Raw genomic sequence first — 144,179 nt, 5'->3', positions numbered from 1 at the left:
CTAAATAATAAAATAATTTACCAATAGTGCAGTTTAGTGAGTAAACGAGTTACATGGGGAAATGCACCTTTCATGAGAGATCCAGGAATTGAAATCACACACCCAAGTAATTTGAAACTTTGCCGTGTGTTTTACATGTAAACCCGATCAGCCACTCCCAGGATTTCCAGTGCATCATCCTTGCTTGTCCATCTGCTCAGCACATGGGTTAGGTTTATTTCTCTTTCACCTACTTCTTTCAGCATTACAGCTCATCACCCAATTAGCAGGAAGTCAATTGTGGGTAGAACCACCCTGCTTCTGAGTCCAAGTAACATAGTACAAGACCCAATCATTCACCTTCAAACCATATCCCATACCTTGATAAGGGTCCAGCCAACAGCAGCCATCAAACCAGTAGGACAGGATTTCTAACATGCATATGGCCTGGAGATGCCACAAGATCCAGATAAGCCTGAGGTTTGCATAGGTAAAATATTACTTTCTGAAAATGACACAGGGTTTGTCTACAGGGGGAAATTGACCAAAACAGCTGTTGTGGAATAAGCTATTGCACAATAGCTATTTTATTCTGGACTAATTAAACAGTAATTATTCTGGTCAATTTCCACATAGAGACAAGGCCTCCGGAACAAACAATGAAGCCCTGGTCTAAAGCCTATCGAAATAAGTGGAAAGACTGCTATTGACTTCAATGAGCTTTAGATCATGTCCTCAGTTTGTTCCCAGCCCTCCCAACCACCAAGCTTCTTCTGCCATCTCACGTTCCAAAATGTTATTATAATGGAGACACAAGGTAAGTGAGTCCATGAGAAAGTGCACTGGAGCCAAGTGTAACATGGAAACAACAGCACACATTCAAATCAGTATCAAGTGCTGACCAGGGCATTTAAAAGATAACACTATCCAGAGCTGACCCTAGACCAAATGGTGCCCCAGGCGAGGAGCATCTTTGTCAGTGCCCCGCTCCATTTTTTCAACTTCCAAATACCCTATGAGATCCTGCAAAGGTGCGGAACATTCTAGGAGGTTAGTGAAAAAGTGACACCACATATGGAATACGTGAAACATGTTGCTTTAGACTTTCTATTTTCCCTTTTGTCACTAACATGAACAGCACCCCTCGAGCCCAGCCCCTAAATCTGGCCCTGACACTATCCAATAACAATTCCTAAAATTCAGACTTCATACCCTCTTCTTCAACAGTCTAGAGAAATCCACTCCTTCCTCCCTCTCACACCTTTGCTCTATTCAAGTCTCTGATCTAATTGCTTCCTCTGTATGAGTCTCCCATCCTCATCTTTGTGGCTATCCATACAGCCTCTTATGATTACAGCCATTTTCTCCTTATGGTACTCCCGTTCTCTCTGTGCAGTAGGTCACTCTTCTTTGGCAGAGCATTAACAATAATCCCTGAAACAAGTCACACATTTTACAAGATTTAGGCTAAAGTTAATATTTTCTATAGCATCAACTGGGAAAATCAATCTAAGCAACAACAACAAAAAAACATTGAATTTCCTACGACACTTTACCATTGTAATTTCCCTTGTAGATCTTTTGCCTATCATCATTCCACTATGTTTGGACAGTTTGTTATATTCTTGAGCTATTCCAATTCTAAGCTCTGTTGGGTGGGCATACCATGGGTTTGCAGGGTGCTCTTACCTATATAAAACCTTGCATACTCAGAGTAGCTACCAATTGGCCTGAGAAACCTTTTAAAGAGCATTTGGATCAAGTTTAACAAGGTATCTTGTTGGACCTAATTAGAGTGGAGTAATAGAAGGGCTGATCACCTGTGCATTGTTTGGGCCAAGGCCTCATTTTGGGCTCTTGAAGAAACAGAACTGGAGTGGATTTGGCTAGAGAGGCAGCCCCTAAAGCATTGTATGTTGCAGGAGTTTTGCCTGGATGGGGATCCATTGCCCAGAGGACTTTTTCCCCTAGTAGAAAGGGTACTATGGTATAATTGCTTTTTATGATTTGTGATGCATGCTTTGGCACAAATTAAACATTGCAGCATAGACGGGTCAAAGACTTGGGACTGCTGTATTTACCCCAAGCCACAGCTGCTGCTATATATCAATAATAACTGAAAAACTTCCCCATTAGCTTTGTCTGACTCATGTGGCTGTAACTCATGGCAGTTTGATGAATGAGAAAGTAGACTCAAAACGTAATATTGTGTTTGTTTGAATAGAGATGTTGCAAATTTATTTTACAACCACATTGTTATAAGAGAGAACAGTAAAAACAGATCAGACAGAGGTGTTTAAAATAACGAATGGCTTAGAAAGGACCTGTCTGGAGATCCTATTTTCCCTTCACCGTAATACAAGACCAAGGGGATACCAGATAACATTAAAAGGCAGTTGGTCAGCTTCTGGTCTCATTTGCATTGATATAAGTCTGGTAATGGTCAAAAAGTCAAGGAAGTTACTAAGGATTTATCTGAGTGTAGCTGTGATCAGAATCTGGCTCCATAGATTAAAATTTGAAAAAAAATTAGTTGAATGCAATATAGACTTAACCTGTAGAACCCTCTACTGTAGCTTATTACTGAGGCAAAAGAACTTCAAAGAAAGGTGAGCCACGCAAGCATATGAAATTAGGCTATGGTCAGATAAAAGGATTTGTTTGCTAGGATGAAAATGACCAGGGCTATCATTCTGGGCATACCCTCATAGCCAGCTAGCATCAGGAAGAGATTTCTAGTCGTACAGTTTTACGCAATTGACATGTGACATGATGTGGGAGATGGAGAGGAGAGTTTGTCCTCCTGTGCTGACTCATTAGTAATTAGCCACTGTTGCAAACAGGATCTTGATCAGTGGCCTATCGCTCTGTTCCATTATGGCAACTCCCCTGTAATTTAGAAAAATAGTAATACAGGGCAATCCTGCTCCCTTTGATTTCAATAGCAAAAATCCCATTGACCATCGTAGGAGCTGGATTGAGCCTATAGTGGTAGGTATTTTGAGGTAAAATATTAACTGGAGAGATAGGAAACACGGGGTGTTTGTTTTATTTCTAGCTTATTATTAGAGTAAATATTTGGGGAGATGAGCACTTTAAAAAACCCTTTCAATTAACTGTTCTGTGGTATATCACTTGTTTATGTTAAATCATTTGGGATGCAAAGTTCAGCAGAAAATTCTGACTACAAATTTGACAATGACCTCTTGTAAAGAAGGAAGGGCATGTTTCTCTCCTGGTTATTATGATAAGCTGTCTTCAGATTAGTGGAGGAGCATGATGCTGTTTGTTAGTGTTTTGGTTTTCATATGTTGCTGCATAATTTCAGAATTCAGATGAATTAAAAGAATAGACAGAAATTCACCCTTATGGAATATTCCTGTAGAACTGAATAGAGGAGGAAAAACTCTGGAACACTCTGCAGAATTTAATTGAGGATTATTTCCCTGCTATAGAATTCTACGGTATGAGAAGCCTATAGAAAGGCTCTTCCACATAAAAGAGCATGTATAGCTGCTCCATAGATAAGGCTGAAGCAACCTTCCCAATCAAAGGCTGATTTTTAACAAGTCCTCCTTGTTACAACTTCCACAAAACATATCTGACCCCCTGAAATTTCAATTACCACCTCACATCCTAAGGAAGTTGGCAACACTCAGAAAGGAGATGAGAAGGGTTAGAAAATATCCCTTTTGTTCACATTTTCAAAACTTTCCTCCCTTTTGGGGCTCATGATGGGTTGGATCCTCCACTGTGGTGCAGCTGCTGTGTGTCAGTGTAATGTGGTCTGGTTGAACCAGCCAATTTGCAAATGCCTCAGTGTAAAGGTGACATGGAGCTGATGTAATATGGAAAAGAGGGAGTGGCCAAGACATCCTTATATTATATGGATCCTCAGCTGTAGTTTTGGCTCCCTGTGCCCACTGCAAAGTGGCATACATTACAGCAGCCTTTAGGCTGGCTTAATGCAGTGCAGGGGGACCACATCTGGATGTTGCAATGCCAGAGAGTTTATAAGATTTTCCATGATCTAGGCATTTGATTGGTTTACAGGGAGTGGGGAGAAAGAGCTGAATTAACGGCTGACTTTTCACCTTTGGAGACTGTCTGGCTTACGCAGCAACTGAACATTTGACAATGACATTCTAGCCTGGGATTTTCAAAGAAGCCCTTGGGAGTTAGGGACCTAACTCCACCTGAAATTCAGTGGGAATTGGGCACTAATGACCTTAGGCTACTTTCTTTTTATGGATCTGTCTACACAGCAGTTTGAGGGTTCTTCCCAGCATGAGTGGGCAGACCTGCACTAGCTCTACTGGAGGGAGCACACTACAGACAGCAGCATGGCCATGGCAGCAGTGGCACTGGCTTGGGCTAGCAGCCTGTGCCAGGGTACGTACTCAACCAGCTAGTCCAAGTTGCTGCGGCTGCACTGCTACGTTTGCTGTGCTAGCTCAAGCAGAGATAGCATGTGTACGGCTCCTCCACTGGGAAGCACCCTCCCAGCTGCTGTGTGGACGTAGCCTATGACACATAGATGCCCCCCTCACTGCAGTATCTCTGCACTTCACAACTTTAATGGATTTATCCTCACAACACCCTTGTGAAGTAGGGCAGTGCTACCATGCCCATTTTACAGTTCTGATGGCCTGTTTGAGCACAGGCCCAGGATGGCCACAAGTGATTCACTGTTCCCATAGACTGATGTGAGACTACTCTAACCCATGCAGGGAGTCAAGTCGGACAGGGGTGGGGTTATCCCCATATAAAATTAAAATGTTGTTAGCAAGCTGATGGAAATAATCTTCCCCTCATATTTCGATAGAGTGGTGTTCAGCCTGGTACAGAGTGGAAGCACATGACCCTCTGCTCAGTATGAATGATTTAGTAGTTGTAGCACTGTAGTAGCACCTAGAGGACCCAGTTGAGGTAAGGACCCAATGTGCTAGGTGCTATAAGAACACATTACAGTTCTGTCCTTCCCCTGAATGATCTAATAAACGACGCAGACAAAGGCTTGGTCCATTTATTCCCTTCCTTTCCAGCTGTAATAAATACACAGGCCCCTCACCCATGTGTGAGAGATGAATGTCTTTATTTTGTGGTACTTTACCTGCAATGCAATTTTCCAGACTGTAGCAGCCAACAGATTGGATTAAGGACAAATATTTATGAAGTAATGCTCTCTGCTACCACCTACTGGATAAATTGCAAGACTGACATTGATTTCAACAGGACCAGGCTTAGGCCCAACATTCAGAACTACAGTCTAATGAAATATAACTAACACAAAAAGGACATGCGTCTGACGAAGTGGGTATTCACCCACGAAAGCTTATGCTCCAATATGTCTGTTAGTCTATAAGGTGCCACAGGACTCTTTGTTGCTTTTTACAAAAAGGAAGTAAACAGAGGGCATTAATGGAAGAATAAATTAGCCTAAAATATCCACCTTAATCTCAAACTAACATTTACTTCTTTCCTTTGATGGTTACAGATCTTTTATTGTAAGGCTTTGTTCATTAAGGCTTTGTGATAAGTACATCTTTAATTTGAAATATCTCACATTAACACTTCCACAGTTTGCATGCTTACTAGAGCTGGCTGAAATGTTTTATTCATATTTTTTTAAATGAAAAATGGCCTTTTTTCAAAACCAAAAACTTTCATGAACTTTGTGTATTCATCCTCAGCTGCTCGGAAAATACAGGTGCCACAAACAAAAAGTGCAGGAGCCCACATTGCTGAAGAGGCAAGAAAGAGAAAATACGTATATTTTGGGATTGATCCTCCACTTTTCAAGGAAAATGCCGTTCAGAGTAACAATTCTCAGACTTCCTTCACAGTACAAAGGTAGGTAACTGGGCAGGAGGGTGAGGCTTAAGATAAAGAGCTATGCACAAACACACTCTCCCATCATGCAGTGATTTTGTACCAGTCACAGATCTGGGGCTGGCTCTTATTTTATTTTTCCATATTTAACTGGCTGGCAATCAGGAGAGCAAGAGACACAGGTCTCTGTGCAAGGAAGGTGATGGCTGAGGAGCCAAAAACCTAGAGTGGTGCCCTAGAGGGACAGGACCAGGGATGGGGAATACAAGTGCATGTGCCCTGAACTGTGACAGAGGGCCCTAAGAAACTCCTCCACTCTCACTTCGAAAGCCTGAGGGGAAAGATGGGCTTTGCAGCACATTTGGAGGGTTAACAAATCTGAGCTTTGGCTGTGTGTGTGTCTCTCCATTCTTTACCTCTAGACTCATTAATCACTGAGCTCTGCCCTGAGTGAGATCCTTCCTCCTGCTCAAGAGCAGAATCCCAAACACAGCTAATATCATGGTAGCATCTGACTGGAATCAATGCAAGTTCAATGGCAGCAAGATTGAAGCCTTGGTCAGCAAGGCTGTATATGACATGGAATTTATGTTATGTCTGATGAACCAGCTTAACTATTTGCGCTGGAACATAGTTCCTTACACAGCTTCTTAAGCACACCTAAAACTTGTGTGGAATCAGCTCTTTTATCACAGAAGCACTTTGGGCTGAGCATTTCTTGCCAGCTAATGGCTGGCTTTGCCTCATTCCCACAGCCAGTCAGGAAATACCTTCCAAGCTGGTCATTATTGCTTTACTCCTGAGGGCATTCTGTGCCAAAAAAATAAAAATTCTAGGCACACTGTTTTAAAATTCTGAAAAAATCTACAAGTTTTATTTGTCAATAAATAAATGCAGAGGCTCCAGCACGGCAGTGTGCAAAGGTGGGAGATCACCCTGTAGCCTCCCCACACCCTGTCCCGGGGACATGGACTCAGTGGTGAGGCTGCACCTGACCCTGACAAAGCACAAGGCCTAGGCCTGCCCCAGAATAACCCTCGGACCGTGAACCTCTGCGCCAGGCGCAGCAGGTGTGGGGCAGGCAGGCTTACCCAGGCAGGATCCAAGTGTGGAGGGATGCAGGTGAGATGATTCTGTATGGGACAATCTGGGTGCAGGCAGCTCAGTGAAGGGTCTGGGTGAGAGGATCTAGATGCAGAGAGGCTAGCTGGACAGGGGGGAGGGGGAGTTCCAGGTGTAGAGGCAATGGGACTGTGCAGAGGCTTCCAGGTGAAAGTGATTGGGGTTCAGTGGAGGGGTTTGGGTGTTGGTGTCTCAACGGGGGAGGGTCTGGGTGCTGAGGGAGTGGGGCTTTGTGGAGTGGAGGTCTGGGTGAAGCTAATTGGGGGTCAGTGGCATGGGAGTCTGGATGTGGGGGCTCAGGGTAGTACAGGGGTGTGGAGATCATCAGAGTGGAGGCTTAAGTGCAGGGAGCTCAGTGGGGGATGCTGTTTGTGCTGGGGTGGGAGTCTGGAGGCAGGAGGCCTGGGTGCAGGGGACTCCAGATGCAGGGATGACGTTCAGGAATGGAGGGTGAAGGGGGTTCTGGGTGTATGGGATGAAGCCTGTGGGGGTGTCTGGGTATGGGAGGTCTGGATGCATGTGGGCTGGGTGGATGGGGGAGCAGCTGAACAGCAATGGGGGCAGGAAGCAGGGAAGGATGCTGAGTTTCCTGCAGCTGGGGGAGGTTTCTTCGGGTGGGTCTGACACAGCCCCAGCCCTCCTTGCAGGGGAAGAAGTAGTCTCTCCTGCCTCCTCTCCTGCTTCCAGCCAGCTGGGATTAGCAACTAATCCCAGCTCAAGGTAGAAGCCACTAGCTGGGGTGTCCCCAGCCCTGTGCTGATTTACCTCTCTGCCGACTGCTCCAGGTGCCTGAAACAAAGTAACTGCGCAGCTAGGGAATGGTGCGTGACTGCTCTTGCAGCTTCCCTTTGCTTCCTTGTCAGAAAGTCATTTTTCTGCAGGAAGCAAAGAAATATGCAGGGGACATAAATTCTGCGCACACGCACTGGTGCAGAATTCCCCTAGGAGTATTGCTTTAACTGATCCATGGTGACCAACCACCATAGTTTAGTTCAATGGGTTTCATTAACATCAACCATCTAAGATGAGTTACTTAGTTCTCAACTAAGGGCTGACAGTAGGGTGACCAGGTGTCCAATTTTCGACCGTAACACCTGGTTGAAAAGGGATTCTGGTGACTACATTCAGCATCGCTGACCAGGCTGTTGATTGTCTGGTTGGTAGTGCCATGCAGCAGGGTTGGCAGGCTCCCTGCTATCCTCCACACTATTCGGCTCCTGGGAAGTAGCCAGCATATTCCCCTCTCCAGCTCCTATGCGTAGGGGCAGCCTGAGGGCTCCGCACACTGCTCCCGCTGCAAGTGCCATCCCTGCAGCTCTCATTGGCTGGGAACTGGGACAGGGCAACATGTGGAGCTGCCTGGCCATGCCTCCATGTAGAAGCCAGAGGAGGGACATGCTGCTGTTTCCGGGAGCTGCTTGAAGTAAACACTACCCGGAACCTGCACCCCTGACCCCCTCCTGGACCATAACCTCCTGCTCCAGCCTCAGCCATGATCTCCCTTCCACCCTCAGAACCCCTCATTCCCATCCAGAGCATCCTCCTGCATCCCAAACCCCTCATCCCTAGCCCCACCCCAGAGCCCACACCACCAGCCAGAACCCTCATTCCCACCTGTGCCCCTGCCCTGATCCCCCTCTCATTCTCCGAACCCTCAGTCCCAGCCTGGAACACCCTCCTGAACCCCAAACCCCTCATCTCCAGCCCTACCCCAGAGCCCACACCACCAGCCGGAACCCTCACCTCCCCATGCACACACCTCAACCCCCTGCCCCAGCCCTGATCCCCCTCCCGCACTCTAAACTCCAGAAATGGTAGGAGGGAGAACAACAAAATAAAGACAATGGATTCAAAGAAGGCCGACTTTAGCAAACTCAGAGAGTTGGTAGATAAGACCCCATGGGTAGCAAGTCTAGGCGGAAAACCAATTGAAGACAGTTGGCAATTTTTCAGAAAGACATTATTAAGGGCGCAAGAGCAAACTATCCCCACTGCATAGGAAAGATAGGAAGTATGGCAAGGGATCACTCTGGCTTATCCAGCAGATCTTCAATGATCTAAAAATAAAAAAAAGAGTCTTACAAAAAGTGGAAACTAGGTCAAATTACAAAGAATGAATATAAACAAACAACACAAGTATGTAGGGACAAAATTAGAAAGGCCACGGCACAAAATGAGATCAAACTATCTACAGGCACAAAGGGTAACAAGAAAACAGTCTACAAATACATTAGAAGCAAGAGGAAAACTAAGGACAAGGTTGACCCATTCATTACTCAATGAGGGGAGAAAAATAACAACAGAAAATGTGGAAATGGCAGGAGTGCTTAATGACTTCTTTGTTTGGTTTTCACCAAGAAGGTTGGTGGTGACTGGAGGTCTAACATAGTGAATACCAGTGAAAATGAGGTAGGATCAGAAGAGGCTAAAATAGGGAAAGAACAAGTTAAAATTTACTTAGATTAATTAGATGTCTTCAAATCACTGGGGGCTGATGAAATGCATCCTAGAATACTCAAGGAGCTGACTGAGGAGATAGCTGAGCCATTAGCGATTATCTTTGAGAAGTCAGGGAAGACGGGAGAGATTCCAAAAGACTGGAAAAGGGCAAATATAGTGCCAATCTGTAAAAAGAGAAATAAAGACAACCAGGGGAATTACAGACTGATCATCTTAATTTCTGTACCTAGAGAGATAATGGAGCAAATAATTAAGCAATCAATTTGCAAACATCTAGAAGATAATAAGGTGATAAGTAACAGTCAGCACGAATTTGTCAAAAACAAATCATGTCAAACCAACCTGATAGCTTTCTTTGACAGGGTAACAAGCCTTGTGGATGGGGGGAAATGGTAGACGTGGCATATCTTGACTTTAGTAAAGCTTTTGATACTGTATGGCATGACATTGTCATAAACAAACTAGGGAAATGCAACCTAGATGGAGTTACTGTAAGGTGGGTGCAAAACTGGTTGGAAAACCGTTCCCAGAGAGCAGTTATCAGTGGTTCATAGTCATGCTGGAAGGACATAACAAGTGAGGTCCCACAGAGATCAGTTCTGGGTCCAGTTCTGTTCAATAGCTTCATCAATGATTTAGATAATGGCATACAGAGTACACTTATAAAGTTTGCAGACAGTACCAAGCTGGGAGGGGTTGCAAGTGCTTTGAAGGATAGGATTAAAATTCAAAATGATCTGGACAAACTGGAGAAATGATCTGAAGTAAATAGGATGAAATTCAATATGGACAAATGCAAAGTACTCCATGTAGGAAGGAACAATCAGTTGCACACATACAAAATGGTAAATGACTGCCTAGGAAGGAGTATTGTGGAAAGGGATCTGGGGGTCATAGTGGACCACAAGATAAATATGAGTCAACAGTATAATGCTGTTCCCAAAAAAGCAAACATCATTCTGGAATGTATTAGCAGGAGTGTTATAAGCAAGACATGAGAAGTAATTTTTCCACTCTACTCTGTGCTGATTAGGCCTCAACTGTAGTATTGTGTCCAGTTCTGGGTGCTACATTTTGGGAAGGATGTGGACAAATTGGAGAGAGTCCAGAGAAGAGCAACAAAAATGATTAAAGGTCTAGAAAACATGACCTATGAGGGAAGATTGAAAAAATTGGGTTTGTTTAGTCTGGAAAAGAGAAGACTGAGGGGGACATAACAGTTTTCAGCTACATACAAGGTTTTTACAAGCAGGAGGGAGAAAATGTGTTTTTCTTAAGCTCTGAGGATAGGACAAGAAGCAATGGGCTTAAATTGCAGAAAGGGAGGTTTAGGTTGGACATTAGTGTATCCTTCCTTGCCCAGTCAAGCACCTGCATTTCCAGCAAAAGCCTTGAGCAATACTGTCCTTTCGAAATGAACTCCCTGTTATTGAATATGAACAGGCAGTAATACAAAATCAAAGAGCAGCAGTTGTTTGTTTGGAATGCTTGTGATTTTGCCTTGTACAGTTACAAACACTAAAAACACAGAACAATGAATGTTTAATATCAGCATGAGGGACAAGGGGGTGAGAAGGAAGGCTCTGGGTCGCTCGTAAGCTTGTCTCTTTCGCCAACAGAAGTTAGTCCAATTAAAGATATTACCTCACCCCCCTTGTCTCTCTAATATCATGAGACCAACACGACTACACCATCACTGCAAACATAACAACAGTGTGCTCATTCTTTCTGTGGGTGTGTAAGTGGCATCTGGACATTTCCTGTCCTAGCAGTTCAGTCACATCAACAGAAAAGGAATCAGAGAGCTCATAGCATTCAGCTGACTGGTCAGTTAGTGTGTAAAAGCTGGTGGAACAACTTAGCAAAAAAAAAAAAAAAAAGTGCAATCAGCAACTAAGAAAATGACTAAGAAAACCCCAAGAAAATGATGCACAAAGTAAAACAGCCATAGATAATACTTAGGGGAAAAGAAAGAGGAAATTCCCCAGTTTGGGGCTTTTATTCTATAACTAACACCATCTCCCTTTCGCCCAGAGCTTGCCAAACAGCTAATATAATATTCCTTTCCCTGAACACCTCTGGAAGAGTTTGGAGAGGATGAAATGAGATTAATCCTTGCAGGGCCAGCTCCAAGTTTTCTGCCACCCCAAGCAGTTTCAGTCTTTGGCGGCAATTCGGCGGCTGGTCCTTTGCTCCGAGAGGGAGTGAGGGACCCGCCGCCGAATTGCTTCCAAAGACTTGGACGTGCCACCCCACTCTGTTGGCCAGTCAGAGGAGCACCCCAGTGACCGAACTCCACAGCCAGTTCAACCACCAAGAGTCACCTCTGGCGGTGCACCAATCGGCCCCACATGTCTCCAGAGGTGCTGCCTGGAACCCCCAAGGAGGCTGTATGGTGCAAGGCACTGATCCCTGCTGGCGATGCCAGCACAGACACCACGGCGGCGCATCACACCCCCGCCAAGTAACAGCTATTCAGGAGTAACTGCTTGGCACTGCAGGGAGAAGGTCTTGCTTTGCTCCCCTCCACCCCCATCTCTGCTCATGCTTTGGAGGCTGTTGTGGCCTCAAAAAAATCCGCTGGTGGCCACGTTTGAGAAACGCTGGCTTACATCACCTTGAAGTCTAGTTTGGTAGCACTGTCACCGAGCACTTAGCTTCCTAAATGCACTGAAATCGAGACATGGTTTTAGGAGCTGATTTTCAGAAAGTTGAGGCTCAAGTCCATGCACATATGCAATTGTGTGCCTACTTTGTGTGCACTGTTATCGCCATTGCATGTACAAACTGGGTTCTTCATGCATGTATATGTCTGGAGTTATGCTTGTAATTGTAGTGACCACATCCATATATCATGTACACAACTGCATGTATATTACCCAGGTTTCAGTTTTCAGAAACTTTGGTCCTTCGTGTTTGTGAGCTTGTTAATTGCTCAGGCCCTTTGCCATCAAAGAACCTAGACTCAGACTAATTTTATGAGGCTGTGCAAGTATATATAGACGTATGTGAATTCTTCATCATTCCAGCTGTCACAGCTTTGTAACCCTGCGAAACAGGCTAGATTTCCTTATGAGGCAGTGTTTTCAATGAACATGCAGTAGTCCAAACACATACTTACTCAAGTATGCATGTATTTAAACTAAACCTAATTAACCTTGTGCATGTGTCACCAACCCGCTCAGAAGCAGGCAAGATTCATAAGCCGGTTTTTTTTTCAAACTTATAATGAGCATTTTCCTGTCTAAAGGAAGGAGTTGGGGCTCTGACTATAACAGAGCATACCTGCTTCCCAGGTAAGGAGTCTAACTTGCACTGTAGTCCATTCTCTCAATGGTGAACCAGGGCTGCTGATTAGTCGATAGTCACATGGTAACAGCCTAGATTTCAGCGATGGAATCCCTGGAATGGAATACTCCATGCCTGAGGAACGAAAAAGGCAGGCTGTCTTTACTCACTTGACAAAAGAGCCTGTCACAGTTAAACAAAGCTGGTGGCTCTTTGGCTGTCACACAAAAGGATCGGGTTTGTTGGATGGTCTCCAGGATAGCGCTCATGTGTCCCTCCAGAACAATCAAACAGAACTGGTATAAAAGAGCACTTCATCTCCTCCTCCTCCGCTAGCTCCTTAAAAGCCCATCCTTGGGGTCAGAGCAATGACCTACCAGCTCCACGGCTATTTTGCAAACTACAAAGGTGTGTTGTTTAAATACTCTACCTAGGACTCTGAAGTTAGGAACAGGAAGGGCACCTTTCCTTCACTGGGCATCTTGCACTGCCTTTAATACCCCAGATATAGAAAGGGATCACATTTTCTGTACACTAAATCATCTTGGCCACTAGTGAGGCTGGAGAGGAGGAGGCCAACCCCCATTCAAAGATCATTCTCAGGACCAGAGATGGGCTCGTTCTCTCTCCACTTCAGATTGTTGGCTGAAAAAGGCACCTAAAATTGCTTTGGTTTCTGCCAGAGCAGCTTGACTCTTGTGCTGTCAGTTCACACTCATGAGACAGATTGAAAGGAATCACTGTCCCCAACAGGACAAGAAATTCTGGATAGGTCAGTTAAAGGTGGAGGAAACAGTGATGTAGCAGTGGCAGAACAGGAAACAAATATAGCACTGGCTGGAGGGACAAAACCCAGGTCAGTGCAGACAAAGCAGGCTAGTGTCAGGGAAAATTTTTCCTTCCCGTGGCTACACTGCACTGGTTTCAAGTTCAGAACTTCCTCTGAAGTTAGATATGCAGTGTAGTTGTAGCCGTGTTGGTCCCAGAATATAAGAAAGACAAGGTTGGTGACATGCATCTGACAAAGTGGGTATTCAACCACAAAAGCTCATGCTCCAATACATCTGTTAGTCTATAAGGTGCCACAGGACTCTTTGCTGCTTTTGAAGGTTGGTGAGGTAACATCTTTTATTGGACCAACTCCTGTTGGTGAGAGAGACAAGCTTTCAAACTTAAACAGAGCTCTTCTTCAGATCTGGGAATGTCACAGCTAAACACAAGGTGGAATAGATTGTTCAGGATAACTAGTTACCGTATTTCAAGGGACCATTCAAAGTGACATGGCCCATTAATATATCTCCATTCATAGGCGAGAAAGGGAAGGCAAGAAAAGGCAGCTGGGGGGTGGGAATGGTTAATGGATTACAGATTGCTGTAATAATCCATAAATCCCAGTGTCCCTATTTAGTTGATGATTTTTAGTGTCTAGCAAAATCATCATCTTACGCTCCCAGTATTGTTTTTTGAAGATGTTGTATAGGTTACCTTTGAGGATGAACACCGAGAGGTCAAATATAGAATGATCTCTTTGTGAAAAGTGTTAGCCCATGGTGATATGATGTTTGTCTTTGGTCATTGTTCTGTGTGAGAGAATAGTGATTGTCTGGTTTCACCCACATAGCTGTTATTGGGACATTTAGTGCAGTGGATGAGGTACATCACATGTAGGACCCATGGATCTTGAAAGGTGCGTTGTGGAGGGTTTTGATCATTGATTTAGTGTAGATATTTCTACAGGTTTTGAATCTATTCTTCTGGCAGAGTCTGGTGGGAGCTTGCATTTGATGATGAGCTTGCAGAGGTTGGGGGGTTGTTTGAAGGCCAGATGAGGGAGCTCAGGAAGATTTCTTTCAGGATGTTGTCCCATCGAATTTGGATTGGAATTGTTTAATTACACCTAGTATGGGTTCCATTGTGGGGTGGCAGATGACAAATAGGAGTGTGCAGTTGGATGGGCTTTTACTTCTGGACTGAAGCAGGTTTGTGGTATTTGGGTGGCATATTCCATGATGCAATCTACTTCTCTGGTGGGATAGCCTTGTTTGGTGACGACGATTTTAAGTGTGTTAAGGTATATATCCCAAACTTTGTTCTACCATATTCTGTGGTATCTGAGTGCATGGCTGTAGATAACAGACTTTTTGGTTGGCTTACTTGATCTGTGAAGGTAGCGTGTGGTGATTCATAAATTTCTTGTATATAGTTGTCTGTAGGAATACATTGCTGAAGCTGATCGTGATGTCCAGGAAATTGGCATCTACTTCCTGGGCAAATTCAAGAAACAAATCACTCCCAGAAGTCTCACCACCTATAACCCTCTGACCACTACATACAATTCCATATATGCTGCGCAGCTCTGCAAAAACTGAGGAACCACTGGGCTTCACACTCTCCACAGAGGACCACCTCAAACAAGAAATCATCACATGCTCTCTTACTCTGGAAGAATCAGGAAATGGAAGAAACCCAAATCAACTATCAAAAAACTTGATCACAGCCATCCAACACAAAAACAGAAAGCAGAACCAACTACAACTCCTCCACAACTTACGGAACACCACTTCTGGGAGAACCATTGCACCAGGACCCACCACATGGACAGTATATAACATTCCAACATCATCAAGACTATCCCTAACTGGGAGCTGAAATATCTATACCCTTCCAGAGACTGAATTTCTGCCCCCACCACAGAAGCTGAGACCGTACATGGAGAACTAAAAGAATTCTGCCACCAACTCCATCTTGAAAAATTCTTTCACAACAATGATGAAACCACCCACAATTACCAGCTCCCCCCAGCAGAATTATCTGAGTGGACACCCCACTGCAGATGAAACCCACTCATGATTATTACATTGATTGCTTCAGGAAAAAGAATTGACTGTGAAATCCTTAACAAACATCACATTCACCACAATCTCTCTACCGCCAAGAGGACAGCTATGCAGTCCCTGAAATTCAGCCACCAGATAGTGATCAACCACCATCCATCAATAAAACTCTGTCTAGACCACTCCCACCTTACTTCGACTTCCTGGACACAACAATCATCTTCAGCAATGGAACCCTACAGACAACAATCCACTTATCATCACATCCATAGGCACTGATTCCATGGATGCTGCTCCAGGGCTGGATCGCCCACAGAAAAAAATTAGTGGGAGCTGAGCACCCATCTGCAGCCAGCTCCTTCCCTCTCCCCCAGTGCCAGTCATCTGCTGGCAGCCCCTCCAATCAACTCTTCCTTCTCCCTCCCAGTGCCTGCTGCTCGCTGCGATCAGCAGGAGGCTCTGAAGAGGAGCAGCAAGGATGGGGCATGACTGGAGGACGGGGTGGAACTGGGTAGGAAGAGGTAGGGCAAAGTGGGGTTGGGAAGAAGCAGGGTGGGGGTGGGAGCTTGGGGGAAAGGGTGGGGTGGAGGCAGGGTGGAGACTAGAGGGGGGGATTGAGCACCGCCGGCGCTCAGAGGAAGCTGGCACCTGTGACCACACCTACCTGTCTCAGACTCAGTAGCCACCCCACACACACCAGACACCTTCAAAAGAGAAGCCTGGGAGCTCAAGTTGATAACGTAGCTAGATACTAAAAGTCATGGGCTGAATAGGGACATCTTAGGTGCCAACTCTGCTGGAGCACCCACTGGGAAAAATTAGTGGGTGCTCTGCATCCAGCAGCAGCCAAGCTCTCCCCTCCTTGCCTCCTTCTTCCCCCCACAAGTACACTGCATCCCCGCTCCTTATTCTCCCTCATAGTGCTTCCCACCGCCCGCTGCCTAACAGCTGTTTGGCGGCGCTTATGACTTTCCAGGAGGGAGGGGAAGGAGCGGGGATGCAGCATACTTGGGAGAGGAGGCAGAGAAGAGGCGGGGCATGGGCGGGGACTTGGGGGAAGGGAATAGAATGGGAGTGGGAAGGGGGCGGGGACTTTGGGGAAGGAGTGGAATGGGGTCAGAGTGAGGGTGGTGCAGGGGCAGGGCCAGGGGGGACAGGCCGAGCACCTATGGGGAATAGGGGAAGTCAGCGCCTATGGGGACACTAGATTTATGGTTTATTATAATTATATTATAACCCACTAACTAACCCTCCCCACAGCTGCCTTATTTTCCCCTTCTCCCTTCCTTTCCCCTCTATGACTGGAGAGGTGTTAACAGTTCACTTCACCTTGAATGGTCCCTTGAAATATGTGTTAACTACTTATGCTTAACAATCTGTTCCACCTTTAGCTGACCTGAAGAAGAGATCTAAGCTCAGAAGCTTTTCTCTTTCACCAACAGGAGTTGGTCAAATAAAATATATTACCTCACACGTTGTCTCGCTGAATTTCATGAATATGGCTAGTGCAGAATATGAAACATAGGCCCAGATCCTGCTTCCTGCTACAGCTCCTTTGCCCTATTTTAGAAAACTAGCCTGCTGATTATTTCCCCACCTTGGGGGAAATCATAGGAGGTATAGACTGGCTCTGTTCTACTCCGTCCCCAATGACATGGATGTGGCTGTGGGGGAAGGTCTATGCTTGAAGACTGCTGCACTCTGACTAATCCCCAGGTGGCAAAAAAATGGCCCCTGGTGGGCTGATACTGGTTATCATAACTTAGAAGAACCCTGAAGCTGTTCTAAGTTATACCAGCAACTAAACAGTCGTAAGAGTTGGGGTGTTCAGAGCTCACTTAGCTCAGCTCATCTGAACCCAAGGTTCAAGGCCACGGAGTGGACATAACACCTCTGAAGTGCAGACTGGAGAGAAGAATTCTGTCACAGCCTTTCAAGAAGCTGGGACTGCCTAAGAAAGGGTGAGGCTCTTCTCAATCTGAAAAACATTTATCCATGCACAGACCTCCCATTGTGATCCTCTCTCCCCCCATAACATTCAATAAACTCATAGTTCAGACAGAAATGTTGACCTGGATTCTGAGTCTAATTTTATCTTAAAATTAGCAGGATAATAGACACAATATTTTCTAAAACAACAAGGCACAATGAGTTGGGTTTAAAGTCAACACCATGACCTTATCCAGGAAGTTCCCTGCTTTGGTTGGCTTGTGTTACAACTTTTGCATTGTTTTATTGTCTTTTTTAATTCTCTCCCATTCCTCTTTCTATAGCAGTTACGACTAACACAATAAATCATTTTCTTCTTCCTTCAGAAAAACAAAAAATTTAAAATTCCCACTAACCCAGAGAAATCCAGACTTAAGTCTGCAGCTTTGTCTTTAAACCACTCTCCATTGTACATAGGATATTTCATGGACTGCCCGACAATGATTTGGCTCTCATAGGGGTGATGTGTCAGATCAGCCACCAGTTAGAGACCACTGCAACATACCACAGAGGCACTGCAGAGTGAAGTACTGATTGTAGCACAAGCTCAGTGGACAGATTTGCAGAAAATCACATTCTTTACATGTCTTTTACTTATTTTTTATGAAATTGTTTACATAGGAAACCTCAGCAAGATACAGTATTTGGTTTTCAAGGAGCTCTGGTTTTATGTTCTGTTTTCTAATCATGTTGACAAAGGCAGAGAGATCAGACAGTGAGTCAGTGGCTCAGCTGGGATTAGAAACCAGTATTCTGGCTCCCAATGCTTTGCTCTAAACTACTGGACCACCCTGTCGTTCCTTTGTGGTCCAACTTCCTTTGTTTGTTTTTCATGTGTTTAAGAAAAGAATTAAGTGAAATCTAGGAACGCTATGTTGATAGCTCCTTCATGTCGGAGATATCCATGGACCTATAATGACTCAGATCTATGTAACTGTTTTCTGCTAGGTATTTATACTACACTTAGCACCACAGTAGCTGATGAGCTTTGGATATCATATACATGATTGTATTTTCTTCTATCTTTCAAATCAGGTTTGATATTGCGCCAGCAAAAATGCGCACACAAATATTTGTTGACACCATTTTGTGAGCACCTGCACTTGCATACTTAAATCATAGGAGCTGGATACCCAAATGAATGTCTTCTTTTATTAAACAATCTGTGCACTGCTTCTTGCATAGAACTGTGAGGGAAAACAAAATTAAAAACATGCTAGGCCCAAGGTCATCAATATTACACATTCATATGCCAGAAAGGTGCCAAAAGGCAGCCAGCCCCAACAAGTCAAGTGCAACTTCAAAGTGAAAAATGGCTGGGGCCCAAAATATCTAAAAGACCACGTAAAGCGGTAGGATGAGGACCGTAGTTAATATCTCAGCTCCATGTGCACAATGGCACTGTCCACCCAAGGGTAATACTAGTGATAGAACCTTTGCAGGGTCTGGTCCCAGACTGTGGAATAAACTCCCACAAGAACTAAGATCCATCACAAACCTCCCCACCTTCTGTTCTAAGTGAAAGCTATACTTCTTGGAACTGCCTTCTGTAATATATGTACACACTCCTTTGGGTTTTTTTAATTAAAAACAAAAGCAAAAGCCTTCTCTGCCAGAACACTACATTGAACACAGAATTTTCATGCTGTGGAGAAAGACTATGAATCACACATGACAAATAGTAATAATATTGCTTATATACTCACTACTGGTAGATGTTCAGGTTTTCCCCGATGAGTGTGATATAAGAACCTATATAGAACAGAACAACCAAAATACACACAGGAACATAGAGCAAACCAGCATCCCCATTACCAATTTACACATAGGAGCTCATGGCAAACCAGCACGAGCAACATTTGTCTATGCAGGAGCTACTTTCCTGTGTGTTTTTAGGTGAATTTTTGCTAGAGGAGCATGCAGGAAACAGGCCCAAACATAACCTGGACTACAAGCTTAGGTCAGTGCCATCTCTTTCCTCCCACCCAATCCTGCACCTACCCCCACCCCAACTTCAGTCAGATCTGTAGGGGAAACGGGCTTGGTGACCTTGACTGCTCTGGCTTTCCCTCCCCAGCTCTTTGAGGGGTAGCGTGGGGACAAAACATGCCAGGTCAAAGCCACTGCTCCCCTACCCCATCCACATGTTCTTCTTTACTCTCCATATTTTCTCCTTTCTTTTTCTTTGCCCCCAGGTCATGTTTCATCCTAGAGGGAATGTGCATAGCCAAGAGGGGTGCCATTCTTGCAGTACCAAGTCTCAGGAGGTGCTAAATCCAGCAGGTGGTTCAGTAATGCCATTGTGCATTATAACAGACTTCAGCTTTTCCTTAGACAGAAGAAATGCATTGACTGAAGACATTTTCTTTATCACCTCAGGGTGGTCAGTGCTGAGAGCATTATAATTACCTTTTAACAGAAATTAAAGATACCATAATAGAGGCTCAACTTAAATGTATACCCCAAATAAAAAAAAACATAGTAAAAGAGAACCCAAAAAGTGACATCGTAGCTAAACTACAAAGTAAAAGAAGCAGTGAGAGACAAAAAGGCATCCTTTAAAAAGTGGAAGTTAAATCCTAGGGAGGAAAATAGAAAGGAGCATAAACTCTGGCAAATGAAGTGTAAAAATATAATTAGGAAGGCCAAAAAAGAATGTGAAGAACAGCTAGCCAAAGACAAAAAGTAAAAGCAACTTTATTTTTAAAGTACATGAGAAGCAAGAAGCTTGCAAAACAACCTCTAGGGCCACTGGACGATTGAAATGCTAAAAGAGCACTCAAGGATGATAAGGCCATTGCAGAGAAACTAAATGAATTCTTTGCATCAATCTTCACAGCTGTGGATGTGAGGGAGATTGCCAAACCTGAGCTAGTCTTTTTAGGTGACAAATCTGAGGAACTATCCCAGATTGAGGTGTCATTAGAGGAGATTTTGGAAGAAACTGATAAATTAAACAGTCACCAGGACCAGATGGTATTCAACCAAGAGTTCTGAAAGAACTCAAATGTGAAATTGTAGAACTACTAACTGTAGTTTGTAACATCATTTAAATCAATTTCTGTACCAAATGACTGGAGGATAGCTAATGTGACACACATCTTTTTTAAAGGGCTACAGAGGTGATCCCGGCAATTACCTTCGTAAGCCTGACTTCAGTACCGTGAAAACTGGATGAAATATAGTAAAGAACAAAATTGTCAGACACATAGATGAACATAATTTGTTGTAGAAGAGTGAACGTAGTTTTTGTAAAAGGGAAATCATGATTCACCAATCTACAAGAATTCATTGAGGGGGTCAACAAGCATGTGGACAAGGGGGATCCAGTGGATGCGGTGTACTGAGATTTTCCGAAAACCTTTGACAAGGTCCCTCACCAAAGGCTCCGAAGCAAAGTAAGCAGTCATGGGATAAGAGGGAAGGTCATCTCATGGATTGGTAACTGGTTAAAAGATAGGAAACAAAGGATAGGAATAAATGGTCAGTTTTCAGAATGGAGAGAGGTAAATAGTGGTGTCCCCCAGGAGTTTGAACTGATACCAGTCCTATTCAACATATTCATACATGATTTGGGAAAAGTGTAAACAGTGAGGTGTAAAATTTGCAAATGATACAAAACTACTCAAGATAGTTAAGTCCCAAGCAGACGGCAAAGAGTTACAAAAGGATTCCTCAAAATTGGATGACTGGGCAACAAAATGGCAGATGAAATTCAGTGTTGATAAATGCTAAGTAATGGACAATGGAAAACATAATCCCAACTATACATATAAAATGATGGAGTCTAAATTAGCTTTTACAACTCAAGAAAGAGATCTTGGCATTGTTGTTAATAGTTCTCTGAAAACATCCATTCAGTGTGCAGTGGCAGTCAAAAAAGCAAACAGAATGTTGGGAATCATTAAGAAAGAGATAGATAATAAGACAGAAAATATCATATTGCCCCTATATAAGTCCATGGTACACTCACATCTTGAATGCTGTGTGCAGATATGGTTGCACTATCTCAAAAAAGATATATTGGAATTGGAAAAGTTTCAGAAAAAGGCAACAAAAATTATTAGGGGTATGGAACTCCTTCTCATAACACAAGGACTAGGGGTCACCACTTGAAATTAATAGGCAACAAGTTTAAAACAAACAAAAGGAAGTATTTTTTCACACAATGCACAGTCAACCTGTAGAACCCCTAGTTCTGCTACTGACTTGCACAATCATTTCACCTTTCTGTTTTAGTTTCCTTATCTGGACAATGGAGATAATCCCTGTATTTCAAAGAGGTATAGTAAGGAGTAATTAGTCAATGTTTGTAAAGCCCTTTGGAAAAGTCAAGTGTTGTGAAAGTGCTAAGTATAGGTAAATTCAGGCTGCTTGAACTGAACCGTTGGACAGTGACAGATGGACACGGTAGCTTTTTCTTGTATTATTCTGCATCCATTGAAAAATGCACATACTATTTCATGCTCATGTGGCTCTTGTTTGTCCTTGTACTTCAACAACCTGTATGTAGTCTCTGAATATAGGACAGATCTATTCACGTATCTGTGTGTATTCATCAGCACTTATAGCAAACGTAGCTATGAAGTAAGTATGAAACAGTTACAGAATTCAATTGTCCTGTAGCATAAAACTCTGCATATCTGACATGCACGTTCCCTAGAAGTAGCATCTAACAATTACCATTGTGAGAGTGGGTCTTTTCTATTGCACAATAGAATCACTCAGACCACTCTGCCCGTACAGTGAAAACTTGGTAAACTTACTAGGCAAAGGTGCATGGAACAGGGATTGGACAGGAGGAGAATGGAGCAAGTATGGATGCTGTAGACTATTTTATCCCAGTAGTAATACTCTTATGATACAAAGATTCAGAGATGAAAAGAAGATAGTCTATATCAATGTTTATATACAAAATGGTAAGTGTTCTGCTGGCTACTACAGCCCTCGCTCTTGCTCTCTCTTCTCTCTCATGGACTCTCAGTGCCTTAAGAAAAACAATAATTTTCCTATAAACCTTTCATTAAAAAATTATTCTGTATTTTTTTTCTTTTCACTGATAGCCAAATCCCCTAGAGCAAGTTGTGAAACGTGATTCTGAAATTCTGGCTGCAAAACTGGGCCTGAGTAACATGGCGAGGGCAACAGCTTAAATATGTAACTTAATCAGCACATTATGGAAATGTGAACAAACTAAATGCTTTATGAACCTTGATGATCACTAAAGAATGTTGCTCAGTCAGCAAAGGATAGGAACACGCTGCTATGTTACTTGATGAATACAGTTAGCAAAAATTAAGTAACCGAAATGCCCCACTCCACTGAAGTTCAAGCAGGCTAAATACATCAACATTTAATTACTGAAATATGCTGCTTGATCCTAAAATGCATATAAACTCAACTAGTGCATAACTGGGCACGCTCAGCAAAGCATGCAGTTGGCACTAGACAAATGAGAGTTGCACGCATCTTCCAGAATATGTTACAAAATCAACTATAAATCAGAACAAATTATTTAACTCAATCAAGAAAGGAGGAAAGCATTTGACTTGAAAAGCATGAACATAAATTAAAGAAATACACAGGTTAACCAGCAAATTATACAATCCAATAACCAAGATACAGTACCTAGAGAATTTTTTTTAATGGAGACTATATATTAAAAAGGCACATATGCTAAATTAGGAAAATATTTGCCCACTGATTCTCAACAATTTGTATTGATCTTTCAACTCGGTGCATCAGATGTGTAGAACAAGGGCAAAAGAAATCAATATGCATTACTGCAATGAAATAGCTCATCATTTTCAAAAGGTCACTCATTGTGAGACCCCAAGGCCTTACAAAAGCCATGTCGGTCAGTCCTCACATCCAAGTCGCAGCAGGAGAAGCTTTCTACATCATTAACATCTTTATTTCCTCCCATTCTAAATTTATCAATAGTTTTTGTTTGTTTGTTTTTAAAATACAGTGGATGGGAGAAATCCTGAGTCCATTGAAATCAGAAGGAGTTTTCCCATTAATTTCAAAGGGGCCAGGATTTCACCATGCAATTCTAAAAGGTACATTTTAGTTAACAGAATTATTCCAGATAATGGGAATTAAAGCTTAGAGTCCTCCCTATGCATCAATGAAGTTAAAGAAAAATCTGTTTTATTTAAATCATGCACCTTCTCTTTTAACATTTTGTTTAATCTTTTTTTACATAACAATTCACTTATCTGACCTATCACCTCATTCATACATCTCTGGTCTATGTAGCTGCCCTGTGAGAATTCCTCCTGCACACGAGGCTAGTTTTAACTGGAGTCTGAGCCATGAAGTTCACATCTGGACCAGAAGTTTCCCAAATACTGGAGGTGTGGAATGGGATATAGGCCCCTCTCTAGCTTTAGTTTTCTCCTTCTCCACCCATGCAGTAAAAGAAATATGACCTTTTAAATGTTTAGGTTTTACTGAATAGAGATCCCTTCTTAAATCAGGGTCTGTGTTTGTAGGCATTATAGTGTGGTAAAGAGTGTTGAAGAATATGGGGGCAATGTTTTTGACTGTTTTTTATTTTATTTTTTTTTTTTACATTTAGCTGAAAGAGGTGCTGTTCAACCTGCATGGCAGTTGGGCCAACTCATTCATCATCTATGCAGTCTTCCTCATACAACCAATGAAATTGTTGCATACAAATTAGCTATGGAGTCAAGCTGGTGATTGCTTGAGCTATCACTGATATCACAGTGCTCTAGGACTCTTGGCATGGCCTAGATACATGCCTTACTGTACCTGAATACTACACTGGGGTAATGTGTAAAGTAAAAAAGGCTGAGAACTTAAGAATTGGATGGTACTAGATTGCAAAGCCCAGTGATGATTGAACCTGCTGATAGACTAAACAAAGACATTTCTCAACCATGCTTGTAGCTGCTTCCATTGTGTCACACTGACTCAAGAAGTTCTAGGCTTCAAAGTGACACTCAGTGTGACGGTCCCAGAATCTTAGTATATAGACACTTTGCACTTGTATAGTACTTCTCATTCAAGAATCTTAACATACTTCATAAATATCAGTGAATTAAAGCATCTCAATCCCTTTATGATATGTATGTTTTACTATTCTCATTTTACACATAAGGAAATTGAGGCACAGAGAAACTAAGTTGCATAGTCAAAGGGTCACAGCCTGTTAGAGAATGAGCCAGGACTAGAGCCCAGAGCTCCTAATTCTCAGACCCATGAATTTGCAGTTAGACAATCTGTGAGCTGCCAGAAAATTTAATATGAAAAAGGTACATATTTGTTTAAAGAGAAGAGACAATAACAACTGCAAAATGAGTTTAGTTAAGCAGAATGTAATTTAAATGATCATGGTTAGAAGTTTAATTCTTATGATGGGTCACATGCCATCTGTAAATGACTACAAGTTTCCAAAAGCCCAGTTGAATATCTCACTTGAAAAACACCACCTCAGTGCTCTCTAAGCCCATGCATAGGCATAAAGTATGGATACTTTAGACAAAAAGAGAAACACCCACTATATCACCAATGCCTGGACTCATCTTGGAAATGATCTGGCCCTGTTTATCCTGTAAAATATGCCAGGGTCAAAGCAGAAGGACTAAGGGCTGATGGGAAAAGCTTGAAAAATTCAGAGTATGTGTAACCACCAAATTCCCTTATGCTCATGTGCATGTAAGGATGTCTACACTTCAATCTGGGAGGTGTGATTTCGATCTCAGGTACCCATACCAGCTCTAGCTCTGATTAAAGTAGTGCACTGAAAATAAAAGTGTAGCCACCATGGTGCAAGGGGTCAGCTGCCCCAAGGGCGATCTCATACGAGACCCTAGGTACATACTTGGGTGGCTAGCCCCTCCTACTGCTTGTGTCACTGCAACGACACTTCTATTTTTAGCATGCTAACTTGATCAGAGCTAGCATAGGTATGTCTCCTCAAGCTGGAAGCTGCACATCCAGCTTGAAGTGTACAGATACCTTATATCTCACAAGAACAGGCTTTCTTAGCTTTCCATAGTTACTCACTTGTTGTTAGGCCAGCAGCATCATGAGACTAGTTTCTCCTGAAATTCAGAAGTGCAGAGGAACATAAAATACTAGTGTGAAAAAAAGCAAGGAAACTTTCATAATCTGAAAAAGGATTTCATTTGAGTCTAGAACAAGGTTTACGTGAGATAGATGGAGAAATAATTGCTAATCAATTTGGACAGCCTTAATCAACCTCTTTATTATGAAAGCTGCTTTGGTTGGAATATCAGAGGTTCTCAATCTTAAAACATGGGAAGCTCCTGACTGGAGCTAAAAAATATTTTCTGTGCTAAACTGAAATAATTAAAATCACTGAGGTGCTGACCTTCCAACCCTGGTAAACTGTGAATAGATTCTTGTTTTTGCTAGCTGAGGATCTATGACATGCAAAACGTGACAGTTTAATATCAGCTAATATCAGCAGAATAATTTCCAAGATATAATACAGAAGTGTTGCTTGGTCATATTACAAACAAGTTTAATTTGCAAATGAAATCCAAATAATTATTGACATGGTGCAAAGACAGGTGCCAAACAGCTCTCAAGGGATGACACTATTCAATCAGAATGCTCTGAGTGCTGAGGGAAAGTGCCCTTTTCTGTTGCTTCAGCACGGCCATTTAAGGATTTCTATCACCTTCAGACAATATTTGCAGAAATCTAAAGGAAAACCATCTTTCCCAGATGAGCAGAGTTGTATTAATTTAGATGAGCCCAAAGAATCAACAGTGTTAACATTAAATAACAATGTTAAACAGGGATCAGGGCTTGATACACAGACACCTCAGGCTGCTTAGTACCAGGGCAAACACACCATTAAACACTATTATAACCTATTATTTAAAAGATACAGAAAAAGAAGGAAATATAGTTAAAAGCATTTGAAAAGTAAGGCTTTTATTTTAACATACCTGGTTCCCTTTCCCGGTAGCTGGAGAGAGATTTTAGAAGGAAAAACTCTTTGACAGTCTTGTAGATGGTATTATAGATGGTAATAATTGTCCATTTGGGGGAAAAGATAAGTTAGTTGAAATAGGCTGAAGCTGCTGTTAAAGTCCAATCCCATTTCCTAGAAGACAAGGCAAACGCATGCAGAAGGGGACAGAAGAGAACAGCAAAGACAGAAAATGCAGCTTCTATCTCTAGCGTTGACTTTCACTTGCAACGTCACTGCTGGAAAAAAAAAAGGCAGAGCACATGGTCTTATCAGCTACTCTGTTGTACCAGCATCAGGCTGGTTAGGGCATTGCTTTATCAGTTTGTCTCTGATCATAGGGTTACAGCGGTATGGCAAAATACACAGACTTGGCCAGGTAAGCCACACTCTTTCTGAACAGAAGGCAAAAAGAAAAAAGAGAACAAATAAGGTGGGGAAGGAAAAGGACACATGCAGGGAAGGGAAGGGCCAACAAAATCCCAAGTTCCAGATGGTATTCAGGATTTAGCCAGAGCTGGTGGAGGTGACAATGTCATCTGGGTCCCTCTCGTTGGTCCTGGTCTTGTCAGGACACGTTTTGGAATTCAGATGATGAAGGCCCAACAATGTCACAGCAGACCCTGGGGTCCCAGGAGATGGTATGGGTGGCAGGCATGATGACAAAGGTTGCTGCAGCGGTTGTTGGCAAATAGCTTCTTCTGCTGCTTCTAATCTTTGTTTTGTTTTGTTCTGAGGATCCCAAAAGGGAGTGCTGGTTGGAATTGCTCATCTCCTCATCATTTTGTTCACCAATTAGGCCTAATTTCTGACACACCAATTTTGGTCCATTGATTTCTGTTCGCACATTTCATTAGTTTACCAGATATGATCTTAACACAGTCCTTGAATTATATTAGTAGGCCTCTTTGTTTGGACTAATTCACTCTGACTCCCTTTTGCACCATTTCCCATCCATATTTATTGTTAGAGGTTATTGTGACAGTTAATGAACTTTCACTCACTTCCTTCAATTCAGATTATAATTAGGATAAAGTTGTAGGCCCAATTATTATAAAACCTAACTGTATGGATAAGGGCAGTGTTAATTTCATCTATACCTTTACTAGAGTTTACAACAAATATTGCTCTTTCTTCTATATTATTTTTTATAAGCTTTTTTATAAGATTTTCCATCTTCTTGTAAAACAGAAATGTTCTGGATTAAATCTACCTTTCCAAGTGGAAGGAAATATAGAAACTTCCTTATAACATTAATATTTCCAGGATTATTTTTTCTTAATATATTTTAAATGCATGCATTCTGCAGTATGCAGTTCGAACACCAAATCAACCACAATTTGACATAAAAAGTAGAAATGAATGAGTTTGGCTGATACAGTTTATTTTAAATGATTTTTCTTTTGCAGTTTAGTGTACCTGGAGGTAGCTGCAATATTAATTTATCTTTTTTCAATGGCTTGAAAGAATAGTAATTTATTGAACATTAAAATAAGAGTGCTGAAACAGAACGTAAAATTATCAGCTGTTTACAGTTAAATCCATGTTAAAATGTAAAATAAACAAAAAATAAATCACAACAGGTTATTATTGGATGATTGTCAATACAGCATAGCGCAGATTTTCCAGATTATTTTTTAACATTACTGAAGTACTACAAAGGAGATCACTGAAAAGGGATTACATTTATATAAACCAGAAAACTAATTAACTGGAAAGCATATATAAATGTCAGAGATAATGTAATCTGGATGATAGTAGTAATTTATTTATTACGAATGTCAGGTGCTATTGAAATCATATATAAGATGATGATGATATGGGCTCTGATCCTGCAATTTACAACAAGGGATAGATTGCTGCACCCTCACATTGTGAATGGCAGGACTGGGGCCTTAATTGTTTAGTTTCTTTGTAACCGCATTGGAAGAGATGTGATATTTGCTTGTGATATGGCTTTTTACTTATTTAAAAACAAAAACAAAACCCCCAAAATAAACAGTTCCATCACTTTCAGAACTGCAAAGTTTAACTTCTTCTGTAGGTAAGTCTGCAGGAGTAAAAGGAAGATTTTAACATCTCCAGGTTCTAATAATTTTAGAACTACATCAAAATAAATGGTTATCTGGTCCATGTAGCAGAGAAGTGCTTACTTAAATATCATTTGAAAGAAGATGCTAATCAGATAGGATTTAGCTATGGCTTATTATCGAAATTATTTGGCAACATATGTCCAAAGATGCTAAATTTGCAAAAAAGCAAAGCAGGGAGGAGGCATGATACAAATTATACAGGTGATAATACATTTAGTAATGAACTGTAAAAAGTTTCACATAAAACCCACAAATTTCCAATGCATGTTTTTCAAAATTTCTTAACAGGACTGATCAAGATAATCTCCAACGTGCCATAAACTGAAACACTGCATATATTCCTGGAGACTGCAAAATGTTATGAACAGGCACTAAAGAACATGGTATAAAATCAGATTATGGGGTATGTGTTAAATATTAACTCTTCCTCAAGCCTGGGCTCCATCCTGCTAGGTACAGAGCACTCTGGGACCAGTTCATCAAAGCACTTAAGAATGTGCTTAATTTGAAGCCCATGAGTAATCTTACCAAAATCAATGGGAATGCTCACAGGCTTCAAGTAAACCAGGTGCTTAAAGTGTTTTCCTGATAAGGCCCAGAGTGCTCTGCACCTGGCAGCAATAAGCCATCTTCAGGGAAAAACGTTGCAAGCAACAACTAAACTTCTTCTCAGTGTAGACAAAAGATTCCTATAATCCTAGGACCACCTCTTGCTAACTGTACCCAAGTAATGGTCCCTTTGAAGTCAACAAACAGGATTAAGGTTTTAGGGTTTAATCACGAAGCCAGCATCTGACCTCTAATTTGTAGATGACATATAGTAAAATTTATACTGAATTTAAAATTCAACTGTGTTTCTTGCCTTGAAAACAACGAATCTGCTCCCTTAATACATGTATTTGTAAAATGTATGTGTTTCTTTTTTTAGTTAAAATGTATAATGTTCAAAATAGATTTAAGTACTTTTCATATGAAACTGATCTATAAAATTTTTGAAGGTTTACAAAATGGCACTAGAGTAGTTAATAAAAAGTCTAGTTTAAAATATGTACATTCTATACATCAGTTTCCCCTACTTACAATCATTAAATAATAATCTGCACTCTGGTTTCCTACATTCTAGGAAAAAACTCTTTAGCAACAACCTCCAATAAAGTAATGTTCAATGACTTTCAGATGGGTCTCATTTCGGTTTACTTACTTTAAACAGAATTTTAGCAAAATCACATTTCTGATGTGAAACATCATCCCAGTTATAAATGTTTTCTCAAAGGTAAACAGGTACATGCCATATTTCTAGATGTTTTACAAATGCAATCTTGCTTTCTGTTTTACACAAAGAAGATCTAAATATGAAAATGGCACAATACAGATGTAAAGATCTTCAGCTCTCGAATCTGCCTAGTCTTTTGACTATTGGAATCTGCAGGTCCTTGATAATAGATCGGCCTAAATTAGTTTAACAGAATCACAGGTTTGAGTCAGTTTTAGCTTTTTGTATCATTGTCTTTTGAGGATTTACATCCTGAAGGTGCTTCATAGAGACTCTCTCCATCCGTACTGAAATCATCATCGTCATCATCATCGAGATCAGTCAACACTTTACTTGGTGACTTCTTCCGTCTGCTACAACAAAAATATATACATGTCTATACAGCGATACCATATGGATGTATGTGTAACATGTATTCTGGAAAACTAACACAGTAGCACTGATTATATTTATTCTGCTTGGGATTAGTGCCTATGTTACTTTAAGTAAGCCACAGGGACTTATTCTCCTAAATTACTTAGAGAAGGATTTTCAAAAGCATGTAAGTACCCCAAACTGCTATCTATATAACTATATCTTCCATACAAGTGTGGAATGAAACCCATGTAATAAATTCATTTACCACATAGCTCCGCAATTTATCATGCATCTTTGAGCACCTCACCTCTCTACTAATTTAGCACAGCTGGCACTTATTCAGACATTTCCAAACCTCTCAAAAGCTTCAAATATCCATCATTTTGAAATGTTTCCACTAGCATGTTTAGTTTACACAGAATACAGGGTGTGGGAGGGCTGAACACCATTCCTGAGACTTTCACCCATCCCCAACTCATGTTGATAAAAGACTTTATAATACACCAGGGGTCAGTGACCTTTCAGAAGTGGTGTGCCGAGTCTTCATTTATTCACTCTAATTTAAGGTTTCGCGTGCCAGTAATACATTTTAACGTTTGTAGAAGGTCTCTCTCTCTAAGTCTATACACTATGTTGTATGTAAAGTAAACAAGTTTTTTAAAATGTTTAAGAAGCTTCATTTAAAATTAAATTAAAATGCAGATCTTATCAGTTTAGTGCAGTGGTTCTTAACCTGGGGTGCATGCACCCCCTGGGGCAGGGCCAGTGCAAGGATATTTTGCGCCCTAGGCTAAACTTCCACCTTGTGCCCCCTCACCCTCCTTGCACATTGGTTCATTGAGGGGGCAAATCCCAACGAGCCTTCTGGAGGCACCAGAGAGCCAGAGCATCCTGCTTGCAGCAGCAGGGAGCCCCAGCCATGGAGGGAGCTGGCGTGGTGTGGGGGGGAGGAGCCCTGCAAAGGCGGCAGCACCGCTAGCAGGGAACAGCCGCACCTCACCCCGCTCCTCCTGGCCAGGCTGTGGCTCGGTGCCCCCCCACAGGGGCTCCTGCAGGCTGGCTTCAGCTCCCATTTGCCCTCCAGTTCCCCCCTCACCTAGGGTTACCATATTTCAACAATCAAAAAAGAGGGGAGAGCCCTGGCCTAGCCCGGGCCCCATCCACTCCCTCCCACTTCCCACCCCGACTGCCTCCATCAGAACCCCCAACCCCCACAGCTCCTTGTCCCCTCACTTCCCCCTCCTGAGACCCCTGCCCCTAACTGCCCCTCGGAACCCTACCCCCTACCTAAGCCTCCCTGATCCTTGTCCCGACTGTCCCCTCCTGAGGACCCCCCCCAACTGCCCCACTAGGACCCTACCCTCTACCTGTCCCCTGACTGCCCCAACCCTTATCCACACCCCTGCCCCCAGACAGACCCCCGGGATTCCCATGTCCCCATCCAACCACTCCCCGCCCCTTGACAGCCCCTCCACAGAACTCCTGACCCATCCAACCCTCCCCGTTCCCTGACTGCCCCCCCAGGACTCCCTTTACCATGCCCAAGCCGGTCAGAGGGTGGCTCCACGTGGAGGTAAAACACACTGCCGGGCTACCGCGCGCATAGCCTCTCCCCTGCAGAGTGCTGAGGCAGTGGGAGGGTAGGGGCAGCGGTGGCTCACACTTCCAGGAGCTGCAGAACCCAAATGCAGTGAGGGGAGAGCCGGGGAGCGCACCTGCCCAGGCTGCGGCCCGGTGCCCCCACCCCCGGGGGCTCCTGCAGCGGATGCATGCGGGTAGCAGTCCCCTTGTGCCCCCTGGCTCCCCGCTCACCGCGCTCAGGCTCTGCAGCTCCCAGGAGTGTGGTATTGCAGGAGCATTGCCGCCGGCTCTGCATCTGAGTCAGCAAACATCCTAAGCTGCCAGTGGGCAGTCCCAGTCTGATGGGCCGGAGCAGTAAGAGATTAGCATTTTCCATTTGTTTTATAAGTACATTATTGGTTTTGAGCAATGGATACATAAACAAAGATCTGGAACTACAGAGTCCTGGTTTTACGCTCCTACAATATAATTTAAAATGAAATTTGACAAAGAAAAGCATTGTTCACAGGCTAAGACTATATGAGCCAAATTAAGCATGCAAGTCAGGGAAATGATGGCTTACAAGGCAAATGTACGCAGGTCTTTAATTTTTGCACTAATTCTCAATGCTACTAGAAGACATTCATAAGTATTCTGTGAGAACTGCAGTGCAGTGTACATTTGGTGGTGTGTGGGCCTGTTCTAGGGATCTGCTTTTATAAGAAATCCCACCTTAATTCCTTCTTCACAGCATTAAGTTGTCCTTGCAATTGGTCATTCATATCCATTTGCTCTTCTAACTCCCTCTGAAGTTTCTTTTTGGCACTTTCCAGTCTGTCTATTTCTTCTTCGGCTTCTTCAACTTGACGTTTCATTGCTTTCAAACGCAAACTCAACTGAAATATTTAAACAGCAGCTGATCAGAGGAATATTTTGATAAAGGATTTCTGTTCTCCCTGCCATCTATGAGTTGGGGAATGAACTCTCAACTTTGCCAATGTCATGATATTGCACAACTGTACCTGGGCAGTAGCTGAAAGTCAGCATTAGTCTTTGAGACTAATCAATCAAGTAATGGTACAGGTCTGTCGCATCTTACGCGCATTTAACATGCACGAATTCAGCTTTACGCAGTTGGCAAAAACCAAAACAAAACAAAACAAGAAGAGAAAAATAACAATTTAAATATTGTTCCTGTAGTGCGGGAGATTCCGCCCGCCATTACACTTAATGTAATTTTGACTATACGTGGTTTTCGCTTTACACGCTAACTGCGGAATGCAACCCCAGTGTAAGATGAGACAGACCTGTAAATGCAGTTTTTGAAATTGAAAAGAAAAAAACAGATACCTCCTAGCTACTGTGAAGATGTATAATTGTACAGATCAATGCAGTGGTAGCATCCAGTGTTCAAAAAGGAAAAAAAAACAACTATGCCTGGAGTTACTGGAGTTTCATAGTTAAAGCTAGATAAGGTGGGTGAGGTAATATCTCTTATTGGACCAACTTCTGTTGGTGAGACACACAAACTTTCAAACTTGGTCCAATAAAAGATATTACCTCACCCACCTTGTCTCTCTAATATCCTAGGAGTGACATGGGTACAACTACATACCTAGTTTAAGCTACACTAACAGACTTGATAGATAGACAGACAGACAGACAGACAGACAGAATAACTGTTGCCACAGCAAACATTTTGGAAAGTGTAATCTGCTACTTCACTAGGTGGAATAAAGACTATTTGACTCAGTTTACTAAAACAAACGATGCTGTAAGCAAGGAATCAGGAAAAGTCACATGAAATGGTAATGCACATTGCTACTACAAATTGCAGAATATGCTTATATGAAAAAAATCTAAAAAGCTTCTTTCTTTAGAGAGGATTTTTTTTGTAAGGGACAACATACATTGCTTTCTAATGTATGCATTTGCATCTGGTTGATGACACTTTCTGGTGTTCAATGAAGTTTTAAAAATAAACAAAAACTAGTGCACTGCTAGTAATCTGTATATGAAACGCCTTCATTTTATTAAAGTCTTAGGAGAAGCCTAAAACATCACATTTCCCCACTTACTGCTACTAGGCTGAGGAACACAATGGCATCAGGAATAAAAGAATCTTGTAAAATCAGTTCACAAAAAATAATCATCAAGCATTTATCTGTATTCTAAACCTTAAGTATCCTTGTCTTTACAATGCTCGGTAATTTATATTTATAGAAATAACAGACTGTTTATGTATAAATCTTTCTGTCTACCTGGTCCTTTTGGTCAGTCAGTGAGAGATGTTCATCATCTACTTGCAACATTAATTCCTTCACTTTCCGTTCAAGTCTGCGATTGCTTAGCTGGAGATTAGCCCGATCCCTAAAAAACACAGACATGTAGAAATGGCAGCTGGAATAATTCCAAATTCTTCTGAGCCTATGCCCTTGTGATATTGTAAGTGCAAAATAAATACTAATGGTATCTGCTTTGATGTATTGATTCTGTGCAATATAATGAAATTTTATTCAAAGCATGAAACACTTAAGGAAAAATATACTTATTTTCTCAATGCTGTACTGAGAAAGTTCAGAAGGTAAGAAGCACTTCTCACCAAAAATCAATGCTGAAATGCATCTGCAAACAGAAATGTTTAATTATAGCTGGCATTTCTGTGACTATAACTGATGGCAGCTATTGATAAAATAAGAGGTATGTCTAATGCTACTAGTTAGTATGGCAACCCAGTGTTAGGGGTTGTATAATAATTCCCATATTGATTTTGTACTGATGTAGCAATCAAAAAGAACATGTTAAATGCTTGCTTTTAAACAAAATGTCATGCAAATGCAGTGCTTGTGAAAATGTTTTGCAAGGATAGGCGTGGAGACTACACAAACTTCCAAGTCACACTAAATTAGCACAGTGCCACCCACCTATTTGTACACACACTTTCCAGGCTCTGAATTTAGCTTGTTTTACCTCTCTTCATTTTCAAGCCGTCCCTCTAGCTCAGTGATCCTTGCTTCCATCTGAGCAACAAGTCCTTCTTTACTGGACCTATAAGAACCTTCAAGGTGAAGGATTCGGCTCTTCAAATCTTTGTTCTAGAATTAGAACATACATTATTTAAAATATCACCATCGGCATATTAACAAACATAAGCAATGCTTTAATACAAAACAAGTCCACACAGAGAAACACAGGGGCTAAGGTGCTTTACATTCAGTGAGTAAGCAAAAAGAGGTGTGTTTTTTTTCTGGACAAGAGTCAGCCGGTGAAATCTTTGTGGGGAGGCTTGTAACCCCTAGCCAACCCATCTTTGTGTTTCAGAGTTATGCTTTGAAGGATTTAATCCAGATTAAGAATTAGAAACAGGCCTGAATTGGATTCCTTGGCTTGAAGTCCCCTGAACCTTCGGAAAGTTTGCCAGCGGCTCTGTTTTCTCTAACTTGTGGCCCCCTCCATTCACTGTTCTGTACATAGGTCAATATTTCCTACATCACGCTGGAATTATTTTAATATCCATGACAAATTGTTTTGTCTAAAATTCTGAACATCTCTACGGCCGGCTGCTGCATATATAATAAAAGGCGTCACATACGTGTGAGCAGTATTATAGCTGTGTCCAGTGCCACTGTTGTGAGCAAGGATCTGACAATGTTTCCATTCTTAATACTTCCATTCTTACTTTAAAAAGGTCTGTGGTTTGGCCATGCAATTCCTTTGCAGGTGTAAATCACTCAGGCATTGTAGCTTTTTCCTTGTGGGATTGGATCAGGCAGGTAACCCACATGCAGTTTAAGTTATGGGTTTACAAAACAAAGAATATTCCTGGCTTGGGTGATTTTTTCTTAAAACTGAAAACTATTTTTAAAATTAAATATTCCAGGCAGAACCTAATGTAAACTAATTAAATTTGGTGTTTTGAACAGAAAAGAAAAACAAGGAAGATAACTTGTCAGAAATCAACAAGATGAAATTCAAGAAAAGACAAGTGCAAAGTAGTTCACTTAGGAAGAAAAAATCAAATGTACAACTACAAAATGGGGAACAACTGGCCAAGTGGTAATACTGTTGAAAAGGCTTTGGAGGTTACAGTGGATGATAAGTTGAACATGAGTAAACAATGTGATGCAGCTGGCTAATATTGTTCTTGGGAGCAACACTGTTGTAGCTGTATTGGTTCCAGGATGTTCAAGTGCGTGAGGTAATACCTTTTATTGGATCAACTTCTGCTGGTGAAAGAGATAAGCTTTCACATTTACACGGAGTTTGAAAGCTTGTCTTTTTCACCAGCAAAAGTTGGTCCAATAAAAGATATTACTTTACCCACTTTTCTCTTAGGTGTACTAACAGGAGTGTGGTAACTGTCCCACTACACCCAGCACTGGTGAGGCCTCAGCTGGAGTATTGTGTCCAATTCCGGAAGCCACGCTTTAGGAAAGATGTGAACAAACTGGAGAGTCCAGAGGAAAGCAACAGAAATGATAAAAGGTTTATGAAACCTGATCTATGAGGAAAGGTTAAAAAACTAGGCCTGTTTTTCCTGAGAAAACAAGACTGAGGGGGGACCTGATAACATTCTTCAGATATATTAATGACTGTTATAAAGAGGACACTGATGAATTGTTCTCCATGTCCACTAAAAAGTAGGACAAGACGTAATGGGCTTAATCTGCAGCTAGGGAGATTTATGTTAGATATTCGGAAAAAACTTTCTAACTATAAGAGTTGTTAAGCTCTGGAATAGGCTTCCAAGGGAGGTTGTGGAATCCCCATCACTGGAGGTTTTTAACAACAGGATGGACAAACCTGTCAGGGAGCATCTGGGTTTACTTAGTCCTGCTTCAGCACAGAGAGCTAGACTTGATAACTTCTTGAGGTCCCTTCCAGCCCTACATTTCTATGATGCTGTGATTTATCGTATTTGTGGTACAATCTACAGTCTATTACTATTTTTTCATCTCAACTATAATATGCACGATGAAAAATACTGCACAGTACACTAAAAGACAAGTCACTGTATTATATTCATATGCCAGATCATTATATTCCGAACAATACATAGGCGGACTCAGATACATATTAATTAACAAAGGAAAACAGAAGACTTTTTAACCAAAAGAAGTCCATCAAGGTTTTCAATAAGGTTTCCTTTTCCCTCCTAGGACCCACACATTTAAAAAATTATATAATCAGTAGTGAGAGATAAGTCACTCAAGTTTTATTCTAAGTTTTCATGTGGTCACTAAAAAATCTCCATGGATTTATGTATCTTCTCTCACTTTAACAATCCATTACTCGCCATGTGATGCCATATGGAAATCTCTGATCCCTCAAAAGACAGACTCTACTATCAGCAGTAAAAACTAAACTTACAAGTAGCAAAGAATCCTGTGGCACCTTATAGACTAACAGACGTTTTGGAGCATGAGCTTTCGTGGGTGAATACCCACTTCTTCAGATGCATGTGGTGGAAATATCCAGGGGCAGGTATATATATGCTAGCAAGCAAGCTAGAGATAACGAGGTCAGTTCAATCAGGATGAGGCCCTGTTCTAGCAGTTGAGGTGTGAAAACTAAGAGAGGAGAAACTGGTTCTGTAGTTGGCAAGCCATTCACAGTCTTTGTTCAATCCTGAGCTGATGGTGTCAAATTTGCAGATGAACTGAAGCTCAGCAGTTTCTCTTTGAAGTCTGGTCCTGAAGTTTTTTTGCTGCAGGATGGCCACCTTAAGGTCTGCTATAGTGTGGCCAGGGAGGTTGAAGTGCTCTCCTACAGGTTTTTGTATATTGCCATTCCTAATGTCTGATTTGTGTCCATTTATCCTTTTCCGTAGAGACTGTCCAGTTTGGCCGATGTACATAGCAGAGGGGCATTGCTGGCATATGATGGCATATATTACATTGGTGGATGTGCAGGTGAATGAACCAGTGATGGTGTGGCTGATCTGGTTAGGTCCTGTGATGGTGTCGCTGGTGTAGATATGTGGGCAGAGTTGGCATCGAGGTTTGTTGCATGGATTGGTTCCTGAGTTGGAGTTATTATGGTGCGGTGTGCAGTTACTGGTGAGAATATGTTTCAGGTTGGCAGGTTGTCTGTGGGCAAGGACTGGCCTGCCACCCAAGGCCTGTGAAAGTGTGGGATCATTGTCCAGGATGGGTTGTAGATCCTTGATGATGCGTTGGAGGGGTTTTAGCTGGGGGCTGTATGTGATGGCCAGTGGAGTCCTGTTGGTTTCTTTCTTGGGTTTGTCTTGCAGTAGGAGGCCTCATCCTCCCTGATTGAACTGACCTCGTTATCTCTAACTTGCTTGCTAGCATATATATACCTGCCCCTGGATATTTCCACCACATGCATCTGAAGAAGTGGATATTCACCCACGAAAGCTCATGCTCCAAAACGTCTGTTAGTCTATAAGGTGCCACAGGATTCTTTGCTGCTTTTACAGATCCAGACTAACATGGCTACCCCTCTGATACTAAACTTACAAGCTATCAGAGAAACACGGTGGGTGAGATAATATCTTTTAAGCTTTTGAAAGCATGTTTCTCTGACCAACAGAAGTTGGTCCAACAAAGGATATTACCTCACCCATCTTGTCTCTCTAATATCCTGGGACTGACAATAACAGCAACACTGCATAAAACAATTAGAAGCTATGACACTGAGTAAAGTTTTATGAGTTTCAAAATACACCAATCAGTAAGAGACTGAAGTTAGACTCTAGTATATTGTTTGCACGAAAACGTACAGTGTTCATTTAAGACATATGCATAACGTTTTCAAAGTTTCAACTTAATTTTATGTCAGAGTTCTCTTAAAGAACCCCTCAATCATTACAAAAGAAAGTTAGAAATCAAGCAGCAGTGAGAAGCTTATATGAAAAGAAGGGTAATACTGAAAAAAAAAGTTTTGAGTTATGCTACCTCAAGCTGTGAAGTCCTCAGATCTCATAAGTTATAATTTACTGGGCTATAGTGGGATAAATCAGTGCTGTAACTGGAGGATCTATGGGGAAAACCCAACTGCTGATGTATCAGTAGGTGGCACTCTTTCCTTTACACTCATTACTTAGGTGATGTCTACTAACTATAGCATTATGTTGGCATGGCTGACTCAGATGAGTCAGTAGTGCAGGATCAGGCTTTAAAATGGGGTGAAACAGTTCCATCACACTTTTTGTAAGACTATGGGCATGAATTTTGGAATCCTGCCTCAATCCAATTCTGGTAGTTACATTCTACCTATCTAAATACCTCTTTTATTGCAAGTGGATGAAGTATTGTTCATCTCCTTTTATCCTAAACTATCACGTGGTCCTGTTAAATAGTACTTGACATGTTCAACCTCAGTGGGGGCTGTGCGTCAGCAGTTCCTAGCATATGTCGGTTTGTAAATTGCTTCATAATCCACCAGGATGAAAGGCACAATAAAAATGGAAGAAGGTTAGCTGTCTGCAAGGGAGAGCATGATAACTGTTTCACAGACATTATCAAATAGTTTTAAAACACTTCCTATTGTATAAGATAAAAAATTAGGCAACAGAAAGTAACAGTTCTCTTTCTATTAATTCTGTACTTTTTATTTCACAAGAATGCTATTTTTCTGGGTATTATTATTATTTCTGCAGAAGCAAAATATCAGACCAAACTTTGACTGCTTAAAATTATTATGCAGGACTCCAAAATTGTATTTAGAGTTTGGAAGATCTCTCCCTCCAAAACTGATGAAGGTTTTAGATCTAGGCTAGCTGACAGTATTTTTGACATTTTACTGCATTTTTCCTACATTAGTCTTAAAACCAATCAATATAATTGGTAGCTCATTTTTCTTAAACTAATAACTGTACAAAAACAATTATTATATTTATTATTTATAATGTCTTTCATCCCAAAACATATAGACGAACTGTATAGGGATTCCTTCCTTAACACTGAAATACTGCCATCTCTGAGATGAAAGCAGGAGCTGATAAAACTACATAGCACTGTACAGTACAGTACAGTAAGGAAATAAAAGTGACAAATGTTGTATTTAATTGAAACTGCAGGGGAAATCAGGGATGAAGAACCTAATTACAGAGTTAAAATTCAGCCAGGACAATGGGAACAATATCTTATGAAACATGACTTGGGATCTTTATTGACAACAAGTGGTCAGAAACTCACTTTCATCTGTCTCTTCTAAAGATGGTAGGCACCTCAAGCTCACTGAGCTGATGTCGCGTAAACTAGTGAATCACCAGCACTACTTCCCACAGCCCTTAGATGCCACCTGAATGCTTCCAATCAAGGCAGTAATCTAGCATGGCCTTGCTCAGCTTGTGAGATTTGTAGGGATCACACACTGAGGTGGTATGGATGCAACTCTTACCTGTCTTTCCAATGAAATCTTGTCACACTCCAAATCTTGTCTTGTAGCTCTTTCTTGAAGTAGTTCATTCCTCATTTGCTCAATCTATTATAAAGAGAAAAGCCAGAAACTTCAGTTCAGTGATTCAGCATCTATATTTACTTATTTATTCAGAAGTATAAAATGCCCCTTTCCACAAATGGCATATTGAATAGATATTACCACTATAACCCCAGATAAAAAAAGACTGACCCTTTCCAAAAAGATACCTTCTATACTTCAGCTGATAAAACACCCCTATCAATGAAGACTTAATATAGAGCTATACCATTCCTCTGTTTTATCTGAATACTTGTTTTCACTGGAAAATCCTTGTGAATATCAAAGAAATATAACAGCTGCTGGGAACCACACAACTTCACCCTTGGAAGAAAACCAATATGGGAGCTGTTACTGAACTACAACCATATCAGTGCAACAAGGCAGCGATGCCCAAATTCCCTCCTGCTCCTGCTCCTTCTGGGGTTGCCATCAAAATCATTACAAATGCCTTTGCAAGTAGCTAGTGTATTTACAGTATTTGTGCTATTCCCTAGATAGTACTGAGCGTAAGGAATATAATCTAGGGGATACAATGAATACCATGGTAACACCAATTACTGTACTTGTGAAGACTTTTGTGAAGCTTTCAGTAGTGACTACTCTATTTTCTACCAGAGTCAACCCGTGCCTGTTAATAATGGAGGGGGTAAGGGGAGGGAAGAGCAGAGTGAGGGCAGCCGGCTTCAGCAGTGTTACTGAGCATGCTCAGTCCAAGCCAAGCGTCAAATCTAGGGGACGCATGACCCCGCATACTCCTCCCCAAGTCGACTCTATTTTCTACATTACTATAGTTATGTATTAACTCAGCCTGAGTAAACGTACTAACTAATTTTCACTTCAAATAAATGTGTAACATAGAGTTATCTTACAAAAAACATTTACATAGCCATCAGGGGATCTTATATACAAATGAAATAAATGATGTTGAGAATATGAAGGTTAAAGAAGCAGTGCACATCGAACAGTTTATCCTGGGTCACTTTCACCAAATTATCATCTTAAAAATCATATCTTTAACTAATCACATGCTGAAAAGTGGTCATTTAAGTTGTTCCTATAAGTTTTATATGAATACAAACAGCGATGGAATTGCATGCAGTTGTACGTGTTTTATCCATGTAGCACGTCACAACAGCAGAAGGCATTCTTGAAAACTAAGGTCATATTAGTTACTGGACTACAAATGTTAGTATATGGTTCCATTCTGGCAACAGCTGAATAGAGTTCTTATGGAACTAATTGTTGCCTATAGGCCTGGAGGTGCAATATCTCAGAGGTGTTTTTTCCTCTTCTTTAAATACAGTAAACAAACATTTGCTCAGTTAAGATTTAATGAAAGATTGTTTTAGTATTATGCCTTTTATGCTTTATGAAGATATTTTAAAGGAGGCAGGTATAAGCCAAAAACAAATTCAAGATGACACAAGAATATCTAGGTGAACTAGGGATTTCAAAAACATCCTCTGTCTAACAATAGGAGTAATCTTAATGCCCCCACAAAAGGATGACTAAATAGAATAAGCAGGGCTGTCCCTAGGGGGGGTGCGGGGCCCGGCACGGATGTGACGAACCCGTCACTTCCAGGACCGACTGTGCCAGCCAATAGCACAGGCCCAAAGTGCGGCACCCGGAGCAGTCGCCTCGATTCACTGTACCCAAGAGACAGCTCAGAGTGATTTGCAAAGTTTCTTAAAGTTTGTTTTGATGCACAAATATGTATGAGCCTCATGTATATCAGCATTCCTGATCTTTAAATCCAGGGGTGCTGGAACAACTTGTATAGTGGGGGTGCTGACAGCCATTGAAGCAAACTGTAAATCCGGTATATGATGGAAACCACTTCAAGCCAGGGGTGCAGCCACACCCCCAGCAACTCTAGTTTCAGCACCTAAGTTTACATCTATGCCCTTGTTAGTATATCAGAAAAAGCTCTGTTGTCAGGGTCATGAAGAAATTATTCATTCTGCTATAATTGCTTCAGTGATGCAAATAGGCACAGAAAAATAAGAAAGATCTGAAGTAAAATGAGTGATTAATTAAAAACGCAACTGTTAACTAGAGAAAGGGTTTTTGTTAGATATTAGAACTTGTTTAATGGGCCACAATGTAGCTCCACGCACTAAAGCACTATTGTGCTCTTACTGTGCTCAGAGGCCATGACAAATGTGCACAACCATCACCAGGTCTTAAATTAGGGAAGTATTTAAAGGATGATTATTATATCGCCAAGATAATTTCTGCTGCTGCTGGATGTTTCATAGTAAAAGTAGTATCACAAAAAAGAAAGGGAGAGGAGAAGAACACAGTCTGATTATAGTGGACCCCAGGCAGGAATTACACACTAATTACCATAAAAAGAGGAAGAACAGGATGCAAATCCTGTTGGAGGCCAGCTCCTAGTTATCTCCCTGTACTTATCATTAACAAATACAGAACACTGAATGCAAAGGAAAAACAGTGCCCTGAAAAATGTGCTCTGAAAGACTACACAGCAGTTAAAATGTACTGTAGGTCTGTAGCACGCAGTGCTTTGTGCTCAGATTCTACCCTTGTAACATATATAATGTATTCTAATTACATTAAAATAATAATGTAACTGTGCAGCTAAAGGCAACAGTTATCACAGCTGGATTTAGAGAACGTTAAAAACAAAGCATTGTAAGAAGTAATAGTATCAGATTCTACAAAGCTGTATCAGACATAACAGCAATTAGCGCCAGCTTTAGGATTAGAAGCAGCTGCGGAGTTTGAGGTTAGTGAAAGTAATTTGATTTCTAATAATCTTTTAGATGCTATCACCATTGTTTACCATCTCTCACTGGGTACAGATCCTACATTTCTTGAGCAAGGAAAAGTGGAAAAATGTATATTAACCTACTGTACGTGTACAATTCTCAAGCAGCTGATTCAACAACAAACAAAGGCGGCTAACTAAGAAAGCTAATAAAAATTGTCATCCTTCATCACTAAAAAAACCTTCATTTCCACATTTTCATTTACTAGCTTTGCATACCTGGTGCCAACTAAGGAGTAGGTGTACAGTAATCCATTGGGACTAGTCTACCAAAAGGAAGTGAAGAACACAGCCAATGCAACTTTATCCTCCCAGATTTACTCTGCCATTGCCATGGAAACTGGTTTCACTCTCATGGTTACTGGAAACAACTCTGGTATCAATAGATTCATGTCTGTATTTTTTTTGTGTGTGCACAAAGATTGGTGAAGCCATGTCAAACGTGTTTCCATTATGTTAGCAAAAACAAAGTAGCCCAAATAATTTCCTTTCTTTGCAGACAAAAATGCTGTATAATAAAATCTTTGGGCTCAATCCTCCTCCCTTTGACTTCAAAAGGCAGCAGGTCTGCTCCCTCCTCCCTCTTGTGTTTGTTAAAGTCTTTACTTTTAACATAAGTAGTAGCACTTTATCACAGATCAAAATGCAAGATGGACCAGATCCATAAGACATGTATCCTGATCCTATGTTCCCCAATACTCAAAGCTGTTCAGATATCAGGTTTTGGTTAGGCCCAGCCATGAGAGCAGTGTCTGAATGCAAAATTCCCCAAGGTTTGGAGCTCTTTGGAAATGGAGCTTGGATTCAGGCCTATCATTTGCTTTTCAAATTAATGAACAAACATTTTAGCTTTTGATCCTTTGCAAAACTGATACTAGTAGTGCTAGTCTATGCAGAGGACTAACCAAGATAAGATTTCTATTTTGCAGTGATCCAGTACTTTGAGTGCCAGTATTCCTTGCAATTATTTCTGGTAACTGCATGTATTTTGCACAGGAAATGGATCTTCTCTGTTATATACAGGATTCATAGTATAAATTGATGGTGTGTGGTTGATCGGTTCAGGAAAAATAAACCTCTTCAACAATCTGAAGTTACTCCAAATCAAATTTTTATGGAGGGCTGGTATTAAGGCCATATAACTAAAGAAACGATTTTCACACACACTTATTGTGACATTGCACCCCATAAGGCTTTATGAAAATATGCTTATAAAAGTATATATGACATAGCTGGAATATGTTTTATGCTACATATGCCATTAGCATATCTCTGTAAAGGTTATGATCTATCAAATCTATTCATCCTATTTGTATGCATGTATCATTTTTGTATTCAAAGTTATGAATATTGGCTGTGTACTTGCTTGATTTCTAAGTAGCCTTAGTAAAGCATTCGGTCAGCTTCTTGAGAAAGGAATGTGCAAGTTAAGGGCTCAAACAAGAAGCACTTAATGGACAATGGATCTTGGAAGACTCCAATGCACATATGAAGTCTACTTGAGGTTGTTCAAGGTAGCATGTGAACCATGGATGCTACCTGCAAGTTCTGAGTCATGGATGGACATGTGACTTGCCCATGTCACTTCCATCTTGTAGCTGGGATTCTACACAGCGGGAGGGAGGAGTGTCCACTCACAAGAGGAAGTCTATTGAAACCCCAGGGAGACCCCTTAATTTGGTCTTCAGCTGGCTCAAGAGATAGCCTCTTCATCCCAAAGAATATCTGAAAGAAACTGGGACAAAGACAGTAACTACAGGGGGTGTGAGTGATTGCTGGACCCAGACTAGAATGAGGCTTCTGCAAAAGGAAGCTTACTGGAACACCTCTCAGGGTGAGGTGTTATCTGTATTCAGTTTTCTTACTGTATTAGGCATAGACTTATGTGTTTTATTTTATTTTGTTTGGTAATTTACTTTGTTCTGTCTGTTACTACTTGGAACCACTTAAATCCTACTTTCTGTATTTAATAAAATCACTTTTTACTTATTATTTAATCTAGAGTATGTATTAATACCTGGGGAAGTAAACAACTGTACATCTCTCTCTATCAGTGTTATAGAGGGCGGACAAATAATGAGTTTACCCTGTATAAGCTTTATACAGGGTAAAACGGATTTATTTGGGGTTTGGACCCCATTGGGAGTTGGGCATCTGAGTGTTAAAGACAGGAACACTTCTTAAACTGCTTTCAGTTAAGCTGGGGGGGGGGGGGGGAGCAACCATGTCTGGCACAGCCAGGCAGGGCTCTGGAGTCCCAAGCTGGCAGGGAAAGCAGGGGTAGACATAGTCTTGGCACATCAGTTGGCAGCCCCAAGGGAGTTTCTCTGAGCCAACCCATCATGTTGATTAGTTGTATTGTGCTCCCAAAGACTCTCAGCTACAGGCAGGCACCACTGCACCACATGCTACAGAAACACATACTAAAAGACAGTCCCTACATGGAAGAGTTTACAACCCAGAAGATAAAAGGTAGATGAAGGAAGGGGGAACAGGATACTCAGAGTTCTGTATTAATATGACTAGTAAGGAATCTATTTGTCAAAACATTTCCTGAAATTTTTGTTGTTGTCTGTATTGTTACAGACATACTCGCTGACAGGTATGTTAAATAAATCATCAAATAATTGAAATAAGCCTGATTATAATGTGTTTATTTTGACAAATAAAATATGCAGAGCTTTAAATATTGTGCACAGAATTTTTAGGCATAGAATTACCCAGGAGTAAGATGTGCGAGCATTCCCCCATAACCTTCTAAGACCCCTTATTTCTGAACCAGAGGGATCACCTTCAGGAGCTACAGGGTAGTTCAGTGCTCATAATCATTCAAGTCTTTGACCTCTTTCATGAAACCAACAAGAACTGTGCCAAGTTGGTGCCACACATGGCGGAGGTTTTAGTGACAGAGATATTTGCCCATTGGGAAGTGAAGAGAGATCATTTAACGCATTGCACACAGGCACATTCCCATCTTGTGTACATGCAGGCAAACTGTGACTAAAAAACAGAATTCCTGTGTATTTCAGTGCTCACATAGCAGAGTAGCAAGACAGTGTGACATGCTTGCATCATATGTACCTCTGAAGTGGCACCTAGATATTTGTTATGAGTAGGTGACCTAGCTAAGAAACTGAGATTTCATTCTGTTGCTATTTTGAGTTGAGATAGGGGATTGGGGAAAAGAGAATAATCAGTGTCTTCTGCAGCCCTATCTCAGATTCAGGGCAGCATTGAAATAAAAAGGGGAGTGGGATAAATTTTAATTGCAAGTGAAATTTTTGACCTGTCTAACTTGACAATGTTTATTTAAATGTTTAACTTGAGATGAAAGTTAGCCAGTCATTTTAATGAGTTTTTACTGTACACTGGAATATTAGTCTTCATTATCAGTACATTAAGATAACATATTCACAATAAAAAGGACATTTACAGACCACAGATATTACCAGAACGAATCCATTATCATTTCTCACGTCATTATAGATGCTTAGCAGACCCTGTATTGACAACTTAGCCACTATGCCATAAACTCAAAACAAAACCACCTTTGTAACTCATGCGTGAAATGAGAAACTCTGGATCTCAACACACATTTTTGCCTGTTATGTGACATTCTAGTTACCCATCTGTATTTTAGGTTTCCATTAAATTACTGAAGTGCCCACTAGTGCAGATTTGGCTCAGGTTGTTACAGCACAGACTTTGCAGCACACGCATGGACTCCAGCATTCAAAGCTTCCTAATTAAACAATAACACAACTACAATTATAATGGTCCTTTACATTCTGAATCACTGCACATAATGAGAGCATCTCATACACACTGATTCTGAGCCTGTATGATCTCAGTGAAACAATGGTAAAAACACACTACTGAAATCCAATAAGAGTCTGCGAAATCTTAGGCCCAACAAATTACTAACAGGATCAGTGGAGTTTCAAGGACACACAAACACAATTTGAGGCTTAACTCATTTTAAGGCACTTCAGCTATCACAGTGGGAGATACTATTTCACTGAAAAGAGATGGAAAGCAGGATTTCATTCCCTGTGCCTCCCACTGAAATTGAAGCTACTCATATCTCAACAAGTCTTTCCTTAGAAATCAAAAGAAATTAAAATATTATAATATATATTCCACTGAGTAGTATCTGACTCTGCAAGTAGTCCTCCATGATTTCCATGACACTCCTCACTAAGTAAGGTACTTAAAGTAATAATCAGAGCTGTCCCTAGGGCATGACAAATCGGGGTGCCTGCCCAGGCCCTACACTTTGGGGGCCCCACACTTTGTGAGGAGTGGGCAGGGAGGTGATGTGGGACCCCAGGCAGGCAGGGAGGAGGCCCCTCCCAATCTTCCCCTCCTCCACAGCGTCCTCCTGCCCACTGGCAGGCCCTGCAATCAGCGCCTCTCACTCCCTCCCAGCGCCTACCACTGATTAGCTGTTTCACTGATCTGGAGGTGCTGGGGTGAAGGGAGAAGGAAAGGCAAGGCACAGCACACTCAGGGAAGGGGGCAGAACTGGCACGGAAGAGGCAGGGCGGGGTGGGGCCTTGGGGGAAGGAGTAGAGTGGGGACATGGCCTGGGCAGAGCTGGGGGAAGCACCCCCAGCAGACAGAAACTCAGCGCCGATGTCCTGGGCTCTGCACCCCCCTAGGTATGGCCCTGGTAATAATAATAATAAATTAAAATAAATAATATAATAATAATAATAATAATGCCCAGTTCTCATACAGCAATTTCATCAGTAGATTTCAGGTGCTTTAAAAGTGAGGGCAGTATCATATTCCCATTTTACAGATTGAGAAACTGAGGCAGAGTGTTGAAGTGATTTGCCCAAGTTAGCCAGCAGGCCCAGTGGCAGGACTGGGAATAAGACCCAGGTCTTCTGAGTCTCAGTTTTGTGCTTTCTGTGCTAGGCCACGCTACCTTCCTCAAATGTAGCCCTCTGTCAAGATAATGGTAAATCATAAAAGCAAGCAATTTATTCTTAATATACCTGCTGCCACTGGCATGACATATACAAAGGCTAGAATAGTGATTTAACTTTTTCTTGCTTTTTAGATTTTACGCTTTAGTGTTATTCTAAACTTTGGGGGAAATTGTCAGAATGGATTCAAACCCAGCTTTAAAAATAATTGTTTTGCAAAAATTATTATAGCCAAGCGTTTGCATGACTAAATCTCAGACTTGTGTGCAGTTTATGATGTCTGTCTACCTAGTTTGTGTGCATACATGCAGTTTGTGCACACAGGTAAATTTCTTGCATGCACAAAAATCCAGGCCAGGAAATATTATGCCTGCAAAAAAATGACAGACAAACTGTATCTGGAATTTTAGAGGATCTCTTGAAAATCTGTCCATGTAATAAGTTGTCTCATTCAAATTTCATTGCACAACTAATTCCAATAGAATAAAGCACAGTATTGATAGGCCAATCTGTTTAGGGCAAACTATAACAAAACGTCTAATCCCACTTTAACTACTTACCATTTTGGAAACTAAATCTAAATGAGATGAACACACCACCACATCCAAATAGCTGTGATATGTGTGTTGTCTGAAAAGCAGATCAGAATTTCACATATGATCTATATCTTTATAACTGGTTTGACCAAAATCCAAAACTGAACAATCCAAAAGTTTGTGAAAAGTTTGAAAACTATGTAAGAATTTTGTGGGTAAGTCAATTTATGTTTGCTGTGTATGACAGTTTAACACAATATACTATCTGCCCCGCAGGACAGGTGTAACCAAGTGTGTGTACTGCTGAAAGAAAGATGATTTGGGGGTTAGAAACATTGAACAGAAGTCAGAAGATCAAGGTTCTATCCATGGTTCTGACACAGACTTCATAGGTGAACTAGGAAACTCCAACTCTCGTTCAGTTTTCCCATCTGCAAAATGCTAAATACTACTACTTATCTCAAGGGTGTTGTGAAACTAATTTATTAATATTTATAAGAGACTAAAGAACAGTAGTACTTGTGGCACCTTAGAGACTAACAAATTATTTGAGCATAAGCTTTCATGGGCTACAGCCCACTTCTTCGGATGCATGGAATGGAACATATATTGAGGATATATATATATATATACATACAGAGAGCATGAAAAGGTGAGAGTTGCCCTACCAACTCTAGGAGGCCAATTAAGTCAGGGAAAAAAAACAAACTTTTGAAGTGATAATCAAGATAGCCCAGTACAGACAGTTTGATAAGAAGTGTGAGAATACTTACAAGGGGAGATAGATTCAATGTTTGTAATGGCTCAGCCATTAGGAGACTTAGGCCTTGGCTACACTCTCACTTTACAGCGCTGCAACTCGGGTGTGAAAAAACACCCCCCTGAGCGCTGCAAGATACAGCGCTGTAAAGCGTCAGTGTAATCAGGGCAGCAGCGCTGGGAGCGCGGCTCCCAGCACTGCATGCTACACTCGTAAGGGATGTGGTTTACATGCAGCGCTGGGAGAGCTCTCTCCCAGCGCTGCCGCTCTGACTACACTCACACTTCAAAGCGCTGCCAGGGCAGCGCTTTGAAATTCCAAATGTAGCCATACCCTAAGAGATTCTTGCACTGAAAGCTCTATTGTTGTTGAACATAATTACTATCTGGTTTGCATGCAATACAATGAGCATCTAACTTGAAGACTGATATTTAATGCATTAATGTTATTTGTGACCGTATTCTTCCTCATCACTACACTACGGTTGGGCAAAGCAAACTTTGTTCACTGGTCAGGTACCTGTTCTCTGCACCTACTAATCCTCTCAGACAGCAAATCTGAATTGTTTCTCTCCTCATCAAGCTCCAGTTCCAACTGGGACAGCTGTCCTAAATGAAAAACAAAAGTGGTTCAATGGATTAGTTCTTCACCCTCTTTACAATGCTACAGAGCATCTCTCTTTAGGACTGCAAGGGCTCGATTTGTCTGAAAACACACACACACGCACACAGTATGTAACATGGCAGAACAATGTTAAAAAGTGCAGTCCCTGTGACAATTTGCAGAGAACTCAGGAAAAAGTATCTGTATTGTACTAGAAAAGCCTACAAGAGTTTAACAGCTGTTGCTATTAACTTCATTATTGAAAAGAAAAGAAAAGAAAAGAAAAACTTCAGTGTAACTTCAGAACACAGCTTTCTTCAGTGCAGTTCAACAGCTAGCTTCCAGTTTGAACATGATTTCCCTTTTCACTGCAGTAACAAATGAATAAACTGAAAAAAGTGTCTGAGAAATTTCCATTGGGAAGGAACTTGTAATAGGTTTGCAAGCTGACTTATGCAAAATGCTTTTACAATTAATTCAGTTTCCAGTAACCTATTATTAAATATTCATTGGTCAGGGACACTTGCAGTATTCTATGAGCATAAAAAACTGCAGATATACAATATTAAATAAACAAACAATAATATTTCTAGAAATACTCTAGAGGTGCTACAACAGAGGGTTTTCTTTAGAAATTTAATTTTAATTTGTCACAGCTATAAAAAACAGGCCCTTTATAAAGCACGACAAGGGCCTAATTCAGTGCCCATTGAAGATAATGCAAAGACTTCCCACTGTTTAAGTGCTTAGGAGTTAAACCTTTCTGATTTTCATGCCTGATGAATTGAAGGAAAACAACCACGGTAACTGGTCAGAATGTGCATTTGTCACATGAGAAAAAGAAAGGAAAGTATTGAAAGAGCTCTCAAAATAACTACCATTCAGAACATAATATGCTCTATTAGATGTGCTGAATGCTCACCTTTGGGAGATGCCCAAATAGTTCTTGCCTAACATGATTTTCCATCAGAAGAGATGAAATCATGTTGTTGCTTCCAAGGCACAATCACAGTAAAAAAATTAAGCGTTTCCAATCATCTCTAGCAAAAACGTACTACACAAAGCACCAAGCACCCAAAGGACCCCCCCCATCCAAAAGCTCCTTTTACCTCCATTAGTTTCATTTGTCTCGTCCGATCACTTTTCAAGTGATTTTTTGGCTTCCAGTTCATATTCCAAGCCTTTCACAGTCTGTTCCAGCAGCTGAGTTTTTGTAATTGCCTCATCCTGGGCTCTCTGGTGGTCCCGTAAATCCTCTTCCATAAGACGCATCTGAAACAGAAGGCAGGTGGCACAATTTATAATACATTTCTTTGACTATAACAATGTTTAAAAGAAAACTGGATAAATTCATGGTGGTTTAAGTCCATAAATGGCTATTAGCCAGGATGGGTAAAGCATGGTGTCCCTAGTCTCTGTTCGTCAGAGGATGGAGATGGATGGCAGGAGAGAGATCACTTGATCATTGTCTGTTAGGTTCACTCCCTCTGGGGCACCTGAAATTGGCTACTGTCGGTAGACAGATACTGGCTAGATGGACCTTTGGTCTGACCTGGTATGACCGTTCTTATGTCTTATGTAACAGTAATGTCAGTAAATGGGCTACACTTTTGCTAAGACTTTAAAAACAAGTTATTAAAAACCAGGATGAGAGGAAGTAGGTAGCACTGTGCGCTTATTAGAGTCATTTTTATTCATCCACATGATTGGCACAAGTAAATAACTTTGGATCAGAGTTCTCAGATATGAAAATACCCTTCAGCGTACAGGTTTCACTGTAGTAATAATACAAACCGGATTTTTTACTTAATTATCTTTTTCTTAGCCAATGTCCTACAGGTTTGTGCATGATTACATCTTTGGTAATTCTTTCCATCAGGTTCATTTGCTTTTCATACCATCACTACAGTTATTGATCTTTCTTATGCCCCCTGTTCTGGCACTAATGCACTTTGATGACGACATTATATTTATGGTATAATTGCTATTGTATATATTAAACTATAGCCCATACATATGTAGTAGGAAGTACATCTCTTGAGGGAAGAGGGTTTTCTCTCCTAACGGTGTTCTGTGTTTCATTAAATTCTCTCACTTCAAGCTTACACAGTCCCATGAAAAGGTATAGTTTAGCTGAAGCTCTTAGTTTTTGTGCTGTGATGAGGCACTCTGATTAATTTGTTAGGTGTTATATATGTTTGACTGCACAAACTCCTATGACATGATCTGAGTTTCACTTTCAGTTCTCCCTCACATTACTTTTATAAGAAGTATCCAGCTCAGTGATGGAGCATTACCAGGTTATAGATTATTTACAGAGCTATTTTCCTGTTGGAAAGGCCAAGTGAGAGAAGGCTGGATAATTACAGGCCATACATTATACTGTGCTGCTAAGATAGTTATCTGCATACTAATAGGAAGCATCTATATGCCAGAGTGTGACACTAAGTACCCCTATATTCAGGCTCAACACACAATTGTAACAATCTTTGTACAAAATATGCCTTGTGAGGTATCCTTTGAAAACTCATGACTCGCTGGTCAATAATATCATGGCAAAATGTATGTAGCAACATTATAAGTAAAGTTATGAAATCTCCCTGTGTGATGTTATTAGCACATGTTCAAAACCAGACGGCCCTGCCTAGGCAAAAGTTGTCAAACAGGCCTATCCTAAACAAAGGAATGTGCGTTCACCTCAATATACATATTATATAGTAAACAGGGCCGGCAAGGAGAGCAGGGGAGGAGATGGCAGGAAACAGAACAATTTGGATTTCAGTACACACACCTGGGGGAAGAAAGAGCATAGAGCCTCCTTCACCTGTCGCCTTCTTTACTGCTTGAATAAACTTTACTTTGAAGGGTAACCTGCAGAAGAATCCACTTCAAAGGTTCACTGGACTATAAAAGAAAGGGGCAAGAGCGCAAGTTCGCCTCTCTTCATCTAAGACAACAAAGGCACCAGCATATTTGGGCCTCTGGGAGAGATCTGACTGAGGAAAGGGTCTGTCATCTTTATTCTGGGGAGACTGTGGGTGAGAAAAGCCATCTTGAACAAAGCCCTGATCCAAAACTTGCTAGATTAAGTTTTGGATTTTTAGATGCAAATTTTCACTTTATTTGCTTGTATACCAAACTGGGAGGGATTGCAACTGCTCTGGAGGACAAGGGTCAAATTCAAAATGATCTGGACAAATTGGAGAAATGGTCTGAGGTAAACAAGATGAAGTTCAATAAAGATAAATGCAAAGTGCTCCACTTAGGAAGGAACAATCAGTTTCACACATACATAATGGGAAGAGACTGTCTAGGAAGGAGTATGGCAGAAAGAGATCCTAGGGGTCATAGTGGACACAAGCTTAATATGAGTCAACAGTGTGATACTGTTGCAAAAAAAGCAAACATGATTCTGGGATGCATTAACAGGTGTGTTGTAAACAAGACACGAGAAGTCATCTTCCGCTTACTCTGCGCTGGTTAGGCCTCAACTGGAGTATTGTGTCCAGTTCTGGGCACCGCATTTCAAGAAAGATGTGGAGAAATTGGAGAGGGTCCAGAGAAGAGCAACAAGAATGATTAAAGGTCTTGAGAACATGACCTATGAAGGAAGGCTGAAGGAATTGGGTTTGTTTAGTTTGGAAAAGAGAAGACTGAGAGGGGACCTGATAGCAGTTTTCAGTATCTAAAAGGGTGTCATCAGGAGGAGGGAGAAACCTTGTTCACCTTGGCCTCCAATGGTAGAACAAGAAGCAATGGACTTAAACTGCAGCAAGGGAGATTTAGGTTGGACATTAGGAAAAAGTTCCTAACTGTCAGGGTAGTTAAACACTGGAATAGATTGCCTAGGGAAGTTGTGGAATCTCCATCGCTGGAGATATTTAAGAGTAGGTTAGATAAATGTCTATCAGGGATGGTCTAGACAGTATTTGGTCCTGCCATGAGGGCAGGGGACTGGACTCGATGACCTCTCAAGGTCCCTTCCAGTCCTAGAGTCTATGAGTAACCATTTCTAACTACTTATGTTTGAAGTCATTTAAAATCCCATCTTCTTGTGTTAATAAATAGTGTTCTATTTTTTAAATCAATCCAGTGCTGTGTTTAAACTGAACTTTTTGGTAACTCCAGTTAAGTAACAACCGTTGAATATTGACTCCATACAGAAGAAATGAACATTAGTATCTGAACTGTCCAGGAGCGGGCTGGATATTGCAGAGTTTGGGAAAATTCAGGACAGGGAATGCGTTGGGATCACCCTGCGATTAGTAACCTAGGCTGTGGGTTGGTGTATTGCTGATGGGATGCTGGAATCAGACCTGCTGGACCAGGGCTGCAACTATACATAGACCTACACGCTGGAAGACCATTTGTGAGCAGCCAGGTTAGGCGCTTCAACAGCAAAACATGGTGAGGCACCCAAGGTTATGGAGCAAGCAGTGACACAACCTCTCACTGGTCTGGACTGCACCCCTGAACGTGACAGTGTTTCAAATTATACTGGACTGACATCCTAGAATCCAATGTCTTATGTCCCAAACTACAGCAGGGCAACAGTAAATGAAGAATTCCCATACTGCCCTACCCGTCATACCTCAAAACTGATATGAGCAAGAGTGTAATTTAGTCTTCATGCTCATTCAGTCCTCAGCCTTTCTGATGAGACCTCTCAAAAAGGATGCCAAGTGCTATATGATTCTTGTCTACAAGGAACTGAATGGCCAACACCCTATTTCACTGAATGAAAATGGTTATCATGAAGGCTTATTGTACTTCTCACTCACATGAGAGAGAGGGGGAGAGAGAGAGGAGAGACAGACAGACATTGATTGTTCTGACGTTTGTTTTATTTTAATATAAACCCATTATATGGATGCTTCTTCTGAGAGGAGCTTCTCCTGTAATTTCAGGACTATGCTGTATCTTGTGCAGCTCTCTATACAATAAAACATTTCAGCCCTAACAATTTACACACTCACTTATAGAAAATATAATGCAGCACTCTACAGTCAAGTCTAATAGCGACACAGTTTAAAATAAAATTACCACAGTCTTTTGTAGAATAATATAGGGTTGGTTTTTTGTTTGGGGGCCTGGAGTTTTTTTTTTAACATAAATGTGTGGACTGCTTGCAGTTATAGCAGATGACTTTTTAAAGAGTTTCAGTAATAGTATACCAACATGTGAGTAACAAATAAACACAGTATCTTTCAGTACAGATATTGATTGCTTTGAAGAGTTTATTCCAAGTTACATTGATGATCTCACTGTCCTAGTCTCTATTTTCCAAATTTCATTGTGACTTTTCAGTTCTTTACATAAGCCATGCTTCGCTGAGTGGAAATAATATGGAAGGAAAGAAGAGAGAAGAATGTACAGCAATCCTTCAAACTAACCTTTTTGTGTTATATTTTTTCTATATATTTTGTCACTCTAGTTCAGAGGTGGGCAAACTATGGCCCGCGAGACTCTCCTGCCCCGGAAGGCTCGCCCCTCGCCCCTTCCTTGCTGTTCCTTTTCCCCTGGAGCCTCAGCTCACTGCGTTGCTGGTGCAATGCTCGGGGCGGTGAGTTCCTGGGGCAGCGCAGCAGCAGAGTCATGGCCTGACTCAGTGCTCTGTGCTGCGCGGTGGCATGGCTGGCTCCAGCTGGGCAGTGCGGCTGCTTGTCCTGGTGCTCTGGGTGGCACAGCTGTAGCGCTGCCAGCCACCAGTGCTCCAGGCAGCTCGGTAAGGGGGGCAGGGAGGCATTGGATAGAGGGCAGGGGAGTTCGGGGTGGTGGTCAGAGGGTGGGGGTGTGGATGGGATCAGGGCAGTCAGAGAGTGGAGAACAGTGGGGTTGAATGGGGGCAGGAGTCCCTGGGGGGAGTCAGGAAGGAGAGGGGGGTTTGGATGGGATGGTGGGGGGCAGTCAGGGACAGAGGTCCCGGGGGCTGACAGGGAATGGGCGGTTTGGATGGGACAAGAGTTCCGGGGTGAGAAGCAGGAAGGGTCGGATAAAGAGTGGGGCCGGGCCACGCGTGGCTGTTTGGGGAGGCACAGCCTCTGCTAACAGGCCCTCCATACAGTTTTGGAAACCCAGTGCAGCCCTCAGGCCAAGTTTGCCAGCCTCTGCTCTAGTTCAACAAAGAGAGAGAGAAACGAAGGGGAAGTTCTGGCCTGGAAGCTCAAATTATTAAATATATTTATATACTGAGGACATCCATGAACTGTTCATTCTCAAAGGTTTTCCAAATAACGAACAACTGTATTTAGAACCTTAAAGAGGCTGGACTAATTTTATGGTAGAATTTATATGCTAAAAAGACTGAGACTTCGAGGCTGAGGCTGATTCTGGGCTGCACAAATAGCTTTGTCATTTGAATCTGAAACATCTCAAACATCCATGACAATTTCTTTAAAAAGCTAAAGCCAGGCTGTGGTGTTGTATTTTAAAAAAAATAATAGATCTCCATCTTTTTCTGATTTAAGGCCATTTCAAAATTCTCAACTCTCTCTTCAGCAATCAACAATAAAAGAGCAAAAGAACTTCAGCAGAAACTTTATCATATCATTTTAATAAATTCATCAAACACACTTTGCATTTATCTATTGTATCCACTGAAGCCCATTGCCCTTGTAGAAGTAGCACCCTGATGATCATCCTGAAGAATCAAACATAAAAGCATGGTGATTACGTGCACAAGAGCATGATAGCAAAGATTCTTTGTCCTGAAAATTATCTGAGGAGGATTCTAGGTCAAAGGTTAAACATGTCATTCAGCTTATGAGCCAGTACCTCATCCTGCATTTTCATGGTTGTCAGGTGTGATTTTTCTAACTCAAGATTTTTGTCTTTTAATTGTCTCTGCATTTCTGCAAGTTCCCTGCGATTTTTCTCCTTGTACTCATCAAGCTGGTTCTGAAGCTCCAGGGTGGATGACCGCGACACTTCTACAATTTCAGCCATCTGGCAACAAACAAACAAACACACAAATAAAATTTTCCAAGAGTAAAGCAATGCTAGAAGAGAATCTGTCTTCATTAGTACTACAGAAGAATATTTTTCTTCCAGGCTGCAATCTCCTATGTTACATTAGGAACATAATTCACTGTGTAGAGAACATTTTCAAAATGGTGTATATGTCCAGCTGAATTTCTATGCACCAGTTTGAAAATATGCAACTCTAAAGGTGTGTTTCTAAAATGTGTAGCAATACATTTCCCAGACCATCCTATTTCTGCCAGCAGCATTTACAGGTGGCTTGTATTTAAATCTGTACAAATTAGAATTTATTCTATGAAGCCATCACTAAATACTTAATCATACCAAAACTAAGCTGTGTGCTCACACACAGATGGCAAAACTAATACAACAATGCTGCAGCTGGAGAAACCAGCTGCAAGTCACTGCAGTCCAGCTGATGGTTGTGCTGAGCAAGGACTGACAGGGCAGGTCTTTACTACCCACCGGATCAGCGGGTAGGGATCGATCTATTGGGGATCGATTTATTGCATCTCATCTAGACACAAATAAACCGATCCCCAAACGCGCTCCCCGTCGACTCACCACTGTCCTCACAGCCAGGTAAGTCAACCTAAGATACGTCAAATTCAGCTACGCGAAGTCAGCATATCTTAGGTCGACACTCTCCCCCCCACCCCAGTGTATACCAGGGTGGAGTCTGTTGCACATAATGGAAGAGAGATCAAATATGGCATCTCATTTTAACAAAATCGGAGTGTTTTACCATGGTATTTTCAGATTGCATTCTTCCAATTACTGTTGCAGTCCAGAAAGCTTTTATTGATAGTCACCAGGTCAAATACACTAACAGCAAAGTTCATATTTCACTTTCATTTACACTGCTTTTAAACTCTTTTCTTTGTAATTTGGCAGTTTATTTGGTTTTTTCCATTAGATACCTTATCTCCTGCTGCCTCTTTTAACCCTACCTCCTTGTGTAACTTCTCAATAGTCTTGTCTAGTTGCCATCGCTCATTTTCCATTTCATTCTTTATCCTCTTTAATTGTTCCTTCTGGTTAGTTTCATCTTTTAACTGTTCGGTTAACAGTTGCTGTTCCTGAATAACCTGACTGAATTTTTTCTGCAATGGATGGAAAAGTTACACTATAAAACACAACAGCCATAACCCTCTGAGAAGTCAAAGGAATTTGATGTAATATACATGTCCCATGAAGCAACAACAATAAAAATCATAATACACTGTAACACAAAATCAAAAGGAAGAAAGTTGCTGAGTCGAGCTTTGACAGTCGGTCTATGACAAATAAAACATACAGTCATGTAATATTTACTTATAAATGTCTACAAGTTCCTGAAATACTGTAAAAGCAGCAAAGAATCCTGTGGCACCTTATAGACTAACAGACGTTTTGGAGCATGAGCTTTCGTGGGTGAATACCCACTTCGTCAGATGCAACACTGTAGAATTCTGAGAACCTATGACTGTTTGTCTTGTTGGCTCTATTACATGCAACGTTCATAGTCAGCTGAAGTTTCATAGTGCCAGGCAAATTTTACCTTCTGCCAGAGAATTCAATATTTTATTTCAGGTTTCATATTTCCTTTGTTGTTCTTGTTTATTCTATCTGAAAGTCTCTAAATAATATACTCTTTCACCTTCATTTGCTCTGCCTTTTCTTTCCTCAGCATTAAAGAAATGTGTTTGAATTGATTTAATAAAACAAAAGTATTCTTCCAAAAATGAGTGAAAGAACTACTTAATGTTTTAAATTATATTTCCATAGTACCCAAAAGCCCCAATCAGGAATAGGCGTCATTGTGTTAAGCGCTATACAAACAGAAATAGACAGAGGTCCCTCTCCTGAACAGCTTGCCAGGTTAAACAACCCCTTATCAAAGCATTCATGTTACTGTTGAAGCCAGGCCTCTCTTTATGCATTAAGGATCACTCAGTTTTTGAATGAGATGCAGAGCTGTACTGTATAGTCACATAGTGGGCTAGGAGCTCCAGAACACCAAATATGCATAAAGACCAACAAAGAAATTCGCCATTTCAGTCAGAACTACTTGTTCAATATCTTCAACCGCATATTCTATGCCCAATAAAAAGCCACACTGGGCACAAAATTATCAGTGACACAAAGCTAAGAGCTTGCATCCATTTTTCACTGGCTGTCTATATAAGATGAAGGGATTGATTTTAAGTTGCTCCTGTTTGATGTTAAAGACATTAATAGAGCTGAGGGGAGCTTAACTACATTTGAGACCATGAGTCTCATGTGGGTGGAGTTCACTCTTTGGGGCCCCTACCCTTTAGAATTCCACCAGAGGATCATGGAAGCTTTGGCCGTGGTGGCCCCCAAGACAAGGAACCAGCCTTCCTTAGAGAACCCTCCTCAGTCCTTCCATTCACACTTCAACACATCTGAAAACTTTACTTCTTCAAAGGCATTTTCAGTTTTAACCATTGTGTCTCACTGTTAATAACCTTCTCTGTTCTTTTCTACTGTCATGCCATTTGGCTTTTCTAAAAGGTTGCTATCAGGTTTAAATAGGGCTACTTTTATCAAACTGAAGATTCACTGAAATGTTTCTATTACATTAAAAAAAACAAATTCAACAATAACGACACAATTTAGTGATTAATCCCCTGAAGCATGTGCAACATAAATATTGCAGCATGTGCTAGTGCATGCATGGGAAACTGAAAACAACTAAAAGTAGATGATACAGAAAAGTGAAACCAAGTTGTCTTTCTTAATTGCCCAAACTGGGAGAAATGTGAATATGAAGCAAACAGCATTAACAGTGAAAAGCAATTTAGATTTTAAGAGTCACTTTTTAAAATCTATGCTCAAAAGACCTGAGTTCTATTCCCAGTTCTGCAGTTGGCCTTCTGGATGAATTTAGGTACATCACTTCACCTTTTTGTGCCTCAGTTCCTACAGCTGGGGGAAAAATGTGCTGTGCTCATGATACTGCTGTCCTTTTGTAAAACTTTGAGCTCTATGGATGAAATGTGCTATAAAAAGGCTAAGAATTAAATATCTGCAAAATAAATAGGTTTTTTTTTTTCCAATGTACAAGTTTTTACTTGACAATGTCTTTTTAATAATACATCAGGCATTTATGTGGTTTGCTTTATTATGTTTGAAAATATATTTTAAAGCATTTGTGAGCACTTCCATGGGCACTTGATAATTAAAACCCTAATTACAGCTGTAGTTTGCATATAGGACAAGAAAAGAGTGTGTCAAATGCTTTAAAAAATTCTCTCCCCTTTGAGGTCCTTGGCATCTCTTACAATTCCGTATGCTGGTGTTTATCACATATGAACACAGAAATGTCTAATTTGTGTGTTGAAGGTACAGGCAGATGCCTAAACAATGCACAGTGATAAATGCTGTTCAGCAATAGTCCAGCCTAGCTGGCACCACAGAATTTAAAGGATCCTGAAAAGGTTTATTTTAGCATTGTAGTGCTAAAAGCTGGAGAATCTCTGAGTCCCCACTAATGTGCCATCTTCCAACAGACCATAAAAATCTCAGATATCCCCACCCTATCAGACTTTCACAGATCATTTTTGTGATGTTGCACACCATAATGCTTTATGGAAGTATGCTTATGAATGTAAATATGACATAACTGGAATATGTTTTATGCTACATATGCCATGTAACATATCTCTACAAAGGTTATGATTACTGATTTGTACACATGTATCATTTTTGTATTCAAAGTTATGAATATCGGCTGTGTACTTGTTGATTTATGTAGCCTTAGTAAGGCATTTGGTCAGCTTCTTTAGAAAGGAATTTGCAAGTTAAGTGCCCAATCAAAAAACACTTAATGGACAATGGATCTTGGAAGAATCCAATCCACATAAGACATCTATGTTCAAGGTAGCATGTGAACAATGGCTATCACCTGTAAGGAACTGAGTCATGCATGGACATGTGACTTGCCCATGTTACTCCAAAAACTCCATCTTGTAGCGGGGATTCTATACAGGGGGAGGGAGGAGCCTCCACCCACAAGAGAAAGTCTATATAAAGTCCTGGGAGACCCCTCCATTTGGTCTTCAGCTGGCTGAAGAGATAGCCTCTCCACCCCCAAAGGATACCTGAAAGAAACTGGAACAAAGGACTTAACCACGGGGGGTGTGAGTGATTGCTGGACCCAGACTAGTCTGTAAAAAAAGCTTACTGGGACATCTCTGAGGGTGAGATTTCATCTGTAATCACTTTCTTACTGTATTAGGTTTAGACTTGCGTCTTTTATTTTATTTTGTTTGGTAATTCACTTTGTTGTGTCTGTTATTACTTGGAACCACTTAAATTCTACTTTTTGTATTTAATAAATCATTTTTTACATATTAATTAACCCAGAGTATGTATTAATACCTGGAGGGCAAAGAGCTGTGCATATCTCTCTATCAGTGTTATAGAGAGCGAACAATTTCTGAGTAAAACGGATTTATTGGGAGCTAGGCATCTGAGTGTTAAAGGCAGAAACACCTCTTAAGCTGCTTTCAGTTAAGCTTGCAGCTTCTTGGAGACTTGTTCAGACCTGAGTCTGGGTTTGTAGCAGGCTAGTGTGTCTAGCTCAAACAGAGAAGGTTCTGGAGTCCCAAACTGGCAGGGAAAACGGGCTCAAGAGTAGTCTCAGCACACCAGGTGGCAGTTCCCAAGGGGTTTTCTGTGACCCAACCCATCACAATTTTATTTTACAGTCTGTTTACACATGCTTGAGACACAAACCCCAGAGACACAGATCAATGAACTATACTGTGGCAGAATGGTGGTGCCAACGGAAGCTGTTCTATGCCTGCAGCATGCTGAAAGACGGGGGGTGGGGGGGGACATAGTAGCAAATCTGGTCAGTTTCTCAACTTCAGAATTATCAGCAGAAATCAGAATTCTTTTCACCAACACAAATTACACCTCTACCTCGATATAACACAAATTTGGATACAACGCAGTAAAGCAGTGCTCCCGGGGGGGGGGGGGGGGCAGGGCTGTGCACTCCAGTGGATCAAAGCAAGTTCGATATAACGTGGTTTCACCTACAATGCGGTAAGATTTTTTGGCGCCTGAGGACAGTGTTATATCGAGGTAGAGGTGTATTTTAGATGTGAATATATTCTATTGTTTATGGGTGCTTAGGGGCAGGGGGCACATGTCACATTATTGGACTGCAACACATTTGGTCAACTATTGTGTCATACAAATTTTTGCCTGGTGTTCAGATAGGTGGCAGTCTAGGAGAATGGTAATAGCAAATACAGCCTTTTTTCCACGTATTGTATTGGGCCATATGATAACATCCTGAAATGAAAATGAGTATAATTCCATATACCCGTCTCTCTTCTCTTTTTCACTCACATTACCTTTTGCTGTTCATGACCCAGGATATGTCCACACAAGCAGCCCTACAGGGCACAGTGCTGCAGCTACGCCACTGTAGTACTGCAGCACAGTTGCTACAGTGACAGAATGGGTTTCTCCTCACTGTAGTAAGTCTATCCCTTCGAGAGGCAGTAGCTAGGGGGATGGAAAAATTATTAACCTAGCTGAGCCTACAATGGAAGTAAGGATATGAAAATTTTCAAGGGAAAACTTTGATTTTGCTGAAATTTTTCAGTTTTCCTTTGGGAAAAAGAGACAAAATATTTCGTTTTGAGTCAGTTCAACATTAAATTGTATTTCCATGTGGTGCCACAATGCCTCCTGGGAGTAGTAGTTTGGGTACTTCATCTCCCTATTCTCCCCTACGGACTAGGCTCTTTTGCCAGATTACATCTTCCACAATGCAACTCAGTCTTCGCTCTGACTCAGCCACATAGTGTGTCACAGGAATCATATGACTACAAGTGCACCATGGGAGATATAGTCCAACCAGGGAGCCCAGTCCATAGGGAGAATGGGTGCCAAAGGGACCCAAACTACAACTCCCATGAGGTACTATGGTACCTTAGTACATGCAGATTCATAAATAAACATTGTAATTCAGTTCAACAAAGTAAAATAAAACATTTTGATTCGGGAATGTCAACATTTTTCGTTCCATGTCATATACTCCAAATCCCAAGTCTTTAAAGGGCACGCTAACTGCCCTATGTTGGAGTCCTGCTAGGACTTGGTTTTCTTGGTCTGTAGCTACCAAAACATAGAAAACCCACACAAAAATCTCTCCCACTTAACTTAGAGCCAGGCAAAGTCTAAGGGGTTGAAAAGGAAGGAGAAAAAAGACACAGCAGTGCTCCTCTTCCATCTACCTGTCTGTTTTGTGGATGGGGAGAAAGGTTGAAGAGAACTAACTGTACTCAGTAAAGGGTTCTAACTGTGAGTATACAGCCTCTGCTCTAATGGTGCTCTCTCTTCAGCAGTATAGCGCTACACTTGGCCCTCTGCAGGGCTGTCACTAAATGGTACAAACTAGCTCTTAGGGAGAACGCCTGCCTTATAAAGTTTGATACAAAATATAGTTCCCCTTTTTAAAGTGACTATCTTTCCTACAATGTGTCCCCAGATTTAACAGATCTGGTAGCAATACTTCAGCAAATGTTCTCTCATTGGTTGTCATAAAAACTATGAGTGGGAGAGTATGAACACCATTTGTACTATGCTGTATTCACTAAGTATGTCCACCACACATGATTTTACAGCACTGCTTCCAAAGATTAACACATTTATACTACTCTGAGTTCTATTAGCCATAAAAGGTCAAACTTCAAAACAAGAACGCACAATTTCAGATACACGAATATATTTTAAATGTTACAGAAGTACTACTATTACTAGCGCTGAGGATGTGAATATTTTGAACTTTGGTTTCATTCTGATTTACTACTGAACATTCAAATGAATAAATAGGTCACGTTAGACACACTTTATCCCTGGGGGAGAGCTCTCCCGGCGATTTAAAAACCCACCCTGAATGAGTGGTGGTAGCTTTATCACTGGGAGTGCAACTGTCTATACTGGCGCTTTTCAGTGCTAAAACTTTTGTCGCTCAGGGGGGTGTTTTTTCACACCCCTAACAACTAAAGTTTTAGTGCTGAAAGTGGCAGTGTAGACATAGGCTCAGTCTAGCACGTACACTTTATAAGACTTCAGTATTTGACATCACTGCAGTTGCTCAAGTTACAGTTTGAGCTATTACCCCAAATGCAAGTCCTGTCCACATACACAAACCCTTAATTTAAATGTGGTGGTGCTTTTATCTCAAATTGGCTGGCCCTCCAGGGGTATAGGCTACAGCTTGAGTTAATAACTCATCAGCTGCTAACACAATCACTCTGTATAGCTCAATTAATATTTCACAGTGTAGCTGCTCTCACTCAAGCTAGGCTAACACTAGAAGAGTAACCTGAGTTATCTATATACTGCAGTGTTAACTCGAGGTGACAAGAACTTTACTTTTTCCATCCATGGCCAAAGGGCCAAAGTCTGATCCCTTAGCAGTCAGGGACACAACTTCTGTTGAGTTGAGCAGGCTCAGTTGTTCGCCTGAAGTACTGTATACATGACGTTATATGTTGCAATGTTGGCAAAGGATTTAGAACAATTAGCGTCTGTTGTTTTTTTTTAAATAGCCTATGAGTTCTGTGATGAAGGTAGGTAATGGAAAGAATGAGTAGCTTTCTTTGAGATAGCTCTCAGGAAACTCCTAGAAGTTCCTGTTCTCAGGGACTGCATAAGACCCTGGGGAAATTTTGGCATGTGTTTTGCTTCTAAAATGCTGGAATACAGAAAAGTGGTTAAGAAACAAAAGTCATACTACAGAGGTTAGCACAAAAAAAACACAATTTGTCTGAGCTTCCATAGCTGAAAACTGCAATGAGCTCACATCATTTTAGCTACTGGAGTCACTTTGAATGAAGCTATTTATTCCAACTACCCACAATAACCACTTTGAAGTGTCTTGCAGCTTTAACCATTTTGAGTATGAATCTGGGAAGGAGAAGCATTGCATCTTGCTGTTTGCTGTAATTGTTACAGCTTTATTCAGTAGATTTCTATTGGTTCTTGGTGGGTTACTCCATTATTAGTTATTTGTATTGTAAAAAGTACAGAATCAGGAATTAGGACCCCATTGTTTCAGGCATGATATACACATAGAAAAAAAGAGATTGTTCCTGCCCCCAAAAGCTTATTATAAGACTCATTTCACATTATTAATATTTTCTCTTTAGCAATAGGCTACAGCTCAAGTGATGCACAAAAGAATGTAAATTAAAGACCTGTTCACAATGGAGCACCAAACCATGCTGGCTACCACTGTAAGCAAAAACTGTTAAGCATGGTTCTGCTGGAGTGGTGCTGCAGTACAGACAGGACACTATGCCAAGCAGTGATATGAAATACTCAAGTCTACTTCTCTTCCTTAAAATCAGGATTAATTGACATGTTCTAAAAATGATTCTCAAACTAGAGCTAAGCAAACCATTCACAGTAAAATGTTAGTTCAACAAATTTAGCCCATCTTTGTGTTTGCTAATTATCTGCAAACAGAATTTGCCTTGCTAGTTATTTGAAAAAGATTTGCTGAATGGCATTTTGAGCATACTTCCCACCCATGGACTGCTTGCAAACCATTTGCTACTTCAAGCATTCACTATTCATAATTTCCTGTTTTTGCTGTGTGACTGGCCACCTAAACAGATGGCACTGTTTCTGCTCCCTGAACAGGTGACTCCCATTCCAAACCCTTTCAAAATGGCCAAAAAAACCCACTCCTTTGAAGATAGTTGTGGAAAACACGTATTTGTAGTGTTTTTTATGACACCTTCTCTTTCTGTGAATTGTTTTGCAAAAAACCCACACCCTCCATACACAAACATCAAACACCAATTGCTCATTTAAATGTTGGTAACAAGTAAATGCAGTAAATGGAATTGTAATTAAAATAAAAGTATATTCCCTTAGAGGATAATTAATGTTCACAAATACTTTTCCACAGTATTCAGGGGTCTAATAATAACATGTGTTGTAACTGGGTTAAATATAGATCCAAGTCATGTTCTTTCTGCTGGGTATTACAAACCTATGAAAATAGTTTAACACAATATAACAAGCTCTAATGGACCAGGCCTAAGGTAGCTGGCAGGCATCAGCAGACCAACACTGACAATGCCCTAGCCGAACAACCTGGAACCAATCAAGCGGTGAAAAGAGAACCTGTAACTGAAAGCAGGGAGCTGATTTATTAATTTGATTTAAAAGACTGTCAGATTAAAAATCACATTTTTAAAAAGAAAAGTTCCTTACCTGTGCTGTTAATAAATTAGATTCTTAAAATTGACACAATTTAAAAAAATCTAACTTAATTTTCACAATTTTTTCTTGTTTTATTATGTTTTCCATTGAATTCAGATTTAATTGAACCATGAAAACAAACTTGTCAGGAAAGCTTCCGTTTGTCCTATAGCCCATCTGTAGTCAGGTTCACTTTGTAGTTTGTGGTCCAGTGGAGTAGAGTTTGAGTTGCAGACCATACAGGGGAATGTTGAAATTCAAATTAAGACCACTTTTTTGTGTTCAAGAAACATTTATAACAACACACAAAAACCTTATATTTTAGCTATGATTTACTTGACAGAATCTCTTTAATCTTAGGTTCTAGATTCAAAGGTGAATTTTACAATTTAGTATTTATAAAAGCACTGGTGTTTCTAATGCACATGAAGATGATATCCAAGGAGGAAAAATTGAGTTTGTGCCCTTTTTAGCTGCTCCAGGATATATCCTGTTAAAACGTGTGCCTGCCCTGTATCACTGCCTGCTTGCCAAGAATGGCTCTGCTGACTCCTGCCTCTGTCTCCCCTTCAGGCAGGACCCATTTAAAAATCCACATAATCCAGATATTCAAAACATTCCCTTTCTGGAGTGCAATTTATTAAGTCCTGCACAAAGTCTTTCAAAATAGAACTCAACCCTACAGTTTTCATCCCAGTTTCAGCCTCCTTCTTCAGAGTCTGCCTCTCCTTAAAAGTGATTTATTTTGCTTCAGTCCCAAGCTGGGCACAGCCCTTCCTCTCTGAGAGTCTGTCTTCCTGCTCTCCCAACACCTCTTGCCTGGATTTGGCCTTCTCCACAGGCCTTTTCCACTGGTATTCCCCCCAGTCCCACTCCTGCTGACACAGGGCCCTCCAGGAGCCTTCTAACTCCCCACAGTTTCTCTCAGCCATCTGCCTACCACCACCACCTGCAGCTGTCTCCCCCTTTGTAAAAGAGAAGGTTACTCACCTTGTGCAATAACTGAGATTCTTTTAGATGTGTGTCCCTGTGGGTGCTCCACTTCAGGTGTCGGTGCTGATCAGAGATTTTTGGTAGCAGTGCCTGGTCGGGATGCGTGAGTGCAGTAGCTGTCTCGTGGTGTCACTGGCGATTCATCTAGTACCCGTGCATCCCAACACCCTCAGTTCCTTCTCAACTTATCGCCGTTAGGATTTTGGTAAAGACTCATGGAACCATCGACAGTCTGAATGGCAGTACTCTGTACTTGAAGTGATCTTGTCTCACTGTGAATCGCTAGCCACTGCTACCAAAAATCTCCAATCAGTGGTGCTGGGATGCACCGACACCTGAAGTGGAGCATGCACAAGGACAGCACTCAAAGAAGAACCTAGGTGCCTTCCCTTAAGCCCAGCTGGGCAGCAGTAATCAGTACAAGTGAAATGGACCCCATTCCCTCTTAAAGGGGCAGTCACCCTTTGATATGTCCCTATCCCTCCAGTGGGGCACAGGCCATCTCCCCAAATATCTGCCCACCAGAGAAGCCTCCAGGTTTCTTCACATTTGTCTTCCTACTGCAAGTAATGCAAGTTTGAGGTTTCTCCTCCATAGCAATTCCTCTCTCCATCTCTTCTTTGTGTCCCCACCACTCTCCTCAGCTCAGTAACTGACAGCTGGTATGGGAGGGAGAACTGCCACTACCCACCCCATCACTCACCGGTGACCTTTAATTCTTCCAGTTAGATTTTTCTTATTTATATGACTGCCAGATTACAGCCTCTTATCCTCACACGTCAAGTCTAGCTGAAACACAACCAAAGCTGACAGATACTAAGGAGTAATGAATGGTCACAAGTTGCAGTGGGGGAGGTTTAAGTTGGATATTAGGAAAAACGTTTTCACTGGGAGGGTGGTGAAGCACTGGAATAGGTTACCTAGGAAAGTGGTGGAATCTCCTTCCTTAGAGGTTTTTAAGATCAGGCTTGACAAAGCTCTGGTTGGGATGATTTAGTTGGAGATTGGTCCTGCTTTGAACAGGGGGTTGGACTACATGACCTGCTGAGGTCCCTTGCAACTCTGATATTCTATGATTCTATTCCATGATTTTATAATTTAAAATTACAAAGCAGATTTGTCAAAAACTGGACAAAGTTCACTGGAGATTTATTTCCCTCCAACTTTGTTCAATTAAAAAAAAAGTTTTTTATTTTTAAAGAAGGCAAACTTGGTTAGATGAAGCTATGCTTAGAGGAAAGACCTGAATAGTGCTGTGAGGGCAAAACTCAATAGAATGGGAATTTAAATATGACCAGAGAAAGTCACCACTGCAGAAAACAAACAAATCCATTTAATATTCTGACTAAGTTGTTGTACTTACCTGCATATCCTCCAGCTTGCATTCCAAAGACTTTTTCACCAACAACAGTTCCTTTCCCTCCTCCCCAGCACGTGCCAGGACATCTTCTAATTGTTGCTTTTCTTTCTACAATACAAAAGTTTGATAGATTCAGAAATGCTGACATTGATATCTCTCTAATCTGCCTTCAAAAGAGCCACAAGCATAAACATAAAACTGCAAACACTTAAAAACATTTTCACTGGTTTCCTCTTGCCTTCTACATCGAGCTCCTCTTCCATACGTCCAGGACTCCACATTGCACTGCTCCATGCCTGCAACCTCCCATTTCCTCTTAAACTCACTCAGGCACATCACCAGTGTGCCCATCTCCCACTCTTTGGTGTTATTTTCATACTGTCATGTCAGCTGAAGCAGCCTCCCTGTACCTGCAGAAGAAGCTCCAGCTTGCTCTCTCCTTTAAGCCCATTGGTTTTGCCAGGGCCGCCCGGGGGGAGAGGGGGGGCAAGTGGGGCAATTTGCCCCAGGCCCCAGAGGGGCCCCATGAGAGTTTTTCGGGGCCCCTGGAGAGAGTCCTTCACTTGCTCCGGGGGCCAAGGAAAAGTCTCATGGGGCCCGGGCCCCCGGAGCTTTTTCTGCTCCAGGTCTTCAGCGGCAATTCGGCGACAGGAGGTCCTTCCGCTCCAGGACCCGCCACCGAAGTGCCCTGAAGACCCGCGGCAGGGGGGTCCTTCCGCCCTGGGACCCACCACCGAAGTGCCGGGTCTTCAGCAGCAATTCGGTGGCAGGGACCAAACACCCTGAATCCTCTGGGTGGCCCTGCACAGGTTTTACTGCACCAACAATGGCTTTGCTTGACTTCATCTCATCTTTCATCTTTTATTTTTGTGCACTGTACCCACCCAATAAACAGGAAGAAAACCACACGAGTTACATGTCTGGTTTTGTAACTTACTTCATATCTCTCTATTTTTTCCTTCATTGTATCTTCTTCTCCTTTCATATCATCAATCTGTTGATGGAGTTCCTTAATTTTGTCCTCTAGCTCTTTAATTGTTCTCTTCAGTTGATCATTTTGCTCAGTCAACTCCTTCACTCGATTTTCTGCACTACTTTGCATCTTTTCTGCAGTGTTTCTTTCACTGGCAAGGGCAACAGCATTCTAGTAAAAAAGATAACAGACAAAACCTCCATTTTTAAAGACAATGTAAAAATATGCAATTTGTTTCCAAACACAGTCCATGTAATCCTGGATGAAAATTTTAAAGATGGAAATATTTTCTGATTCATATAGATAAAGGAACACTGACAACTGGAGTTTTTGGCATTTTGGAGCAAAATCCATATTAGAGTTAAAAGTAAATTAGTTGTACCCGCAGAAAATACAGATGCTACCTATGCTCTCGGAAAACTTGTTTTTGAGCAAGTTTTGATTCAGAGAAGCACAGTTGCCTGTTTTAGGACCATAAACTCCATTTTGAGAACCTCAGCATTCTGAGGGAGCCCAAACTCCCATCCATCTGTGACCTATAATGAATCAGTTTGCATCCAGATCCCTAGAGCTGAAAGGGTAATAACTCTTCTCCCACAACTAAATTCTGAAACCAAAGATACCATCCATACAAAACTGTGGATGTGTCAACCTGGAGTATTCTATGAAAGGTCAGATTTGTGTGGGCTACAAAGGTGCATTTGTATTACTTGCAGATCCATGAACCACAATACCCAAAGTTACCAGCTATGTAGGTAAAAGAGACCTCTTTTTGAAGGCATTATTACACTTTCAAATAATATCCTTTATATTTCAGCAGCCTTTTGTCTGTCATCTCCTATTTTTACTTCAATATGTCCCATTTTAAGCCCGTAAGTAAGTGTAATCTCATACTTAAGTATTTTTTAAAGTTACCATAAAAAAACCCTAATAGATCTCAAGAGCAATGTGAGCCCTTGAGGAGTAAGTTTCTGTGTATTCAGGAGGAGTTTTAATCTGTTTAGCTATAAGTGAGTTGCTGTAGGTTATATGTTTTATTGGTTAGAGCAGTGGTGTTGGGAATTTAGCTGCTGGGGTTTTGTTTTATTAACATATGTCAGGGTGCTTAAGGTTTTCAAAAGGATGCTTTTTATATATTTGCTTAGAAACAAAAAAAATACAACGCATTAAAGACAAAAATTATAATAAAACTACATCCGAGGTTTTCTTACATGACATGGTATTATACTGCACATTCATAGTTTTTTTGGCAATGAGCTTGGTTGCAGCATTTGAATCTTTGCTTTGTATAGATCATATGACTTATATAATATTTGTCCTACTGTTTATATATGGCTATGCAATGAATTTGTTACAGTTCAGAATCTATACATAGAAAGCTTACTTTAATACTATTTTGAAAACATGAATAAACAGAATTTAAAAGTAAATTAAAAAAACTATCTGTGCAACTGATAAAGAATTGGGGTTCATTAACATTCAAAATTAGACTCAAGTTAACAAAAGAACAGAGTCAGAGACATAAGCCTACTGGTAGAGAGAAGAAACTAGGGTATTGAGGAGTCATGGAAATGGCAATGAGAAGGAGATGGTGAGGAATGAGGAATTATCATTATATGTGGTGTGGTAGGTTGTGGAATGAAAGAATCATGTGACCGAACAATCCCGAGAAGAATTGACTCAAGTGAGCTTAACCATGTGTGCAGCATGGTTAAATACTTAATATTTAAACACATTTTTAAATAAATACTTCAACTCATAGGGGTGACCTCCTACGTTTGATCTTTGGCCCTTTGCTTATGTTTCATTCAAAACTTCCACCAGGAAGGTAAGACTGCTCTGTGATAAAAGATTTGGTTCTTGATCCTACACATTTAGGCCCTAATCTTTCAAAGGAATCCATCAGCACAGATCCTTATTTCCAGTAGAAAATCCCATTGACTTTTGCATTACGAACTTCAAAAATATTTAAGCATGACATTATGTATGGGATTATATTTACATTCATCTCAGAAATACAAAATGGATTATCCAGTGTAGGTTAAGTGAATTCTTTTGTAGATAAAGTGAAAAGAGGGTGGATAGCTATTTTACTATATTTTTGCTTTTACTGGCAAAAAATAGAGATAAGCAGTAATTCATTTGTAACTGAAACAAAGCCAATTGCTTTTTAAATGGAGATTATTCTCCAGGTGTAACAGGACATATCAGCAACAAAGCTATACTGTGCTGTATGCTACTGGAAAAATCAACAGAGAAGAAGAAAAGGAGTACTGCAATCCTGATTCAAGTTATACAAGAGGCTCTTATTCTACAAAGGACCCTTCACTAATTGTTTTCTAGTAAGCAATAACAAAAATATGCAAATTACTCTGATAAAGCTGTAACTCAGAAATCGCTCAGACTGTCCATTTGGGTTAATGAACTCTTTATACAAAAATTGGCAACACCAGCAGGATGACAAGTTCTAGTCTTTTTGCAAGTACACAAAAAGGCAGTCAATTTTTCTGAACATACATACTGGTTAAAGAGCTTTGAAATGTATTTCTGCTGATGCTGTAACTTCACATATACTTTTTGATAATATCCTCTGCATTCATTTATTTTTGCTTTTTGTAATGCAGCATAGTTTTACTAATTAGCAGGCACTCTACCAGTGGCTCCTTTTTGTTTCATTTTTTCCCCCTTTTACTAGCTGAGTGAAAGAAGCTTAGGCATGCTGGGGAGTTGAGTGAATGGAATGTTGATTTGTCTGTTCTTTCTCATCCAACCGCCTACACACTGCTCCAGAGTTAGAGAACACAGAATAGAAGGCCCATACTGTACCTGAAGTATCCAGCACCTCATCTTGTGTATTAGGGCTATTCTCTTGTCATATCAATACTTTTTTTCCCACCCTGGAAGCATTGTTCATTTAGAGCACTGTACCTACATCAACAGGAAGCACTGTATGTGAGGCAAAAGGAATTTTACCTACTAGAGCTAAAAATTAAGAAAGTTCAGCCCCGTCATAGAGGCTGAATACAGTCATATCTCAGGATCTATTCTGACTTGCCTTTTGCTTTATGTATATTATGTATCACTCAAATTAAATGAAATTGGTATTCTCCCTTCTCTTCCACTGCATGTCTTCAGAAACTGGCCAAGGTTGAGGTCAAGCATGTCTAAAAGGGGAAACTTAAAAAGGAACCAACTCCACTGAACAAGTTCCAAATATTTTCTTCTCCAAGATTAGTTAAAATCTTAGGGGGTAGGAAAAGAGGGGGGAACGAGTGTGTAAGTAAAAGCTGGCTCAGGCAGCCTAAACTTGTGTGACAGCACGTTATCAGTAGCTCACCACAGGTCTCCAATGATCCTGGCGATGTTGCAGGGGTTATACTTTCACATAAATGAACTGTTCCTGAACAACTTCTCTATAATGTATTACACCTAGCAACATAAGTAGCTGCAACAAGTTTGTTATCCCATCTTGTCTCCCCACCAGGTTTTGGTCCCAGCTCTGGAGTGGACAGTCACATGCCCGCATAATCAAGCAGGTTTTGGTCATTGCCAAACTGCAGCCTGTGATCCATGTGCTCTAGGTGCTCTGGTTCTCTTTGGCTGCTGGAAACCAGCAACAGGAAGTGGTCCTGAGAACAGGGCACCAATCATTTTTCCAAATCTTGTGCCACTGCCAAATACCATGAGACCTCAAGCCCACCCCAGAAGTCCCGTGGGAGCTGGAAATCTCTTGTCCTTTTTGCCCTCTCCCTTCATGACCAGCTCAGGACCCTCTTCTGACTGAATGAAATGAAAAACCAACAAAAAAACCTAGAGTAATTTTTTCTGCTGCTCTACTGTGGAAGTTGATTGGCTCCACTAACTTCAGGGGAGCCACATCCAGGGGACAGATAGGGAAGAGCTTGGGTAGCTTGCACTGCCATCTTCTTCAGAGAAGCTATGTGAGTGGAATGGGCAGTGAAATATAGGCCTAACAACCTGCGAGCTGACGGTATCCTGAGAGAAGGAAAAGGGAAGCTAGGGGAGCCCACATGTAATGAATCCACGTGCTGCAGACAGACAGTTATTGAATCCAACAGAACGAGAACTCTGGTCCTTTGAATCCAAAAAACTCAAGACTCTGAAACAGGCCAAAAGAAGCAGGACCTTCCCTAGGCCAGTCACTAGAGGGCAATGTTACACACAAAGCTAGTATGTTACATGCACTGCTGCCTTTTAAGAGAGGGCATAAGGGCAACGGCCTACCTAGTCCTAAGTGAAATCCCTGTAATAAAAAGCCAGGGGAAGAATTCAGAACTGCTGGACTAAAATCACCTCTATGCTATCTGGTGACAAACACTGACTTTTTGAATGGTAATTACTGTATTTCACATTCTACAACTTGAGGATGGCAAATATAATACAAAATTTAGGGCTTCCCAACAGACTGTATTTAAAACTACCATAGGTCATTCTGGTCTCCATAAGCCTGTCTATGCAAACAAAAAGGTGCATTTTTTCAATTGAACACTAGGCTACAAAGCGGCCAGCTCAAACAATGTAAAAGGTGTTATGTGCTGTTCACAGAGGCATTTAGGGGGAGAGAGGGTCACTCAGTTGAAAAAAAACACAAAAACCCCACACCTTTTTCCCCTGTGTAGACAGAACAAATTAGTGGTAAGTGTGCTGGGTATTGACTGTCTACTATGTGGCCCTCCTTCCCAGAACTAGCTGCATTTCAATGATCCTATATATAAATGGCCAGTGAAGCACTTTAAGGTCCTTCAAGATTAAAGGCACTAAATAACAACAACAATTAAATTAATGAACAGGATTTTCCCATCCAGAAAGCACCGAAAACTAAAGGCTCTTTATATCAGTTTACTCATGAGTATAACAAGTTAACCAGAGAGACAGGGTCACAGAAAGGGTCAGAACCAGAACTGTATGTTGAATTTGGAAAGCGAATAATCATTTATTTACCATATAACCATTTTGTGTTCCCCAGGCTGTGTCTAACCCTTCGAAGAGTAACTATGAAAGTGTGATTATATATGTAAAAACATGCATGGCATTTAACAGGTACAGCTAGTTGGGTGAGATTCCTGAAGTCAAAGACTGGAATGAATGCATCCATATTTAGTATATAGAGTGACCTTTATGGAACATTAAAGTAATGGTTGTGTTTTGTGATTAGCATATCTTAATTCCCAGATTGTAGTTTCTTTCTTTAAATATTCTAGCCATATACATTCCACTCTTCTGTCTGCCCCTGTTTTTCTGTGTCACTGTGTTTTAAAAGCAAATGGGCACATCACAAAATAATGGGAAATAACAAAAATCTACCAGTTTGTTCACACTGGGCCAGGTGATAAATTGTAGGGCTTTGGGGGACACTATCTTAGATGGACTGACCACTGATCAGACATTATATCTGACAATTTCTGTACTGCTAAAACTCATTCCATGCTGCAGCCAGGTCAGATTTAAGTTCTGATCATCAGGACACTTGTTATTGATATAAATGAATTAATGCATATTCAAATACGCACTCTAATTTGCGTATTGTTAACCAGGACTGTCAAGTGATAAAAAAAATAATCGTGTGATTTAATCGCACTGTTAAACAATAATAGAATACAATTTATTTAAATATTTTTGGATGTTTTCTACATTTTCAAACATATTGATTTCAATTACAACATTGAATACAAAGTATACAGTGCTCACTTTATATTATTGTTTATTTTTTATTACAAGTATTTGCACTGTAAAAAAACAAAAGAAATAGTATTTCAATTCACCCAATACAAGAACTGTAGTGCAATCTGTGTATCATGAAAGTTGAATTTAAAAACGTAGAATTATGTACAAAAATAACCCTGCATTCAAAAATAAAACAATGTAAAACTTCAGAGCCTGCAGGTCCACTCAGTTCTATTTCTTGTTCAGCCAATTGCTCAGACAAACAAGGTTTGTTTACATTTGCAGGAGATAATGCTGCCTGCTTCTTGTTTACAATGTCACCTGAAAGTGAGAGCACTGTTTAGCTGGTGTCACAAGATATTTAGGTGCCAGATATGATAAAGGTTCATATGTCCATGAATGCTTCTACCACCATTCCAGAGGACACGTCTCCATGCTGATGATGAGTTCTGCTCAATAACAATCCAAAGTGGTGGACGGATGCATGTTCATTTTCATTATCTGAGTCAGATGCCACCAGCAAAAGACTGATTTTCTTTTTTGGTGGTTTGGGTTCTGTAGTTTCTGCATCGGAATGTTGCTCTTTTAAGACTTCTGAAAGCATCCTCCACATCTCATCCCTCTCAGATTTTGGAAGGCACTTCACATTCTTAACCCTTGGGTCAAGTGCTGTAGCTATCTTTAAAAATCTCATATTGATACCTTCTTTGCGTTTTGTCAAATCTGCAGTGAAAGTGTTCTTAAAATGATCAACATGTGCTGGGTAATCATCCGAGACTGCTATAATATGACTGCTATAACATAACCAGGAGTGGCTTTAGGCATTTTGCCGCCTCAAGCACAGCAGGCAGGCTGCCTTCGGCGGTTTGCCTACAGGAGGTCCGCCAAAGCCGCGGGACCGGCGGACCCTCCGCAGGCAAGCCGCCGAAGGCAGCCTGCCTGCCGCCCTCGCAGCGCTGGCAGAGCACCCCCCCCGCCCCGCCCGGCAGCTTGCCGCCCCAAGCATGCGCTTGGCATGCTGGGGCCTGGAGCCGCCCCTGAACATAACTGCTACAACATATATGGCAGAATGAGGGTAAAACAAAACAGGAGACATACAATTCTCCCCCAAGGAGTTCAGTCACAAATTTAATTAATGCTTTTTTTTTTTTTTTTAAACGAGCATCATCAGCATGGAAGCATGTCCTCTGGAATGGCTGCTGAAGCATCAAGGAGCATACAAATGTTTAACATATATGGCACGTAAATATCTTGTAATGCCAGCTACAAAAAGTGCCATGCAAATGCCTGTTCTCACTTTCTAGTAACATTGTAAATAAGAGGGCAGCATTATCTCCTGTAAATGTAAACAATCCTGTTTGTCTTAGCGATTGGCTGAACAAGAAGTAGGACTAGTTTACTTGTAGGATCTGAAGTTTTACACTGTTTTGTTTTTGAGAGCAGTTATGTCACCAAAAAAAAAAAAATAATAAAAATCTACATTTGTAAGTTGCACTTTCAACAAAGAGATTGCACTACAGTACTTGTATGAGGTGAACTGAAAAATATTTTTTTTATGAGAGGGATAGCTGTGTTAGTCTGTATCCACATAAACAATGAAGAGTCCGGTGGCACTTTCAAGACTAACAGATTTATTTGAGCATAAGCTTTCGTGAGTAAAAAACCCACTTCTTCAGATGCATTTGTTAGTCTTTAAGGTGCCACTGGATTCCTTGGTACTATTTATTTTATCTTTTTTACAGTGCAAATATTTGTAATTAAAATAATATACACTTTTATTTCAATTACAACGCAGGATACAATATATATAAAAATGTTGAAAAACATCCAAAATATTAAATACATTTCAATTGGTATTCTATTGTTTAACAATGCGATTAAAACTGCAATTAATCACAATTAATTTTTTAAATCACGTTATTTTTTTGTTAATCGCATGAGTTAACTGCGATTAATCGACATCCTAAAAATGACTACTTATCAGTGTGTCAGACAAAAATACCAGCCCTTTAGTTAGTTTCTCCCTACCTCCCTGCACTAAACTTGCTTTTCAAAAAGATGTACTTTAACAGACCAATAACATGTGTGTAAATGAATGTAGGTGTATAGACCAGTGTCTGTCCCTCTATTCAGTGTAGCAAATCCATCCCCTGACAGTATTGCTACTTAAAATATGTTTCATACCACGAAGTGCATTACTGCTACACTCTTGTATCTTCTAATACTATATGAACCTAAATGGTTCTAACACTGGATGCAGCCTTTCCACGGTGATATCTCCGTTCAGAGAAGACTTAGATAATTTCCCCCCAGAGTGGTGCAGACTGATCCGGTTAGAGGTGGAGTGGGTCGAGAGGGTCAGCTACATCACTCATTCTTTTTGACATTGCTGATAAATTTACAAAACAGGCTTAACCTGCTTACTCTGCAGCCAGCATTATCTTACCGGGAGATAAAAATCTATGTCTGGAACAGTATGCGCAGGCACACATGGAGGCAGCAATAATTTACTGGGTCAAATTCTGCTCTCTGTTACAGCATGGTAAATCCAGAGTACCTTCAAATCAGCTAGCAAGTTCTTTAGTAAAAGCAAAGAGCTATTTACTGCTGGAATTATTTTTATTTCAATTAAAGACGCTAACATGGCGCCCTTTTTAGTTTCATGTATTGTTATTTGTTTGCTTGCATTTCTATTTGCTTTGTTCTCTTCCCATGACCATTTGCCAAAAGAATGACAGGAAACATTAGATATGGGATTAATCAGGCCACAACTTTATTATAAGATGTCTGGGACTAACCTAGCAATAAAATGTGCAGTGCAGGTGAAAACCCTCACAATTAACTGGGGGGGAGTGCTTTTTTCAGCCCCAGCGCTCCTGGCCCCCAGCCAACAACCATCACCTTTCCGTTCATGTCCCTCCAGTAGAACCACTGCCAGGAACCTTCAATTCCAGCCAATTCCAAGGGTCGAGGGGTGGGAGGGCTTCCATCCACCCCCCCTTCATCCAGATCCCTCCAGCAATTCCCTTGTCAGGACTTTACCAATTCCAGCCAATTCCGGGGGTTGGGGGGGAGGGGTTTCCCACCAGCTCCCCCACTTTTCATCCAGGTGCCTCCAGCACCTGGATGAAACCTTACCAACTACCCCTGCTCGTAGGCGGGGTTAAGGTGGACTATAATGATGCGGGGGGTTGGCTCCCTGCTGTACTAATCAGAGGAGTCCACAACTGCCCCTAGCTTGCTCAATTATCAAGCACCTCTCCTTAATTCCTTTTCCAAGCCATTTATCCATTCTTTTGTGCCTTAATTTATGGAGTACCTACACTGAACATCCGCTACACAAATAAAGAGTTGCGACATATGGCCTATTGCCTGTCATGAACAGAGCCCACCTGAACTGCTGCGAGGAAGGCGACCCTCCCCCCCCCCCCCCCAAACACACACACACACACACACACACACACAGCATCTGGCCAATATGGTGGTAAGGGAAAACTTCCTTCCCAGTCCCCCTTTAAGGGGGCGGCTAGCATAACGCCCACAGCAGATATAGCTAATCACCTGACATATTTCTGACCTAAACAGGGAGCGAGGGTGGGTGCTGCCCAGCCTATTTTGAGTGATGAGGGGAAGGTCCAGGCCCAGGCTGACCTTTTTAAACCCCTCATTCCTAAGTCTCCCCTCCTCTCCAAAGCCAGAAAGCATTGCCCTCTTCTCCAGGCCACCAAGCCAGCCAGCCAGTCCCCACACCCACCAGTTTAAAGTACAGGACAGTGATTTGACTGTCCTCATGCCTGCTCCCTACATATCATTCAGTTCCTCTCCTTCCTAATTTCACCCTCACATTTTCCTCCATCCCTAACTGCTCCTCTTAATACCTACTTCCCTGTTACCCTTGCAAACCTTCCCTATTCACTTGCTTCTTCTTTTCACTTAATACCTACTAACTAAGCATCTTTCCTGCTCTGAAAAACTATATTAGGAAGCCTCATGTTTCCAAGAGTCTACAGGCCCCATCAGCAAAATCAGGCTGTAGGTATTCGTTAAAGAATCATAACCTGCTGGGGGAGAGGATAGGTAAAGGAAGGGAGGGCAGTGGGTGTATCTGGGAAAAAGACACTAAGGAGAAAAGACTAAAGTAACAAAATGTAAGGGGCTTGTCTAGAGTAGGGAGATGTACATGGCTGTAACTATACTGAGGTTGCCATACCCATGCAAACGCCTCACATAACCAACTAACTACATCTACATTCGATTTAGTTACATTGGTGCACATATCCCCTAACACAGTGTTTCTCAAACTTAGGAGGTCGCTTGTGTAGGGAAAGCCCTTGGCGGGCTGGGCCGGTTTGTTTACCTGCCGCATCCGTGAGTCCGGCCGATTGCAGCTCCCGCTGGCCGCCATTTGCTGCTCCAGGCCAATGGGAGCTGCCGGAAGCGATGGCCAGTACGTCCCTTGGCCCTCGCTGCTTCCAGCAGCTCCCATTGGCCTGGAGCAGTGAACCATAGCCAGTGGGAGCCGCAATTGGCCAAACCTGTGGCCCGGCCTGCCAGGGGCTTTCCCTACACAAACAGTGTGCCAAGTTTGGGAAACACTGCCCTAAGAAAAGGAGTACAGAGATATAAAAGGTTAGATTAAGACTGTGCTGATTGCTTTCTTTCTTTTATCAAATATCATTTAATTGCCAAATATAGCTACAGAGGATGAAATGTTTGGAGGCATTCATAAATATGCTAGTAAGTGCCAGTCCACTATTAAAAAGTCAGAATTAAGAAAGATTGCATCAGATGCTGCCTTTACTCTGGGCTTTTTTTTTTTTTTTTTTTAAATTATCACTGGGGAATTTGTATCTTTTTGCTGAGTTGGGATTATCCAAATTCCCCAGTGACAGTTAATTAACAAAAAACAAACACACACACACACACACACACACAAAACGGTAATAATTGGAGCATCCCATTAATTTAAAAGTATTAGGTAACAAGGGATTCTAAACTAATTTTTTTCGTTTATTGAAATCTATGGCTTTCTCAAGCTGCCCCAGTGGTTTTACTGACTTGCACTGTTCCCTATTTAAACAGCTTTTCTTACACCTCCTATTTTCTGTTTTGTATTTCCTGTTTGTTTAAATACAATTTACTCAGTTTCCTCCAGGCATCTTAACAGGAATTATTCAACAACAACAATATGGTGAGAATGTTCTATTTGCAGCATCAATCAGAGAGATCCCATACAAGGGAACTGCAATTCTTTTTGCTCTTCAGACAGAAGCAATATGGCATCAACAATTGGCGACTGCCACCATTAAATCTAATGGGTCTTCAAAATTTAGTTCAGATAATTTAAATGCTCACCCTTTTATAGAGTGGTCATCCAAAATAGGAAAAGGAACACCGAACCTGAGTCACTGAAAATCGACTAAAAAATATCACACCTACAATACAACAAACTTATTACAAAAATAAAAGTACACCAAAGTATTAGGGCTGGCTGAAAAATTTTCCATCAAAACTTCTTTTCCAAGGAAAATTGGGTTTTCAATTAAACAAAATTTTCCACAAATACCATCTGCGTCCATTGAAAATTTTGACTCTTCATCGAAAAAACTAACCCCCAAAATATACAATTTTAGGTTTGAACATACTGCCATGGCAGTAATGGGAGTTGTAGTTTTGGGACCCTGTGTCTCTAGTCTCCTCTATAATTTGGATTTCCCAGCTGGACTGCATCTCCCATGATGCACCATGACCTGGGACTACGATGATGCCCGGTTCCGCAAATGGGGAAATTGTGGTGCATCATGGGCAATGTAATCCAACCAGGTAGCCTGGTTCATAGAAGAGAATGTAGACATGAGGCACCCAAACGACAACTCCCATGAGACATCAGTGACATTTTCAATTTGACATTCAGCCAAAATTTTTCACTTTTCATTTTTTCACTTAAAAGTTTAAATTTTCCATGGACATTTTATTCTGTGAAATTCCCTGAACCCAACCAGATCTACAGAGTACATTGAGCATAAGATACTGCATTAGTGTTCCACAGATTTGGGAACAAATACATTTTTTCAGCTTTTACCACAATTATTCCAAATGTTGTGTTGAATCTGCAAATGGGTTTTGTAAACCCCATTCCTATAAATATAAAAAAAATATGGTTGTGAATTGCATCCCCATTTGAATGGGGAACTAGTAAATGTACCACTGTGTGAAGTGAGAGCCATGTATTATCTGCAACCTTGTCCTCCTAGCCACCTTACTCAAAATCACACACATGGACAGTTACAGACCTGTGTCAGGGGGATATTTCCAAGCACAATAGTATTGTATAAAATGATGCTCAAATTCCACAGGGGAAACAACAGCCTCTGCTTTCACAATGTTGTCATTCTGCCATGCAGAAGGAGAATTAAAGCAAGCAGCTTCTTTCCTCAGCTACACTAGCAGCTCACAAACTCAGTAGCAATGCTGTTACATAAACTCAGCTGCACATGCACTCTCTCTCGCTCTTTCTTTCACATACACTGAACCCCTATTCTAAATCCTTAGAGCTAAATTCAGTCTGAATGCAAACGTCCACTAACACCAGGACTCAACCTAGCTTTCTGACTCTATAGTACTAATAGCACATAATCAGATGACTGCAGAAGCTCTAATGAGGATCACTGCACACTCAATCTAATCATTGACAAGCATGTTGTTATCAAAAGAACAAGGCAACTGTATCAACATATTGTATATCAAAGAGGAAAAAAATTATAAACTAATCTATTTTAATATGAAACACTGTGTATGTTGTTCTCAATGATTTTATATAACCTTCAAAACAAGGCAGTAGTTTAGTATAAGTGGATTCAAGCCATCATACCCAGAACAAGTGATCAGACTCGAAATGGAAAAGTCAAGTGTGAAAAATCAATTTAGGACAAGAAAAGGTCACACCCAAAAGAAAATAATTTTTTTGCAGAGACCGAAAACATTGGAATCTTTACAAAGTTCCCATGCACTTTAATTCTGGAGAAATATCAGGTCAAACTGCAAATCTTCCCAGATGGTTTAGAGGATTAGCCAATCAGTTCTGTGGGCAATTATATATTTTAAATGGTTGGCTTGACATTAGACATAAAGAAGAATGAAAATATCCCTGCCAAAATAAAGTGAAGAGCAGATGTGAGCCTAGTTCATTGTTTTTAATATGAATTTTGAATGTGAGGCTTTAAAGGCACAAATCTTTATTGCAAATTAGTGTCCATGGTAATCAGAATGGAACTGCAATAGTATGTATCTCAACTAAAAACAGCCCGGTTCTAAAATTCCATTGAATACAGCATGTGTAAACAACTGCGATGAAGTTTCCCTATTGAAAAACAACAGCTACACCTAAGGCTACATTTAAGTGCCTCAGCTCCACAATAAGTAGAACTCCATGATGACAGCACTGCCCTTTAAAAGTCCTATTCACCTGTGGGAAAATTCCTGCCTACAAGGTTCATCCAAATGAACACAAAATCCCTGTTTAAAAAAAATAAAGACTAACTTCCTGCAGAAAATGAGGGATATTTAAAGGGCAGGAAAACACACCATGTTAAGTTTCTGCTGTGCTCCCTTTGGACACAAAGCACATGTTCAGGGCGAGATAAACATTCCCTCTCCCACTTCTACCCTGAAAACTATAAAATACTGTGGCCTTTTCTACACATGCATTTCCACTGGTATATGTAAACTGGTTTAATTAAACCAGTACATAAGGCTGTGTGGGTGCTTATTTCAGTTTAAGGTTTATTTTGGTTTAAACGTGTTCCTAATCCATTTAATTTAAACTGAAATAAGCATGTCCACCCAGCCATTTGAACCTGTTTAATTAAGAGGTAAATTGGTACAACTCTGCATATAGACAAGCCCTGAGTAAAGGTTACTATTAAGAACAAATAGTTTATTTTTCTTTTGTCCTGCATAATAAATAGATTTATAGTGGTCCCTGGACCTAGGCAAGTAGGCTGCAGTGGATGACCCAGGTTACAAAAACAGGCCTTGATAGTGCTTCCCTAGAAGGTGTTGGTAATTTTATCACTGACTTCACTTGGCACAGGACTGAGACTTTACTATAAGTAGAGCCCTGTGTGGATACACCATTTATATTCATGGAGCTGCAGGGCTCTACTGGGAACCCAGACCAGGCAGCAACTCTGGTGTGGCTGTACCACTCCCAGCCCTGCCCACTGGGGTGGGCACCAGGCTCACTGGCAGCTGTGCTCTGAAAAATCAGGTCCTACATGTCCCAAATTGGGCACGCAAAATTAGTGGATACTCTTGACATTAATCTCTGTGCCTTAGTTCCCCATCTACCACCCCCTCACCTCCAAGGGGTGTTGTGAAGATAAATTAATTCACATTTGTAAAACACTCAGATACTATAGTGATAAGCACCATTAAAAAGCCCATGAGGAAATTAATAATTCTGTCTTCTGAGCACAGTTTGAATTGCGTGCAGTAAAAAAAGCCTAGGACCACACGATGAGCAATGAGAAGAAAATAAAAATATGGAATAGCTGTTCACTGAGTACCATCCATTCTGTGCATCAAATAAGGCAGCGGTCAAACAGAATAAAAATGTATGTGATAATGTAATTAAAGACTATCATAATGCATACGCACAACATTTTGACCTTTCCAGAATTGAAATGTTTCATTTAAGTTTGCTGAAATGACTCAAAACATTTCAAAACACTCGTTTCAACATTAAGCTGCATTTTCCCATTGTGATACATTGCCTTATGGAAGCTGTAGTTTGAGAGTCTGATGCCTTTATTCTCTCCTACAGGCCTGGCTCGGCCATCTCTCCTATAATGCATCACACAACTCAAGTCAGAATTAATTAGCACATTACCTAATAGCAGATGTAGTCCTCCAAGGTGTCAGGCCAATAGGAGAGAATGGAGATCAGAACTACAACTCCCATAGACAATGTGATAGGAAAATGAAGTTTAATGTTTCGTGGTATTGAGTGGGTTCAAAAATATTCCAGTCTGGGGTGAGCTCACCTTAATGAAATTTTATTGCAATTTTCTCAACAGAAAAAAGAACATTTTCCCATAAAAATTTTTGGATTTTGCTGAAACTGCATTTTCCAACAGAAAATAGTTAACTTTGCAGAACGGCTCTTAAATTAGCCTACCTTCAGTGAGAGTTGCCACATGGTGAACGAATATGTGAACTGCAAAGTGACTGGATTAGCAGCAAACAGTGAAAGTATTAGCAACCGACAAGTTGTGCTAACACAAGCTGTAGTCCGTACTCCTTGAAAGCCCAGCTAAATTGAGTTAAAAGCACATCCACACTCAAGTTAAAGGTATGAGTGTGGATGGGACTCAAGTTAGGAGCAACACTTGAGTTATAATTGTATATTTACAGTGAAAACAAGTCCCCCTAAAGTAGAATTAATTATTGAGGCAGTGTCATCTAGTCATTAAAGCTCATGATTAGGAATAATGTGATTTTATTTCTATTCCCAATTCTCTTGCTTTTTCATTTTGCAGATTTGTGTAAATCATTTAAACTTGCATATAACTTTATAAAGCGCTGTTAATCTTGGGATGAAAACCGCTAACAAGTCCAAAATTTCATTGGATAGGTGACAAAAACCCAGACTTTGGTAAAGGGGAACAGAAAGATTGGGTGAAAGCAAATTGAAATACAAAGAGTACCAAACCCAAGAGAAGTAGTGATGGCAGGCAATTATAACTACATGACAAATCTATTACAGTTCTAACAGTCATCTTTTTTATTTATGATTCCCCTCTTTTCAAAAAGAAATTGTCTGTTTTTAACATATTCCTGTGCTTTTGGAGGTTACTGGTTCTTAGTCAGTCATTAACTAGAGTTTTAAAGGTATGTTTATCTCTGACCCCCGAGTGGTATGTGCTGCAACTATCCTGAATCCTCACTGCATTACAGGAGGTAAGCACATATATCTAAATACAAGATCAAACAGTATTTTCCCCTCCATTAACAACTATAATCTCTTTATCAATTGTTTTCTAGTAAGTGACTACCTCAAAATAGGATAACCGAAGAACAAATGTTTTAAGTAAAATCAAACCACCTGTCAGGCAGTTGAATATTTTTTCTAGCCAGGAACACTTTCACTGTTTTGTGTTATATACCCAATATCATTTTCAAAACTACTTGGATTTTCATCTGGGAAAAGGAACAAAAGATTCCAGCCCAACATTCAGGTGCCTGTGTTCGTAATACCTTTGTTACACAGAACATACTAAACAAGAAATTTTATTTCATAATGTAAACAGGACCTAATACTGAGCATTTAACATGGTTACAATAGCAAGATCAGAGAAAGAATTAACCTCTCAAGAAATAGTTATTTCAGTGTCATATTATTTTCTTAGCTATGTATCATGACATGCTCAGATTGGCTTACACCAACAGTTTTGTCAAGGTCATAAGTAGACGCAAAGAATATAGTAAAATATTAACTAATGTTCTAAGCTTGTACTGCAGCTTGTTGAATAAGTTTCCTCTCCATCCCTATCTTACCAAACTTAACTAGGATAAGCCATAACTATTTGTTGAGACAAGAGCCACCTTAAAATAAGTAAGCAGACACTGCTACCCAACTGATAAAGATTTAAGGGCCTCACTGATGGCATTGTCACACAGACATATGAAGACACAAGCATTGGACTTACTTTCAGATAATATGCCTGCAATAAAACATACAGGAGGTTAAGAGAGCCTCAAAAAATAAATAAATTACACTCTATATTTTCACAGAAAGACTGATCCTATAATCTGTACCTTATAGACTATGTCTAATGACTTGCCAAGATCATTAAGTAGATTTTTACATGTGCAAAAACTTTGTTTCATGGTGATGCACTTTGGAGATTATGAAATTCTATTACAGAGTCATATGTTTTATGCTTTAAAGACCCAGAAAATAAATTAGTGCAGAATTTTTAGAAAAACACTCTCCAAAGGCAAAATTAACATGGATGCATCAATTACAACTGAAGATTGCATCTCTGGAATTGCTTTTTTAAACCAAGCATTACATTATTCAACTTAAATAGAGATAGTGATCTCATAAGGTAGGCAGGAACTGACCTGCTCAGTACTTAGACTAGAGACATTTCTAAGGGATAGCAGGTTTTCAAGGTGGTGGTGATTGTGGCTTTGTGAATCCACATGCAACTGATTTCTCAATATATGATTCTCAGCAGTTCATTTTCCCCCAATTAAGTGTAAAATGCTACCGTAATTTCACAAAATAGTCGTCACCCGCCCATTACCAAAAAGAATACTCAGTTAAAAAAGACCCAGAATAGGACTCTGTTTTTGTATTCTTTCTGTATAAGATTAAAAACACTTTGGAACAGGGATTATTGTCTTCTTCCATGCCTCCTACTACACTGAGCACACTGGTGGTGCTTAACAGTTAAAAATAACAAGGAGGGGGAACCCACTGGAGGTGCTGTCTTTGAAAAAAAGTGTCATAAAAAACGTACTTGACCTGCCAACATGTGATCATTAAAGTTTCCATGTGATTTTTCATAAGAGTAGCAATGTTGTCTTGTGCTGACCAAGTTCCAACTCATAATTACATGCTGCCTCCCTAAACGCCCACAGATATTGTTATCTATTGGGCAAAATACTCCACCTTCTTCCCTAAACTGCTGTGTAGTGTTCTTCTGTACTACACTGCATTCCACAGCAGAGAGGACTGCATTTTAGTGGCTGGCAAAGGGATTCTTATTCCTTACTTCTACATCCCTGACTGTCATCAGAGAGGTGCCATTAAATTCTACAGAAGTGCAGAAGTATTATTAAATGAAGAACCAGTGTATTCTCTTTGTCTTACTGAGAGTCTGGGAGCATTTCACTGACAAGTGAAACAATGTTCTCTGTGGCAAGCGTGACTGTCAATCAGGGACACCAAAATGAAAACTAAAGCAATGATAGGACACAAAAGTCAGGGAGGAAGGTTGTTACAGGAAAGACAATGAAGGTCTTAATATGAAAACTTTAATTCAATACTTAAATATCATCACACTATGATTTACCAATGATCTGTGGCAAAACCAACCATCAAATCAGTAAGCGTATGTATGTACAGAGCTGCACATGTGACAGACATCTGCCTCTGGACTCCCATCAGATTACCCTGGCTATGTTCTGTGTTATGAAAGACATACAAGTGGTGTGCTAGTCATGCATACTGTAAGAGCTCAGTACTCTACCTGCCAATCCACTTGGTATCTGCAAGAGTGGAAAACATTTCTATTGATCTAGGATTGCTACAAAGATCCCTTCCTGTTTGCAGGGAAAACAGTTCCTTTTAAGGCTACGACAAATTATAAATAACATTATTTGGTACAGGGAATGTGAGGCCAGGGATGCAACACGATAAACAAACAACCCTGTATGCACACTGATGCCCATGTAGCCCCATGTACAAGATACCAGTATTCCTTTCTCCTGTGTGTAAACTATTCCTACAGTATTTACACATCTGCTTGATTCATTACATACAATACAATGACTCTTTTCAGCAACCTTTAATGTAAACTTCCTGTATCCTGTCCTACAATGTAAATCTTTCCATTCTCTAATAATGCAAACAACACAAACAGGTCAACACAACTTCTCTTATATAAACTATGCTTTTCACAGTAGATGATTGTGTATCCACCACATAGTTGTGAGACTAATAAATTAAGTCATTTATAAGATAATAGTAATCAAGATATGGAAATGACCCATTACAGCAGAGTCTATCTCCCTCAAAAGGCAAGTTATAGTCTCCTGATAGATGGTCTGTCAAATATACCACAACTAGTCTTAGTCAAATGTTCTTTCCATCTGATTTTTTCTTGCTAATCATTTGAGGAATAAAAATGCTTGTAATCATTGTGATAAACTGTTTTAGTTAAATAACAGAAAATCACTGAAAGTAAAAAGACAGAGCAGGAGGTGCCCTGAGAGCAATGAAAATGAATTAAGTTTCACTTTTGTATATCAGACTAAACTATCAGAGTCTATGCCAGGCAAGTAAAGAATAGCTATTTATAAACTACCTCTTAGCCACAGCAACCCAGTTATAGAGCTGTTTCCCAGACTGCTTTATTGTTGTACCAAACAGACTACTCATTCATTTCCTGTCATTTGCAATTACAGCTCCATAACTGAAATACAGTAAAAGGAGTAGCTTTGAAAGATGGTTCATTGGGGTTCAGCTGTCACAACAATTATTGTATAATAAAAAAATGATTTTAAGAGTTCCAGTTCTCTCTCTCTTTTAAAAAAAAGACTAATTTACTTGAAGCAGCTCACCATGAAGCAAATATCTCAATATAAGCATGCAGATAAAGGAAAATGACAAATTTGGTCATCCAGACAAACTCAACAAGAGATACTGCACTCTACAAATAAACTGATGTGTGTAAACATCTAAACATCTGAGTTTTTAAACCATTCAAATAAATAGTACTTGTATCAGAAACAACAAATAGACAGCGCCTTTCACAGCATTTTCTATAAATGTATTTTCCCCTCACACTAGACATAAAACAGAGCCTTCTTTCAAAAGCCTAATTTTATTTTCATTTTTCAGTATATTTTGGTCCAGTAATATCAAGATACCCACAAATCACCTAGTACCAAAAGATATACAGATCAGATGAGTAGTTCAGAGCTAACCTGAGCATTTTTGATTGGACCTGCAAAACTATTTTGCAATCCCTCCACTCCCGAAACATAACTGATTCCTGTCTACTATGATCACAATACTATGCATAGGGCTGGGTGGTACCATTTTGGAAAGGGCTATGGTATGTTTGTTTCATTTCGGAACTCCCAAACTTAATGGACACACCAGCCTCCTGCCATAAGAATAAAATTCAAATTCTATGAAAACACTTAGAAAAAGCGTACAAAGACTCCCAGTTGCTTTGTATCCTGAGAAGCTTCTGGAAGGATCCCTCTGGAGAACAGCATCAGATTCACACTTCTCAGAAAGACTCCTGGTCCTATCCAGAAAGACCATCTTATTATCATCTTTGGTGAGCAAGATGCATTTGACAATCTAAAGACAACCCTCAGTGTTTCAGTCATGCCATTGGGTTTACCACACCTTTCTGTCATACACTCTCTTTCACTGTCTACAGAGAAGCAAAATTAAGCAAGTGGTAAATATTTATTTGACTTTGGGTCAGAATTTCATCTGTTGTAAATCAGCATAGCTCCACAGAAATTAGTGAAGTACACCAGCTGAGGATCCAGCTCAGGGGTGGCCAACCTGAGCCTGAGAAGGAGACAGAATTTACCAATGTACATTGCCAAAGAGCCACAGTAATACGTCAGCTCCCCCGCCCCACTCCCAGGACCTCCCGCCCACTGGCAGCCCCCGCCGATCAGCGCCTCCCCTCCCTCCTTTCACCTCTGGATCAGCTGTTTCCTGGCATGTGGGAGGCTCCAGGACGGAGGGGGAGTAGTGAGAGCATGGGAGCTTCAGGGCCTGTGACAGAGCCAGGGGTTGAGCGGTGAGCACACCCCTCCCAACCCGCACATTGGAAAGTTGATGCTTATAGCTCCAGCCCCAGAGTTGGTGCCTATACAAGGAGTCGCATATTAACTTCTGAAGAGCCACATGTGGGCCACCCCAATCTAGCTCAAAACTTTAACTATTTTATTGTGCTGAGGTCAGAGCAGGATTTGAAAGCATATAATCCAAAAAGCCTGGCAAAGGTTAATTTTTTCTCACAAAAAAGCATTGTCACCATTAAGCTCACCTTTCTTGCTTCTTCTAGAGCCTCTCTTAGATTCTGAAGTTCTTTGTCATGTTGTTCTTTAAGTTTATCTATCTCCAGGTCATGGTTAGATACTTCTTCTTTCAACGCTCCTTTTAAAGCAGTCAGTTCTCGTTCTCTTTTTCTCAATATTTCTTCTTGTTGTTCTTTTGTCATGAATATTTCTTGCAGATCCTGCTTCATTTGCATCAGCTCCTAAAAACATTTAGAAAACCCTCAAATTAAAACACCTCTTTTTTATCTGGTTCTAGCAAATGGATAATGGAAAGCACATAATCAGTTTCTATACAACTATAGTGTTTCAGTTACAGGATATGATAAAAAGTATCTTCTCCTTGGTTCAGCTGTGTCATCTCAACTGGCTCTGCTGCTTCTCTCGCAGGCCTTGCTAATTTTCACACAGAGCACAGTAAATCTCCTAGATGTCTGTTGATGGTTGGGTACTGCTCTCCTCTCTTTTCTACTCCTCCTGCATGTTTTTGTTACGGCCACCTCCGAAGTAACATTTTCTTTTATTGCTCTACATGCATATTTAAGCAACGATGTGACAAAGTGCTTCTTACTTGCTTTGCTGTGATCAGCTTTTCTTTATAATCTTGTATTAAAGAAATGTGCTCTAATAGACAGAGCTTAACTCTATTCCTGGATCAGCCCGACTCACTGTAACTTTGGACAGGGGCGGCTCCAGGCCCCAGCACACCAAGCGCATGCTTGGAGCGGCATGCCACGGGGGGCGCTCTGCCGGTCGCCGGGAGGGCAGCAGGCAGGCAGCCTTCGGTGGCATACCTGCGGAGGGTCCGCTGGTCCCGCAGCTTCGGTGGACCTCCCACAGGCATGCCGGAGCCGCAGAACCAATGGATCCTCTGCAGGCACGCCTGCGGGAGGTCCACCAAAGCCACGGGACCAGTGGACCCTCCGCAGGCAAGCCTTCAGGAGGTCCACCGGAGCCACGGGACCGGCGATCGGCAGAGTGCCCCCTGTGGCATGACGCCGTGCTTGGGGCAGCGAAATGTCTAGAGCCACCCCTGACTTTGGATGAGTCACGCTTACAACCTTTTTATTCCATTTTGTATCCCTCATTACTTCAGTCTGTAAAACTGGGATAAAGCTTAACTGCATTGTAGGGGTGATATGAGACTTGAACCATTTTACAAATATGAATTAAGATCCTTCAATGAATGTGCTACACTCATTCCCTACAGGGCGAGGTGGGAGCCCAGACTGTAGGTATTTCTCTGTTTTCTTTTCTATCCATGTAAAGCTAGCTTATAAACTGCATGCTAAAATCCTCAGAAAATAAAAGCCATGATGAAGGACATAACTGGCCTGAAAGATTACTCTGCTATATCTGTCACACCACAGATTGCATGTATGCTTTTCAAATCAGTTAAATGAAGGATATCTTTAGCTCCCAGGAGTTTTACTCAAGCCATTCTCTGCTCATCAGAGTCTTTTCTATTGAGAACTCTGGCAGATTTGTTTGGAGGATTTTTAAAACTGCAACAAAATACTTTACATGAAAGTTACTATGTTTTCTTAGTCTGCTGTGTCTCAGTAGTGTACTTTCATGTCCTACAAAGACAGCACTGACGACAAGTTGAAAGATAAACACCAAAGCAGTTCATATCTCATCCCAGAGTCCTCTATATAAAGAGGAAGCCAGTATCTACTAGCTGACAATCTTTAATGTTAGATACTTGTTTCCACAACTCCCATTCAATGGGACATAGATACAACTGTTCAGGATATCCTCAAACACGTTATTCTTGAGCTTTTTTTTATTACTGACCTCTATCAGAACCTCTTTCTCTCCATCCACAGCATGCTTTGCATTATCCAATTCATCATGCATTTCAGACAGCTGGTCTTCAAGGTCCCTGATTTCAGTTTGGTGCTGTTCCCGTTCCATCTTCACTTGAAAAAGTCTCATCAAGGGGGGAAAGAAATGTTTAGGTTTATAGTGGTGTTAAAATTGTTTTTCAAGTACCATAAAACTCTGCTCTCACTCTCCCAGCCTGGGATGGGATCGAATGAGGCAATAATAGTGGAAGCTGTGCAGGGCAGATTGGTCATCTCCCCCACAAAGGAGAATGAGACTTTGTCTTCACTCTAATGGTAAAAATGGGATATTCTCTTATGCAGCAAATATGCACATGTGGAAAACTGAACTTTATTTTAGACTTAATCCTTTTCATTGATAACATTGTTGGCTGCAGTGCTCATGCATTTCTGTGTTTTAAGAAACCTATCTGTACTGGATGACCATGCAGTATAAGTACAACCCTCATTAAAACAAATTTTAAAATTAAAAAAAAAAAAATCTTAGTTTTGCCTCAAATACCCCCAGATGGTCAGTTTTGAGGTAATAGTTTAAACACTTCAGGTAATAATAAAAGTAGCACTACTTGCTATTGTATTGGGTTAGTGCCTTCTAAGCATAAACTTGGCGGGGAGGCCGACAGTGGGAGGGAGTGATAGATAAATTTAATCTGCAACATTTAATAGAGGAACAAACTCCACAAAAAGGTTTTCTACAAGAAACTCACTCCTCTAAGTTTTGCCTGAGTTCCTTCTCGCTTTCTCCTAGATGCTTTTTTAAGGCATCTTTTTCTTGTACACTTTTGTCAAGTTGCTGTTGTAGATCTTTCAGAGTTGCTCTCGTTGTCTCTCTCTCTTCTTTGACATTTTGCTGATTCTAAATTGTACACATTGAAAGTATTAAGCTGAGGTAAAATGCTAACAACAAAATGTAAGGCCCTGTTTTTAAAGGTATGAAAAGATTCACTCTCAATACTTCAATGTTGTAATTGAAAAAGAATGAACTACTTAGACTATGAAATCTCATAACAAGACCTGTATTGGAGAAGATAAGCATGGCTTCTGGACTCTTATTAGAAATATGAAAAGGAAAGGCGTCTCAGTATTAGTCAGTCAGTCTCCACTACACTGATCGCTATCACAGACTTAAAGCACACTATAATCTATTACAACTAAGTTGCTTCCACAGCCTCTTCAGTGCTTTTTTAGCACTTAATCATTTCAAGTTCCAGATTGAAAACGAATGCTATACCTGTTTTATCAGTAATTACATGAATTAATACAGTGTATATCTCCTACACCAAATATGTCTCACCATAGTTACAAAGATTTTTTTAAAGCTTTACTTTTGCAGCTATTTAAGAAAGTTTCATTTATGTAATTCTCCATCATGGCATTCCAAGGGCTATGTGAAGCAAACAATGGGGAGAGATTATTTTTAGAAAAGCTCACTCTTTAAAAAAAGAAGAATTTTCCATATAAGCAAAAGTGTAACTATATGATGCAAAATGGTCACACTTGTCTATATATTAATCACTTATGCAAATTCCGCTCACTAATATGAGAACATTAGCATAATTTACCATATATTTACTGATATATAAATAATGATTTTTTTTTAAATGTAGGAATTATGAGAAACCCACAGAATCTTCTAGGTCTTGAGCTCAAAACACCAGCATAAAAGTTCCAAAATTCACATAAAAGTTCCAAAATTCAAAGCCCCATATTACATAAGCACACAAAGTTTACAAAGCATTCACAATCATTAGTTCAGGGACAGAACGTTCACTGGGAAGTTTAGCATAATCTTACATAAAAGAAAATGTTAGCTTTATCAGGTTGATTGTCACTTGTTTAGAACATCACATTTGCAATACTACTTCTATTCTTTATAATGTAGGTAACAAAATATGATACCCTAATTTCTAGATCCAGCTTTTTCTGTAGCTCTGCAACTTTGCTCTCTAGTTCTGTTTTTTGTTCCAGCAATGCTCTGACTTCAGTTGAAGAATTAGAAACCTACAATTAAACAGAGATGTTTAATCCTAAAAGTCCAAGATATAATCTTTTTGATTTCCTTTTAAAACTGAAATTAAACCACTGACAGAACTAATAAAAAACATAGTGATAATTTGTTTTTTATAATTAGCCAGAATTATGAAAGTTACCATGGGACAGTTTTAATATGGTTTGAGATATGATGTAATTCTTGTTCAACTTCTTGTTGCTTACTTTAGGCCTATTTCCAGTAGCACAGAAAAAATCTCAAAAGAACCATGTGTGCGTTGTATAGCTCTAAAAAAGTAAAACTCAATAAACAGCAATTGAATAAACCACTAATACTTCAGGCCAAATTCCACTCTGAGATTACTGCGTGCACCTTTGACAGACATCACTGGGAGCTGAGTATATGGTTCTGAGGGCAGAATTTGGACAGATACTTTTTATAATTATACACTTGTGTTTTATATTTTCAATCTGATCCCCTATAATCTAAAATAAAATAAATTGATAAGGTACTTCAAATACAGTCCTCTGATCAATAACATGGTAGCAAATAAGCTTTTTCAGGTTTCTTTTAGAATTAAAAAAACACAACTAATATCTTGGCAAGTAATAGTAATATTTATTTTTTGAATATGCAGACTGTCAAATTATGTTACTGCACTGTTGCTTTTAAACAACATCCTAGACAAATTCTTTATTTAAAACACACACAGCAGAAGCAGCAATTCATGCCATTGTAACGAGAGGACACTCAGTATTCTTTTCAACAGCAATAAACAGCAACCTTTCCTTTAACACAATCACTTTTCAATGCATATGAGACATCAGCAGGAATTTCTTTTAGGAGTTCACACAAGTCTCCTCTCTCTCTTCCACCACATAGCCACAACCACTGGAAAATACCTTCAGTACATCACATTCACCCACCCACAGCAGGGCCGGATTAACCTTTTAAATGTATTTGTGGGGCCCCATGTAGGCAATGGCATGGGGACGTTAGTCCCCAGAGCGAGGGGCCAGCCAGAGGCAATGGGCATGGCATGGGCACTATTTACAAACTGGCAGTTGCCAGACACATAGTGGCCCACCTTCCTCTCGGGGGTGGGCACGTGCTGCGCCACACAACACCCACGACCAACACTGGAAACCCCCTCCCCCAGTTCCCTATGGCCAGAGCCCCCCTGGACCCGCTATGCCAATCACCTCCCCCAACCTTCCCACAAATACAGAGCATCCTGCACACCACCACCCTTGCCCAGCGCCTCCCTGCCCACAGCCCTACCACCAGGGCCATCCTTAGGATTTATGGGGCCCAACGCAGTATTATTAAACTGGTGCCCCTATGCTCGACTTGGGGCACAGCCACCACCCCTGCCCGCAGATCCCCAGAAGAATCCCCACCCAATGCTAACACACACTGAGCTTCATATGCAGCAGACACTGCAGCAGCCTGGGCTCACAGCCCGGGGGTCGGGGGGAGGGACGAGGCACCAAAGTACATCAAGCCTCACGAAAGCGGAGAGTCACAGTTCCCCACAGAGACCCCTGTACCCTCTCCCTCATGTAGAATGTGCCATGCCGGCACATTCAGCTCTGTGAATACAGCCCCAGCCTGAGGAGGCTGCAGCGTGCACTGGGGGTGTGCGGGAGCCAGCCCGCTCTTATCTGCTGTCCCGGTGGTGCCCCAAATTTTTGGGTGCCCTATACAGCTGAGTATGCTGCATATGCCTAATGACGGCCCTGCCCACCACAACTGCGCAGCACCCCCGACAGAACCTCTATTCCCTAGTGCCCCAACACACAGATCTTCCCTGCCACCTCACAGCCCAGCACCCCCCAGAGACCCACTCCCCACCCCCTGCCTTCCGGCCACATTCACCAGCCCTGCTGGGAGGTGACTGTGTCTGCTGGGCTGAGCCAGCAATGCAGCCAGAGCTGGTCCTGGGTGCCAGGAATCACCCTGGTCTCTCAGGAGTGGCGTGATCAGCCAGGCCAGGGCCTGTCTCGCCTGGGCTCCCTCAGGACCCACTTGCCTGGAGGGACCCAGCCAAGCCCCCACATTGTCATTCCCCACCACCCAGCTGAGACTGGCCGGGCTTCTGCACCAGTCCCAGGCAGCTCCGCTCCGGGGAGTCAGGTGGCGCCCCACAGATGGTGGGAAGCAGAGACTGCCCAGAGCCAGAGGGGCACTGGGGTCTAGCCAGGGGGCAGAGAGGAACAGGGGTGTGGGACCACGGGCAAAGAGGAGCCCTTGGCCTGAGGAGCAAGTGATGGGCAGTGGGGAGCCAGCAGGCTGGTGGGGTCTTGGGATGCAGTACAAGCGGAGCAGGCCAGGGCCCCTTCTGAGCACGGGCCACTGGAGCCATTGTAAACCTGGCACTAACCCACAGTGGTATTGACAACATAACCTTCAAACAGTAATGAGGTATCCTAATGTTACTAGGTTAGCCAACCCTCCTGGTTTTGCCGGGAGTCTCCCGGAATCACACCCTATATTCCAGAGTCTGCTGAAGCCAAACCAGGAGATATTAGGCACTGAAAGTTCAGAGGCACCACAGACCTAAGGCAGGCTCCCAGTGTGCCCTGGCTCAGCATAGCTACCGAAAGCGGCTGGCATGTTCCTGCAGCCCCAGGGGAGGGGGGCAGGTAGCTCCACATACTGCCCCTGCCCCTACTGCTGACTCTGCAGCTCCCAGTGACCAGGAATTGCAGCTAATGGGAGCTGTGGGAACAGCGCTTGTGGGCACTGGCAGCACGTGGAGCCACCTTCCTCCCTCCCCAGGGCCACAGTGACATGCCAGCCACTTCTGGGAGTGGTGTGGGGCCAGGTCAGGCAGGGAGCCTGCCTTAGCCCTGCTGCATCACTGCCCAAGGTAAGCACCTCCCCGCCAGAGCCTGCATCCCTCATCCCCTCTTGCAGCCCAACCCCCTGCCCAGAGCCCCCTCCCCACACCCAAACTCTCTCCCAGAGCCTGCACCCTGCACCCCCCCACCGCACCCCAACCCTCTGCCCCAGGCTCAGCCCGGAGCCCCTTCCATCACCCAAACTCCTTCCCAGAGCCTGCAGCCCGCACCCCTTCCTACACCCCAACCCTCAGCCCCAGGAGCCCCCTCCAACACTCTGAACCCCTCAGCCCCATCCCCCAGCCCAGAGTCCACACCCCCTCCTCTACCTCAACCCCCTGCCCCAGCCTGGTGAAAGTGAGTGAGGGTCGGGAAAGCGAGCGATAGGGGAGGGGGAAATGGAGTGAATGGGATGTGGCCTCAGAGAAGAGGCAGGGCAGGACCTCAGGGAAGGAGCAGGGCAAGGGTGTTCAGGTTTGTGTGATTAGACAGTCAGCAATCCTAGTTATTCCTTAATTTGGGTCTCCAACACACAACTGCAAAATGCACTTAAGAGTAAAGGAATCTGCTATCTCTAACATTTAAAAATGTATGTAATCTTTCACAGAGACCCCAGTTCAGCAAATTACTTAAGAACGTGCTTAACCGTAAGCACAAGTAGTCCCATTGAAGTCAGCGAAGCTATTCGCATGCTTAAAGTGCTTTGCTGGATCAGGGCCACAGTATACAAATCCAGCTTGTAACTTTTTTTGCAACTTTTCAAACTCACCTACTGTGTGTATTACGCACATCCTAGTCTCCTTTTACAAACCATGTAAATGGTTTTAGACAATGATATGCAGTTCTGTACTTTACTATTTTATAGCTATGAAACACACGAACAAAAGTGATTTGATTATTTACTTGTGCACTTCCAGCAGCTCTTGACTTTAAAGTCTGGATCTTCTCAAAAACCAAGTTCACCTTCCTCTTTGTGGCATCATCATTATCAGTGCTTCTGAAACATGGACACAATGTAAGTAAACAATGGTATGATTTAGGACACCAACTATTTTGCTCTGGCTGGAATAAACCGCAAGCATCCAATTATAATAAAATCAATTAGGAGCAAATTAGAAATAGATTTTAAACTACTATTCCACAAATACTTTAAATAAATTATTTTTTAAAATGTAATTGCAAATATTTTCTGGAAAATTACTTGGTTCTTTGATTACAATTCTGAGCTGAAGGCCAATATAGCAATGATGGGTATTCTGCATGTAAGTTATTGAACAAGCTGCCTGAAACTTTAACACAATAAAGTTTAGGTCCCTCATAGTCCTGCCTGCTATGTCCCAATTGTCACAACACCCTCATTCCGGGATATCAAAAGTATCAGAAACTCTGCTAAATCAATAGCCTAAGAGGCTTGAGGGGTGGGGTGCATAGAAATGTTAAGTATATTGTGTCGGTTAGAAATTCTCTGCCCCCCACCCTTTTTAAAAATTGTTTACTTTCAGAATATACAACATCAAAAAATGTGACAATCTTTCACCTGGAGAAGGCACTTGATGAAAAGGACAAAGGGAACTTACCTCACACTTTTAGGTGTACAGTCCACTTTTTATACACTAATTTAGGAATAGTTTATGTGAAGCTCAATTCATGTGTTGTGCTTTTAAACATTTTCTGAACTTTGACACCACAGGAGATACACTTCTTTTTAAATTAACCAACCCATACATTTATTTTTAGTTTTTTAAAAAGTATATAGAATCTGATCCTGAACAATATACAGCATATGCATTCTGATTAGATGGGAATTTTGAGATCCTTTATAACCTTCAGGAACATTGGTGAGCTTCAGAATAGTGAAGTGGTATAATTTTTAATTAATTTATCCTTTTTGGTTTACAGTATAAATTTTAACAATAGTGTATTTAATTTATAACTTCTTTAAGAAAGAAGGATTACATCATCCATCCATCCAATGCAAGGTAGTATTTTACTAAGACAGTGGTCCCAGTGGCAACTAACTCTGCATAACAAATCAAAGACGTCTGCATTGGATACTTATAGAACTGTATTTACAGAAAATTTACAAGTTGTTTTAAAATAATTTTCTTTTTGTTATATATTCATATTAATGGTGAAGTCTCCACAGTAATTTTTCAGCTACCATATGCTACTACTTAATTGTTCTCGGTGCATCACAATATTTTATGTCGAATATAAAACACATAGGAACAGACTGCTATGGAGATGAGGAATCTGAAAAACATCCAGAAGATTAGAGGTACATACTTCCAGCAACCAGATAACCTCTCCCAAAAAACTAAATAAAGATCCTCAAGCTGGCACAATCTCCAATTTCTACTATAAAAGTTAATGAAGTTTACTAACCCTTCCTTAAGGTAATTGTAAAGGATCTGTTTTGCTGTCTCCTCATTTGTTTGTTGCGTGAGGTCTTGCTGGCCCTTTAACAGATCAGGAGTTGCCTAAAAACACAAGGCTGGGTATCAAAATACAGACTCTTTCAATGATTTGCTTCCCACTGTTGCTTCTGCTTTGAAATTCTCCATTCTATATCTAGTAGAACCTCAGCGTTACACCACCTCAGGAATAGAAGTTGCTCATAACTCTGAAACGTTCATAACTTTGAACAAAACGTTATGGTTCTTTCAAAAGTTTACAGCTGAATACTGGACTTAAAACAGCTTTGAAACTTTACTATGCAGAATAAAAATGCTGTCTTCAACCATCTTTATTTAAAGAGAACAAGCACAGAAACAGTTTCCATATCTTCTGAAACCTTTAAAAAACAAACAAAACTACTTTCTCTTTATATTTTAGTAGTTTATGTTTAACGCAGTACTGTACTGTACAGCAGTGCTTCTCAAAGCCGGTCCCTCGGCCCGCATCACTTCCCACAGCCCCCATTGACCTGGAGCGGCAAACTGCAGCCAGTGGGAGTCGCGATCAACCAAACCTGCGGACGTGGCAGGCAAACAAACCTGCCCCCCGCCAGGAGCTTTCCCTGAATAAGCGGCGGCCCAACTTTGAGAAGCATTGCTGTATAGTATTTGCTTTTTGGGAGGTGGGGGTCACAGCTGTTGATTATATACTTCTGGTTCCAAGTGATGTGTGTGGCTGACCGGTCAGTTTGTAACTCTGAGATTCTACTGTAGCAATTTTACCAGACAAGAAGTTCATTGAGTTTTCCCATTGACTTCAGTGGGTTTCAGATCAGTCCTTATAAGTGAAAGATACAGTGTGCTTGTTCTTACTTTGACAGTCATAAAAAATGTCACTGATCTTACTATATTCTTAAAATTACCAAGTACTTCTTTGGGGCCATTGAAAGAAACGAGCATACTACAATTCAGCAGACAGGAGAGACACTTGTTTAAAAATATGCACATTTGGACCTTTTCCTTTATGTCGTTATTTGCTGCAGTGAGTATGTTTTAGGCATCAATAACACATTTCTTTTACAATAACACTCCTAATCCCCTCCCTCCTCCAAACAAGAATGTGACTCTGTTCCTTAAATTTGGCTTTCTATAGCCTTACTCAGAGAATAACTGTTTACATTTACTGTTATTGAAACCCATTCTGCAGCCCTTCCTGAGGTCAAACTTCCACTAAACACCGGGAAAGTTTGGTCTAATGATAAACTGCAGGATTTGACCCATAGAAAATGTGCATTTTATACAGTGTACATCAGACAGCTTTGACTTACACAGTTCAGGTAACTTAAGAGACAACATGTTTCATATTGAAAAGTTACCTGTGTATTTGGGGCAGAAGAAAATGTTTTTACCAAGATCTTCTTTGTTCCTGGGTCAGGCGGGATTGTAATTCGATTTGGCAACAAGAGCGTAGAAGTTACTATTTTAACTTCCTCTTTTTTATTCTGCACTGGAAATGTGGATGACCTAAACATCAAACTCGCTCCATTAACTTTATTTTCTTTATGATGTTGCAATGAACTGTAATGGTTGCTCTGAATGTCTTGAGCAGTCGGTTGCAGTTTGCCGACAGTTCGAGCAGTAACTTGTGTATCAGGGGAAGGCAACGTTTGTTCAAGAGATAATTGTTTCTGAAGGCAAATTTTTGATGGCCTTAGCAAGTGCTCAGTTGATTTACCCAAATTTTTACTAAACTCATCTAAGTAATCTGAATTCACCTCCAGGCCTAAAGACAGCACACTGTCAACACTTCTTGATCTTTTACGATCATCTGGGTGAATTCTGTTCCTTTTTCCTGATCTACCCCTTCTCTGTGGACCAATTTTCCTATCAAACTTTTCAATTAGTTGATCAACTGCAGGAATTGAGCCAGTGTCAATATCACGGCCTGTTCCAGGCAAAAATGGGATATACCTTCTGTTTTCATGTCGATTAACATTGTCTGCATAGATAGCATATTCTTGGTCATCAAGTAAAAACTTATACAAGGAATTTGCAGAAGTTGGAGTGGTTGATGAAGATGATGATCTTCGTGACCCATCCAATACTGATCCAGCTGAATCTTGTCTGCCGAAAGAAAGAACATCTGGTCTACTTTTCCTTGTTTCTGGTTGACCAGTTGGGCTAATATGTGGGGATCCTCCACTAGATGAAAGTGACTCGAACACATGCACTTCATTTGGAGTGCTAGTAACACTAGGGCACTTGGACACATGCTTATTTTGGTCTTCCACTGCTATGGACCTGTTCAAATGAATTGTTTTCACATTTGATTTGGCTGACTCCACAAGCTGTGGGGTTTTCTGTAGGGTCACTACTTTGGATGAAGAAGTCCAAGGCTTTGTTTCAATCTTGCCTTCATCTGCAAGAGATTTAGACTTATTGCACACAGAAGATTGGTAGCTATCCAAGTTCAAGTTATTTTTTTCTGGATCATAGGGCTGTAAAAGCTCAGGATGCCTTTGAAAGTTCAACAAATTGGAGGGTTTTAATATTCCATATTTAGAATCTGAGACTCCGTTCTTTCCTTCATTGATATTGGCTTGCTTTAGGTTTTTAAACATACTGGGCTCTGTGGACTGTGTTCCAGGAAACTTTATTGCTTCACTATTTTTCTCCCCCAATTTAAGAGCAGTATTGGAGTTTGGAGCTGACCTATTAACTGTCTGAGATGCAACCTGCAGCCCATTTTCAGGTAAAGATGGGTTTTCTGACAAACACCCCTCTGTGTTGTTTAGCACTATATAGGGATGCCCATCAATTCCTTGGACCCTAATACTGACACCATAAGATCCGGGCTTGGAGTGTTGTGTATTTCTAGCTTTGTGTGTCTCATCATTTGCAAGCTTGAGATGAGCTCCACAGTCCCGTTGCACATGCTTGAAACCAGCACAATATGGCTCCATGATTAACACAGGTTTTCAGCTATGAAAAAAGGACATACAGAGAAGATTTAATTTGATGAAGTTTGGTTATTTAGAGACAACGTATGTGACACTGCATTCTATATGATTTTATGAAAATATGCTAATGAGTGTGAATATAATGTAACTGGAATATGCTTCATGCAAAAGGTCTCTTGTAAGGTATCGTTACAAAACTTATAATCTGCTGTGTTCATCCTATTTGTATGAATGTATCATTCTTGTATCTGAAACTAGAAATATGAAATAGAATGCTGAGGGCCTATTGTAATTATGCAAAGTGTGGGCCATTAATGGTGGTTTGGAATCTTGATGGCTCCCATTAACCAGGACAATTGTCTGTAGATGGCTCTGTTTTACTTGTAAGTCTTCCTGTATGTGTGTGCTGGCAAGTGGGTAATGAAGTCACGTCAGGATCACGTCACTTGAACTGGAATCCATCTTTAACCTGGTGCTTTTCCATTTAGAAGTGGGATGGGGAGTGCAAGAGGGTGGGGACCCAGACAGACAAAAGATTCCCGCCTTGTGCCAAAGCTATATAAGGGGGTGGAACAGAATAAAGGAGGCTGCAATCATGAGAAATCCCCTGGCTACCACCTGAGCTGGAACAAGGGGAAAGGATTGTGCCCAGACTAGGAAGGCATCCACTCTGTGAAAAAAACGTATTGAAACATCTCTGAGGGTGACATTTTATCTGTATTCAGTTTTATTTCTGTATGAGGTTAGATTTGCATGTTTTGTTTTATTTTGCTTGGTAATTCACTTTGTTCTGTCTGTTACTACTTGGAACCACTTAAATCCTACTTTTTGTATTTAGTAAAATCACTTTTTACTTATTAATTAACCCAGAGTATGTATTTATACGTGGGAGGGAAAACAGCTGTGCATGTATAAGCTTTATACACAGTAAAACGGATTTATTTGAGACCCCATTGAGAGTTGGGCATCTGAGTGTTAAAGAAAGGAACACTTCTTAAGGTGCTTTCAATTAAGCCTACAGCTATTAGGGGATGTGGTTCAGACCTGGGTCGTGGTTTGTAGCAGGCTAGTGGGTCTGGCTCAAACCAGACAGGGCTCTGAAGTCCCAAGCTGCCAGAGCAGGAAAGCAGGGGCGGAAGTAGTCTTGGCACATCAGCTGGCAGCCTCCAGGGGGTTTCTGTGATCCAACCTGTCACAATGTACATGCTGACCAAAAAATCACAATACTTATTTTTACCAATAAGAAAAAAGAATACCGATCATTTACATAATATTTCCCTCTGTAGAGCTGGTGGAAGGACCAATTTAAATACAGAGAAAATGAAGCACAGAAAGCAAAATGGTTTACACAAGATCTCAAAGCAAATAAATGGCAGATAAGGACTAGAACCCATGTTCCTTTATTCCTTGCCCACTGCTTCATACTCTGGACTGGGGTAGTCAATTACTGTTTGTCAAGGTCCAAATTTCTTGGTCAAGGTATAGTCAAGGTCCAGATTCCAGAGAAACATTTTTCATAAAGCAATCATCATAAGCAAATAAAAAGATTTAAGGGTCCATTCAAAAGCATCTGGCGGTTTGGTTTGGCCCGTGGACCGCCAAAGTACCTAAAAAGTAAAATGCTTTTAACTTTCAATGAGATACTTAAAACGTTTGACATTCATTCCACAAATACAAATAATTTATGGCGATAGATCCACTGGAGAGATCTCACTGAAAATTCTGAAAAAACAAACTCTTAATGTATTTATTTTCTGCCTATTTTTGCCCCCTTTTTATCAATCACACATTTCATGAAAGCATCTCACCACTGATTTCCAGATCTACAAAGCATAACCTAGAAGTGTTGAGAATACTCCGATGTACAAGGAGGAAAAGAGAGGATTTCATATTTCTTGAACTAGTGTCTAACAGGTGTGATGAATCTTGCATAATTTCTAGCAAAACGCTGCCATTTTGCCAACTAACTGTGTTGACTCAGGGGATGTGATTGTATTGCAGTGGTTCCCAAACTTTAACAACCTGTGAACCCCTTTCGAGAAAATATCAAATCTCACAAACATCCTCCTAAAAACGAATGTTTCCAGGGATTTTCTCCCTTACCTGAGCATAAATGATAGAAGCAGTGCTCTTGGAAATAGTTTTTTTATGACATGCTTATTACACACTATTTATTATTATATTATTATTTATCATCACATTATTAATTTTATTACATTATGAAAACAGACTAGGGACCGAATGGCTAGGCAGCAGTTCTGCAGAAAAGGACCTAGAGGTTACAGTGGATGACCAGCTGGACATGAGTCAACAGTGTGCCCTTGTTGACAAGAAGGCTAACGGCATTTTGGGCTGTATCAGTAGGGGCATTGCCAGCAGATCAAGGGACGTGATCATTTCCCTCTATTCGGCATTGGTGAGGCCTCATCTGGAGTAGTGTGTCCAGTTTTGGGCCCCACACTACAAGAAGGATATGGAAAAATTGGAGAGAGTGTCCAGCGAAGGGCAACAAAAATTATTAGGGAGCTGGAGCACATGACTTATGAGGAGAGGCTGAGGGAACTGAGATTGCTAAGTCTGCAGAAGAGAAGAATGAGGAAGGATTTGACAGCTGCTTTCAACTACCTGAAAGGGGGTTCCAAAGAGGATGGATCTAGATTCAGTGGTACCAGATGACAGAACAAGGAGTAATGGTCTCAAGTTGCAGTGGGGGAGGTTTAGGTTAGATATTAGGAAACACTTTTTCAATAGGAGGGTGGTGAAGCACTGAAATGGATTACCTAGGGAGCTGGTAGAATCTCCTTCCTTAGAGGTTTTAAGGTCAGGTCTGACAAAGCCCTGGGTGGGATGATTTAGTTCGGAATTGATCCTGCTTTGAGCAGGGGGTTGGACTAGATGACCTCCTGAGGTCCCTTCCAACCCTGATATTCTATGATTCTATGAAAACGGCAACACTCTTCCAAGATTTCATTAATTTTGCTCCTATCATTTCGATTAAGCCTCCTACATGTTTCATCAAGGAGTACCAGATGTGAAACAGCTTGAAGGTATTTAAGAAGACAGCTCTATTAAAGAGTTCCTCCCACAAGCATTCGGGTCTTGAGCAGTCAAGGCAAACAGTGCACAACTACAACAAAGCTTAAACTTGTTCTGCCACAAAGTTATGGTCCCAGGGCTCAGGCTGCCAGCCCTTGCGCCTAGAGTCCCTAGGGACAGCTCTGTCTGCCATTACAGAATTTTTTTCTGAGAACCCCCGACAGATTTTGTGAACCCCCAAGGGTTCATGAACCCCAGTTTGGGAACCACTGTTGTATTGGAATGACTCTTAACGATGTAAATATAGCAATAGATTTAGCTGACACTGGCAATATCGGCAAATATAGTAGTAAATGTAACCAAGCATCAATCTGTTTGAAGAATTAACATATGCTAGACCTTTCTTCTACAAGACGGCATAAGTGTGCCAGTGACTAAGAACACAGTACAATAGGTAACACTGCATTTTTACTGATTACGTAAAAGCTAACGTGCTAATTTCATAAAAAATTGGGCAAGTAGAATATATAAGGGTTCATGATTACATCTCATATTTGTCCTTAAGAAAATATATATAGTCCAACCATAACATAAACAAAAGCAGCTTCAATCACTAACTTTATTTACATCTGTTTTCCAGACAGTTCCATTTACCAATTATAATATTGCATAACTTGAAAACTGCAGGTAAAATACTGATTATAATAAAAAATATTCTTGTATTGTCTTAAATGGTTTAGGTACTTTTATTCCTATTTATTAGTTAAGTGTGTCTGTGAAAGTGAATAGAGATGTGCAGTGAAATGAACTTATATGATACACAAAAGTTCAGAGTCAAAGTGTGATGAAACTGAAATGAACATCTGACAATTGATATGGGTCTGAGATGTAATGCTGGTATAGTGAATACTGGTGCAACCACTAGTTTTTCAGACGTTAAAGTTTTTAAAAATAACCCTTATACATGAGGAAACTGTTGGGATTCTAGTATCTTTTGATTTAACATAGCTCTTATTCTGGATTTCTCTAGCTTTTTTACTGGAAGTACATACCCCTCCCACACAAATGGTCAGACTGCAGCCAATAATTAATATCAGCCCTACTAATAAGAGGATGGTAGTATGCCTCAGGAGAGGAAACATATAACCAGCTATTACTGGCTTTTAGATAGCTGAAGCAGTGGAAGAAGCTCCAAAATCCTCATGCTTCCAAGCTCTGCTTTTATCTGTTTGGCTTTCAATATTTGTTTTCAGAAAAGGAAATGTGTCACTGTTTCCTACAGCTTTGCCATCCTGTGGCCTGCAAAAACTTTACTATCACTCCATCACATTTTAGTCTAAAATAGTGTTAGTTTCTTAGGGCTTCTGAAAGCAAATTCCACGTACATCTATCACATCATCTGCAGAATCTATAGTGGCACAAATATTGACTAATTATGCTATCAAAAATTAACTAAACAATCCTGCCATTGCTGTATCATTGCTATTGGCTTGCTCCAGAAAACTCACCATCACCATATAGCATTGCAAACAGATTCTCTGCTGAGCAGTGGAAATGGAAAATATACTGTGAATATTCCCAAATTTGATATTTCAATTATATCACCTGAAGCACCAATGCTACTAACTCCAGATTACATGCACCAAAGCTGTTTTATTTCAAGGAGACATCAAACTAGAACAAACCTGAACCCTCAAAATTAAAATCTGTTTTAAGAGCTATTTATTTTGTTTTTACTTGCATTGTCTCTTTAAATATAATATGTCAATAAGATCACCCACAGGAGGAATGGGGACAATAATTATGAACTACAGACAGTGTGCCAAATGCTTTAGTCTGCCAGAGGAAGACGAATTGTCGGTAGAAGGATTGTGGGTGGGTCAGCACTGAAGTAAAAAAAAAGCAGTAAGACCCTGTCAGAGTTAACTGGCCCTTTAATGGGGTTAGGGCTCAGCTTTACCTGTACCAGACAGAATTTGCCTCCCCAAGTGAAGGGAATTAAGGATAGTTATGTGACAAAGTGTAACCCTAAAATCATTACACTATTCCTGCTACCAATGACATTTTTTCCAGTGAAATGGATTTAAATATTGAAATTTTTATACTGCAAGAGGAATGCTTCATTATTCCTCTTTTAAGTATCTGTCTTTAGGAAGCAATGTACTAGTGGAAGATGCAAACAGATATCCATAAACAAAGGTGGCAAAACATAATGGTGTAATGGCATTGATTTCCATAGTTACATCACAGACCCTACCCAAGTCATGTGTTGCATATTACACAGCTCTCTTGGTCCACTCTTGCTGCTACTTGTATCAGTGAAGGGCTGTTCATACCATATCTAGTGGCAGTGGTGCTCTCTCCAAAGTATTCTTCTAGATAGCAAATAATTGCTGTAGATTTCAATTAATACAGAACTCTGTACAAAACTATCACAACATAAAAATTAGAAGAACAAGTGTTTGCTGCTCCCCTTTCATCTTAAACCCAGCACAGACCAAGAGCTTAGCTGCAGCAAGGACTTCAGCCACTGGTGGCCCGCCACTGATATAGTTGCACATATCTAGTGTAGAAATGCAAAACCATGATTAGCATCAGTGCTGCTTACAACAGTTTCAAGCAGGCTTACCTGAGCCAGTGCCTGGCCACTGACAGCTATACCTTGGGCAAATCCTAAGTGTAGACAAGGCTTAACATATAGACAGTTTTGATAAACTCTCATAAAAGCACCAAAGCGTTTGAAATAAGTAGCACCACTGAGGGGAGACAATACCACTTGGACTATAGCAAATATTCCTGAAACCAGCATTTCATCTAGCTCTAGGGTTGAGTTGACAGTTATACTAGCCAAAAGATACTGAACGAAAGTGCCCCAGAATGGAAACTGATTAAATGTCAAATGCTACTCAAAACTGACAATCGATGGGAATGCTCGGAACAACTAGGCATTCCTCAAGATATTGAGCTCAAATCCCATAAGTTATCCTGTGCCAAAGGCCCACAAAACAATCCTAATCGGGCCACTTTCAATCTTTGTGGATGTCTGAGAACAGCATGCCAAGAAGCGGAAGCCCTGGGTAACTAAATGCTCACCAAGCTTCAGACCAATATTAAAAAGTATGCAGGAAACCCAACCCACAGATGCCATGGCAAAAACAGAAAATAGAAACCAGGGCAACCTTAGGAAGTGAACGGAAAAAGGGATTCTTGGCTTTTCCAAGAGAAGCATCACAAGATGTGTCAGGAATTCAAATGACCAGAAGGGACATACAATAAAGACATCAAAACAGAAAACTTTAACAGTTTCATTCACCTCTTATTTCTCAGCAAGAAGTGCCCCTTCAGATGTTACAACTGACAGGAGGGTTTCAGAATTTGATCCATTTTTTTCAGACTGAAAGGACAGTCCAGCTCACCATTAACCAGCCAACTAGTCCGCTAGTCACCAGCCAGTTCAACTTCTTCCCAATGGACACCCTTCCCACCTTGGCCTAAAACCAGCCACAGCTCCCCTTCTCCCCAGGGCATTGGGAACTTGTCCAACGTAGCAAGTGTTGCTCAGAACAGCCTGTCTCCCAGCTCCGATGTCAGGGGGCCAATTGATGGTCCACACGACACAAACAAAGACAGCTTCATTGACCAATTTTTTCCTGGACTGTAAAAACAATTGGTAAACTAGCTACCATTTCTGCCAGATGTTGTTAGTTTCAATATAGGGAAATAAAATAAACAACATGGAATTTGAATTCCCTTTAAGACTTCCAGGAATATGAAGAGTCATTGAACAAAAGAAAGGGCGAAACAGGGAAGGCCAAAGGAAAGGAAAAAGATGCAGGATGATGAACAATGGAAGGAAATGACAAATTTGCCTAAGTTTCCTTTTTTCAGGTCTCCAGTTCCATACATTTCCACATAATATTGGAGTTTCCTTTGTCACAGTGTATGATAATATCTCGCAACAGCTACACAGCTTCCAGGTATTATGATAACAGAGATACAATGACAAATCTAATATAATAGACATTTGCCTCATCATACCGAGGCTGATCCAAAGCACACTGAAAACAATGGAGAGACTCCTACTGCAGTGGGCTTTGGATCAGGACCGTAAAAAGCAACATTAGCACTGAATACTTGTTGGCTAACAAAGCATGGAAGAAAAAAAGATTATTTACGCAGCTCAGTAAATTCACAAAAAACAAATAAATAGATAAGAACCAAATGGCACTAACTACAGTAGCAAGTCGCTGGAAGAACAGGTCAGAACCCAGATGTTCAGGTTCTCAATCCTGTGCTTTAAACTCTAATCCGTGCTCCCTTGCTCTGAACACATCATGGTCTTGAAATAAACAAAAACTGAAGAACTGCAAGGAAAGTAAAGAGTGTTTTAAATGGTTTAGTTACTATTTTCAGAAAATGTAAACAAATCTAGAAAAACATTTAACTCTAAAAAAGGAAATCTAGTTTGCGGAAACCAATACATTGTAACAATACTAGTCTCCTCAAAATCAACCATGGCACATTTGCATGTGACCATTTACACAGGAGAAAAATACTTAATATTTAATTAGCAGGATGTACATGTGGTTCAGGGACCTATGTGTTAGTATGCATGAAACAGGCTCTTCGTTGACTTAAGCTAGACAGTAAAAGTCACCAATGGCAAAACAAAAGAAATGCAAACAAAACTACTCAATACTTGAAAGCTTTCAATAGCATACTAGCAAATGTGGTTTGATATTACAAAGATGTGTTTAGTAGTCCTCCAAGAAGAGAAAGAAAAGTTATCACTACTGACAAATTAAGATTAACAACTAATCTCCACAAGAAAAAGATATGAAACTTTAAGGCTATGTCTATATTGCGCCATTGTAAGGTCTCCTATGTAGCCACTGTATGCCAAGGGGAGAGAGCTCCCCCATTGGCATAATTAAACCACCCCCCCGTAAGCAGCAGTAGTGGGAGAGCAACTCCTACTGACATAGCGCTGTTCAAACCACCGCTTCTGTTAGTGAAACTCATCTTCTTTTTCACACCTCCGACCAACAAAAGTTTTCCTGACAAAAGTACCAGTGTAGACATAATGTAAGAAATGATTATGCAAATCAAACAACAGAAACAATCAGAGCTTAAAAAATTCTCAGACCATCACCAACTAATATGCTCTGAATATAATATTTCAAGCAGAACATAAACAAGATATTCAGGGCAATTTTGCAGTTTTCAGTGGAACTACCTTTTACCAAAGAATGGTAATTCATAAATTACTTTGCAATTTACAATTAAATTGCAAAATAGATTACAAAATTTAATGAGCAGAAAGACTTATCCCCCAATATGCAAGTGTATAATCTTAAAATTGCACAGAAGAAAAGGACACTTTTAGATTACGCATCAGAGTTCAGTAAATATGGCTAAGTAGGATGCAGTTTCCTCAGTTTCCCACAGAAAAATTCTATGGAACAAATGTATTCATATTTAATGAAATTTTGGGGGATTTATACAAGTAGAATGCTTCATTTTCTTGTCCCAAACTTTCTTATATGAGAATAATGCCTGTAGAAACATAAGTTCTAAAACATAATAATGTAAAAATAATATCCATCATTATACATTGGCTTAACTTTCTCGAAGCTGAGTGCAAACATTAATACTCAGAATACTCATATGAAGTAGGAAAAGTAACTAGTTAAACTTGCTTCAGGCTATTTTACTTATTGGCACCAAGTATATAGTTATCACAGAAATAGTTACATACAGGGACCACTTATGCTATGGAATCCACCTGGTGCCAGAAAATCAGGCTCCAAATTCCAAGAAATCATCAAAAAAAAAATTTTTAATTTCTCACTGATGTTTCTAGCTCTTATTGTTACAACAATAACCTTCTAAGTATTGACCAAGCATACACTGCTGCAACCATGTCTTCCTGAGTCTAAAGACAGCCTGAAACAATGGTTCATTAAAAAAAGCTCATAAAATAGAGAAATTTTACATTTTTTTTGTTTTGTTCAGTGAAATTTCAAAGTTTTCTGATGAGCTCCTGTTCTGAACGGTGTGAACTTTTAACAAGAACATCCATCTAATGTGTTTATCCTATAGTCCCACACTGCCTCTTATATCTTCCTAAAGTGCAAAAGGCCTAACTGCCCCATCCAGCTGTTATCAACTTTCCCTCCACTATGATATGGTTATGCAGTATCAATACAAAAATCAGTAACACTTGAAAAATGTAAATGACACCAGAGTTACTGTACTGCTTGTATTACTCATTTTCATATTTAATTCATTCAAGTAGAGTTACCATATTTCAACAACCAAAAAAGAGGATGGGAGGGAGAGCCCCGGCTGAGCCCCGCCCGAGCCCCGCCCCATCCACTCTCTCACACTTCCTGCCCCCTGACTGCCCCCCTCAGAATCCCCAACTCCCCCCTCACTCCTTGTAACCTGACTGCCCCCTCCTGAGACCACCCCACCCTAACTGGCCCCTTAGGGCCCTACCCCCTACCTGTCCCCTGGTTGCCCCAACCCTTATCCACATCCCCAACCCTAGACAGAACCCCTGGATTCCCAGGCCCCATCCAACCACTCCCCGCCCCCTGATAGCCCCCCCCAAACTCCCAACCCATCCAATCCCCCCCGCTCCCTGTCCCCTGACTACTCCGATCCAGCTCCACACCCCCGCCCCAACAGCCCCCCCCAGAACCCCCAACCCTTCCAACCCTCCCTGCTCCCTGTCCCCTGACTCCTCCAATCCCTCTCCACACCCCCACCCCGACAGCCCCCCCCGAACTCCCGACTCATCCAACCTTCCTCCTGCTCCCTGACTGCCCCTCGGGACTCCCCTTACCACCATGCCATTTGAGCCACTGGCTCCACGTGGAGCCAAATCAAACAAGCTGTCACACTGCAGAGTGCACAGCCCCTCTCCTGCAGAGTGCTGAGGCAGGGGAGAGGGGAAACAGGAGAGGGGCTCTGGCTGCTGGAGGCCAATGGGAGCTGCTCAATCAGGCCCAGCTGCCCTATCAGCTGCACCGCACTCTGCATGAAGGGGAGGGTGGGGAATCCCAAATCTTTGTACCTTATTACCAATTCCTCCCGTACGGCTATTTAAAGACGAAAAAGCTGGACATGTCTGGGGAAATACAGACGGATGCAGGTATTTTGCCGCCCCAAGCATGGCAGGCAGCCTGCCTTCGGCGGCTTGCCTGCAGGAGGTCCCCGGTCCGCGGATTTGGCGGCACGCCTGCAGGAGGTCCACCAAAGCCGCAGGACCAGCGGACTCTCCACAGGCATGCCGCCGAAGGCAGCCTGCCTGCTGCCCTCGTGGCGACTGGCAGAGAGCCACCTGTGGCTTGCCGCCCCAGGCACGCACTTGGCATGCTGGTGCCTGGAGCCGCCCTTGGATGGATGCTAATCCTACATTAAAGTCACTGTAATTTACATGAAACTGCCGCAGAGCTCAGAGGCCTAGCCATAAAATTTGTTTACCAAGGAGTATCCAGAGCCATGGTTGTATATTCTAAAAACAGCATTCAAAGAATGAAGATACCTTTCTACTGTGAAGTCCACTGGCTCTTTTGGATTCACTGGACACACCCCAGAATGGATCATCCTGGGATATCACAGACAGAAGAACAAGAAGTTGCATGAAGACTTCTCGAGTGAAAGTCAGTAGAAGTTTTGCCATTGACTCCGGTGAGGCCAAGATTTCATCCATCATATCTGCAGTGCTTCAGAACAATGCATCCTGGGGTGTCGCCAATGATCCCCAAAGAGCCAGGAAACTTCACACACATTGCAATCAATTTTTCAAAAAGTTTTGTTAAAAATAAACATTAGGAACGGCATGTAGTCTGGCTATTGAAAACATCTGCATTCTGGAGAAAGGACATCAGACACTCTAGTTAAACTTCCTAAGAGTTTCTATTTTAAATCCTCTGCCCCCATTCACTCATATATTATTTTGGTGGTTATCTTTCAGTTTCTAACAGATTTATAGCATGACAGGTGGCAATTACTGGCACTAGTGGCTGTATCAGCAAAAAGACCAATACAGCTATGCGTACACTTGCAGAGTTTTTGTGCGGTCAGTTTCACCGGTGATAGTGAACCAGTGAAAGAAAAGCACTGGTTTGCGTATGCACTTACTTCCACAGGCATCAGAGAGTATTTACATTCAGCAGGACTTCCATTGATGAGAGCAGTCCTCTAGGGCAGCTATCCCACAATGCAGTGCTCTCCATTTTGACGATAGGTGTCGTGGAAAAGGGGGAAGGGAGTGATCGCGGGGCATCCTTGGTCCCTGCACAGCCTCCTCTCCCCACACACTGATCAGCTCCAGTAGCTCAGCCTTGCTCCAAGCAGGGGATTATTTGCTCTGGGGAGCAGGCATTATCCTGGCCAGATGATAAGTGAGCACTTGCCAAGAAAATAGGAAGGGGAGTTTCAAAATTTCCAGGGTTTTACAGGGGACGGGGTGGATATCTGTTTACCTGGGATCAGAGCAGCAGAGCTGCTGGCCAGAGTGGTCACTTAGACACTGTGGGATATCCTACGGAAGCTAAAAGCTCTGTCAACAGGAAGAACGTTTCTTCACTTGCATATCACAGCAAAAGCATCAATGGTAAGAGCTGTACGCCTCTCGTGGAGGTGGGTTTCTTTTTGCAGTGAAACTTCTGAGTTTCACCACAAAAAGTCATTGGCAAGTAGAGGCTCCCACGGTTTTTCCAGCAAAAAAGGGACTTTTCCACTTTAAATAGCTAATGTCCTAACTCAGTGGACATGGGGAGTAATCACTAGAGGCAAAGACACCTTGTCAAGGTATGGGGAACTTTAGAGGGTAACATGAGGAAGACTGCATTGCTGCTGTTTCAGTTCTGTACATCCATCTCCAACACTATCAGTTTGGCACTTTCATACACGCTACTGCTATTCAAATGGAATAGTTTTGTTGTGTAACAAAGGAACTGAGCTTTTTTGTAGTCACATAATAGGATTTGTTTCAAAGGTTTAATAAACTGTTAGTAAAAGTGGAAAATGATACAATAAATTTGATGGAAAAATTTAAAACTGAAACATTGCTCCATTTGGAAGCCAATGGACTGAAGATGCTCTTGCTTATTTTTCAACCAGCTATAATAGCAATTAGAGTGTGCTTATTGCTTCTTCAAATAAATTGTTACCTTGAAACTTTTAATGGTTAAAAAAAAGTAACACCCAAATAGTCAAAGAGAACTGTGCTTAAAATTAAATGTGCACGCATCTTTAAAGCATTGTTGACCTCATCAGAATTTGTATCAAACCCTTCTAATTCAGAGACACTATTTATCTTCTTCTGGCTGTATTTATTACTCTTGTGAAATACCTTCCTGTACGTGCAGCAACAATAAATATTCAGATCCTGTACTTGGTACGTCCTCAGAACACAAAATGTGTGTGAAGAACGTGGATTTGATTAGATTGCTCCTTATCAGAAACAAACAAACAAAAATACACCCACTATTATTAGCTTTGTTGTAGAGAATATACAAAAGAATGACCAGTGTTATTTCTGGAATGCAAACACTGATATCATAACAAGTTTTTCTGCAATAATTTGCAACAAGAAGTTTGTAACTGGCAAAAATTACAACACATTGAGAACTACAAAAAATTTCCTTCACACATTAGTTATTTTCAAATGCTGTTTGGGATGAATATATTTTCCTTTCAGAATGTCTCCAGAATATTAAATACCTCATAAATATAGAGTCACAAATTTAAAAAATAGTACCTCAGACAATAATACCATAGCTTTATACAGATTGGTAATTATGGTTTGTTATAGACACGGACATAACACAAACATAGGTGTTTTCTGTGAAAAATTATTGAATCAACTCCTCCATATAGGTTTGTATCACTTAAAAAATATTCAGAAGTTTATGGACTTCTTACAATTTATTCTCAGAAAGAGTTACTATAGCATTTTTATTGAGAAAGAAAAATGTCACATGAACAGCACTGAATGGACCAATCATGGTTCATGGAGGTATAGTAATAGTCATACTGTATTTTAATAGTCTTTTAATTCAAGATTATACAGATCAGAATCAAGGCATCTAATTAATGTACGTCCAGAAATAAAAACTGTCTTTGCCAGTCTGATAACTGAAAGGCTCTGCTAGTAAATTTCATTTTGTAGCCTGGCCTCTGTCAACTGATAAAAACCAAACCAAACCATGAAATATACAAGCATGTTGAAATGTCATTAAAAATGTAGGGAAATCGTAAATATTGGGTTTTTGTTATAAAACCTTTATGAAAATACAGTCCCTCATACTTTACCTGAGAGGTTTTAAACAGATGTTCCTTGCATTTAAACTTTCAGACAGAAAACTAACTTCTAGTGCTGATAATGGATTATTCATATTGACATACAAGCTTGTGCATCAGGCACGATATAACAGGACAGTCTTTATTTGCTGTTTGGTTTATGAAAGGAGGTTAAAATATTTCTTTTCTTCAGTGGGTCAGTTATTGTTTTCTTACAGTTCTTTGTCAAAGAAAAAAAGCTATGTTTATCAAGGAAGACGTAAATCCAAGGTCTGGGACTTCTCTCATACTAGCTACAGTATTTTTGGTTTGAGTAACACATTCTTGCTATGTAGTTTCAAAGGAGTAAAACTTATTGGTGCTCTGTAAGGAAAATACATGAAGTCCTTTTCAAATGCATAGGAGACATGATTTTCAGTAAAGATCAGAGCAGTGTTTTTACATAACTTTTCATGACACTGATTTTTAAGTTCATTGTTTTCATTACCTAATAAAACAAATTCCTCTCTCTTGTTTGTAAAGAAAAAATCACAAGGGTGTGTACTGATTCAGCTGTTTATGGGAAGTAATTAATTCTACAAATTGTTAACTTTTCAAAATATTCTACTTGTTTCAATTAAATAGACAACCTCCAACATCTTTTGAAGATCAAAAATTTAGCAGCTATTTAGAACAATACAATTTTTTATATTTTCTGGCTGGCAACAGTGTTCCAGTGCTTCATGTTATGCCAGATTTGATTGAGCAACACTTTCACCTGGAAAATTTGAAAACAGTCCAACAAAGTAATAGCTTGGCTTTTTGCAGTTGTATTGTATTGGACTAAGCAGCTGGATTTGCCCACCAACAAGCTTTCTAAATCCAAATATCATCCGAAGTTAGTCCAACCTTTACAGGGGCATTAAATTAAAGATCCAGGGGACCTACTCAGACAAGACTGAAGCCAGTTCAACTCCACTGATATTACCAAGCAAAGCCATTGCAAATAGAGGTTATGTCAAAAAAATTGTCGCACTACAGTTACTTGCTTTTACTTATAATTTCAGCCAAAGAATTTTATTTAATCAAAGTACCTCAATTAACATTTTTGGGTGGGGATGGTGGTGGTGAAGGAGATGGATTTCAAAGTGAATTTATCCCAGATCCAGCCATCACTGAGCATGATCCTGCAAATCGGAGCTTGTATATGGTCCCTTCCTCCCATCTGAAGCCCCTCTGAAATTTGGGTGGGTGGAAGTGTACAAGCATATGGTTCTGTTTGCAGCATCAAGTTCATTATTTATGGGACTGTTTATGTGATCAGGGCTGCAGGATCAGGTACCTAAGTAGTTCAAAAAGTGCCATTTTCCCACTGCTTACTTTGGTTCAACTGAAACCTATATTTTATGTCAGTTTGTATTATAATCCCCATTTTCCAGGGGATTATAAACATTTCTGTGGGGCTAAACCTTAGTACTCTCAACCTTTTCTTTATTTAAAACAAAAATATTTGAATCTTTTACATAATTGTATCACATTTTTAAATGCTTACCAGATCTGGACAATATTTACCAAAAACCAAAAAAAACCAACAACATTCTCATTACTCAGAAATTGTTTAATTTTTCAAATGAAATTGTTGATTATTTTTTTTTGGCAATAATAGGAACCAGACCTTTTTCTTGTTTATAAAAAGAATTTATCCAGATAAGCTCTACAGTCTGAAAATTCAATACTGCTCTTTATAATATACGTTCTTCTACAGCAGATGGTTCCTAGGATGTGATACTTCATAAAGAACCCAGGCAGAGGCACACTGAAGATTTAACTGGTCAAAAGTCCATTTAAAAAGTGCTAGAAAATATGTTTCTTAGCAGCTGCCATTACCTTTTTTTAAAAGGCAAATGACATGGACTTTACAAGATGCTGCCATACAAGAAATAACTTTTTGAAATCCTGTAATTCAGAGCCCCATGCTCCCCTCCATGGCTCCACACAGAAGAGAGAAGCACCATCATGCAACATGCTCTCCCCCACGCAACACCACAGAAGCCCATCCTCCACGGAGGGTCTGCAGGGGTCCAACCTTTATGGAACTGAAGGGGGCAAGTAATTATGCCAGCTGGTCTCTTGCAGATTTTCCTGCACCAAAATCTGCAACTTCAAACTATATTAGATTGTGTTGCTGCTCCCTTCACACCCTGTACCACCTCACACCCCCTTTCTAGGAGGGAGGGCGATAAATAGCAGGAGTTAGCCACATCACGGAGAGAGACGGAAACAGCTTCTGCAGGAGCCATCTGTGAAGATGCCCTGTGCCTCCTGCGGATTCTCCAAGACTCACATTGATCTCAGCGGATTTGCTGATTGAGGGCTTGGCTATACTCGAAACTTCAAAGCGCTGCTGCGGGAGCGCTTTGAAGTGAGAGTGTGGTCGCGGCGCCAGTGCTGGGAGACAACTCTCCCAGCACTGCACGTACTCCACCTCCCTGTGGGGATTAGCGTACAGTGGTGGGAGCCGCGCTCCCAGTGCTGGGGCACTGTTTACACTGGCGCTTTACAGCTCTGTAACTTGCTGCGCTCAGGGGGGTGTTTTTTCACACCCCTGAGTGAGAAAGTTGCAGCACTGTAAAGCACCAGTGTAGCCAAGCCCTGAGTCTTCTTACATGGAAGAGTCAGGGGAAGGACATACCATGCCCCTTCAATAGAAGAGCAGTAGTAAACCAACACCTGTAGAGGAGAATGGAGCCCTAAATAGGGTTGCCAGGTGTCCGGTTTTCGACCGAAACACCGGATCGAAAAGGGACTTTGGCGGCTTCACCATTAAAAATCCAGTTGATGCAGGCTGGCAGATTCCCTACACGTCTTCGTGCAGCTCCCGGGAAGTGGCCAGCATATCTCTCTGGCTCCTAGGGGTAGAGGGGGCCAACAGGGCTTCGCGCAATGCTCCTGCCCCGAGCACTCGCTCTGCAGCTCCCATTGGCTGGGAACAGCAGCCAACGGAAGCTACGGTGGTAGCGCCTATGGGCAGGAGCCGATGAACATGCCAGCTAGTTCCCAGGAGCCACCTTAGGTAAGTGCCACCCGGAGCCTGCACCTCAAACCGCTCCCACACCCCAACCCCTGTCTTAGCTCGAAACCCCCTCCCACACCGAAACTCCCTCCTGGAGCCTGCCCCTCTGCCCCAGCCCAGAGCCCCCTCCTGCATCCCAAATCCTTCATACCCAGCCCCACCCCGGAGCCCATACCCCCAGCTGGAACCCTCACCCCCACTCGCACCCCAAACCCCTGCCCCAGCCCAGCGAAAATGAGCAACTGAGTGAGGGTGCGGGAGAGCAAGTGATGGAGGGAGGGGGGATGGAGTGAGCAGGGGCATGGCCTCGAAAAAGGGGCAGGGCAGGGACAAGGATGTTCAGTTTTGTGTGATTAGAAAGTTGGCAACCCTAGCCATAAATCTTTACTTGACTACTGACAATTCTGAGCCATTATGGTCTAGTATGGCAAATGACATTCAGTTACATCGTAGTTATTTTCAATCAATCTTTTTAGGTTTTGTGCTAATTCACTGCCCATAGTATTTAACCGCTGCAGTAACACAGTATTTACTATATCAGGTTAGACGTCTGACCCATCAAGTCTAGCATCCTACCTCAAAGAGCGGCCTCTATTTGATGCTTCAAAGGAATGTGGAACATAACCTTTGATGCACCCAGCCAACTGTGCAAGACTGAGTTGGGGTAAAACATTCCTTTCTGACCTTTGCATTCATCAACTGATGCCCTGAAGCATAAGATTTGACTAATCCTATTTTAGTATGAGGTTAAATTTATTTAAAAATTCAGCTACAGTATTCATATCTCTGGACCATTATAAATCCAAAAGACTAACTAAATGATGTTTGCCTGATATTAATTCAATGGAGTGACTTCTTGTTCTTGTATTATTTTGATTTTTTACTGCACCAACTCATACACTAAGGCTAAGAACAAAATATGCAAAAATTGTCAAGCAAGTATCATATAGCAAACTAAAGATTGTAAAGGTTTAGGTAATGAAAAGCTGGGGGGGGGGGGAACAGACTACCACTGTATGCCGTAGTGTTTCCCCACACTGAAAAACCTAAAAAGGATTAGAAAATTTGCCCAGTAGCTTAACACAAAATAGACAAGCAAGGGATTCTCTATGCAGCAAACTAATAAACTGGCATCAGTGATGCCATGCAGCAACTAACTATGTGTTAGGTCAATGTTAAAATGGTGGTGCAAAGTGAAAAACAGACAGAAGACTATTCTGGGAGAAGGAAGAGTTCTTGGCACTTAGTACAAAGCAAGCGAAACAGACAACATAGTATGTGGAAGGACCAAAAACTGCATTAAGAAGAACACGGTGAAACTTACAGATAGTCCTTGCTAACATATCCGGGTGGATATGTTACTACTGAATCCCACCTACGATGTGAGAGCTCTGCAAGGAAAACATGCGTTTGGGTAGGTTGTGTAGTCCCTTTGGCCTTTAGGATGGGAAGTGAGAATTTTCAGGAATTGGGTTGGCCTACAGTGGGGACTGACCTGAGACAGGTGATTTAATTTAATCTCCTGGGAGTGGGAGTCCCAAGATGTCGGGAGAACAGTGGGATTTGATGGTTGTGGAACTGGATTAGGCTATTGTGATGCTGAAATATGGCTAAGTCATGATGAAACCTGGCAATTTCTAGCAGGTAGCTGGAATGATCAAAAAAATCACCATCTTTCCAGTGTTTCTCTTCTCCCTGACTCAATTTAACTTTTCATTCTGCACCTAGCATACTTCTGTCTCTATAGAAATTATATAATAAATAGCATCCACCCCCCAAAATTATCAGAGAGGATAGCACACTATGGATTCAAATCAATAATATTTCAATAAGACTTCCAGAGCAGGCTTTGTGTGCTCCTGTACTAAACTCTGGCCCTGCCAGGCCAATGTCTTCAGAGCCTCTGCAAACTGCCACTCCCTGCCCCAAGGGCCAAGATCCAAGTTTTCAAAAGGCTTTTAACTGAGAAGCTGCTACAGTATTTCATCTAATGGCTTTTCAAAGAGAGCACAGCACTTCTGACTGCAGACTCTTGGCAGACAACTGGAAAGAAGTGAACTTGAGTATTATTATATGACTGGTCAGCTTTTCTGGTGGTGACATCAAACAACTACCTAATGCTTCACTTGATGAAGAACAGGAAATTAGACCAATGGGTTTTAAAATATTTGCTTCCTTTTGTGAGCAGCCAAGAAAAGCTTCACATCCCAGCTTCTCTCCCTACCCAAATGGAATGAAATACCCTGTGACAGATTTCATACAAGCAAAATCACAGGTAGCCAGGCCCCCAGACCATACCGCATGTATTATTCACAACTCAGAAAGCAGCAGAACTACTACTTCACTGAAAGATTTATGCTTGGTATCACACACTGATGGGAGGCCACCTTGAAGACTGAGATGGTTTATGATGACATGCAGAATACAAGCATACTACTGTTAATTCTAGAAACTGCGCACAAAATTGCATTAGTGTTCTATATTCTGCACAAAATGTTACAGAGGTGAGATCACTTTGAAACTGAGCATTGATGCCCCTTCCATCCATCAACTCGACATATAAAACTATCCTCACAATCCTGAAACTTCTAGAAGAACACCTGCAGTTCCCAGCTACCACTGAACCAGGGCCAGTCCTAGGTTTTACAGGAAACCTATGTAAAGTAACCCCACCTAGCAAGCAATCCCTTCATCTATGACCAGGTTTCCCATCTCTACACAATCATGTTGTCCCAGACTCCAGCTGCATTTTCGTAACCCTTCATTGTACCCTTATGAAGGGGTCTGCTACCTTATGACCCTCACCCTTGCAAGAGCCAGAAAGCCAGGAGATTGAGCCAAAGCCAATTTTCCATATGGGAAGTATAACTTGGAAATTAGCTCTCTGCTATGACATGCAGGCATCAGACAGGAGAGCCTGAGCTGGTGCCATGGCTACTAGGTTCTGTGGGTGGGTAATGTGGGATCTCTGGACAAGTTGATCCCTATCCACTCACAAATGACTATGAGCCACCCTGAATGAGGTGGAATCCCAGGTGTGACATTTTGTGCAGATTATTTAATAAGAATTTGCATATAACCATAAATTTCAGCTATGAAGACACAGTGCTGGTGAAAGACACTGGACTGTGAGCCCTGGTGAATTAAGCCCTCTGTTTATCCAACAGGGCTCAGCAGGGCTATCTTCTCACATACGCTGCTCTGAAAGCATGCCTCAGTCCAGATCGGGGAGGTGGAAGAGAATATCTTCTAGAGGAATAGGAGTAATTCAGTTTCCATGGTCTATGGCATGCAGTTCTTGGCCTCTGCTGACTCTGTTAGTTGGCGTAAAATTAAAGCTGGCTAGAAAACCATCTTGGCCCCCTGAGAAAAATTTCAAATTTTTAAAAAACGTTAATCACGATTTGGGACAAAAGGTAAAAAAGTGGAATGCCAAGAAGCCAGGAACCATGAGAGCCCAGGGAGGCTCAAGAGCTGTGATGTGGGAGCCAAACCTGAGACCCTCCAAACTAATCACACTATCCATACTGGCAACTTTCAGGTGAAAGGCTCCATTTCACCTTAAAAAAGTCCCGAGACATCCAAGCCCCAGTAAATCCTAATATCACACCTTCAAAAATGAGGACAGCTATCTGGAAAAAAAATGAATTTATTAAATCAAGTTCTGACCTTTAAGATGCTTGCACAACAGGTTGGTTCACTCTCTGCTCACACAGGCAAATCTCCTATATCCTGCTTTCAGTCTTCCTCAAACTCTGTAATTAAGTGCACCACCCTGTTCTTGAAGGAACAGTTCTCATTAACCAAAATATAATTACTATACATATAATAATAAAGCAAATATTAACATAATATCCAACTTCACCTCTAAATACAATAATTTCCAGTATGAAATCAACTGTAACTCTTCTGAAGTCCTCACACTTCTGAATTTCCCCTACAGGGGTTTGAACACAGGAAATTTAGATCATAGCACAGACCTCTTGCACTTCAACTATAGGAGTAACACTGGTGGGGTAGGCACATTGTTATTTTCTATTGAGACCAGCATACAGCAGGAGACACAACATATACTCTGCCAGTGCGTTAACACAACTGGAATGTCGGGTGCCAGGATTTCTGCTTCTATTTTTGGCTCCCGGAGTAGAATATAGTGACACTAGTGATTAGAGACAGCATAGCCAAATATGATGATGATCCTCTTTGAGTTATCTCCAGGGAATGAACCTGGGACCTCTGGATCTAGAAGTATGAGCCTCTACTACTTGAGCTAGACTAGAATCAGGTCCATTAGCAAAGAGGTAACAGAAAACACACAAACCTGTATGAGTCTATTGGTTAGGGATTTTCCACTGGAAAAATGGTGGTTTTGTCAAAATCTTTCAATTTTCAGTCTTGAAAATCAAAATGAAATATTTGATTTCAAGTCAGTTCAACCCAAATTGGAATATTTTAGTTTAACTTACCCAAAACATTTAGTTTAAAATCAGTTCAACAAAACAGTAAGCTGCATTTCCATATCAGCTCAATCGCATACAGGAGCTGTCGTTCAGCTCCATATTCTCCTATGGGCCAGGCTCCATGGGGAACTACCTTTCCCAAATTGTAATGCAGCTTTCTCTTTGATCAAGTTATGTGTTACCATCACAGGAGTCACATGACTCCAGGTTTGTTATGAGAGATATAGTCCAGCCATGGAGCCTGGCCCATAGGGGAGAATGGGAACATCAGGCTTCTGAATTGCATTTCTCCTAAGGCAATGTGCCACTGTGGGAAAATGCAGTTCAATATTGACCTGACTCAAAACAGTTTTCTTTAACTACTATTTCTTTAAATTACTAATATTCAATGCATTAGTCAGAATTTCAGTGCACTTGTCACCAGGAACAATACAGGAGACTTACCTATTGGCCTTGCTTACTGCAGAAATTAGAGCTTTATTTTTTAATTGTAACCTCCTGACTTCTTCCTACAACACACTGAATTATGATATATTACTGTCATGCTATTAATTTTATGTTATTAAATAAAAGAGCCATCATTTTAATCCAGAAAAAAGAACTTTCCAAATACACCAAATATTAATCAAAAGCAAATCTTTAAATTAAATTAAATTTTACCAATTTATAAACCATCATGTATCTAAAATGTAATTATAAATACAATTTATTCATCTGTAATCGTTCTGTCTCTATTCATCCTGGTCTACATGCAGATTTTATCAATATAACAACATCTGCTGGGGGCTGGGGGTTTTTTTAAATGGAAATAGTTATATTAATACAATCTCCAATGTGGATGCAGTTATACCAGTATCAGTGTGCTTATACCAATATAACTTATTTCCCTTTTAGTACAAGGTAAGCTAAAAAAGTATAAAACACTTTTATTCCAGTACAATGGCACCCACACTTGTGAGGTTCTACTACTTTAGCTGGACCGGATATAAAGCAGTATAACTTCTCTATATGTACAAGGCCCTACTAATCTTCAAATACTAAAAAAAAAACAACCCCCAAAATCAAACTCTAAATACTTCTCAGTATTAATTGTATATACATGCTCACATTCAATTTCTCCTTTGATTTTCTGCCAAACTTACAAAAGAATTGAAGAGAAACGTGTACCCAACTATGCTACTAAGTAGAATTTTGCCTTGGCTACACACGCTGATTTTGTAGAATCCTGTTAAAGTATAACAAAAATATGGAAACAACTACAGCTAAATAATATGAGGACACTTATAGGTTCTAAAAGAAGTTTGTGCTTTCAAATACAATAGCTGGTTTGTATCCAAACATCTGATATGACCCACCCTTTCTCCACAAGAGGTTTTTCGTTGTTTTACTACATTTTCCTGCAATTGTGAATCTTGAAAGCTTTTTATTTTGTTCCAAATAAATTATCTTAATATAGCTCAACAATATCATATTGTGTAAATAAAGTATCCTGTACATATTTTAGAAGCCTAGAGGCAAAATCTAAGTTTGTAAAAGAAAGTCTTTCAGAGAATCTTTCTTACAAAAATGTAAACAATGGCTACGTATACGTTGAGGGAGGGGAGGGGGAGTGACAACCTAAGAAACATACATGTTTCTTACCACATACAGGTATCTTAGGTCAATTTACCTGGCTGTGAGGACAGCGGCGAATCGACCGTTGCCGCTCCCCTGTCGACTCCTCTTCCACCTCTCACTGCGGTGGAGTTCTGCAGTCAACGGTAGAGCGATTGGGGATCGATTTTATCATGTCTACACTAGATGCAATAAATTGATCCCCGATAGATGGATCACTACCCGCCGAACTGGTGGGTAGTGTAGACGTACCCTGTGACTGCTCTCAGTTTGTTTAGGGATGCTTTGCCAGTGCTGCGAGGATACAAAACCTCTTTATATTCCTTAAAGGATGATAAAAAATATTCCTTCACTTTGGTGGCTATCATGAGCTCTTCCCAATAATCCTCAAAGAGAATCTAAGGCCTTGTCTATATACAATAATTGTATTGCTTTAATAATACTGGTTATAGTTAAAGCTGTACAAACAACATCCCTCGTGTGAATCAGTTATACCAGTATTAGCTTATTCGCATACCGAAAAAAGAATAAACTACATCAGTAGAAGGAACATTTGTATCAGGCCCCGCACGTTTTTTGAGGCCCTGCCCCTTCCACCTACCCCTTCCTCTGTTGCTCACTCTCCCCACCCTCACTCATTGGCTCATTTTTACTGGGCTGGGTCAGGAGGCTGGGGTGTGGGAGAGGGTGAGGGCTCTGGCTGGGGGTGCAGGCTCCAGGGTGGGGCCAGAAATGAGGAGTTCAGAGTGTGGGAGGGGGCTCCAGGCTGAGGCAGTGGGTTGGGGATGCGAGAAGGGGTGTGGGCTATGGCTAGGGGTGCAGGCTCTGGAGTGGGGCCAGGGATGAGGGGTTTGGGTGCAGGAGGGGCTCTAGACTGGGGAGGTGAAGTCAAGGGGTTCAGAATATGGGAGGGGGCTCTGGGCTGAGACAGCAGGGTTCAGAAGGAAGGGGTGGGGCTGGGAATGAGGGGTTCGAAGTATGGGAGGATGCTCCAGGCTGGGATCAAGGGGTTCAGAAGGCAGGAGGGGGATCAGGGCTGGGGTAGGGGTAGGGGTCCAGGTGGGGGTTAGGGTGCAGGGTTCGGGCAGCACTTACCTCTAGCAGCTCCTGGAAGCAGCAACAGTCCCCACTTTGGCTTCTGCATAGAGGCTCAGCCAGGTGGCTCTATGCACTGCCCTGTAGCTCCTATTGGCTGCAGTTCCCGGCCAATGGGGAGAGCGCTTGGGGTGGGGGCAATGTCTGAAGCCCCCTGGCTGCCCCTACATGTAGGAGCCAGTTGCGGGGACATGCCAGTTGCTTCTTGGGAGCAGTGCAGAGGCTAGCAGGGAGCCTGCTAGCCCTGCTGCACAATGCTGTCAATTGGACAATCAATGGCCTGGTCAGCGGTGCTGACCAGAGCTGCCAGGATCCCTTTTCAACTGGGTGTTTCAGTCGAAAACCGGACACCTGGTCACCCTATGCTGCTGGCAGCAGCACAGCCTTCAGAGCCAGGCAGCCAGGGAGTGAATGTGGAGGACCGATTTAAAAGTCTGCCTCAGTTCCCTGGAGTTGTGATTGAAAAAAATTGTGTGCTTCAAAATAGCAGCACCCATCACATTAGGTGTCTAGATACTTGTTTGTACATAGTTGTGTATAAAGCCACAGGCCTTGGACAATGCTATGGTTTTTGTCACAGTCACTGAAAAAGACTTCCGGGTCTCCAAACTGTACCCTGTTGTCTATTTTATATTTTCAAAAAAATGTGTTTCTTAAAAGCCCAAATATTATTTATGAAGCTGTTGATTTACACTTTTTGAAAGGCTTCAGCACCTTCCACTGCAGGGATAATGATTACCTGCTTCATTTAGCGTTCCTATGAGTATATACAGTAATTTGCTATCACATTTTTTGGTGGGGGAGTGGGGAGAGAGTTATCATCACAGCCTGAAGTATTTTCACAGTGGGACCCAGCAAAAAAAAGTTTGAGAACCCCTGGTCTAACTGTTCTTAACTCCAATGATGGGGATTCCACCACCACCCTTGGTAACTTATTCCAGTGCTTAACTATCCTTGTAGTTGAGAAGTTTTTCCTAATATCTAACCTAAATCTTCCTTGCTGCAGATTAAGCTTATTACTTCTTATCCTACCTTCAATGAATACAGAGAACAATAGATCAAATATATTAAAGGTTATTATGAAGAGGACAGTGAAGATTGTTATCAGGTCCCCTCCTCAGTCTTTTCTCAAGACTAAACTACCAGTTCTTTTAAATCTTTCCTCATAGCTCAGGTTTTCTAAACCTTCTAACATTTTATAATTCTCCTCTGGACTCCCTCCAATTTGTACACATCTTTCTGAAATTTTGGCATCCAAAACTAGACACAGCACTCAGGCTGAGACCTCACTAGAGCCAAGTGGAATGAACCTCTCAGGTATAACACTCTTGTCAATACACCCAGAATATTAGCCTATCACAACTGCATCGCATAATTGGCTTATATTAAATTTGTGATCCAGTATAACCCCCAGATCCCTCTCAACAGAACTACCACCTAGATGTAATTGTGATTTTAAATTTCTTTCCTAAGTGCAGTATTTTGCACTTGCCTTTACTGCATTTCATCTTGTTCATTCCAGACCAATTCTCCAATTTATCAAGGTCCTTTTAAATTCTAATCCTGTCCTCCAAAGTGCTTGCAAACCCTTCCAGGATAGTGCCATCTATAAATTTTATTAGCATAGTCTCCACTCTGTTATTAATTAAAATATTGAACTCTTATCCACTCTTTTTTTTTTTTTTTTTAAATAGATCATGGTGTATCTTTTCCTGTCTTGTTTTCAGTGCTGGTATTTGTTTCTCCCACCACATCATATATTCCTTTGTCTTTCTTTCGATATGCAGTGTGATCTAACCTTCCCCTCTATATTTTCTCTCCTCTTCCTCCACTATCAAATCTATAAATTAGGAATAATAATAAACAATAGCAGCATTCTCCAGGTTGGAGGGAGAAAAAAAAAAAGGAAACAGACTCTGAGGATAGGTCTAGCACAGTTTTTGGATTGATATAACCCAGAGATCGGCAACCTTTGGCACGCAGCTCGCCAGGGTAAGCCCCCTGGCAGGCCAGGACAGTTTGTTTATCTGCTGTGTCCGCAGGTTCGGCCGATCGCAGCTCCCACGAACCACGGTTCACCGCTCCAGGCCAATGGGAGCTGCGGGAACCAGCAGCCAGCACATCGCTTGGCCCGTGCCACTTCCCACAGCCCCCATTGGCCTGGAGTGGCAAACTGCAGCCCGTGGGAGCCACAATTGGCTGAACCTGCAGACGCTGCAGGTAAACAAACCAGCCTGGACCACCAGGGGGCTTACCCTGGCGAGCTGCGTGCCAAAGGTTGCCGATCCCTGATATAACCCCTAGTGTGGATTCAGTTCTACTAGTATAAAGGTGCCTTTTACCAGTATAACTTACTCCCCTTCATGAACAAGAATAAGGTATAACCATATAACTACCTTTATACCAGTATAACTGTATGCATCCCACAGGATTTGTATTGCTTTAACTATGCTGGTAGAAGAAAAGCAGCCCAAATTTTGGATATAGACAATTTAAAAAATGCAGGAAAAGATACACCATGATCTATGATAGGAAACAAGAGAACAAGTGGAGTGATGCCTGAAAGAAAGGAATACTTAGCAAGACAGGTAACCAATTACAAATAATAAATAATAAAAGGGCATTCCATGGATAGTCATTAATGGTAACATTTTCATTCAGTCTACTGTAAATGGTACACATTGTTTTATTTCTTTAAATTACAGGGCAGTGGCTGCATAGGTATTTTTCACCTTGACTAGACGAAGTGGGTATTCACCCACGAACGCTCATGCTCCAAAACATCTGTTAGTCTATAAGGTGCCAAAGGACTCTTTGCTGCTTTTACAGATCCAGACTAACATGGCTACCCCTCTGATACTTGTCACCTTGGCTAGTGGCTTAGGTCAGATTTACACTAGAAACTTTTGCCACCATAAAAATGTCAGTTAGGAGTGTCATTACCCCCCACCCCCAAAGTTTCTATACCAGCAAAAGCCCTTGTGTAGACAGTTATATTGGCATAAGAGTGCTTTTGCTGGTATAGCTTATTTCACTTACAAAATTGGTATAAATTGTACCAACAGAAATGCTTTTATGCTAGTATAATCTGTGTCTAGATTAGGAGAGTTTGTTTGTATCACTATGCCGGTATGGTTAAACCAGCAAACCTTTTCTATTGTAGACTAGGCTATAAGTCCTCAGACTAGTGTCAGGTAAATTAGTTATGTCTTGCACGAAGCTTGATAGTGCTAAACCAACCCTCTGATTTGTATTCAGAAATAAAGGCTCTTGCTGCTGGAGCAACCTGGAGAGTACAGTTGTAACATTTTTCCCATGTAAGTAACACTGCCCCAGTCCCAAAAATGACTACATGTAGCCACATTGCTATAACCATGCTGAGCCCTTCAATGGGGCTTAATGCAGCTCGTACAAGGTTCTCATCACTGAAAGTAGCTTCCCCTCTCCCGCTCCCCCTCCAGTAAAGCTCAGACTTTATCATTTTTGCATATGGTGCCTTTTTACTTTGAAACTAAGCAAAATCTGTTCATCCATGTTTGTATTAACATGAGGGTAATAAGTGTGTGTGTTCACATGTGTATACTTTTCTACTTTAAACAGATTTTTAAGACTTCTTGCCCTAAGATAGCTCAAAAAGTGCTAAAAGTTTCCAAATGGTTGCTTCTTGCTGAGAACTATTTTCTGGGAAAGGTGTGTGTGTGTGTTAATACTGAATTTATGAACACTGCCATTTTTAACCAACTAGTCACATTTTCATTGTTATAGTAGCTGTACTTACAGTTTTTAATTCTATGTTTAGGCACCATTAGAATGGGGAATGTGTCTAATGTAAAATTGAGGATTCCTAAATTCCTGCATTTTGGACTCTGTCATGCGCAGATCTTTGAGTGTCACGGGGCTATCCGAATATTAATGACTTTTAGCATTCCTGGATGACAGAGCATAGGGGAGATCCTGTAGAAGTCAGTGAATGTGCTAATGACTCAGGCATCTTCTGGTGTGATCAACCACATTGAGTTTTTGTCTTTTAAATGAAAGCACTTTGCAGAAAGTCTCACCATCACTTCCCCCCAGGACAGAATGGAATACTACATTGGCCTTCTAGTACAACAAGAAATGTTACAAAATAAGTAGACATGAAAAAGGCACCCTTATTACGCCACATCTGAAATTAAGGTTTACATTCTAAATTGAATAGTGTGTCTCAGCAGAACAAATAATGGAACAATGTAATTCAAATACAGCGGATTCAATGCTTAGTTAGAGGCACATGTGAAAAAACTAAGTATTTAAAAACTAAGTATTTTAAATGTTTGGCTGTGGATTTCATCATCCATTCCATTCTACTTAAAATAGAACTACACTTGGATAAACTCCTTCAATGAGACTGCCAACCTTGTTGGCAGAGATGGTACAAGATCAGAGCAAATTCACTGTGCTATAATCCCAAACACTGGGGACTCCATGATTACCACTTTATTAAATCTTTTACACATGCAGTCCTACTATTAGTTTCTCAAGTTTAATTACAGTATTCAACCACAGTGTAAAATTTTGCCATTTAGATTTATTTCCACTAACACACAGGTGAGGTCACAATAGATTCTGAAGTTTGTTAAACTGCTCAGATGAACATGTCTGAAATAATTATTCCATGGGCAAGTAATATTTTCCACTTATGGCAACATAAATAGTAACCCAACAATTTCTGTTGGGGTTACAAAAATCCCTCCACCTGAGGCAAATAAGAAACATTTTCTGGTAAATTTTCATCTACAGGATCTAAGCTTTCAAGAAAGAAAGAAACCTAAAACAGCAGTAAATCAATAAAGTGCTGCCTTCCTGAGTCTGCAGCCAGCCAGCCAGCCAGCCCGCCCCAATGCCTCTGCTGCTACTCACTGCTTTACCAACATGCCACAGAGGGGAAACCAACTACCATTGGTTCTCACTATTGTTACTGAAAAATCTGTTGGCATCAGTGAACCTGACGGGAATTTTGTTATTTTTTCTGCAGTGTGAGGATAAGCAGTAAAGGTAGACAAGAGCACTGTTCACTGAGGATATTGATTCAGACACAGTCCCTGTTTTCTCACTTAGCCTCTTAGGGTATGTCTACACTGCAGATGAGAGCAAGCCTCCCATCCTGGGAAGACAGGCTCATGATAGTGGAGCTTGAGCTAGTGCGTCAAAAATAGCGGTATGGATGTTGCAGGCTGGAGCTCAGGCTTTCAAGTCCTCCCTACGTTTAGAAAGCAGGGGTCGGGAGAAATCAGAGAGAAAGAAAAACACTTCCTGGCAGGACAGACTTTAACTTTATCAGACACCCACCTGGCAAAAAGATGCAAGTCATCAAAAATGATACAGGGACAATACCTTGGCCTCCCACAGAAACACCCATGGAGGGGAACTCCATTGGAGGAAATCACCACACACATCATCAGCATGTGTGTGTAGCACTGAGCAAGTCTGGAGGCTGCAGGAGGCCTATGCTTCTGCCCCTGACAGACTTCCTCCTGGGATGGGACAGCTCTGAAAAGTTACTAAGGCCTTGAGGTATGTTTTTGTTCTTATTGTTTTCAAACTAATTTCCACAGATCTCAGGAGGGACAATTGTCATCCTCTTGGACTGCACATCTCTTCCCACAGCAGAAACCTCTGCAGAGTTCAGAATGGGGGTGGGAATGGCAGCTGCCTGCATTCTCCCCTTCCTTGAGCAGATCTAGAGAACATGATCAGCACCCTGACAAGAATCCAAGCAACTGGGATTAGTTTCCCACCTGAGTGTTGCACCTGGATAACAATATTCCTCATCTTTAATACCAGTCTGCAGCTAGTACGTTTAGTCCTCCGGCTGTAAATGTCTAACCCGATTTCCAAGCCTTCAGCCTGGATGGGTATGAGTGGGTGGAAGAAAGAGAGGGATAAATGATGGGATAAATTAGAAAAGAAAAGCATGACATGAAAAGTATGATTTGCAGGAGAAATGGGAGAAGAAAAGAAAAATGGGGGAGGAAGTAGAGAATGTAATTAATGTGTTGGGGAGTGGAAGACAAAGAAGTCAGAAGAAAGAAAGAAACAGGACACTGAAGACAAAAAGATAGGAAAAGATACACCATGATCTATGGTAGGAAAGACAAAAATGATGGGGAATATTAGACCAAGAGAGATCCTTAGGGTGCGAGCTCCAAAGAGTAGGCACTGTGCCTTCTCATCTGTCTGGAAAGCCCCTAACAGACAGTGGGCAATAAATAAGGAAATAAATTAAACTGGGTTAATCAAACAGTAATCAACAAATTACTTGAGGAATTTTACCAGCATTAATGTTGAATAATAATTCAACATATGCTTTTTTCACAGTATTCATCAAGCTCTGCAGCTTGTCAGACTAGCTGGTAAAATATTATTGGACAAATTCTGGTGCAGTGCTTTGAGTGTACTAAAATACTTTACTATCTGTAGTACTATTTACAATTTTTCAAATATATTACATAAACAAAATGACTGAAAATGTTACAGTTATATACAGTACACACCTGTCATTTTAAACTGCAGGATGCATAGCTTTGGGGAAGAAGGAGCATAGTCTTTGGACATTACATCACAGGTATTATTCACTCATGTGAGTAGGCTCAGTCCTCAGGCCAGTAGTTGTCAGTTACGGGTTTCAAGCTGCGCTCCATAATCAAAAACCCAAAGATCCCATTCAATGACAACCACCATATATCAGAGACAATATACCATAACCTTAACTCTGCCCTAATAGGGACGCCAGCTTTCCACTAATCCTTTATCTAAACTCCCTACCACCACCAAACAGATCACTATCCTTTCTGCACAGTTCTGGAAAATCCTGTTCACTCACATTTTGAGTCTGGCATCCCTGCTGGGACAAAGTTAAAGGTGTAATGTGCTGTCAAAGATGCATGGTGGTGGTCCTACTAATGAAGACTGTCTCTATGAATGGAGGAGTGGAGGGCCATATTTTTCCATTTCTGTTTTTTTGTGCTTCATTATGTGATTTATAGACCAGACATAACTGACAAATAATGTAATGTTCCTGTGTATTAATTCTCCAGGTTTTTTTAGACTGAGAAAATCTCTTCAATACAACAGTGGTTACGCTAGATGAGAATAGGATCTTTGTGAACATGTCCAGCCAGCTCAGGAGCTCCGCTTTCATTAAGATACTTTTCTTCATGAAAAGTCAGTGCTTTGTTGAAGATCTTCACCTACAACAGTGATTCTCAAACTTTTGTACTGGTGACCCCTTTCACACAGCAAGGCTCTGAGTGTGACCCCCCCCCCATAAATTAAAAACCACTTTTTAATATATTTAACACCATTATAAATATTGGAGGCAAAGCGGGGTTTGGGGTGGAGGCTGACGGCTCACGACCCCCCCCCCCATGTAATAACCTCGTGACCCTCTAAGGGGTCCCAACCCATTTGAGAACCCTTGATCTATAACATAACACAAAAGCTGTTGCCCTAGAAAATTCACTCTCATACACCATGTTATACACTGAAACACTCCGCACTTTTCAGACTCAGGCTCATAATGTGCCTTGTATTAGGGGCCTATTTTAAAATTTCCATCACAATACTGGCTGGAAGGGCTAGACATTACTGTTATGTCATTATCGCTATGGTAATGGATTTAGAAGCCAGACTGGTAAAATACCATGGTGTGTAGAATGAAACTAAGCCAATTTCTACTTTTGGCTAACTTATAAGAAAAAGAACACAATTTGCCTGAAAGAACACAAGGTACTTCCTTAATATTACACTTTAACTTCATGGCAAAGTTCAAAAAACAATGCATTGAACATGTCATTTATCAATATTAGTTGTTGGGTAACCACAGTACAAGAGGTACCAGTAAATATTACAGTAAAACTAAAAACAGACTCTCATATATGTTTTTAAGATTAGCTCTTTATTCTCTCCTTTTCAATTTCCCAAATTCTCACGTGATGGACCCAAAACATACATTAAAATATACAAGAAGTTTATTATACAGTTAGCAAACAAGTTACAACCCAATTTTCATTGTAAACCCCACTCATAACTTTCTGAAAAACTCTTTGGGGCTGAAGCTTCCAGTGCTTGACTTCAGTCCAAAGGTTTCTGGAATTTGTTAGCAAAATCTTTTCAATCACTTCCATTTACAGAATGAGGAGAAATTACTTCCTCTGTTCTAGTACTTTATAAACTTACATGAACAAGTAACTCAACATGCCTTAACTTTTAGAAGTTCAAACTTCATTTATTGTTAGCCCTCAATACGAAACATGTCATCGGGAAACTTTGAAAAAATATTTTAACCTTTTAAGTGCATTCACTTGTGCACAAGTGCAGTAAAATATTTCTATTAGGTTTTTCTTGTGTTATTGCCAGTTCGCAAACATTGCACAGCTCCACTTCTATATTTAAGAAGAAGAAAAATTGCAGTAATATACTGTAGGTAAAGAGCCTGATCCTGCAAAGGCTTACATACACAAATAGTCTAAACGTAGGACTCATGTTTGTACATGAACTTTAAAAAGCATCCAAAAAGTCAGGAAATGCAGATGTTACGGTTTAAATATTAAAATTAATATTTAAATATTAACGTGGCCATATTACATAGGTAGCATTTTTTAATTAGTAGGCTGTTAGTGTATATTTATGTTATACATTTATATGGACAAATTAACTTTGTGAACACAACCTGATCCTTTCATTTACTAACTGTGAGCGTTTGACTTCACAACATTAATGCCATGTAGGTTTTTGCATATCATATAACAATCTTATGTGAAGCTGGAGTGCAATTCCTACTGAAAGCATTAAATTACAAAATTAGTTTAAAAAATAAGTCTAGAATGTTGACAGAACAGATCATTTGATGGTATATGAACCTAGGGTTCCTACATGCTAAAATAATACAAATACTTATTCTTTTTGTAATGAAAAGATTCTTCTTGTCATCTACTGTCACAACATTACATAGTAAAGACACTACAATTAAAGTTTTGCTAGTGTTTCAATTACAAAATCCTTGTTTTCAAATTGTTATATACCATTTTAAATTACAGGTTTCTGCAGGTTCCTAGCCTTGACATATTTGATCAGTTTACAATACAAACAGCTTGTTTCCATAGTAAGAACAGAAAACAGGAGGGGCACAAAAGCTTAACTTTTTGGCCTATGCTAACTAATTGGCTTACTACCAGTTTGTAAAAACATTTATCTCATGTTGCTCTATGACCAAAGGGTTAAGTATTCTAGTCAGAGGTCATGCCATTTCATCTTTACATTCCAGATGACATTGCAGCCTCCAGGAAAACTAACTTTAACCCTGTTCCCCAAAAGATCCACTTTTAGCTATATAGTGTGGGTAAGAATTGAAATAGACATTATACTCTTATTCACCATAAAAATATGTTTCATCCTGCTATTGAGGGAAACTTCTAGGCTGCACAGAAATGATATTGATTGCATCCATAGCCCAGTTCTGAGGAAGCCACTGTGGCAGCGAGTCTCAAAGAGGCTCTGGGGCCTGCGGAGAAGGGTGACCTTCAGAACCCAAGTACCAGCCTGAGTCATAATGTCTACCTGCTGGTTTTAGCAATGTAGCGCAACCCCACCCAGGCTCTGAGACTCGCTGCCACAGGTTTCAAAACGTAGCACAGACATACTTTAGAGCGGGGTGGACAACCTGAGCCTGAGAAGGAGCCAGAATTTAGCAATCTACTTTGCCAAAGAGCCACAGTTACACCCCCATCAACTCCCCCGCCCTCTCCCAGAACCTTCCGCCCACCACTGATCTGTGCCTCCCCCTTCCTCCCCATCAGCTGCATTGTGGAATGCAGAAGACTCCAGGGGGAGGGAAGGGGGAGCAGCAAGGGCATGGCAGGCTCAGGGTAGTGGGTGGGAAGGGGTGAAGTGGTGGCAGGGCCTATGGCAGAGCCAGAGGTTGAGCACTGAGCACCCCCTGGCACATTGGAAAGCTGGTGCCTGTAGCTCCAGCCCCCGAGTCGGTGCCTATACAAGGAGCCGCATATTAACTTCTGAACAGCCACATGTGGCTCCAGAGCCACAGGTTGGCCACCCCTGCCTTAGGCCTTGGCTACACTGGCACTTTACAGTGCTGTAACTTTCTCACTCAGGGGGGTGAAAAAACACCCCCCTGAGCGCAGCAAATTACAGCGCTGTAAAGTGCCAGTGTAAACAGTGCCCCAGCGCTGTAAGCTAATCCCCATGATGAGGTGGAGTACCTGCAGCACTGGGAGAGCTCTCTCCCAGCGCTGGTGCTGTGACCACACTCGCACTTCAAAGCGCTGCCGCAGGAGCGCTCCCGCGGCAGTGCTGTACAGCTGCAAGTGTAGCCATACCCTTAGCCCACGTCCAGACTAACCCGCGGCATCGGCGGGTTAAAATCGATTGCTCGGGGATCGATATATCGCGTCTAGTCTGGATGCGATGTATCGATCCCCGAGCGCGCTTACATCGATTCCGGAACTCCATCAACCCGAACGGAGTTCCGGAATTGACACGGAAAGCCGCGGACATCGATGCCGCGCCGTCCAGACGGGTGAGTACCTCGATTTTAGAAATTCGACTTCAGCTACGTTATTCCCGTAGCTGAAGTTGCGTATCTAAAATCGATTTTAATACCTAGTCTGGACGTGGCCTTAGAGAGTTAAGTTCCATTTCTTCCACATGTCCACAGTAAAGGGAAATCCACTGTAACACTCTACACGCCAGTGGAACGCTCTGAGTCCCCTGCCCCCCCACATTCATTATTTGTATATAACTGTGATATTGCATATAAAGCATGCCTTGTAAGGTATGGTAGGAAAGGTTATGATCTGCTGAAACACACAGTTCCATCTAAATATATATATATATATCATTAATGCATATGAAATTGTGAGAATTGTGTTTTATGGCTGTCACTAAAATATGCTGTGGGTTTGGGAAGTGCCCAGATACTAGCTCCCTAAAAACAATAACCAGGGGGATAACCAATGCCTGGGTGGTCAAACAACCCTCAACAGCCATTATCCAGCAAGAGAGCTGCAATGCAATGACTCATTTGCACCAGGTTACACCAGGGGAATTGCTCAACCTTGCCTGGTGACTCAGCAATGCCCACAGACATGCCTGGACTTGCATTCTCCAAGCACATGGACTAAGGGTATAAAAAAGAACACAGTGGCCCCATGCTTGGCCTTTTCTCCTCTCCCCACCCATGCTGCAAACACCAAGGACACTGAGAGACTGAAGACTCCAACAGAGGAGACTGGCCCACGTTTCAAGGGTGAAACCTGTATTCTATGAATTACAATATCTAATGGGATGAAAAAAACAATTTAATCTAGATGTTGTCCAGTCTAATAGGATTGAGAGTGCAGACTGCATGATTTTACTTTATTCTGGTAACCACTCTGACTTTTTGCCTATCACTTATAATCACTTAAAATCTATCTTTTGCAATCAGTAAACTTGTTTTACTGTTTATCTTTACCAATGAGTTTGCCTGAAGTGTTTGGTAAATCTACTCATGTTTACAAAGGCTGGTGTATATATATATTCCATTGATGAAGTGGCGAACCAATTAATAAGCTTGCAAGACTGTATATTCCTGAGGTACAAGGCTGGTAGCTGTGGGGATTTGGCTGGTGCCTTTCTCTGTGTGATTCATGAGTGGCTCTGGGGGCACTCATGCAATGTAGCAACTGAATATGGGGCTCTACATGCTGTTGCGCTGAGTGATAACAGCCCAGAGGGGTTTGCCGCTTGTCACTAGCAAAGGAGTGTGAGAGACAGCCCCGGCTGCAGAGTTAATGGGGCACAGTGGCCCTGCGGCCCCAGGTTGCACCCCGGGGATTCTGTCACACTCACACAAGTGCAATGTCAGGAACAATGATAGTGCAAGTCTTGTAATCTAATAACACACATAACAGTTATGATATGTGCTGCTTTGCTAGGAATTAATTTGGATAGTATAAATGATTATACCATTTATTAGACTAACAAAAAATAGGTATTGTATTTTTGAAAAAGGAGCTAATCCGTCATGGAGAATAAAAACATCTATTGTAAGCAGATAAATGCAGTGCCCATCCATAGATAGGTCACCTCATCGGTAATCACCACAAGTTTGTGCATAATACATTTTTCCTGGCTGTGCTAGTGAGGATGACTCATTACTCTTCCATTTCCATTGTTACTTTTTTACATTACTGTAATCTATTTTAGATTACTGTTTTATAGAGTTTACATTGCACTGCACTGATGCTCAAGTAACATTTCATATTCCCTGCGATCGATCCCATGAGCATGTATCCCAGAAAGAAACTTTTTAACTAAACAAACGCATAGCAACTCTTGCAGAACTTTTCTGAATCTTAGAAATATGAAAAAAAATAAGCCATGAAGATACTACCATTTCCTTTATCAGAAACCACTGCAGTGTGTGCAGAACTACACAAACACCAAACGTAAGTAGCAATTTGGAAGGTAAACTCTCTTCAAAAACCATTTCTAAGCCATTTTATAGAGACAAAATTCTAGATACTTCAAAATACATTTGTTCACATTATGCATACATAGCAGCACACTAAATATTTTCAAGTTATTTGTGGGTTCTTAGATACAACATTTTGAGAATATTACTTTCTATTTTTACACTAAATGTTAAACATCTTATACTTAACTACACAGATAATTATAACCTTGCTGAATGTTCCTTCTAAGATAGGTTTCAGAGGGGTAGTTGTGTTCGTTGTTTTTGCTGATATAGACTAGATGCATGCATCTGATGAAGTGGGTTATAGCCCACGAAAGCTTATGCCCAAATAAATGTGTTAGTCTCTAAGGTGCCACAAGGACTCCTTCTAAGATATACATTCATTGATAGCGGACATCTTGACATTTCTCAGAACAAAGACATATCTCCTTTCATTACTGAAAAACAATTACAAGTGTCTTCTTCCAAAGCAGACTTTTTAACCAAAAGTCAAGATTCCAGGAAAACAAAACAACACAAAACTGAAAACATCTTGTCTGCAAAAGATTCAAGAAAAACAATTAATCCTAACTTTGAGGGAAATGTACAAACACACACCGCTGAATGCTTTGTTGTCATGGTGGAGTGTACTGTAAACAAAAAATTATGATTAGAGATGAGGAAAATAATTAAATCACCTAGTCCATTGCACTGCCCAATGCAAGATTGTTCCTTACTTGGTATCTCTTTGTGTTCAGTCAATCTGACTTTATATCACTCCTTAAAATATACTTTTTCCACAAAAGCCTTTCAGCAATAACCTACAAGTGGATAATATACATGAAAATAAAAAAAAACTATACTTCCTGAAATTCTGCCCTTCAACCTAAATTAGCAAGCAATAGCTAAGTTTAGTGGCAGTAACGACTGCAGCACAATACATTTGATCCACCGAAAACCCTAAAAGACCTAAATAAGAACCTAAGGGGAAAGATTGTGCATTCTTTTCTACTTTCTCATTGCCTGCAACAATTCTGATAACACCTTCTAACTCTCTCTGAGGCTTTCACTTCCATCTCCAACAGATACCAAAAAGCAATAAATACCCAATGTAATCAAATTTGCAGTTTATCACAAAACTTTTTCATAGTGACCTCATATGCCTGTCTATCAATTATATCAACAATTCAGCATAACTAGCTGTCACACATTCCATGCTTTAGGGAAGCTATTTTGGATTTTGCAGGAGACAATCCAGTGAAAAATTGCTAAAAGAAGTCATTTTTTAAATATTATTCTCTCTTTATTAATTCATTTTTAATCAAACCACCCTGAAAACTTCAAATTGTGCTCAAAGTTTATATTCTATGTTTTGGCATTAGCCATTTAAATAAGATTTTTACAAAATAAAGGTTTAACACTTCTATTAAACTGAACTCTGTAATGCAACCTTAACTATGGTGCAGCTATTCCATATAATTGAACTGATTTGTCAGAGTATGATTTCAACACTAATCCTAGCAACTGATCCATTCAGGTGTCCATTTGCAGGATCCAAGTCTTATGTTGTACAATCCTTGGGAGAGAGACCATGTCTTCTACATTTGTACAAGTCAAGCACACTGGAAATGTTGAGGTTAAAAAAAAGAAAAAATTAAAAAACAAATGTCTCCAAGTATGAACTTCCATTACTTCCCTCTGAATACTATTCCATTATCTGCAGCGATGATCCTTTAAAAATATTTTGTGCAAGGTAGAATATTCAGATCATACAGCAAGAAAATTACATATTGGGGGAGGGGAGAAAGAGTACAGGCTAGAGGTAAAAGCTGTGACAAATTGTTCTTCAGCCAGCTGCTGATGCTAGTCCATATTCACCAGAGGCAGCACTGATCTCTCTATAAAGCTGTCATCGTATACAAACACATACAACATATCATTCGCATGGCTAACTGAAGGAGGAATGAATGGGTGAATTGTCTTCCAAGACTTTCCTATGCAAGTGAACACACACAAAGCAGGCACAATCCCCTTCCCCAAAATAAGTTAATTCATAGAATAAAAGGGAGATGAAGAAGTCAGAGGTCCCCCCCTACTTCAGGAATCCCTGGAATCTGCTGAGGAATGTGTGTCTACAAGTTGGCACACCCCCATCTCCACCAAAGTCATGGTTCGAGGGTGCTAAGATTATACCCACACTAACCCTAGCCAACAGGCAGCCTAGTGTGCAACTCCACACCCACACACCTCTGAGATGCATGATAACCCTACCTGTGTTCCCAGCAGCACCGGATCACATGAACTCATCTGAAATCTAAGGGCAGGGCCAACACCAGCCAGTACATTATTACTATAAGTATCACCAGTGAGCTGCGCAGCAGGTATGAAAATACAGTTCCTGCCCAGAGGACTTTACAACAAGAAGGGGAAGTTGGTAAGACACAGGCCTGGTTGCACTGACTTTATTTCCCCCAAAATTCTCCCTGCTTTCCTTGCTATCACTGATCAGCTCCACCAATGGCAGCAGAAATTAGAGCTTGATTACTCTTATTTAACATTTCTATTGTCAGAGCCCCAGTGTGCTATGGACTGTACAAACACCCAGAGCAGGCAGGCTCTGCCCCAAAAAGCTCACATTCCTGCCCAGCTGGGGCCAGGCAGCAACTGGCCCTTAACCCCTATACCACGTACAACAATGGTAGAAATACCAGCGTCATGCTACACTAGCAATCTCACCTTTACGGTCTAGGTGACGCTGACCCCGGGAAGCAATGCTAATGGGACACTTCAAAAGCCTGCTGTTGATGCGCTCCTGAAGCAATACTACCAAGGGTGCAATTAACAGCGGTTCCGGGGAGCCTCCCCATTTTTGTCAGATGATTTTATAGAGAGTCTTGTGCTGAGTAGCTTGTTGGGGGGGGAATCCAGGCTGCAGGATTCCGCGCCCTTGGCCAGACGCCGGTGTGAAGGAGAGAAAACCAAACCAGCGAGCACAGCAACTCGGAGCTGGGAGCCACAGAGCAACTTCCCAGCACTAGCTCCGAGCTCACTCAGGCGCCCCACAGCCGATCCCCTTCCTCCGCCCGGGCAGCAGCGCCCCCCGCCCCGGCCAGCAGACACCACCCCATGCCCTGACCCCGAGGCAGCTCCCACCCGCGCCGGGAAGCCGTGCCCGGGCCAGCAGCGCGCCCCTGCCCGCCCTGCCCGGAGCTCAGGAGCCGCTGGTGCCCGAGGAAAGTGGCTGCGGCCGGGCACGGCCCTTTCCGCCGGGAGGCGGTAACAGAGCGGCCCCGCCGCCCCCCAGCCTGCCTCGTCCCCGGCTCCTCTCGGGCGCTGCGCGCTCTCACCTGCCCGCAGCGGCTCCGCTCCGCGCCCTGCTAACAGCCGGAGCCAGGCACCATCGAGCCGAGGGCTGAGCACAGACTCCCCGCCTCCACTGACGGGGGAGGGGGCCAGCCCGGCCGGGAGACCTCGCCCCCGCCCACCCCGAGCCAGGGAGGAGTCAGGGACGGCCCGGGGCCGGGCAGGTGAGCTGAGCGCCGGGCTCCCCGCTCGGGCAGGGGCAGAGGCGCGGGCCCTCGGGGCTTCAGAAGCACTTAGTGCAGCGGGGGCTGCGGCGCATTGACTCGCGGTGCCCGGGCTGTGGTAGCCTGTGAGCGCCTCAGGCCAGAGCCTTGGGCTGCAGTGTGCGCACCTCTCGTGTGGTGCGGAGTGTGAGAAAAAAACCCTCGCTCCCGAGCCCGGCTTTGTTCGCTGGCTTCACCCCCTGTCAGACCCGGCTGCAGGAATCTGGAAGGAGCGTGGTCAGAAAGAACAAACTTCCACGAGAACCAGCCCCCTAGGCCCCAGCGCACTCAGCTTTGGGCTGGTTAAAAGTCCCTTTTCGCAGCTCCAGCCAGTCTCTGTTTAAAACACGGTTCAGTTCTATTAATTCCAAGGAATGTAAGACAGTGATAAGCGGCCAAAGCTCACGAGGAACAGGGGAAGTACCGCAAGGATAGAGAAGGGTAAGTGCAAACCAGACGTTAAGTACAGTAGTAGATGTAGAACATTATTAACCTAGAGCAAACAAGACAATGAGGTGCTCTCTCCCATAAGAACAAAATAGTAAGTACCCCTGGGAAAACCTGGACAGACAGATGCACTTAAGCATTTGGAAGATTTTCAGAATCACTTCAGCTAGACTAGAAGTCTCATAAAGTCAAGTTTCCATAATATTTCCAGTGTTTCCTGCTTGATTAGAAAGAACTGAAGTGACACACATCACACGCTATGGCATTTCTTCTGTGGCTCCTTGCTGAGTGTAGGGTGACCATATTTTCGCAAAGGGAAAATGGGACACCTCACAGGGCTAGCCTGAGGCTGGCCAGCCCCTAGCGCAAGCTGCTTCCCTCCCCAGCCACCTACATAGGGCCGGCCCAAGGCCACCTCTCCCCCCTGAACCCCCCTGCCGCCTGCCCACATGCAAGGCTGGTCAGAGCTCCCCTTGCCACTAGGGTGACCAGATGTCCTGATTTTATAGGGACTGTCCCAATATTTGGGGTTTTTCTTATATAGGCTCCTATTACCCCCAACCCCGTCCCGATTTTTCACACTTGCTGTCTGGTCACCCTACCTGCCACCCACCCTGGGCAGGCCCGAGGCCTCTCTCTCCCCCCAGCATGTGGGACCAGCCTGAGCTCCCCCTGCTGCCCACCCACAAGAGGATGGCCCAGCCCAAGCCACTCTTCAGAGCCTGCTTTCCATCCCTCTACAGGGTTGGAATTCTGCTTGCCCCCCTCTTTCCAGCATGTTCCTCTGCTCCTTACTAGAGGTCACACCCCATTTTTTGGGCAAAACTATGCATTTGGTGCACGATGATCAATTGGCAAGAGCAAAAAGGACAAATGCCCAGTTTTGCCAAAAACAGTTCGGACAGCTGGGCGAGGGCTCAAAAAAGGGCCTGTCCTGGCAAAACGGAATATATAGGTCACCCTATGAATGTAGCATGCACAGGCAGGGTAAATGAGTGCTGATCGCAATACTCCCAAGAGATTAGTATTTCAGGAGAATCAGGACCAAAGTTAACATTCTGGAACCTCACAAAAGATGAAAGTTGGTTATGTTATCTGAACCAGTCAGCTATTCTAAAGTAAGTAGTGGAATCATGGGATAAGAAAGAGGTCAGACTGATGGCAAGATCATGTCAACTCAACCATTTTGTTAGTGAGGGAAATGTAGTAGGCCTGGTGTAACTTATTATTTGTATTATCGTAGTACCTAAGAGCCCTAGTCATGGACCCAAGACCTGGTTGTGCTAGGTGTTATATATACAAAAGACAGTCCCTGTCCCATATAGTTTGCAAGATAAGTATAAAACAAAGAACAACAGATGGGAGAATACAAGGAAACAATGAGACAATATTAGACATTAGGGTTAAGATGATTTTTTGGGGAAGGAGGAATTCACCATATTTGTAACTATAATACAGAAGACGGCCAGCTACGAAACTGAGCTAAAAAAGAGGTTTAGGGATGATAGACAGTAAGATGAGCAGGAGCACATAGTGTGATACAGCTGTACAGAATTGGCCTGTTTTATTAAGATGTATAAACAGATATTTTGGCCAGAAAAAGTAATTCTTCTCTCACACCACATTGATAATTTCATTGCTGACTCACTGCATCTACTACTGGGGTCTGTACTGGAAATAAAAATCAGTAAAGCTAGAAGGAATCCAAAATAGTTTATAAAATTAAAACTGCTAGAGATGATTTTAAGAAACTGGATTTCTGTAGTGTAGAGAAGGTGTGTGCCATATTGGTCTATAAGTAGCTGAAAAGAATCTAGCATAACTAGATATAGAAGAAAGGCAGCTACTACTAAAACACTCAGCAGTCATGACTACCAGTTATTAGTGTGACTTTATAATAAATCTTTTCATGTTGTCCTACCTATCATGCACTTTTCATTCTATTGTAGTCTGGCATACTCAGTAATTTAGCACACCTCTCACCATTTCACGTGTATTAAGCGGGATTCAGGGCGATCAGATTTGGCCCATCCAGCCCTCCATACATGGAGACTGTGGGGCAGACAGGCCAAACTTTGAGTGACACTGTGACCTTGTGTGCCAGGTCACAATGCCACTTGGTTTGGGGGCCCTCTCAAACCGGGGCCTAAGGCCAACTGCTCTTCAACTGGA

At 41.3% G+C, this 144,179-nt stretch overlaps 1 protein-coding gene across 1 annotated transcript; it reads right to left on the bottom strand.

Annotated features, from left to right (window-relative positions):
- Window positions 1-27,853: 27,853 nt before the first annotated feature.
- Window positions 27,854-141,423, bottom strand: CGNL1 (cingulin like 1). The gene is given in 20 exon segments (XM_030578895.1): window positions 27,854-30,191; window positions 32,491-32,654; window positions 34,020-34,128; window positions 34,729-34,853; window positions 40,126-40,209; window positions 49,750-49,833; window positions 50,934-50,990; window positions 50,992-51,105; window positions 56,608-56,778; window positions 57,765-57,917; window positions 68,414-68,518; window positions 69,348-69,554; window positions 89,879-90,091; window positions 91,686-91,821; window positions 92,443-92,591; window positions 93,635-93,736; window positions 97,472-97,565; window positions 98,954-99,048; window positions 100,341-101,946; window positions 141,342-141,423. Coding segments are annotated over 19 exon segments (3,885 nt in total). The 5' UTR covers window positions 101,928-101,946; window positions 141,342-141,423; the 3' UTR covers window positions 27,854-30,055.
- Between the last annotated feature and the right edge of the window lie 2,756 nt (window positions 141,424-144,179).

This window comes from Gopherus evgoodei, chromosome 10 (assembly GCF_007399415.2).
Source record: "Gopherus evgoodei ecotype Sinaloan lineage chromosome 10, rGopEvg1_v1.p, whole genome shotgun sequence".
NCBI classification, from domain to species: domain Eukaryota; kingdom Metazoa; phylum Chordata; order Testudines; family Testudinidae; genus Gopherus; species Gopherus evgoodei.
This window is presented reverse-complemented; position numbering and strand designations above follow the sequence as displayed.